Consider the following 116,941-nt stretch of genomic DNA (forward strand, 5'->3'; position numbering starts at 1 on the left):
ATACCGTCTGACTGCTTAGCTATGGTTGTACAGTGATGCCTGCACTGTATCAGTTCTCTGCATGTTCCAGGCAGGATAGTTTGGAAACAGGTTAAGTAAAAATTGCATTGGACTTCATACAAATCTTTCAGGGCACGTGAACACACTAAGAAAGCCCTGCAGAGTAAGCAGCTGAGTCAGCTTACTGTGTGTTTTTTTTAAGTTTTGGTGCTCCAATTCATTTGGCTGTGCTCCTTCTGGATGAGAATAAAGACAAAGTGTTCTCTTGAGCAAGGGACTTGAGTTCTTTGGCATATATCCAGGAAAAGAAAGGCTGAAACAACACTTTAGGTTTTAAATTAAGCAGTGCAACATGTTTTAGCCTTTTAAAACCTGTGCTGTGGTTTAAAAGCATTATTCCTTAAGGTGAGTTGAGCCTGATCTCGATTACTGTATGGTAAGCAACTGCTTATAGATGAAAATGAAACTGATAGCTTCTAGTATACAAAACACAGATTGCTAATAGTATTTAAATGCTTACATATATATTGCTGGCATACAGAAAACATAAAAGAATCACTTTTAGAGAAGGAGGGTACCGTGGTACTGGAAAAGATGAACTAGAGAGGCTCCAGAACATCTCTTCTTGGAAGGTTACAGGACTAGACCAGAAAAACACACATGAGCTGCTGTTGGTGCTAGTGCTGCTTCACACTGAGATGCATTCCAACCTGTGTTCTTGTGTTTAAAGCAGCATCTCACCTAGATGTAGCACGTGAGATCCACAGTAGATGTTTATCTCATTACCTTATCATCAAACTGCTGTGAAGATGTCAGGACTTTAGTTTCGGGTTACAACATGAACTAAAGATAAATGTAGGTGTGTCCAGTGGTCTCAAATCGGCCTCTGTAAGATGGTATAAATTGAACTAAACATTTATAACTTGGTCCTTTTTTGACCTCTGTATCTGTATTTCTCATCAGATCACCCCTAAGTGCAACTGTTCTCTTAAAAAAGAAACAAAAAACAGAGGAGCTGTCTGAAATGGGATTATACATTTAAATACGAAGTGCTGAATTGTCAAATAGGACTCTACTTTTTAAACCAGTAATCTCATGTTTGAGGGAAAGACTTTAGCCTGTTTTTCTGCTGCCTGTACTTCTCAGGTGGTTTGAGACCACCACCACCATGCTGGTTAATTGTAAGACTGTCAAAACCCATCTTTATTGTAGCTGTCAGTGTAAGTTCTGTGGATACAGGGAGGCCCTGGAGGAGGGTTGCTGGGAAGGAGCCTCTGCTGCTCATTCTGTGCCTGACCCACTTTACAGTTGGCTTTGCTCGTGCTCTGCCACCGCCTTTATCCTCAGGGAAGCGGGATGCTGCCTGGCACTGCCCTGGGTGTGGGTGAGATGTGTTGGCTCTGAGTAGCTGCTTCGGCTTCTCCTTTTCAAATAGAAAATTTTGTGTTCCTGAGGTTTATCCAGTGTTAGTTCAGCCATCTCAGCACTTCACTGCACTGTCACTTTTCCACTTTTTTAAAATGTTTTCAATTAGCCTGACTTGTGAAATATAGTACGTTTATTCCCATGGACTTTGAAACCTTAAAGCCTCTGCTTTTTATCATCCATGGCATCAGTACCAGCCCAGAATCTGCCTTTTGGACTTTGAGCAGCTGCAAGGCTGTGTAACAGCATTGTGCAGCCACAGAACTAGGGCTGAGGGCACCTCTGGATACCTCTGGCACCTGCTGCTCCAGCAGGGCCACCAGAGCTGCTGCCTGGCACTGTGTCCTGCTGTGTTTGGAGGTCTCCATGGAGACCCCAGCACCTGTCTGGGTACCCATGTCCATGCTTCATCACACACAGTAAAGAAAAACCCTATAAAGCCAACTCAGTTAACTGAAATATCACAGTCAGTGCTCAGAGATCTTCACAAATTCCTGCTTGAAGCTGTTCTGAAGGCCAGTTACAGTAACTCACTCCTGTTCTTGCTCTGGCAGCCACATATTCCTTACAAGCCAGGAAGTGCAGCATGGCTCCACTTCTGTGCCATGTGGAATTAGGCACCCTTCTGCTAACCATGCTGGAAGTGGGGAGCTGGGTGGCAACCCAGCAGCATCTTCCTTCCTGTGTAGAAACAGGGAGTGCAGGATTGAGGGGTCCAAATTATTTCTGTGGATGCTAGGGCAAAAATGATACAAAACCCAGTATGTATAAGTACATGGAGTTAGACTGCAGATGAGGTTAGGAAAAACACTAAATATGCTTGAGATATGTTTGCCTTTCTTTTGAATAACTTTCCTCTCATCTTTAATCTTTTATGCTGTCTCAACTCCTCATAGTTACGCAAGGAGAGCACGTAAATGTCATCTGAGGGAGAAACAGAAGCTGATAAAGAAGTTGATATTGCCTGAGACAATTTGGTTGAGTTTTATCAGCCTACTGCTATTACATCATCTAAACTGCAGGCTCTGCTTCCCTCAGTACCTACCCACTGCCCTGCTTTACTGGGGCACAACTTGCACAGAAAGCAACATCCTAAGGATGTTTCTGTTGCACAGGTTTTGATGAAGTGGACACACAATTTTTCTGGAATTTAGTGGAGACAAGGATTTTCTTTCTTTTCTGCTGCATTGTTGCAACGCTGCTTTAAATAACATTGGCACAAGCACAAGGAGCTCAGCAGTATTTTTCCAGCATCTGTATCAGACAAAAAAAAAGTGCTTGCTTGCTCTAAAAAATGTTCCCTACCTTCTGCATTCCTTGAAAAAAAGACCACTCTAGTGAGTCTGACAGCCTGTGCATACAGACCAGCTTCTTGTCCAGGCTCAGTGGTCACACCTTGCTTCCCAGCAGTGACATCAGGCTCTGCCACAGCAGCTGTAGTCTCCTGAAGTTCAGTCCTTGCAGACTCACCTTCCTTTGGTCAGCAATGCAGACTGAGTCCTGTGATGGTGGAGCAGAGCTGAGGTCTTTCAAGCCTGGTTCTCTCTAGGCTTTGATAATCCCATGTAACATTTGTATTAAAAAAACCTCATCTTTTTACATCATGTTATTTCCATAATCTCTAAATCACAATCACTGCTAACAAAGAGCATTTCTCCGTCTATAAAAGTGCAGTGTGAAGTGGTTAGGTTTTTTTTGGGGGGGGAGTGGGGGGATGGGAAGGGGGCACAGATAAGAGAATATGTTTATTTTTAGCTAAACAGCCAAGAGGAATAGCTGCAAACAGTCCAAGGTTCTGGACTAATCCAGTGCTGTGTCCAGGAGGCTGCTCCCTGTTGCTAATGCCATGTTCAGTGTCAGAACTCCCTTCCCCCTACGGCTGCGCAGCTGCTCAGCTGGCTTCTGCCCACAGCCCAGTGATGCTGCAAGAATGTAGGTCAGATCTCTTCTGGATCTGATAAGTGTTAAATTAAGCTTATGCTGATCTTGGTTGCTCCAATCATTTCATATATTTGCTACAGCATTAAGCTTCCCCCTTCTTCTGAATTCTCAGCAGTAAAAGGTCCATAATTGTGATTTATCTGTGACTGATACCTAGTACAATTACCTTTGCAACTCAGGATGGTGATGCTTAGGTTTAGGATTATTTGCATTGGAATGATTACCTGTGCATGTAACAATTGAGATTGGTCTCTCTTTGGTCTCTCTTTTTTTTATTAAATCTTGTTCTTTGCAGCTTTACTGAAGGATGAGTCTCCTGTGTTGCTAATACTGACTTGCAGAACTTTGACCATCACCATGACAAAGACAGCAAAAAGCATTCAGACTAGCTTTGAGAGATTCCCTACGTGATATGTAGGGCACAGTGGGAGGTGGCCTTCGTGTGATTACAGCCTATCTGTGACAGTCGTCTGCCACTTCTTAGTTTGCTGTTTTTGTTGCTTTAACTTTCTCAGGCTTCTAATTCAACAGATATATTCAAAGTCCACTGCAAACTCAATTTTCTCTTTGGCACCTTCAGTGAGTTTTATCAAGTGTAATGCTTAATCCCTTTGAATTATAAACCAAGCACAGATCCTGTTTAGGCATGGAACTTTGCCGTCTGCCTGTTTCTAGATTTTAATAATTTGCCTTGTGTGGAGAGCAAACCCTTCCACTGACTTTGGTTTGCAGGCTGAGAGAATTTGTCCTTACTGATTGAACTTAGGCAGTGTCAGGAAAAAGTATTTAGGACTTGCAGATGTTTTCTGTAGGCTGCTTTCTGTCACCATCTGATCCTCTAAATCAAGGAGCATTAAATAATTTAAAAAGCACATTTAAAGAAAATAAAGGTAGTGTTATTTCTTTTAATGCAGCGAAAGTCTTTTTTTTTTTTTTTTTTACAGTGAAGCCATGAGATGAAGGGATTTTAGAGAAAGGAGGTAAATGTGCTGAGGCATATTTGGGGTATGTATGTGTATGTAAAGTCCCTGTATACATAAATCTGTATTATACACACAGGATAATTAGGTCCTAACGAATTTCAGACAACAGCTTACCTAGTTACTACCAGCAGGATCACGTTAGTGGTGATGTGCTGTGTGTAAGCAGCACCTGCCACCTCCAGCTGTGCAGTCACCTGCTGTGAAGGGCTGTGGAGGTGTGTGTCCCACACACAGAGACTGGGAGGCTCAATTGAAAATAATCTGAGCAGGATTAACTCCTCTCTACATCAGTCTGAGTACCTACTGAGCTGCTGAGCACCCAACGCTGAGCAATGCGGTTCATAAGACAGGCATCCGCCTCCAGCAGCGCTCTGCAGCTTTTAGAGACCCTCATTTAAGGGACGTGACCAACACAGATGACTTCATGCTCACCTGGGCTGCGTGGCTGACAGCACGCTGCCTGCAGCCAGCAATCCCTGCAGCCTTCCCTCTCCCAGCCCAGCCTGCTGCTTTCTGCCTGCTGAACGCCTCGAGGCCTGCTGTCTCAGCGGCCGTCGCTGAGGTGAAGGCACAGGACTAAGAAATACCTGAGGAGAGGGGAAGCCCCAGCTGCGCTCCGCAGGGCGCTGCCATGCGCTTATCGGGGTGTGGAGCTGCGCTGCTTTGCCAAAAACACGAACAGCGATCCTGAGCGAGCTGTCAGTGGATAAATAACCGCTCAGAAGTCACGCACGCGGCGTCCTCGCCACATTTCAGTCACGCAGCCCAACGCGGCTCTCAGTGCCGGCCCTGCCGCCTGGGGGCGCCGCAGCCGTTGTTCCCGCGCGCCGCTCCCCCGCCCATTGTGAGGCGATGCGGTGCGACCGCGCCACTGCCTGACTAAAACTGACGGCTTCCGTCGGCTCTCCCCGCTGCGCTGCCGCTCCGTTTCCCTCCTTCCCTATCTCAGTGCATACGGTACGGGGCTTTTCGTACCACGCTTGCTCTCGGCGCGGTTTGGGAGCGAGAAGCGGAGGGCCTCGTTCAGGCGTTCTCGGCGGGCAGCCCGGCGGTTGCGAGGCAGCGAGAGGCGGGGTCCTCTGCCCCTCCCCCCGCGCCCCTCCCCCCCCATAAAGCCGCCGCCGCAGTCGAGCTCCGAGCGCCGCCGCTATCGGGTCCCGTCGGCAGCTGCTGGGCGTCGCCTGCGCCTCACGGTGAGGCCTCTGCGGGCGGGAGGCGTCGAGGCCGAGTGGGAAGCGGCGTCTGAGGCGGCCCCGGGCGGGCTGAGCTGTGGGACCGGGCCGCGGGCCCGGCTGGGAGCGGGCGGAGCGCGGCAGCGAGACCGCGGGGCGGCTGAAGGGGGTCGGGCCGGGCCGGGAGCTTCGGCGCTGCGGAGCCCGGGGGGCGGGCAGGGCTGCGAGGGAAGCGCCGCGCTGTAAACAAGGCGGGGCTCCTCCCGGCGCTCCTTCCCGCTCACCTGGCGGCGCTGCGGGCGCGGCGGCTCCGCACGGCGCTGCTGTGGGCGGGACTGGGCGCCGAGCGGCCCCTCCTCCACCCCGGCCGGTGATCCGGGGGGTTTCGGGGCTGTTCGGTCACACTGGTGCTGTTCCCTGGGGCCCGTCGGTGCGCGGGGCTCTGTTACAGCTAAAACGTAACAAACGACGATGTCTGTGTACGCGGTACGCCGCTTTGTCGCCGATAAAGGCTAAGCCAGCTTGTTTCGGCTGATGAAGGCCCGTACCGCGCAGGCAGGCCGTGGTGGAAGCAGGTGTGGGCGGCGCGGCAGCCCCGAGGCAGGCGGCTGTTCTGCATCCCGGCTGTGCTGAGCAGCGTTATGTAACGCCAGGCACGGGCAGGGGGCTGGGAGGTGCTGCGTGGAGCTGGGCTCGTGCTGAGTGCTTTCAGCCCGGCGGTAAATGCAAAACGCCTTGGTGTTCCCTCCCATCCCCCTCTTTCAGAACGCGGCCAGGCTACGGCGTGGGATTGTGGTGTAATCCTCACTTGGTTTTGGTGGGTGCTCGCATATACGTGTATATCTTGAGAACGGCCACGGCTGTGTCCTTCCAGAACTCCAATCCTAATTAGAAGCAGCACTGTCATATAGGGTTACATTGCTGTGTGAACATTAACTAGCTGCTTGCTCTGCCAAATGGAAATTAAAGCAATGAGGACTTCGGGCTGCTGTGAGCTGCTTAATAGCATACTCTGGCTGGCCTTCATTGGCCTCGGTTTGTTGCAGTGCTGTCAGGCTCAGCCATACTGGTGAGCTATAGGAGGCGTTTGAAAAAGGTTAATGTATGTCTGATCCAGGTGGTGCAGCTGATCCAGTTTTGGTATTTCAGGTACGACTGCAGGGAGTCAGCATGCTTAGGTGGTTGAACTTGGCTGGGGAAGAATGTCTGGAAAGGGATTGAAGTGAATTTGAAATTAAATGAATTTGAAATTCATTGTCTCTGGGGTTTTCCTCTAAAACAACTTGCAGGCTGCACTTACAGTTATGTGCTGTAGGTATTTTCAAGCTGTTGTGTTGAGGAAAAATACGGGTGTTGCACTGGTCTGCTGCAAATGAATGTTTGAATGGTAAAGGAATGCATCCCACAAGTTTAAGCACTGATTAATAATACATTTTGGCAGTCAGGTTTGTTGTGTCTTTCAGGTCCCTTCATTTAGTATCTCTGCAGAGCTCGAGCACAGCTTCAGACAGAAGCTGTAACCTGGTAGCTACTGTAACAAGTGCATGACTTCTGGCTCTGAGTTAAGTGTATGAGAAGATGTTGTTTTGTAAATGTTATTTATTAGTGGAATTTTCAAAGTCTTCTGCTTGCACTGCAGGCCTTATCAGTGTCTGAAAAACTTGGTAAAAATACTGAGTCATCTTACCTTTTCCTAACGTTAACAAAGTGCTGATGTAACTTCCTACTCTGTAAGAGCAGTGTTAAGTGCTGATAGCGTTCCTCTTAGGGCTGGATTGCTTTTTCAGGCTCTTCAGAACGCAGAGCACTTTCTGAAGGAAGTGTTTGATCCTGGGTAGTCTGGTTTGTTTGACTCTGTTTGGGGTCGAGGGGAGTCAGACTGGAGCACATCTGGAGGTTCCTTCTGACTTCTGTTTTGTTGTTCTGGTCCAGGCACCATCATTTGGAAACTGCTTTTGGATTTGCTCTCGGTGAATGGTTAAAATGAGCAGTGTTTGAGTTTGAAGACAAGCAGTGTTTTGGAATTGTTGAAGGGCAGTTTCAAGAGAAGGATGGCTCTAGTGTAGTGCTGTACATAAAAACAAATCAATTGACTAGTAAGAAGTGCTTTTGTCTATTTTATTTTGCTTTCAACTTAAGGAAAAAAATCCAGGATCCTTCTATTTTAAATGATTGGTTGGTGTATTTGTATCAATCCTTCTTAAGCATCAGGATTAATGAACTTAGGACTGTTGATTCAAGCAGCAAATAATTGAAGTGTGCTGCAGGTGACACGGCTGTTTAGAAGCAGTGTAAATAGTGAAGGCAACTACATTTTTGAATCAGCTGAACTTGTAAAATCTGATGAATATTGTGTGAAAATAACTGTCCTTCTCTTATAGATGCCTTCAATTAAGCTGCAGAGTTCAGATGGAGAGATTTTTGAAGTCGATGTTGAAATTGCAAAACAGTCCGTGACCATAAAGACTATGCTGGAAGGTAAGAACATGAAGCTGAGGTAGCAATGCATGCAGCAGTGCTCTTGGCAGGATCTGTGACCCACGGGGGCAAGCTGGTGCTGTGCTGCAAAGGGCTGACTTGCTATCTCATGTCAGAGCAGCTGGAACAATTGCCAGTGCAGCTTGAATGTTGTTTGGGATAAATATTTTCTCTCAAACCTTGAACTGCAGCCCTCTTCTTATCTTCTTAAATGCAGTTCCCAGCAGGCTGACTAAGTATAAATCCCCCACTGCTTTGCCTACAGCTTGCTTCAGTTCTGTAAAAGTTAGGCAAAGTTAACTTTAATAAACACTTCTAGTTTAGATTAAGCTGAGCTTTTCTTTTAATTGTGCAAGTCATTGTTGCTCTGTAATGTCTTAAATGGAGAAGGGAAACATTAATTAATGCAATGAATGAAGAGTTGAAGGGAGAACCTGCATTTATGCAGTTAAATTATTTGATAAATAGTTGGTTCTGATCTCTTGCTGACATGAATTTGAAACAAAAGAACTCGTGGTGGGGGAGGGGAGTTGCCAGATGGCTGAGATACAGAGCAAACTGTGTCTAATCTGTCTGGTGCAAATCCTCATTGTTTACTGTTTTCTTTCCAGTTTTTGGGCATATTCATGAGTTAACTTAGATCTACAAGAAGATATTTTCTAGTTAAAATGAAGTCCTTGGCTGTGTGTCTTTGGTTGTGACTCCTCATATGTAAGAACAATAACAGAAACAAGGTTGAAATACATCAACCATTGGACCACTTCAGTTCTGATAATGAGATGCTTTCAAACATGATGAGCAGCATGAGCAGGAAACCTGGCAATCAGTGGGAATACAGTGGGAATGTAATTCCTCTCCATTTTCTCACACGTAGGCTCTGTCACTGGCAGTGTTTAGTGATAGACAGGTATTGATGAATATGCCTGTAGTGAAGGTATTGTAAAGCTGGGCACCACCAGCTGGCCTCTTAGTGATCTGACCAAGATCCAGTCAGCTAACCAGCACAGAGAAAAGACATTCTGCTGTACAGATGTTTAAGCACCATCAGTTAATACCTGCTGCTTTGCCTGTTTGATGTCAATGAAGGGGAGGAGATAAAAAGTGAAGTTGCATCAGGCAACCAACAATGAAGCACTGATTTTCTGATAAGAGATGAAACTCCAGTTTAGGAGGGGTGGGGATGAGCTGAGGAGAGCTGACTGACAATAGGGTACTTCTTGAGTTACTTCCCTGTGCCAGCAACTTAGTATAGACTGTTTGGTGATGTCTTACACCAATATCAAAGCATGCATTTGGAGTTTCTAGTAATTGGTAACATATGCAATACCCTTTAATGTCAGTATTTTGGTTTTAGAATCTATGAAATTAGATATTCCAAACAAAAAGTAGTACTAATTGATATCCCACTAATGGCAGTAGTTGACTTGTCTAAATACAACAGCTTCAGTATTTACTGTTCCTATGCATGACAAAACATTGTCTGTACTCACTACGTTAGGTCTAAGTTCTTTGATAAAAGAATGGGAGATCTTATTTGAAACAGTTAGGTTTAACTTGTGGATTGAAAATGGTAAATGTTCATAAATGTCGTCTTAAACATTCTGTTCCCAGAGCATGGAACTATCACGTTCTGCTGTGACAAGTAACTGACTTAATAGGCTGTTCATGCTCAAAGTATGTCAGCATCTCTTTGGAGGCAGCATTGTTAAGCTACTTAGCTTACAGTTAGTGGAACCCAGCATGTATAATGCACCGGTGCCTCTGCAAGACCACCCTGAAGTTTGTGCCTTAGCTTAGAGATCATTTGCTATTTGTCTGTTCAGCTCAGTATTGTTAGAATAGTGGAGAACTGATGAAGCAGCCCAGGCTGGAGAACAAAGCTTTAGGCTGCTGACTGCAAGTCATCTTTCCATTTGTAGACTTGGGAATGGATGATGAAGGCGATGATGACCCAGTCCCTCTTCCAAATGTCAACGCAGCTATTTTAAAAAAGGTAAGGCACTGAGAAGTGGTCGTGTTGTGTATCAGTAATGAGATGTGAAATTAATGCTGGAGTTAAATGTTACTGTTCAAAATATTTCTCATGTGTTGGCTACAAGTGTAACACCATCATGTGCACGAGCAGTTTATCTCAGAACTGGGATGAGGCTCACAGCTCCTGATTAAAGACCTACAGGAGTGACCGTCTGGAATGGCAGTTGGAGGCTGGGCAGGGCTCCTCAGGCATAGGGCTGGTGCTGGATATCTGTGCTCACTAGCATCTCATGGTTTTAAAGCACTGATTGTAATTGGGTTGTGTGAGCTGAGGTGGCTCTTAATGAGTTCAGAATGTGAGGAGAAAGGTTAAATAGGGCAGGCAGCAGTGAGAGTCACAGTCAGTGAGTGTTCCAGCTCCTCAAAATGAGGTTTATGTTACTTCTGTATGGTCCTGTGTGTGTTAGCACAGGATTTATTGTTAACTTTGCTAGGGGCTGCTCTTTAGAATCCTGAGTATTTAATTGAGTGGCTGCTGTCTCAGTTGAGCTTTGTGAAAACTGTTGGATTCCAGGATTGGGGATTAGTTCTTTTAAGATGAAAATATACAATGATGAAACACAAACATGTGATTCTAGTATCATTCCAGAGGGAAAAGTACAGTGCTCCTGAAACAAAGTTATGTTAGAGTTGGGGCCTAATGGGAAAGTCACTTGGGTAAAAGTTTATTATCAAAACTGTAATTAGGTGATTCAGTGGTGCACCCATCATAAAGATGATCCACCTCCTCCTGAGGATGATGAGAACAAGGAGAAAAGAACGGATGACATCCCTGTGTGGGATCAAGAATTTCTGAAAGTAGACCAAGGAACACTTTTTGAACTGATCCTGGTAAGTATGTTCTGGAAGCATGAAGGCTGTGCCTGCACAGTGACCTCTGTTTTACCAGTATGTCTTGATGCTTCTTGAATAACTTCTTAATGTAGAGAATGTGGGAAGGGCAGCTAGTTGGCTGAAATTGGTGAATGGTAGATGCTTATTAACATCATGCTGGGCACTAATTTATGCTTGCTCATCTATCAGTTCCTATACTTGTCTGTAGTTGTGGCCCTACAGCTGACTCTTTTCACTTTTAAGTCTTGGCTGATGGCTTATTACTTTAAGTAGTGTTTTAGAGACCTGCATAAATACAAATTTTTTAAAAAGCTAGATTAGTATCTTATATGATCTTCAATCTAGTTGCTCCTGTCTTAGCTAGCTAACAGCACTCAAGTATTTAACATCTCCGAGGTGTGTGCAAGGTTGTAAAAGCCTTGTATGAAAGGAGATGGGGCTTTCATGGTGGAAATGACTCCTGTTTGGCAAGTAAACTCTAGGTAGTTAATTCAGGGTTCTAGCTAGAAGCTTCTCAGAGTGATTTGGTTCTTTGTGGTTACAGCATTCTACAGTGCTGGGAGCAAAACTTTAGTATTACATCTGCAGAGGGAGAAAATTGATCTTGAAGCTTTAAATTTGGAAACTGTTTTACAGGCTGCAAATTACTTGGACATCAAAGGTTTGCTTGATGTCACATGCAAAACAGTTGCCAACATGATCAAGGGGAAAACTCCAGAAGAAATTCGCAAGACATTCAATATTAAGAATGACTTCACTGAAGAGGAAGAAGCACAGGTACTTGGTCTGGGTTTAATTATAATTTAGCTGTTTTTTTGCTGCATTAACATGGGATGCTTCATAATTTCATAATGTTATTCCTTTCCACAGTAAGTAAACCCAAATGCTTATGGGAGTTTACTTTCCCTTGAGCTTCTAATGTTCACTGCATCAAGTTACCAGTTGTTTTGTTTTTCCAGGTACGTAAGGAGAACCAGTGGTGTGAAGAGAAGTGAAGCATTGTGCCTGACACTCGAACACTGTAAGGATTGTTCCAAATACTAGTTGCACTGCTCTGTTCATAATTGTTAATATTAGACAAATGCAGCAGCAAATGAAGTTGTGTTAGCAAGATATTGTTCCCTTTGCATGTGTAGTGTTGTTTTTTTTGAGTATAAATTTAAATCTGCGTTTTTACTAGTGTAATGGGATGTCTTTTTACTTTACTCTGCAATGAATAAAACTGAACCAAGTGTGGATTCTGTATGGAAAGTAGCACTTAAGGTTGTCATTTTCATTATACTTTTTTAACTGTTCCCAGTCCAGTTACAATCTTAAGTGTTGACTCCACCATTGTAAATAAAACCACCTTTGCTTTCTTCCTCAGGAAGAACAAAACACTTATTTACAGGGTATTGATGGCTTCAGAAAGGAAAATTAAAATTAAATGTGTCTTGGGGAGCTACATAAAGTTTAAAAAAAAAAAAAAGTTGGATTTCTTACAGAGACATTTTGGAAAAATTGGTGTTACTTAAAGCTATATGACTTTGAGGATGGTTCTTGTTCTGCATTTAAAAAAAAAAAAAAAAAAGGAAAAAAGATCTGTCCACTTCCTTGTCCTGTTGGTCTTGCCTGAATAGTGAAAGATGTGAGCCAGAGCAAAGCAAGCTTCTGACAGCAAACTTGGCAGACTTCTACCATGTCCTGAAGCTGTGCCTCTAGCTGCTAGCAGATGGAACGTGTGTTGCTTTATGCACAGGACAGGTGTGTTTTTATACTTTTTTTTTTGCTAAAAGTGGAACCCAGGTTTGACCAAAAATGACTGACATTACCAAAGTTAATATTATTGACCTGTGCATGCCATTAGTGGCTGTTTTTTAGGCAATTTTAAACTACCCTTGTGATGTAGCTCTTTAAAACATGGTTTTCATGTATCCATGGGAGATCTTTTTGCCTATGTATGTGATACTTCTGCTTGTAGAGACTTCTTATTGCATACAAAGCTAATGCAATATTGAGCTTGACTTCTTTGGACAAAGCCACTTGCAACTAGTTAAACAGTAACTGGTTTCCTGATTTTTATTTTAATTTTTTTTTTTTTACAGTTCCCTTATAGGGAGTAGGGGGTGGTTTTGTGGTAGATCTGAGGTGTGCTCTTAGCTTGTATTGCATTCCATTCTCTGTATAAATCTTAGAGTAGAATGAACCTTAATAAACATACTTATCTCACTTTAAATATCAGTGTTTCACTTCTGAATTAATAAAGGGCTTTTAAACTTCTATATACAAATGGTTCTAATCATCTGTAACTAGGCAGCCTGTCACTTCTTACTGAGTGTGTGAGCAATAGTAATAGTACTGAGGGAGTGGTTAACTGAAATTCTTTATCTATTTTAAATGATTAGAATGCAAGCTGCTGGTCAGTCACAGTCAGCAGCCTCAAGTGAAGTCTGAAGCTAAATCCAGATGGATTTTTTTGATGGCTTACCAGCTTTGAGATAATCTTGCTTTGATGTAACCATTAATGAAAGCATTCATAACTTGTTCTAAAGCAGCACTCAATCCGTGCTTTGGAGGCAGCTGCTGGTCACATATGCTTATTCATAAGGCTGCTGGGCCTGCCTTTGTGCTGCTGATAGCATTGTCAGTGGGCATAAAATGCTCCAGTGTTACAGATTGGGACGTTTAAAGCCTGCCAAGCATCCTGTATTGTAAACAGTACAACTCTGTTAAAGTACCAGTAGTGAAAAGCTGCTGATAACAGGTCTTGTAGTTCAGTGTTCAGCTTACCCTGCATTCTTACAAGAAATAAATCCAGGTCTGTGCATGAAGTAAGCATTCAGGATACACTGGTTTCATCCTTGAAGTTACCATTCTGATACAGAAACTGTAGTTCTGCTCAGTAGTAGAAGCCTACAAATGCTTCCTTGAGGTGTTGGTCAGCAGTAGCTGCTGCCTCATGTGGTGCCTCCCTGTGCTGTAAGATGAGGAAGAGACAGAGGCAGTTTAACTTGTCTTCCTTGTAGCCTTGCTTCTACTGTTTGCATAAAGCACCTGTGGCAAGAATTGCTAATTCTTAAAACAGCTTGCCTAAGAAATAACCCTTTGTGGTCAAATGCTTCAATGGTGAACTAAATGGGCTTTGGCTTCTGCTCCAGAGTTGTGCCAGTTGGCTGCTGGTATGAATAGTTTGCCCAAAGCTGATGCTACTGTGGCAGTATGGCACAGTATGCAAAAGGGCTGGCTTTGTGCTCAGAGCATTATGGCGTTGTGACAGATTTTGATGTTAGAAGCCTTGTTCATTAGGAATCCATACAACTTGCCTTCTCTGGTTGAATTCCCCTAGAGTGCTGGCTCAGGCTTTGTCCCAGTACCTGATGTGTATGGCAATGCAAGAGAACACCTGTTTGAATCTCTGCTGGTACAAGCTGTAGAGAGGGACCTTCTGCAGGGGTGCTGTGGGTACAGAGCAGCTGCTGTGTGGGTTTTCCTCTTCAGCTGAACCTGCTGTGTGTCCTGTATCAGCAGGCAGCCATGTAACACTAACACCTGAAACACAGACACTGTCCACTGTTTCCACTGCTGGACTTGATGTTAATCATTAACTGGCATGGTGCTGCATAAACACTTCTTTCCCAAGTCGTGGCCTAATCAGGAGTGCTGCTCTTGGCTGGAGTGATGAAATGGGGGCACGGTGGGGGAGGAGGAGGTCAGCAGTAGTGGTTGGTTTATGTGGAAGGAAGTATTCTCTGTGGCTCACAGTTTCAGCCTTATTTATTGAAGGCTACTGGAAATTATGTTAAAATGCTTCAACGTAAAAGTACAAAAAAACTTCTTCAGTTCTAAGGAATAATTAATTGACGCTTTGATAGGATTATAATTTCCAGTGGCCTATTCTGAATAGCCAGTCTGGCAATTACTTTATTTATAAAGCTATAAACATATTTTGAACATAAAAGCCAAAAAATACAAACTTGGTGAAGTAAAAAAAATTACAACAAATGATGGATAATCATTGGACAAATGAAAGTACAGCTGCAAAACATTTATCCCTGCTACATACATACAGTGGTTGTACTTGGTTTAATGAAGTGGTATTTCCATGACTTCTACATTCAAACTGGTTTCAGGAATTCAAATATGTATTTCAAGAGAGGTTGAAATTGCTGTAAAAACTGAAAAAAGAAATTCTTTTTGCGATTAAAAACTTCAGGGCGATGCTTTCCTTCTATTAAAAAAGCACATGAACACAAAATAATAACACTTCATATAGCATTTCTAAAGATTTCTTTTGGCATTAATAAAAGTAACTCTGTTTTGGCATTGTTAACCATAGGGCATGTATTCAGAAGTTGGTCAGCTCGCTGTTTTGTCTCAGAAATGGGCAGCTCTGAGCTCTCTTACATGTTTTGGGGAAAGAAATATGCTTTCTCAGTTGTGCCATATAAGCATTCAGGTAACAGCAAAGGCCGAAATGATGCTGTGCTGGTGTGAGACCTGTTCAGGAGCATCGGTCAGAAAGTGTGTACCTGTGTGTGCTGTGGGAATGCCCACCTCTGTGCATGAACGCACGTGGGATGGCTCCTGCAGGAGGGAAGGCAGGTTTCACCAAGGAGATTGTGCAGGAATTGGATGGAATAGCAGTGATGAGAGGAGGCTGTAACACAGATGGGTCTTTTCCTGGTCAGCATGCCCTGACCAAGGCGGGCAGCACGGGCACCATGGAGGGGCTGTGAGTAGCCTTGAAATAGATGAAGGGAAATCCTAACGAGTTCTGAAATGAATGAGGGCTGCTTAGTGCTACTCGGTCCTTGGTCACAACATGCAGGTTAATACTGGTCAGGACTTTCCCTTAAATTTCCTCTGGTGTTACTTAGAGACATCTGGCTTTTCTTTATAGCCATCTTTGCTGCTAAGTTACATTTCATCCAACCATGAAATACCAAGCAGGTACAACGTTATGCCAGCTTTACACCCAGTTGTGCCCACTGATGGCCGATTTGTCAGCTGTGCCTTTTACAGTAGTTGTCACTTGGACAGCACCTTACATCAGAGGGTCTCAAAGTGAAGAACGGTGAGTTGAGCTTTTTTTAAGGTTTATATCTATAACGTATTGTCAGAAGAGTCTGTGTCAGGTCTGGGAATGGCTCGCTGGGTTGCTGTGCTTGCTGAAATAACTTAAAGATGAGTGGATGGTGTGTGAGCAAGGGCTGCACTGTTAACCCTCTGAGTGCAGTGTGTGCTGCTGGCGGGCACTCCAGGTAATGCTACTCCTCTAAGGGTTAGAACAGCTCTGTAAGTCTGTGCACGTCGCTTTCATTCAGTGCTTCTCAAGTTACATTTCCATAGAAGAGGAATAAAGCTATAAGTTTGGGTCTTCTAAACTAAAACGAGTTAAAGATCTACACTACTATAAGCAGAAGTACCTAAATTAGGGGAATAAACCCAGAGATGCTCTATAGACTAATCAGTGGTCTTTTTTTTTTAATTTTCAATCTTTGATGCATAAACTTGTTTTAAGAAGTTGAGTCCAATGTAAAAAAATCCGGGTTTTTGTTTTAAGAAAAAAAATATAAAAATATTTTTTTACATTATAAAGGTCATCTTAAATTTCTTGCAGTTCTACAATAATATTACTACATAATTTGTAGTCAGTACTCTAAAACCTATTCTGTAAAGTAGAAAAAAATAGACCCCTCTCCCCCTCAGCTTGGTGTTCTTTTTCTCTTCAGCAGTCTAAAATACATTTCTTTCAAGCAGGAAAAAATACGCACCGGACCGGACTCTGGTCTGTGTGCCAAGTGTGTAAACATAGAGAAAATCAATACATTTGGTTAAGTTGGGATTTACATCAGTTTATGGAGATCAGAATCTGTCCACAGATCAAAAGGTAAGAAACCAGAACCTGGAAAATATTCTCAGGCTGGAGAGAATGCCTTCACGTTTGGCCTCGTTGCGAGGGGTGAGGGAGATCTGTTAGAAAAAGCTCAGGTAAGTTCTTTAAAAAGTTAGACACCAAATCAGCAAGAAACGTTTTTGATCTTGCAGAGGGTAAGTAGAGCCTGTGAGCAGAGGGCAGGGCAGGGTGCTGCTGCTCCGGGCTGCACAGCAGGGAAAGCATTGGGCTCAGCTCCTTCCTGCAGCCTGGCCTCAGCCTGGCTTGTGAGATGGAGCGCTGCGCTCCTGAGTGCCTCAGTCAGGCTGTGTGGCTGCTTGCCCTACGTGCTCCTCGTGTGTGCTGAGTTAAGGGGAGGCTTTTTGAGGCTTTCCCCAGCCCATTGCGTGGCAATTCCTGCTGTTTGAATCTGCAACAATCAAGCAAAACAGCAGGGAGACCCTGGGCCGGGCTGACGTGGGGAGCAATCCTCTGCCCTGCCATACACTGATGGGATTCAGCGTGTCTGCACACAGACTATTACCTGTAAACAGTACCTTCCTGTTCTCAAACAAGAAGTTTAAAAAATACATCTCATTAGTTTAAATATTTCTCTATCATTCAGTCAGATCGGAAAGCTAGCATCGCTACATTTCATTTTCAGACACAAGGGCTTTTACAAAAGGCTCCTATTTCAGCTTTTCCAGCTCTGTGGTAAAACAGCTACAGGACTACAGTCTAAAGCAGCTCTGAAGGCAGGACATGGAAGCCAGTGTTAGATTTAGAGCACCTACCACCTACTGCAGCAAGCTGGGGAGTCTCTCTTTGCTTTCTGCCACACTCACAGATAACACAGTAAAAAAAGAAAAGCCCCCAACAAACAAAAAAGCAGCACAGGGCAGGGACAAAAGCCTTATTTACTCATCAGCACTTCAAATTTTGGCAAGTTTTGTTGGTTTGTTTGTTTTTTTTTTTTAACCTTTTAAAAAATCACTTTGCTATCTTTAACCACCACCCTCCCCCCAAAGAATCAAATGTTTTCCAGCATCCTCCAATCGTTCTGTTGCCTAACTGCAGTGAAACAGGGAATTGGGCCGGGCCTCTGGTCCTTTTCAGCGGGAGAGCAAAGTGCCCAGTGTGTCTCAGCTAACGCGGGTGGTGCAGGACTACGTCCCCGTGGAAGCCACGCTGCAGGCTGAGGGCTCTGCGGGTGCAGGAGAGCACCCGGGGTTGGGTCTGGAGGAGCAGGCAGCAGCTGTGATGGGAGCAGAGACCGGGAGGGGGTCGGTGTGTTCTCTGTGTGTGGAGTCTGCGGGGGCTGCAAGCTTGTCTGAAGGGAAAGCAGAGGATATGCATTGGAGTGCATCCAGGGGGGAGGGAGGGGAGTCTATAGCACTTCCATCGGAAGAAACTGGGCTGGCACAGCGTCCTTCTCCTTGTAAGTACCGAATGCACTTCTTTTTCCTCCTATGAACAGTGAAGAGAGTTATCTGTAAATAAAGGGTGAATTCACGGTCACGCACACAAAGCGCCGAGCGGAGCGCAGTGCGGGGCGGGGAGCGGAACGGCGCGGAGCCGCAGCGCGGAGATCCGCCGTCTGTGGGTGCGAGCCGGCGGCGTCGCTCCGCCGCGCCCGCAAGGGGGCGCCATAACGGCGGCGGCAGCAGCGCTCCGGCCGCGCCGCCATCCCCCATTGGCTGCCACGGTGCCGCGTTGCGGGACGCAGCCGTGGAGCGGCGCCGGGTCAGGCCGTGCCACTGCGCTCCGCATCGTTCGTTAGCTTTGTTCCTACGGCAAAGCAAATCGACCCGAGCTCTTCTGAGCGCTCCTACCCCGGCCCTAGCCTTGTTTGCAGTACGTTGTCTGCTCGGCTGCTTTGCTTTGCAGCAAAAGCCTCTGACCTCCACCCATCCAGAAAGCCATTCATGGCTTCTCTGGGCTGACGTGTTGGCTGTGATCTGTCCCTTCAGAAGCTGAGATATAAGCACAAAATGCCACACACACACGTGGGAGAGGAAGCTCCGGCACAGCCCTGCAGGCAGGGTCCTGCTGATGAGGGTTTCCTGCAGAAGCACCCAGGTGGGGGCAGTGACTGCCAGCATCCCTCAATCACCTGCTCTGCATCCTCTGCAGCGGCTCAGGGAAAAACACAGAGCTCCGTAGACGTTCCAAAGCACAGAGCTCTGAGGACGTCGCCTAACAGTGGTGAGGGAGCAATTCCCTGCTCGAGGCACTGATAACAACAGCGCAGCTACAAGAGGCAAAAAGAACACCTTCCTTCTGCTCAGCTCCCTGCCTCGACCGCCTCAGCTGAGGAGAACAGATCAAATGGAGAACTGGCTGATCAGGCACACACACCTCCCTTTGATCTCACTAATGAAAAACTACACAGTGATGGAATATGCATTAAGTAGCCCAGTATTAAACACGACTTTGCACTGGCTGCGAACAAGAGAAATGGCATCACTGCTGTCAGTGGCATCGTTAGCTGGGCTGACCCAATTAACACGGTATGAAACACGACAGCGCTGCTGAAAGGAACATGGAACGCTACATGGGCTGCAGCCTCCCAGAGCAGCCAACCCCAGGATGAGCCGTGCTTCCTACAGACAATTCAGGAGCAGCTGCAGGATGGAGAGTCTCCATGACCTCCCTGTAGGATGACAGAAACCTATCAGCTGATTCATCGATTCGTTGATTCAATTTGATTTAAAATGATGGAGAAGCAGCAGATTTGATACTAAAGCTTACATGGCTCCTATACAGCTAAAAGGATGTATCCCTGTCCTTTAGGAACTACAGCACCCTGCAGCATCTTGTCCTGGTGAAAGGGTGAAGCCTCCAACCAGGAACACCCATTTTTCACCACTGTTGTCCTGTGGAGTGGGAACCTCAGGTGGGAGCTGCTCTCTACAGGTGTTTGCGACCACTGCAGGGAGGACAGAAGCCCTTGAACTGGCAGCAGTCCGTTAGTACAGGCAATTGCAGAAAAGATGTGACTAAGTAGCATTTGAAAGGCAAAAGTTAAATAAAAAAGCATGCTAAGGTCTACAAACTCAGCAGGCTGTGTTAACTGGAAGCAATGCAGAGGGTTAGCGCCAAAGCTGAATGAGGAGAGTTCAAATGAAGTCACAGAATTGGAACTGTCTGGGTTGGAAGGGACCTTTAAGGCTATCGGGTCCCCCTTCCCACAATAAGCAGGGAAACCCACAGCTCTGTCAGTGCTCAGAGAAACTCAGCCTGACCTGGGCTGTCTGCAGGGACGGGGAAACCTAAACCTAAGGATTCCTAAGCTAAACCTCCCTGCTCATATCTGGGGCTTTGTGATCTGCTGGGTCTGGGAGGCACCGGTCCTCACTCAGCCAACATCAGCCATGAGGGACTGCTGGGGATTTGCTCCAGGATTCAGATTTGGATGGACTGAATGATTTCCCCTGCTTCAAGCTGCAATAAGCACATTCATTCTGGGGTCATGCCCTAGAAACCCAAGGTGTGGAACGTTTGCAAACCAGCTCCTTGCTTGGGGTTTTCCCACTCCATGTTGGGTGCTGCAAACCAACAAGGTGCATCTCAACAAACACGGTTAGCTCTAGGATAAATAGGAAAAACCTCAGAAAAATTAGCAAAGACCTTCACTACTCACAACTGGCCCTCAAGCGGTGTTTATAAATGGGTGGAAAGCCCCACACCACGGTCGCAGAGGCAGAGCTGGAAATAAGCTTCTTACACCAGGGATGCTCATTGGCATCGCATGGACACTGTCCATGGCAGCTCAGGGACAACAGCCACCACGGGAGCCCAGACAGAGCCCTGCAGGAGCATCCCTGGTGTGCGGAGGAGCAGAAAGCAGTGCCAGACCCGCAGCCCAGGAGAACCCCGCGAGGTGGAGATGTGATACACACCTGCACGGGCCGCACCAGTCCGTTTGTTGGTTGAGGCCAAAGCGAGCTCTGCATTTCTTAGGAGAGGCAGGATCTGAACACAGAAGCATGCGTGGCGGAGAATGGGCAAGGCAGAGGCACAAAGAGGAGGAGGAGCAGGAGGAAGAAAAGAGGCAACATCATTTCAGCCGCTTAACACACCACTAACAGACTACAATCCCAAGTTTTGTTTCTGCAACAGAATGGTGGTGGCACCATTTCCCCTGTAAAAAAAGTGATCGTTAGGGGGAAAAAAAAAAATAAAATAACCAGTGATCGCAGCAGGGGAAGGGGGTTGAGGAGCAGCACCCAGCTCAGCTGCAGGACACTACCAGGAAATTCACATCTTTTTGTGACACCTCCACGTTCCTAAAGGCTGGGAAAGCTGCCAGGTGACAGAGCTGTTGCCTGCAGTGCTCCTTACCTGCTCCCTGCAGCACCTAACCGGGTGCCAGCGAGTGGGGCTGTGGGCAGCAGAGAGGAGAGGAAACGTTGCAGAAGCGCAGGAAAGCGGAGGTGGCACCGCAGAGATCAGCCCCGGCTGCACAGCTCTGCCCTGCAGCCCCTGGGATTGCCTTCAGGCACACGCTGCTTTTCCAGCCCTATTGCAGCACTGGAGAAGGGCACCTTCCTGCCTGCACCAGCAGCAGTGAGTGCTGTTGGGCACCATCAGCAATATTCCCATCCATAGAGGGTGAAATCAGTATTTTTCTATCACACACGAGCCGTATGTTTACATGGATAGATACACACTATATATACACTGAAATGCTTGCATTCTCTACATCCTAGGTACCAAATGCCATCAAGAGCATTAACTAAACCAAAGCCATTACTGGGACACATTTTTGGAACTGCTTTCTATGGACAGCTCAAAAAGGGCATCATACAGCTATTAGTGGAGCTGTGTGAGCTGAGCTGTGTCATCCCAGCAATCCCAGCAGCAGAGGCAGGGCTGGTCCCAGCTCACAGCCAGCAAAGGGTCTGGGGCAGTCTGTGGGGGGCACTCACCTGGGTGCTCTGCATAATTAGCAGTAATATATACATGTAGATAAGCACTTGATGATATCTTATATTTTCAGTTTCCATGAACTACTCGTGTTCTAATTCAAACTAATCTATAAAAAACTCACAGAAATGCTAATTTTCTGTCTCATGAAATGCACAGATCATTGGTTAAGACTGAGAGAACAAAAGAAAATATGGCAAAGATCCCACAAAAACTATGTGGGATCATCCATTCTGCACAAAAAGTGTCCAGCACCGAGGGCTGCATGGCTCAGCACAGCACGATTTACCTGAGTTGGAGTCCTGCTGCTTCTCCCGTGTCCGCCTCTTCTTTTTCCCCTAGGAAAGTCAAGGAAAAGCCCATCAGTCTGTGCTCCCAGTGCTGGGGGATGGATGGGGCCTTGGGCAGAGCTGGTCTGAGCTCTGAGAAATACACCCAGGGAAGTCCCAAAGCCACCACCAGGGTGAGTGTCCTCACATCCAGCACTGCAGGCAGTAGGGCTCACATGTATACATCCACAGGAACTCAGAGATGGAGCCACATCACTGCTATCACCCCACCGCCTTCTCAGCTTTCCTCCCCCAGCTGAGCCCCCCATTTACACTGCAGCCTCCCTGCTGAATGCAGTTACACAACAGCTCCTCCTTGCAGGACATTGGTCTGAACATCACCCAGCTCTCCCGCTCCACTCGAAGCACTGCAGGAGGTTCCATCTGCACAGGGCAGCAGAACTGTGATCCCCGCTGTGATCAGAACTCCTCATCAGGAGAGCATCCCGATGTCATGTGGGAAAGCTTTACAAATCCCTGGGCACTTTTAAAAAATACCCAGCCCTCTACTGCTATTTTTTTTTAATAATACCCATCTCTCTACTTCAGCCCTTCTGCACCTGTGGATTCATTTCTTGTTCTCAGATTTTCTTCACTCCCCAGCAGCAAAACAGTGCTAGCCCCGGATTTCCTCCCCGACAACCTCAGGGAGGAGGGCACAGAGGGGCTGGAGCAAATCTGGCCAGCGTGGGGAGCGTGGCTCACAGGGCTCCTCTGCCCTCTGTCTTTTTGTATGACTTCTTGTGGTTTGAGTGAAGGTGGAAAGCTCTGCGCTGCGGTGAGCTCTTTCTTCGGCGTGGGAGCAACTGTATTTCCTGCCTAATAACCGAGTCACGTGCGGGGAGGTGACCTACATTCCTCCTCCTCCTCCTCCTCCTCGACGGGGCTCCAGAGAGAGCAGCAGCTCCTGCAGCGACCTCAAGACCTGGAGCAGCTGCTCATGAGTGCTGGAGGGAGAGCTGCTGTGCTCTGAGCCTGGGTGCGTGCTGGCTGGGAAAGGAGAACTCCTGGTGCTTTCCAAGAGGAGAGAAGCAGGAGGGATGGGATTTCCATGGAGGACGTACTTGGCTTGAAGGACAATGATGCCCAGCTCTCACCTCTGCTGCTGCCCTCCAGGGATGCCTACAGAGAAGCATTCTTGGGTGCTGCCCCAGATTCTCCATGGCCATCCCAGATCTAAGCCAGTACTGACCCTGCAAAGCTGCACATGGAAGCTGAGCTCCCAGCAATTTACTTATTGCTAATTATTACGCTTACGTAAGGACATTATTGATTATGATTTCTGGCTATTTGAGGATGTTTTGTGGGACTTTGGGCTTTTTGAATGGTGCTTGAAGGAGGGCTCCAAGCACAGCTCCAAGACAAAGAACGTGGCTGCAAGGGAACCACTGGAATCCTGCATGGAGCAGCAGAGCCCAGCAGCAGGTGGATATTCGACAGCCCTCTGCACCCTGCCTCAGGTCTCTAACGAGCTTGTTAGGCAGGGCTCGTTGTATGTGAGATCAAAACAGTTAGAAAGCCACTAGAAAAGGCTGCATCCCATGTTTCTGCAACACTAGAAGCTCGCTTATTGCCTTGCTATTCTACTATTAACATAGTAAAGAGGAAATGAATTCTCTTGACGCTGACTTCTGAGCACTGCATTGGGGAGCCCAGCCCTGCATCTCCAGGTGGGACATAGCACAGAGCAATGGGCAGAGCATGCACCTCGATCTGCTGTCCCTCTCTGCCTGCTGCAGCAGCTTTCCTTTTTCTCCCCTTTTGAACATGGATTTATGATTTTCTTAACAGCACCCTTACTTGGGAATCAGCCTCTCCGAGGAGCTGGGGCCAGCTCACAAACCAGCAGAGCAAGCAGCGCTGCTGTCTGCATTTGCTACAGCTGCATTTGAATACTTTGAACGTGGTGTGCTTGGTTTGCTCAGTCGTGGTGGCCCCATGGGACCAATGTCCCAGCAGGGCAGGTGGTGGCTCAGTGACCATCACCCTGTAGGACAGCACAGGGACCCCAGGGCCCAGGACACAGCATCACTGCAGGGATGCAGCCCTACGAGGGGTCCCAGAGTTGGACCGAGCCCCTGCCAGGCTGAGCTCAGCACTCATCTCATGCAAAGCAGCTTCTTTTCTCCTGTTTTGCATTTTTAAATCTTATTTTCTACTATTATTATGCTCCTGTCAACAGACAGAGCTTTCCAAACATCATTCACATCACTTAAAAGTTCTTTTTTTTTTTCTGCTTCTATTTCCTTGGGCACTAAACAACAGTGGCAGCTGCAGTTACAACATTTGTGCACGAGGAGCAGCCAAAGAGATGTTCTAACCAATGCCAAAACACATATTTCCATCCAAACCATCCCCTCCGAAACAGCATTACCGGGGACAACCGGTACCCATCTCTTCCCCCCATGGGTCATTTTTGGGCTATTTTTGGGTCACATCTATGGGACTCGAGGCGCAGCATCACTCACGTAGTTGTCCCGCGCGGACCAGCCGGGGTAGAGCTGCATGTGAAGCTGCCGTTCCTTGCGTGCCAGCTCGTAGTACTTGGCCTGCTCCTCCCGGGACAGCGCGTGCCACTGCGGGGACAAGCACAGCACTCAGCCTGCCCTGCCATGGGGACACTGCACTGCAGGGTGTGAGGGGAGAGCATCCCAGGGCAGGTGCAGGGGATGGGGATGCTGTACTGGAGCTGTACACAGGTCTTGTAGGGCACCTTGTGGCCACTGCATTGCTGTTGGGGTACAAGATCTCCCTTTTCTCCCACTTCTGGGGCTCCCTACCAGCTGCTCACAGCCCGAGGACGTGCAATGCCTCCAACACCCCCGAAGTCCCAGTCTCCATCAAAGCGATGAGAGAAACTCTCCCCTGCTCCCCTCATGTCCGGAGACATCTGCATGTCCCCCCAATCCCCAAAACCCTGGGGACCTCCACCTGCCCTTACCCTCCTTCCCAGGATCTGGTTGATGGCCGCGCTCTCCTTCAGCGTGCATTCAGCAATGACCTTCGCCCGCATCTCTTTCATATACAACATGAAAGCATTCAGGGGCTTCTTGATAGTGGGCTTCTTGGCTTCCTTCTCTCTCTTTGGTTCTGGCTGAGGTTTCCTTGGGAGGGACAAAAGGAACAATCAGTGTCAGAAGCACTCGGTGTCACTGAGTGATTCATGGGCATCACCCAATGGGACACCACAGTGATAGCACAGATCAGGAGCCCTGACCAGAACTCACATGTTGCGGTCGTAGTGCTCCATCTCCTGCTTGCCAGAGTGGGGCACGATGGCGGGGTGTGGGATGCCAGTGGTGTGCATGCTGGAGCCCAGCATCAGCGGGTGAGTGAACCTGCAATGGAGATGGGGTGAGCTGCGCTCGTGGGGCAGCGGGGCGCTGGGGGGGCCGTCCCTCGGTGGCTCTCTGGAGCGGTGGAAGCAGACGGCAAGCAGAGGGCACAGAAAGCAGAACAAGGGCAGAAAGGACCCAGGGGGGCTGCGCAGGATGGGAGTGGGGCTTTGGCATCATTTTGCTGTTCCCAGCAACGCTGCCGTGCCGCTCCCCGGTGCCCTGCCAGCAGGGCCCAGATCAAGGGTGCTTTCAACCTGTGTTTCAGACACTCAGATCTCTGTTGCTGCAATATCTTATTAGTGCTGTAAGAAGAAACAACAAACTCAACCCAACGTTTGGATTTGAGAGATTAGGACCACCCCACAGAAAAAGCATAAGTCTGAACATGAACTAAGTGCAACTCTAGGAGGTGCACCTTGCCCGAGCAATGCTCTCCACCAACACAGGATGAGATCATCAGAGGTCTCGTTGCCTTTCAGGCCTCATTAGCTCCCTCGAGCTGCTGATGGTAAAGCCAGAGCCGCCGGCTCTGCCAGGCCTGCCACGCTCTGACTGCAGCTCAAGAGGGCAGAATCGCCCATGGGAGGTGAACTGCTCGTTAGATATGCTGGCACAGAAAGAAAAGCTGTTTAATTTAATCCACTAGCACAGTCTGATCCTTATCTGGCCAGGTGTACTGCCTGTCTGCAGCAGCGCTGCAAAACCCAGCCCCATGTGAGTGGGAACCCCTGTGCCACACCTGAGGGCTGCAGGGCCCCAAAGGGAACCGTCAGCACATCCCTGCCCTGAGCCTTTGGGGCTGCAAAAAAGCAGTGCCCTGAGAGCGAGGTGGGCTGGCAGCACCCTCCCGCCCCTGCTGCACAGATAGAGGTTTGTGTGGATAGAGGGCTTGCATAGTTTTTCTGTGGGAATCCGTTGCTAACTTCAGGACAACATGAAGCAGAAGCAAAGCTGGTGCAGGAGCAGCCGGAGCAGGGGCACGCCATTGCCCTGCCCATCAGCACACCCCAAGGTACCAGGCTCTGAGATCCCCAGTTATGGGATGCATTCTGCTCCCTGGGACATCAGTGGGGCTGGGGTACATGTAACCACAAAGCAGACAAACTATGGAGAACAGAGCAGAGATGCAGACGGTGCAGGATTGCGCTCGCTCCTCGGGGCTGGCGATGCTGCAGAAACACAAAGCAGCCCCCAGCCCTGCATGGGACTGGAGTGGGAACAGGGCAGCACGGGGCAGGCATGGGCTGCGTATCAGCTGCAGACTTCAGACTTGTTTAGATGCGATGCCAGCAACTGCCTGCTGCCTGTCCTGCTTCTAAGGCTGAAATCAAGGAAAATGCACTGCTCTCTGCAAAGCGAAACTCAGCGGTGCATACAACACCACGGTCAGAGACAAGGAGCGATGGGTTTCACCCCTTTTTCCAGTGCTGCACTGAAGGCAGGGCTCTCTGGCTTTGCTTTTTTGACCTGTGCTGATGACAGCCCAGTTGCTGAGCATCCTCCCTGGCCGCTCGCTGCTCCCGGGGGCATCCGGGCACTGCCCTGACTCGCTGGGCTGCAAGCTGCTCCTGCACACACTGCAAGCTGCGGGCGTCGAGCCGCTCCCGGCCCCACATACTCACCTGGAGAAAGAAGCCCCAGCAGAAAGCGCTGACGAATACGGCTGTCTAAATCCACATGACGGGAGCGGATAGACAGACTGGCTCTGCCTGGGATCGGGAAGAAAGAGTCTATCAAGTATCCACAGCTGCGTGGCTGTTTCCTAAAGATCCCCTGTGCTAGTGGGGCTTGGAGCAGTGGGGTCCCGGAGGGGGCTCGGTGCCCTCGCCCTGTGCTGCTCCGGGTTTGGGGTTTGCTTAGGGAGCTCCCTGTAGAGGTTGGATCCACACCTGACTTCCCTCCACCCCCACTTTGAGAAACTATCTTGTATCCTGTTGCAGTGCTGAATACGGAGGTGGGCAGAAGAGATACTGCTATCGCACAGAATAAGCTGCTTAAAAAATAAGAAAGCACCGTTTGGCCAAAAAGCTGGAGGCTGCTCAGCACCTCTCTGCCTTGGCCCCAAGGAGACGCAGCTCTTCCACCCCACACTGCCCCCAGAAGTTTGCCTCTGTTTGCAAACAAGCCCAAAGCCCGGTCCTGTGCTTCTTTTTAAAGCTGTTTCGTAGTGGGAATCGGGCACGCACCAGACCTGGAGCTGGGAATTGTTTTGAAGATAGTCAAATAAACCTGAAGGAAGTTCCTGGTTGCTCTCAGCAGGGGAAAGCCCCCATGTTTTCATATGGAGATAGCTCCAACACACCTCAGTGTGCTCTGTCGGGCTGCCAGGAGATGCTCCCAGCCCAAAACCGCACGTGGAAACCCAGACACCTGGGGAGGGCGAGACGGGATGGCTGAACCCCAAAGCGCTGAACCCCGAAGTGCAGCCACACCGGTGTTGCTCTGCTGTGACATGCAGCACTGCCCTACAAATGGCACCAGCTCCTTCCAGCCCAAAGAACCCAGAGCTTCCTGGTATCATGGGGTGTGCTGTAATCATGGCCCTGATACACCGCAGAGGGGCTTCGCAGGGTTTCTGCCCTGCAGAGCTGCAGCCACAGCACAGGATGCCCCGGTGGTGGGAGCAGTGCTTGGAAAATGGAGTGGGATGTAGGGGGTGTAGTGGCTTTGCCCGCATCCCACTGTCCTCAGGAGACTGTCACCAGGCTTTTGTCCCCACTGGGGGCAAAGGGCACGGCAGAAGCCGCTGCTGTGTGTGCTTCCCTCCTGTCCCCACCTCAGCCACGGCTCTGAGTGCTTCAGGGCTCCTTCCATGAATTTTGGGCAGGCAAGAGTAAGGGGAAAAGCTCTTCCAGACAGCATACTTTGGGATGCATTGCTGCTTCACCAGGCTGGCTGCCTTTTGCTGCTCTCTGTCCCTATCAGCTGCCACCAGCACACCTGCTGCAGGGCACCAGGCACAGCGTGTGCTGCCAGCGAGCTGCTCCTGCTGCAGCTGCCATGTCCTCAGCACCCAGCCCTGCACGGAGACACAGGCTCCTGCCTCACTCCAGCCACATGCATGCTACGTACAGCACACTCACAGCAGTGCCTGTTCCTCCTGAGGATGAATCACATCGTACGAGGCGTTAAGTCATCACCCAAGAGGAGCACATTTAGCACAGAAAGCAAAATGCCATCTCTTTGAAGGCGAACTCTGTATCAGAAGCCTCAGCCTCTGTTTCCTTGTGGTTAAATAACTGGAATATGAAATTCATAAACCAACCAAAAAGAAAAAAGAAAAAAAAAATTTCTCTTTGTGTTTTCACGTTTGGCAACATGCTTTCACACCCGGATGTCTCCAGAACCATAGGATCATTCAGGTTGGAAAAGATCTCTCAGATCCCCAAGTCCAACCCCACCCCATCACACCACTGACCACCACGGGCCACGTCCCCAAGTGCCACAGTTCTGCAACACCTCCATTCCCTGGGCAGCCTGTGCCTGACCACTCTTTCGAAGAAGAAACTGCTCCTAACATCCAACCTGATGTCTCCACGGCACCCTCCATCACCAGCTGCACAGAGGCTGCCCGCTCTCTGCCCACCTCCTCACGCAGGCAGAGGCAGCACCATCCCAGTTGCATACAGAGCCACAGCACAACCTCACAGCCGTCCTGCAACACCGCAGCCCTCATCCCACATGGAGTGAAGCCCCCTCCCCGTTGCTCAGCACGTGGAGGGGATACAGGGGGGTCTCAGAGCTGACCCCATGCATCCCTGCACTCACCATCCCATGGAGGGCGTGATCTGGCCGACCCCAGCCGGGGGGAGCGGGTAGAAGCCGGGGATGTCGGAGGTCTGGGAAGGTCGATGCACTGCTGGGAGAAGGGAGGAGGAGGTGAGATGGAGACAGCACTGAAATGAACCCTCCCAGCCCCGTATCCTCCTCTGTGAGCACTGCTGGGCAGTGGGGAATGCACATGGAAATGCAATGCTGTTCTTACAGCCCTTGGCCAATCAGTCAGCACCAAGAGCCTGAAAGCAACCAGTGGGGATGCTCCACTGGGGCTCCTCCACTGGGGGATGCTCCAGCAGCATCAGCACTAGCTCACCCAGCCCAGGAGAAGCAGGGATACTTCACAGTTTAATTTTTCTGCAGTCTTGTTGCTCTCTGCCCTGCCCTGGGACCAGCCCCAGGTCTCATCTCTCCAGCCTGGAGCAGCTGAAACTCCGTGCTGGGGCTGCCCAGCAGCTGCCTGGGCACCACCTGCATTTATTGCATGGGAGAAGAGCTGCAGCAGAGCACAGACCCAGAGATCTGGGATGTTCACAGGATTAATGATAAATAAGTATTTAGGAATAACATCACTGGATTCCAAATATCTCAGTAGGTGCTAACTGAACTTGATATATAACTGAACCAAAGGGAAAATGTGAATGTGAGAATTTACCATGGGTTGGTTAGGACATAGCCCAGAGAGGAACAAAGCCCAAACCTCCGCTCCTCTCCCACCTGTGGGATCTCTGCCTCTGCTAACCTGGAAATCTGCAGGCTTCCTTTCCAGGTGCTGAAATCTGCCATTTGCTGAGAAAATTGCCAATAGATCTGTTAACTCTTCATGCTTTCCTGCTGTATTTATGACACTCAGGTGTTGGACCCAGCAGCACTATGGGCTCTGATGAGCTCCCCATCCCTCCTGGATATTCTGACCCAGCACAATGAATGCACTCAGCGCCACCTGAACCCCAGACCAGCTCTCCGCAAACATCTGAGTGATTCAAACAGACTTGCAGGGATTCTGTTCCGGCAGGAGGCTGAGGAAGCTTTGATTTCACTCTCAGCCTGAAGCCCACAAGAAGAGGTGGTCAGGGGGGAGCTGCTCCCCTATGCACAGCTCAATCTGACCTATCCGTGCTGTACTTTCCTCTGCAGCCCCACTGGGGGTTGGCGCGTGCCGGACACGCACACACAGGTCCACCCAGAGCTCAGACACCGATCCTATTTAGTCAAAATATTTCCTGTTTCAAGCATTTATTTTCTCAAAATGACAACCTGACAGCAGTTTGGGTATGAGTCAAAGGAAAGACAACTTTCCATTTTCTGGTTGACTCTCACACATCGCCCTGCGGGCTCCGCTCCGGCTTTCGGCTCGTGCGGCCGCTGTGGCCATCCTGCTGCAGTGTCAGCCCCAGCTGGGGCTCCGAGCAGTGCCCGCTGCTCTGAACCCACTGATGAGCAATTTTGGGTTACCTTGCTTCTGGCTGATGTCAGCGGGCAGATGGGGTGAGTGGGAACCGTGGCTGAAGTGGTCGTTGCTGTAGGGGATGAGCGGTGTGAGCGGGTGCACTCCATGGGACGGCTGCACGACAGGAACTTTGTTGGACTGCAAAGAGAAGGATGGGGGGGGGGAACTCAGGGCTGTGCTGCTGGAAGGAGGACTGCAGCAACCCCAGGGTAGCCACTGCCCCTCTTTGCTTAAACAGACACATCCTGCAAGAAAAGCCCCAAATTAAGTGGCAGCAACAGCTGATGGTGATTGCAGATCAGCTCAAATAACACAAAGCTGATCTAGAATTGTTATTTTTTTCTAATTCATCTCCAGTATCATTTACCCCTGGATGAATGCTAACAGCGTGTCACCCAATGCATTGCTCCAGTTTTCTGCTGTCCCCCCTCCAATCCCCCCCCTCACACACACAGTCCCATGTGTTGCTTTGGTCTGAAGCTGGACTTTCACATCCTGCACATTCACTCTGAAAATTGTGCTCAGGCCTTTGCAGCTGCTCCTGTTAGCAGGACAGGGCCAGGGGGGCCATGCACAATGTGGTACCACTGCGTGGCACAGCAGGGACCCGGCCTGAGCAGCTGCACTGCTGTGAGCAATGTGCACACACAGGCACACACACCTGTGCACACATCCATGCCCACACCTATGCACACACTTGTATGCAAATCCGTGCACAAATCCTGTGCACACATTCACACACTAACCTATCTATGCACACACCCATGGACACACCTATCCACGCACACATCCAGGCTCAAATCCATGCACACACCCATACACACACCTATCCATGCACACGTGTGCACACAGTGCACACACACCCCTGCACACAGCCATGCACACACGTGCACGCAGCTGTCTCACCTGCAGCACCCCACACTGCTCCCTGCCTGCCCAATTTTGCCCAGGAGTGCCTTTAAACCCAGACTGCCTTCACCCTGGTAGCACAACAATACCATTTGTCCCATATAACTCCAGAAGGAGAACCAGGAATGGCAGCACTGCTTTGGGAGTAGATAAGAGCGGGGCTGGCAGCTGTTCAGCTCAGCTCCTGTCCCATTGGGGCACCTCCAGAGCACCTCTGCTGCTTTCTGACAGCTCATCTCTGACCTCTGGGTTGATTCACCACTGCCTTTCACTTGGGTCACGATTTTGCTCAGACAGAGCAGCGTGCAGCCCTGCTGGCACCAGGAGGAACCCTGCAATGGGAACAATGGGGCGGGTGGAGATGCCATCCTCCACCTGGCTTTGCTCGTGCAAATAAAAATCAAGAGCTGCAGGTTTGGAGGTATTTAAGAGTGGGTGAGAGCTCCAACTCCTGATGTGAACCAGGTGCATGTTGCCTGCATGTGCTGGGATACAGCAGTGACTGTGCCCTTCCCAGCACAAGCCACCTAGTCCTGTAGTGCCACCAGGTCACTATGGTACCACCCAAGGTACCACCAAGTCCCTGAGGTGCCCAGGCTCCTCACATTACCCAGCACTGTGCAGGCATGGAGCTGCTGCCCATCGCCCTGGTGGGACTCACTGAATGCAAAGAGGAAGGGCTGTGAAGAGGCAGCTCCCACTCTGCAGCAGAAAAATGGCTTCAGTATCTGGTGAGCAAGGAGACAACGCAGCTGTGCTAATTGTTAAGAGGGACTAATTGCTGGCAAGGCAAAATGAGGAGATGTCGCTGCTTACATGCGGATATCTGATTGTGATGGAGGCTTGAGGTGAGTGGAAGAACTCGCTTCTGGCTGAGCAGAACTTTTCAGAATTCATCTTTTTTTTTTTAATAAAATGTGGCTTTTTCATTAGACAAACGGTGATTCGTTGTAACCAGAAGTTTTCTGGAAAGCACCTGATGGCAGCAGGTGTTTTGACTCATTGTTTAAGATGGAGATGTTTCGCAACAGCACACAGGAATGAGCACTTTGCTGCCTTGCAAGAGTTCAAAGTTTGGAGCTAATGCCAGAAAAATGCAGCAAAAATCAAATGGGAAATGGTTTGAGACTAGGAAAGGGGAGATTTAGATTGGATATAAGGAATATGTTTGTTAAACTGAGGGCAGTGAGGCACAGGCTGCCTGGAGAGGCGGTGGTCCCCATCCCTGCTGACAGCACAGGTCAGACTGGGGGGCTCTGAGCACTGAGCTGTGGGTGTTCATTGCTCATTGTGGGGAGAGAGACCAGGCAGCCTTTAGAGGGCTCTTCCAACCCAAACCAAGCCATGATTCTATGGTCGTGTGACTAAAACCCAGAATTAGTGTGAAATGGCCAATACCGAGAATTTTCATGGGCTATAATACAAAGAATATTAGTTTTAGCTGTGAAAATATTACAAAAAATACAGATGGTTTTCAGCTTGGGTTAGTTTAGAAGAAGAAAGAGATTTTTTTAAAAAGAAGTGAATTTTTGGTGAAGCTGGGTAAAGCACACCTTGCTACAGCTCTAAGCATCCCAGCATCTAGTGCTGCCTCAGGGCTGGCACAGGGCAAGATTTTGGGTTAATTTTTGGGTAGAAGACAAATCAGAACTAAACCAAAGCAGCACAACCCCGCTGATCTCCCACCATGTGGTGCTCAAGGCGTGAAGAGCTCTGGATGGACTTTGGTGGTCGCCCACTGAGCAGCCAGGGCTCAGTCTGGCACTGCACTGCACAGAGGGTCCCCACTGCTCCCTTCCCATCGTCTGCTTGTTAAAAACAGAAAGAGATAAAAGAACAGACAGTGCTTGGTGAGCGTGTTAAAGAAGAGCAGATCACACAAACCAAACAGGGAGCTCATCTCACAAGGCCAATTTAGATCGGTGCTGTTGCACAAAGGCACAAAGCATCCTTCCTAGGAACGACCCCTCTCATTGGTTTGACAGCCATAGGGAACCTCACAGCCATGGGGGACCTTACACAAAGGGGACCTGAAACACAAGGGAGACACTGTGGACCCCACGTGCAGTGGGGAAGATGTGCTCTTAAGAGACCCAACACATGGAGAGAACCCTGTGAACACTGGGGGACAACACTCACACAGGGGCCGCAAAAGCACAAGGTGCCCTATGCACACAGTGGACCCTATTCATATTGGGGACCCCACACACTTTGGGAGCTGCGGGAGGGGGCTGACCCCACACAGTGCCCCTGCTCAACCCGGCTGGCAGCACCCAGGGGTGCACAGGACCCGGGCGTGCAGCGCAGCACCCAGAGCACTGTGGTTTGCAGCACCGGTGGGGAACGGAGCCACAGCCGGGCCAGATCACTCACAGCACTTTCAAACAGTCCCACACTGCTGGCCCCAAAAAGAGTGAAATGACAAAGCTGTGCAGTGTGGGGCCTGGGCAGGGACTGGTGCTTGGGGTGCACCGGGGTCTGGGCATCCCCAGCTATGTGCATCAGCACCAAGAAACCGCCTCAGCAAAGCGACGGGCAGAGCAGTGCTGTGGGCTGCAGCCAGGAGTCAGCCCAGTGTTGGCTTCAACGTCACTTCTCAGAGAGAGAGATGAGTCTACGCGTTGGCTATGCAAAACAAAACCTACGGAGTTCGCTGCTGCTGATTCAATGAGGAATTAATTCCTTTTCTCTGCAGAATTAGTCACTGTGCCGCAGAGACAGAGGCAGCAGGTCAGGCTGCAGCGAGCCAGCACTGCTCTGCCTTCTGCCCCGTATCCAAACATCTGTTCAAATCAGCAAGAGGCTGGGAGCATCCTGCAGTGTGGGATCATCGATGTGGGGCTCAGGGCTGTGCTTCAGGGCTCTCAGGTACGGGACCTGGAGAGCTCTGCACAGCTTCAGGGCACCTCTGCATCCTGAGCAAACCTCCCAGTTTGGGGCAATGTGAATAAACCTAACCCAGCCTCCATCGGGGGGCAGACATTGCAATGAGACCCTGTTCTGCAAGCACTGAGGCCAGCAGCATCTGCTCATTTCTCCTCACAGCGCTGGTTTGTTGTGTTTTTTTTTTTTCTCTTTTCTCACTTTTGCTGCAGTCAGATTGCCTCGCCACTGCCACGGCAGAAAGGAAGAAGGGAAAGTTAAAGTCACCCACGTCAGCACTGCCCTCACCCCAGCAGCTCTGGTGTCAGCAGGGCCACGTCGCCCCATGGGGACGGGCACCCGTGGGGACTGCCCCAAACCTGTCCCCATCTCATGGCACACACAGCATCACAGAGTCACGGAACCACAGGGGCAGGAAGGGACATCTGCATATTCCCCCAAATCCAACCCTTACCTGAGAGTCTCTGGGCTCTCTCCAGCAGTTCCACATCTTCCTGCAGCTGGGGAGCCCCACACTGGGCACAGTGCTCCAGATGTGCCCTCCTCAGAGCAGAGCAGAGGGGAGGACACCCTCCCTCCCTTGCTGGCCATGCTCTATGCCATGCATCCCAGGGCACCACTGGCCTTCTTGGCCACAAGGGCACACTGTTTGCTCATGGTCGATTGGTCAACTGCTGGTCAACCACTGGTGAACTGCTGGTCAATCACTGGCCACCAGGACACCCAGGTCCTTCTCCAGCAGCCTCCAGCCTACACTGATGCATGCAGTTATTCCTCATCCTGCATTGCTTATGGAGGGGAATATCCATTTGATTCCTTCAAAACCATAAATTCTGCACGCAAATAGCATCAAAGGAGGACAAATACAGGGAAATAACTTCAATAATTTCAGAAGCCTCAATGAACTGATGGTTGCAGATCTGGTATGTGGCCTGGTGCTCTGTTGATATGAGAGCCTCATGATCCCTAGAAGAGCTGCAGATGCTCAGCACTGGGTCCCACTGCAGCTGCTGCTGGCTTTAAGAAGTAAGGGTTACTGTTTTTAAGTTCAGCTCTGTGGGGAAATGGCTGAGCTTTGCACCGTTTACGGGCACAGGAAGAGCCGTTTCGCTTCTCAAGTATTTATCTTCTAAGAGAAAAATGTAGGTGGTTCTTCATGAAGAAAATGAAGGCATGGAAAAATAAAATAAAAAGTGCTCTTGGGGTGACAGAGGGCAAGCGTGGAGGCAATAATTCCCCAAACCAGAGAAATCCCCTGAAAAATGAATGTGTGGCATCCCACGGATGCCATCCCATGTCAGAGAGGACACCTCTGCCCAGAGCTGCTCCCCACCTCCGCTGCCCTGCTCCTGGGCACTGCTGCAGTGATGCTTGAGAGCCCCCAGCATTTGGCTGCATGAAACAACAGCTGGCTGCAGCCCAGCACCAAACACGGGGGCTGTCCCTGCCATTGCCTCCCCACCCCCTCCCAGCCCTGGGACACGACAGGGCCCCATTCTGCTCCTCTCTGCAACGCAGTTCTGCGAATGGGGCCGGTGCTGCAGGGCCGGTGTTACCAGTAACCCACCATGGCTGCAGAAGTGAAGGCACGGCCGTGACCCCCATGCTGATACCATCTGACCTCCTTTAGCTTCTCGAAGGAGAGCAGCAGCGCCGATACCCAGAATTAATCAGGAAAATGTCCAAGGGGGGTGAGGGAGGGGAACACGCGAGTGTTTGTGACAAAGCATTGGCAAAACCTGGAGCCAAATGCATCCGTGCGCTGCAGCAATGCCCGAGGTGGGGTCAGACCGGGCAGCATGGCCCCAGTGGGGGAATGCATGGCCCCAAAGTGCCAGCCATGCAGCAGCTGCCCGCTGCCATCCCCTGTGTTCTCCCACAGGACTGCAGCTGCACGGCTTTTTGCTTCCTTTCCACTTACAGGTGAAAACAAAAACATTTACTTGAAAGAGGGGAATTAAGAAAAGAAAACAAAACACAGACAGAAAAAAAAAAAACAAAAAAAAACTCGGATGTGATTGAAGGTGTTTCAATTCCCCCACGATCAGAGGGCTGAAACCTGCCCCTCCGCACTGAGTGGCCGTGCTGCTGTCACCGCGTCACCCTGCGCCCACATCGCCTGCCTGGGTCCTTGTGCTGGGTGCTGTGCTGTTGGGTGGTGGTGTGCTGCTACTCTGTGCTCTGCAGTGATAGGACAACGGGGAATGGTTTTTTAAACTGAGACAGGGGAGGTGTAGGTTAGATATATTAGAAGGAAGTTTTTCAACCAGAGGGTGGTGAGGCACTGGAACAGGTTGCCCAAGGAGGCTGTGGATGCCCCATCCCTGCAGGCATTCAAGGCCAGGCTGGATGTGGCTCTGGGCAACCTGGGCTACTGGTTGGTGTGCACACAGCAGGGGGTTGGAACTGGATGAGCATTGTGCTCCTTTTCAACTCAGGCCATTCTATGATTCTATGATTCTATAAGCTGTGTGATGCAATATGTAATACATGATATCACGCTATGCTGAGCTGTACCACACCGTGCGATGCTATGCTGTGCTGAACTACCTTTTCTTTCAGTCCCCCTCCATTCTCAAAGCCTGGTGGTGGGGCGGTCACTGATCACAAAGAGACAACAACACAGAAGTCCCTCACGCTGTCTGAAAGTGAGTCCCCAACTCAGCAACTGCACTGCACAAGACGAAGTGCAGTTGCTGCAGAAGTGCAGCCATAGCAGCACTGTGGCAGTGCTTACACACACTGACTGCTCCCAGTGCACGCAGCTGCCATGGCGCTCATGAGGCAGACACTGAGACTGACGTGGCTGTGCCCACATGTGTACAATGGCTAATTAGCAGATAACACGGTGTAAGCAGGGATGAACATTTGTAAAAGTTACCATCTCTCTTTGCTACACATATCACCGCTATGGTGAAATCCTTTGATATTTATAGGGATGGCAAACGCGTCTCCAAGCTGGGCAGGCCCAGGGTTGGCTGCCGTCCTCGTTCTCACAGTGCTGCTGCTGAACCCAAACGGGTTTTTTGGAGGGGGACAAAAACTCCTTGGATGAGATAAAGGACCCCACGTAGGGCAGCTGCCCTATGCCAGGTCTGCAGATCTGGACTAACATTTATTACCCTTCTTCTCTACGAAGCATCCTCTTGGGAGGATGCAGAGGGAAATAATCCTCCCCGGAGCCAAAAGGAGCTCCCAAGGACACCTGCAGCCATACAGCGATAGCGGCGCTGCTCACTGCTCGCTCTCGATGGTGACATGTTGACAAAGAATGCTAGAGCCACTAATCCGGGATGATGCTGCATGTCTGGCCGGGAGAAATCCCACTGTTCTCGATAGGAGGAATTAGTTCCATAACGCTTAATGCCCCTTCTCCCTCTGACAGCCAGCAAGTGTTGTAGCGCAGGGCGAAACAAACATTTTAATTCTAATGTGGCATTTATCTTCCAGCAGGGTTCTGGAGAGCCCCCGACTCACACCACAGCCCACTGCCCTGTTCGGGTCTCTCTCCGATCTCTTCACGTGCATGGCTGCATTAAAACCTGGGCTTGGTGGATTTGCATATAATTAGGCAACAGGGAAAAATTAATAGGGAATTGAGTGGGTTTCTCCTCTGCCCATCTCATGTTTATATGAGATTAGAAAGAAGTGATTTTTTTTTTTTAATTACTGCAAAGATATATTAAATATTATTTAACCTTTTATTGCTGGGGGGAGGGAAGCAGACAGAGAGAAGAAACAAACTGATCCATATGGTAATGAATGCCTCCTATCGTGGGAAGCAAATATCACTGTAATTAGGATTAGACAGGAATCCTAATTAATCTCATCTTGCCACTTGACTTCTGGAAGTTCCTTAACTGTTACCTCCAACAAAACGGAGCCCGGAGAGCAGCTCATCTTTCAGGCTGCCTGGCCAAGGATGGTGGGACGAAGGGACACGTGGCCCCACGGGCTCAGGTTCAGCACAGCACTGCAATACAGGGCAGGGACACACGAGGACACCTCAGCCCCACGCCTCAATGCTGTTCTGTGTGATGGCACAGATTGCCAGGGGTGGAACGGAGCCGTGCACAGCCCAGCTCGGCTCTCAGCTCTTGTCACAGCCTGTTTTTCAGGCTTTTTTGAGATGCACAGCCCATTGCATCAGATTTTACTACGTGAGTGGATGCTCACGTGATTATTTTCATCTCTGGGTCTCCAGCGTGGAAACCAGACTTTGGACTTCAGACCCTGGCTGAAGGCCTCGTGCTCTATTTCTACATGGCTACAGCCAGCACGAGGTGATGCCATCAAAGGGCGCTGCCACTCAAACCAGCAAGGAAACGCAGCAAACTGCAGCTCCTCCTGGTGCTGTGCTACGTAATAAAACACAGAGGAACGCTGCTGCAGCTAGGCGAGCATCTCAGCCTACTTCTTCCAACACCTCCAGGAAGCGTTTGGCCACAGTTTGATGTGAATGGCAGCTTGGGATAACACGGTCGAGACAGATACCAAAAACGTTCACTTGGAAACCAGAGAGCAGGCAGAGCGTGCTCAGTGCTGGGTCGAGCTTCAAGCCAGTGATCAAATGCTCATGAGGCAGCAGTGATCAAAGGCTTTGTGCTGAAAGAATGAGAAAGTCACAATTTCATATGGTTTTGATGAGAAAAATAATGGATGAAACTTTGCTCTTTCAACTCGGTTTTGCTTTGAGTTTGGGCTTCGGCTGCTTCCGAAAAGCGATGTGTGCAGATCTGTGAGACACGAGGACACGGATGTAATGCTGGACCTCACCACGGGATTTGCCAGGAAATGTATGCAACGTTATTCATTTTCATCAAAAAATGCAACTTGTGGAAACCACAGCTCTTGCTGGGATGCAGTTTTGCCCAAGCAACATGGTTTGGGTCCAGCTCCATGCCTGCAGCTGCCAAAAGGCACGAGCTCCTGGCAAGGACCCTTCCCAGCCAGCCCCTGACCCACACAGCTGCCCAACCGCAGCAGCACAGCCCCCATGTTTCACTCCCTCGCAACGTCCTCTGCCTCATTATGAGAACTGACAGCAGCATTTGCTGAATGATGAAACCGAGGTTACGCAGAGCATCAATTACACTACAAAACACAGCCGCCACACCTCTGAGCACGCAGCCTCCGCATGCCTGCAGTGCAATATTGTAGTGCAGGAACGACCCAGGTCCTGCAGGACGTCTGTGTGTCCCACATCTGCTTTCTGGCAGCTGGGAATGAAAAACTGCTGCTGCTACCGGGACAGGGACCTGCACAGAAGTGTCCTCTCAAAGGACCCTGCACTGTCCAACCCAACCCTCTCTTCACAATGCTGTGTCCAATTAAAGCACTGTTCCAATTGCTTTGGGATTTGTATTTTTCCCTGTAAAGTCTGCAATTCAGAAATAAACCCGTCTATCGCACAGTCGTCATCTAAGCTGCTGAGAACACAACAAGTTAAAACCATACAGATTACAGAGGATTACATGTTTTCACACTTTTTTTTTTTTTTTTTTTTTTGGTTCTCACTGAGCTGCTACACAGAGAAAGCAGTTTGTAAAGCACACTATTCCCATAACACTGTCCCTGTGAGTGTCCCCAGCACAGCACAGACCTCAGCTGCAGTGCTGGGTGACACGAAGCCCAAGGCAAGCCAGCAGCTGGGGACACTGAATGCAGGGCTTCAGCAGAACAGCAACAAGATACTGAAGCACACAGGACACTTCTCTATGGCAATCCTCATCAGAGTCAATGAGACGTTTTCTGTCTCTCTGAGGGACGTGCACTTCTGAGTGCAGAGGGAGGACTTGGACTGGATATCAGGAGGGTGGCACTGCAGCCAGAGCTGTGCTGCCTGCAGCCATGGGTGGGCTCTGGGCAGCCTGAGCTGGGGGCAGCCAGCACATGCAGGGTGGGCTGGGGGCTGTCAGGTCTCTTCCAGCCCAACCACGCTGTGAGTCTCTGGTTCTATGATTTTTAAGGACCCTTTGAAACCAAGCCATTCTACAATTCTATGATTTTCTCCAGCACTGGCACACATTCATTCAGGTTTCTAGGAAAAATAGGGAAAACACCCTATGCTGGCAGCCTGGCAGTCTGTAGGTATTTGATCTGCAGCATAAACGCACATAAACTCACAGCACTTTTAATTCGGTGCTCCGGGTGCACAGCGAGGTGCGGGGCAGAAGCACAGCCTCTAGATGGAGCAGAGCACAGCTCCTGAGCCAGCAGACAACACCAGCATGACAACCACATCTGCAGTGTTTCAGGCTCTCACTTACTCATGTCAGGAGCCCACTTGCAGCCGGGCCCATGCAGATGTTGGCACAGCTGTTGGGGTGCAGGACACGTCCCACTGCCGTGCATCACCTGGGGTGTCCCACGAGAGCAGTGCTTGGTGCTCTCTTACCTCTGCATCCATCTCACTGCCTCCCTGCATTCGCACCAGGCTGTGTTCAGCCCAAGGATTTAACAGTGAGTGTTGAACTGAAAGGTGCCTGCAAGGGTGGAGCCCTGTTATCTCCTGCATCTGAGCAGGCTCGCTGCTGCTGTGATGCTCACAATGCATGCTGTAAATACAGCTTAAAGCAGGGCATTTTGTGTAAAATAAAGACCTATTTTACACGTTTTGTATTAAAAAAAACCCCACAACTATTCCTAAATATATAGCCACTATATGTATAAATTGTATACATTCATGCAAAACGTATACCAAATTATGCATAAAACATTTATGTACAATTTCATAGAACCATGGAATCATTCAGGTTGGAAAAGACCTCTATGATCACCACACCCATCCCCATCCCACTATGCCCACTGACCCATTCCAGGAGTGGCCCCAAGGAAGACCTCCCTGGCCCGTGGTCCCATTTGTGCCTGTGCAGTTTTGAGGCAGAAGGGCCGTGCTCTGCTCACACATGTGGCAGCTCTGGGGATGCAGGTGGAGGGCAGTTGTGCCATGAGACCCAATGACCACAGAGACATCACTGCCATTGCCAGACTGGGGATATGGAACAAAACCAAGGAGGGCAGCCTGGCCATGGGGGTCAGACCTATCAGACACAATCCACCTGCCTCCTCCTTTTTTTATATATATATAAAAAGAAGTATTAATATTTTAAATTGCTATAATTTGTGCTTGGGACTAATGAATCATAATTATTCAGCCAAAAACAAATTGTAGTCTGGGATTTAATCCCTCCTATCTACTCTATCTATTGTAACCAGCTCCCGGTGATGGCAGAGCCTCCCAGCCATCAGACCCACAGGACTGATGTGTTGCTCTCCTTTCCCATAGGTGCTCTCTGGATCCCTGCAGTGCTCTCACACAGCGTCCCAGGGCTGACTGCAGTGACTGTGTCAGTGGCTGCAAACCTTCTCTGGTGCTTGCTCCCTGCTGTCAGCACCATGAGCTGTGGTTCGGGTTTGCTTTCGGCCCGGTGCTGAGCTATGGAACACAGCTGATGTGAATAGCAGCCATGTGCACTGGAGGAGCCGAGCAGTGCTGGTGCTGCCTGCAGACAGCCCGTGTGCCACAGTTCCAAAAGGAAGGGGCGGGTTTCACCGCAATGGAAGAGGCTGTGTAATTATGGGATGGCAGCAGATTCAGGGTAGGGAAAGGCAATTCCAGCAGCAGGGAATAACAACCTCCGCTCTCTGCATGGGTGGCAAAGGGAGATGGCAAACAGCTGCATGCATACAGCGACCAGCCGGGGCTGTACCAGACCCCATCCCACGGAGCAGAACACACTTTACCTTCTTCTCATTGTGGGCACCACTGTGGTGCATCCCCATGGCACAAGGAGCCCTGCAGCCACACTGCTGTCCCTGCATTGGGCTTCACTTCCCAAAACACACCAAGCCCGCTGGTGGCTCCCAGCTGCCAAAACATCTTCACAGCATTTCCTTGTAGGGCTCAGGTCTCACTGGCAGCTAATTAGCTTTATGCTAATGGCCAAGGCTGAGCTCAGCACAGAATTCCTGCTTCCAAACCCAGTGTGTGCAGGGCACACAGAGCAGGAGCTGTGCAAGCAAAGCCCATTCCTTTCAGCCTCTGGAGGCACGCTGCAGATGCACGATGCAGTCGTAAAGGAATTTGTCACAAACAATCCTTCAGCCCGGCCGCGCAGGGTGGTGCTTGCTCACGCTGTTTGCTAAGGCTGAATTCCATGTGATCCTGCAGCACGACCGGGTTATGGCACCCAGCACGAGGCAGGCAGCACCCAGGGGTGCGTGCACCCTGCTGCATGGGAGCTGTGCCAGGAGGGATGGCTCAAGAAGGAAAACAATACAATAGCGATTCATAAATTCAACACAGAGGCAGGCTGAGTCCCAAGGTGACCAAGAGCAGCCAGTGGACTTCCAGACCATGGCAAGGAGTGGGATGATGGGTGGGATCAGGTGGGGGGCTCGGGGACACCAGCAGGGATCCATATTTCGCAGGGCACTAAAGGAAACCGCCTGTGAGCTCGGGAGATCTGAAGGGACCCATTTGTAAAATGGAAAGAAATAGAAATAAAATAATTAAACAACACAAATGGCAGCCAACAGACTGCTCACCTAGCATTTTCCCACCTCAGGCAGGAGCTCTGATTAATGCTAATTAGCTTATCTTCACATTAGATCCTGATGATTCATCACTTACTACCCTAGGAATTATGACGCACTGGGGAGAGATATATTTGTAGATTCCATGGGTGTATGCCATGTCTGGAACACTTAAATGATTTTGGCATGAAAAGGGACCAACCACAAGCCCAGCTAATCAAACCAGCGTTTCTCAACCTACACCTTCCAGTAGTTATAAAAAAGATGCAGAATGAAGACAAGACGATGGCACTGAAGACGAATTTATCTGCTCATCAGTGGTGTACAATCTCTCCAGAACAAAGGGCCCTATGGGCACCCTGCCAGCAGCCTGTGGCTGCTCCTCGTTTGCATATAAATTTAAAAAGAATTTTAATCAGTGTTAAATGCACATGATTATTTTTTATTTATAGCTGAAAGTAGGTGTACACGGCGCTTCATAAAACACAGCGAAAAGAAAGAGCACCTTTGGGAGCCTGAATGGGGATGGATGGGAGAAGCTGTGAGTACTGCTCAATGCAGCACTCACAGCATGGGACAGGGCTCTGCAGCCCAGCAGCTGTGGGCACAGCAGGGGCAGGAGGATGTTATGTGACGTCGGGTTGGGAGGATGCTCTGCCAGCTGTGCCTCCATCCAGATGTGCAGGGATGGCTGCTCCCTGCATGCATGGCTCTGGAAAGGCAGAGCAGCGTTTGGAGCTTTGCTCAGGGGCTGTGGCATGGGGACGTTCAGGTCTGGGTGGGCTGTGCCTTGCGTGGCTTTGTGTACGGCTGCATGCAAACAGCCTGGAGCTGCTCGTGTTCTACTGATAGGTTTTGAACTGCTGATTACATAAATCCCAAAGCTCCTTTTTATATGTAAAACAGGAGTAGCTGTCATACCCAGATTTCTCCAGTGTTTGTCACCAAGCTGCAAAGAAGGAGAGGTCACCTCTTGTGCTCCCAACACCTGCTGGCTGCCTGCACTGAATGCAGGGCGAGGAAAAAGCCGCTTTCTGCTCTGAAAGACTCAGCTATCTTTCAAAAGCAATGCGGAGTCATGATACAGGAGAGATCAAAGAGTTATCTGTGAGCTTTAGAGCTATTACTGGATACTGTACCTCCTCACTCAAAACATTTTTACCTCTGCTGGAATCCAAAAGAATTTCCTCAGAAATAGATCTCTGCTGCACTGCTGAGCTGCAACCCATCAAAGCACCTCATTTACAGAAGGTTAATTAAGGAAACTGTTCTAGCTCAGTCATCTCACGGTGACGAGATCAGATACGCTTCCCAGAAGCCTGTTTTTTCCAAGGAAGACTTTTGTCAGACCACGCAGCTACAGAACCATCGTTGCTTTATCCCCGTGACGGCAGCCCAGGCAATGTGGGCAGGACCCACTGCTTGGGAAAGCTTCCCCTGTGACCACAGCACTTTGCCTCCTGTCCCGCCTCATGGTGAAACATCAGCTTGAATTAAACCCCGAATCTGGAGAACCCCACACCCAACCAATGTTTTTCCATACATCAAATAGAACAGCACATATCCTTCAGGCCCTGCTGCATGCACTCCTTGCTCTTGGCTGCTTCCATTTGCCATCTCACAACTTGCTCCAGCCCTAACTCTGGCTGTAAGCCCCTCCAGGAGCCTCGGCCACAGCTCACCCCAAACCCAGACCCCTGGGGACTCCGTGTCTTGCTGGAGGCAGCTTGAACACAGCTCATGTCTTCACGGCTTGGGTGAGCGTTTTGGTTAAGGTTAGTATCTGACAAGGAGAGAACGATGGTTTTGGGACTGGAGTAGGTGCTGGGGTTGTAATCCAGGTGAACTCAGGATGAAACAGTGTCATGGGAAGGCTCAGTAGAGGCTCGTGAGCAAAAAATGGGGAGAGCACATGGAGCTCTCCGAGCTCATTTTCTCCCGAGACATGATGGTAAAGGAGTGGTATAGGGTGATGGTAAAGGTGATGGTAAAGGGTGCTGTCCCGGAGGGGAGACTGCACCAAAACGGAAAGCTTGTGTTGAGTGAATCTGTGACTCCTTTGAAAATTGGGGTCACTGGGAGTCCCAGGAGCAGTGAAAGGGCTGAGGCTCGGGTTTGATTTCAGGATGTTATATGGCAGAACATGCTGCTGCCATCATTCATTTCAGATTAATGAATATCTGGGAACAGGGAGATGTTGCTGGAGCTGGGCTGACACTGCCTGTAGAAACAGTGCTTGAGCCCATGGGACTGCAGTACAGGGGAGCTCAACGAAGCAACATGCCAGCTGCTGCATGCCTTTGGAGGATGCTTCCACCCGTGGCCAACAAGGCAACCAAGGCTCAAGGTAGCACATGAAACTCAGAGGGAAAGAGCCAACTAAGCAGCACATCTCAGGAATGCAGGAGCAGCAGAGAGCAGCTGTGCTTTCCCCAGTCAAAACTTAATCCTAAAACACTTCCCTCCTACCCAGAGTCTCCGAGCAGCCCCAGCCCCAGCCCTCTGTCCTGGTCCCAGATCACCCTCAGACATAGCCATGCTCATTCTGTCTGTAATTCTCTACCAGACAAACCTTAAGAAAAACATGCACCTTATCTTAACTCAAAAACCAATTTCCCATTTTTACTAAATTGTACATTCAAGGAAAACCCTCCCAAAATTGTTGCCTGGTGAAAACAGTCATGTCCTGGTTCTCCAAGAGCAGCTGATGCTCTGCATTCGGATCGCTGTTGGTCTCTGCACCAATGATGAACACAGAGTAAATGAGAATGAGAAACTACATGTGAGATCCATTTCCTCCAGGGCAGACTGAGTGACCTATGAAACCCACACATGTTGTGTTACAGACTGTAAACCTCAACACCGAGGGAGGAATCAAAAGTAAAAGCAGTGCTGTATGTTTAGGGCAATTCTCGCACCCATCCCATTAATGCATAGTAATAAATGCATCCAAGCACCCTTTGCACAGGGTACGTACTGGGATTTCTTTTTGTTCCAGTACCAGAGTGGTAAGTTTCCATTTCAAATGATTTATCTTCATCATACCAAACCGTACCCTTTCCCTGCCTTTATGAGAATCAGCGATTTCACAAATAATGACACCACTGAGATTTGCATCCTGCCTTTCTTCACAGACAGAAGTCACTGGGAAGCAGGCAGCAGCTGTGCCATGCAACTAAGGGATGTGATGCAAAAGGACTCCTTCCCATGCCTACAGTCTGGGGCTTGCTCCCTGGATGCTGACCCTCTGCCCATTTAGAGCAGAGGAGCAGCAGACCAGGTGAGATGTCACCAGGAGGGAACAAGCTTCCTCCTGGCTCTCGCAGCTCCCACAAAGAACCACCTCTGCTTCTTGCCGGGAATACACTGCCATCCACATGCTGAAAAGCAAGAAGACTTTTATGCTTCTGGGAAAACACAAATTCAAGATGTATAAAGCCTCAAACTTGCCTACAAAGCTTTGTGGAGGCTAGCTATCCATTTATGTCTGCAAAGAGCATGGCCAAGGCAACCTCCCCAAGGACTGCTCCCCTCCCATTCGACTCTTGCCCTACAAACACAGTTCCTCAGCTGGGGCTCAGTGCCTCGTGCCCACGGGGCGCAGCCCAGGCACCACCTGGGGGGCCACAGCCTTCTCTCCACCAACACAGCCTCTCCACAGACAGAAATGGCATGAGGAAATCACCCTGACGGAGCCCTTGGGTGTGCGTTTATCTGCATCTGTCCATGCGCGTACGGGGGAAGTTAATTTTAGTTTCACATTCTCCCCTGCGCGGGCTGTGCGGTCCCCTCTGCCTGCAGTGTGTGTGTAGCACAGTTCGGGTGAAAAACACCAACTCTGTATTTTCCATGGTAAACCACAAGGGGTTTAAATTCACATCACTGTATTTGCAAACAAGCAACTTCTGCATACACAGAATCCTGTTTCATTTGAAACCCTCACCCCCAAAGTGTCTTACGTTAGAGCGCGTTCAGAAAAAGGAAAGTTAAATTCTTGACCACAAGCACAAAACCTCACGCTGGCCCCACTGCATCCTGTGCACCATTAGCCAAATAGGAGCCGTGTTTTGATTTCCATGCCACGTTGTCTTTCTGGTCTGTCTGGGGCTGCTCCGGGCTGCACTTGGAGCAGAGTGGTGGCCCGTCCTTCCCTCCCTCCCTGTGCATCCCCGTGATGTGGCAGCAACCCGTGTACAGAACTGGGAATGGCTGCCCTCTGGGACCACACGTTCATTGGTTCTGCTCTATCCCTAAGTGCAGACTCTCCGCTTCATTTATCCCTTTCATTTTCCAACAAGCCTGCAGCACGAGGCCTCTCAGGGTGGGTATTTCAGGGCCCGGATCCTCATTCCATACCACTGCTGTGTCCCCACGCCATGGGAGCCTTTCCTTTGCTCTACACAAGAGCTAAAGAACAGAAAGCAAAAGCAGAGCTCTAAAAACGCCTCCTACCATCCAGACACCTCATTATCTCGCTCCTTACTTAGCAGGTGCTTTAAAGAGAAACATTTGACTGAGAGAAAAGAAAATTAATCCATTTATGAATGCCCAGATCCTCCTATTAGTGCTGGCTGCCCATTTTTTCTTCAGCAAGTTGCACCACTGAAGCTGGCTTGCCTACATTCTTTGCAGGTAATGTAATTCTCATGTAAAAGAGAGTCTGTGGCTATCACACGTTGCTTGCTACCTTCCTTCCACAAATAGCAGCGAAGGCAGAATTTGGAGAACTTGACTTTATGGTTGATTTGCTCTACGCGATACAGCAGAGTCTTGGTTTATCATGACAAACAACGTGAAAAACAAGGCCAGATAATCAGATTTCCATCTCCCAGCATCGGCAGCACCTGGTGCTCAGCGATGGGATGCAAGCACCTCCCCATGAGTAATGAGCATCATCCCCGCGAGTCAGGCGTTACTCACACGCAGAGCCAGGAGTGCAGGCTTGGAACAGGAACATGGCAAGAGATCTCACATATGTATCTGTGCATGTTGGTGTTGAGACAGTTTACTAGGCTGCAAAGCAAAGTGCTCTGCGCTCTGGCCATGGGTTGGGTGACCCAGCAGCTGCTGGGAGCTCCAGAACTGCGGCTGGCCCCACCAGAGCTTGCCCTGCTGTGCTTCCAGCTGCTTGCACCCATCTGCTTTGCCAGGGAAAACCCAGAGCTCTGGGCACTGCTTGCTGAAGGGAGCAGGAGAGCAAGGACTGATCTCTAGCAGCTCAGCACGCACTGCAATCACAGTTTTACAAAACACGTCACGGTAGCAACAATTTGCTCCTGTTCTCCTCCCTCCTGATCCAGTGCTCGTGGAACGTGTCATGTCTTAACCAAACAGCACGGAACAGAGCACGGTGCCAGGTGAGTCACCCCAAACAGCTCATTGTGTCATACAACCACACTGTAGGGCAAACCCTACAACTGCATGTGGAAGTCGTGAAGCTCCACAAGGAGACAGAGAGACTGAAACAGCTGACATAAAACCATCCTTCCCATAAAGCTGATGAAGGGCATCTGTGCAGTTGCAGGAAACATGGCAGTGCCACGGACACAGCGAGACCACAGCGCAGAGCTGCCCTTCAGCACCGACCTCATGTGCTGACCTTGATGCTGGGGCTGCTGCTGACACCGGCTTCATTCCCTGTTTTGAAAGCACCCCCACGTGCAGCATCCTCCCTCCACGAGTCATCAACCTGCTGCCACGGCAAGCAGGAATGGGAAAGCGGAGGAGCTGGGGAGGATGGAGCTCAGCCCCAGATAATGTGGGAGAAGGATGCCATGGGGGAACAGCTCTCTGCTCCAGGAAGAGACGGAAGCAGACCCAAACTGCCCCATCACCTGTATCTACCACTGAGGGCTGGGGAAATCCTGCATCATCCCCCTCCAGGGGAAGGCTGGAGGACAAGAAAGGCACTTGCCTCCATTCCAGTCTCCAAAACCTTAGAGGTCTCCCTGTTTGCAGAATATCAATAGGATAATAAGGAGTGGTTTGTGGGATTGGGATAATTTTCTGTAGAGGTATTATGAATGAGCAGGATCACCACCACCTGGCAACAACGTGAATTGAAGGTGTAGCTGAAGCCCTCTTTGGCTTCAGGAGAGGTTAGGAGGAGATGCATTTACTTCTGCTTTCCAAAATAAAGTAATTAACTTCTTTTTCTTCATTCAGGCAAATGAGCATAAGTAAATGGCACACAGAAAAATGGCACACACAAACCCATACTGGATTCCATGGTTCTCAGCTCATCATTTCATGATGCAATTCTCAGATTGAAATTAAATGACTGCTTTTTTTTATGGTTAGTCATGCAACCTTCCTCTGAGATCTGAATGTCACGCTGGGTCAAGCTCTCTCCTTCCTCCACACACTCACAATTCTAAGGAATATATAGGTCAACTTCTTCACAGTCACTCCTGTGAAGCTATTATTTCAAATTATATGTCAATTACGTACGCTGAATTTGGCAACTCTTCCTTTTAAATGCAAACCTGCTTGAGGACTTTAAAACTCTTGATATCTGCAGGAAAATATGTTGCCTCCCAATTGTGATCCTGGAGCAGACAGGACCTGCCACGAACAGAAGTTGTGTTCATCGAGGAGCTGTGCAGCAGCCCCTGAAATCAATTGCCAAGGGTCACAAAAACCACCAACAGAAAGTCTCAGCACCACAGCAATGAACCAAGAGGGAGACAGAGAACAGAACGGGTGGGAAAAGTAACCATTCTGCAACCTAGACAAAAGCTGTTCATCTAGAGCTTCCCATACCCTCTGTAATAACCTCTACATTTACCAATGCAGAAGATCTGTACAGAGAGGAAAATTACGTCCACGCATAGCTCAGGTGGAGCTGGGGAGGCTGGATTAGAGTTGGGATCTAAAGAAAACATTAAAGAACCATACTCCTTGTTTTGCATAGGACAGTACACTTAAACAAGCACCTAAAGCACAGAAATAAGCATAACTCATTTTCTTTCACCTAATTTGGTCATATGCAAAGAGATGGATGGCATTACCCACACGGAAACCAAAAATCTAAGAACTTGAGCACAGCTGATGATTTGAACAATTAAATGAAGAAATCCAAGCAGAATTAGATGAGGATGAAAGAGAATTTCTGAATGACGCCTTCTGGAGCCTTTCTTCAGCCCTGAAGAGCACCGTGTACCGTTGGTCAGCTCTGATGACATGAGGACATGAGATGTTACCCGTTCTGGGGTTTGCCTTCGTTGACAAAAGATTTTGGATTTGTGGGTTAAAGATCAGAGTAACTCTTTTTTTTTTCATTGAAGCGGAATTCTGACAAAAAGACAGAAACCAGCAGCTGGCCAAACAAGAGAAAACCCAACTACTGGAAACGTGGGCAGAGTCACACTGGGAGGCCAAGGCCTCCGACTTTCTAAAGCAGCTTCCCCTCAGCTCGGTGGCATAATTGGTCTGCATTTAGAGCCCGAGCAGATTGCAGGCTCCTGGGGAAGCTGGAGAGCACGGCTCGAGCGCTGCCAGCTCCCAGACCACATGAATCACGCACTCAGATTTTCAAACTCAAAACATCCAAGAAAAAATTACCCCCTTGGATACCATGGAGGTCCTAAAATGGCTTCAGGATGTGGATTTAGCTTTGCTTCCCCGCCTGCTGGTGACATGCCCCCCATGGGCCATGCCTGGTGCCAGCTCAGGCGCATCATGGCGGTTATCCCTCATGGCTCAGGTTTTGCTGCATCCATCCGAGGAAGAGATGCTGGCCATGAGAGCAGCCTTCATGAGCAAATTTAGCAAAGAAAAGGAAGTTTGGCTGGCTTTGAGGTAAAGTCAGTTAAAGTCATGGTGTAGTAATGAGGTAAAATAACCGAAGATACGCACCCCACGTTATCCTATCTCTGTTGAATCAACTGCACTGAAAGAGGCTGATAAAGAAGTGTACACTTCATTCTGTACAAAATACATGTTTTCAGTCCAGGTACCCTGTTAAATGTTGCAGCCCACAGTAAGCTGACCTGTGGGAATATCCCTCAGTTTGTCCTAAAGTTTTACATAGTATGGATACTTAGGTGTGCTCAAGACAGGCATATGAGTGGTTGCCATTGAAACTGAACAGGGCTGAGGCAGCAGAGACCTCAATATCCAACCAACAAAGCTTTTATGTATCAAGACAAAAAACATTTACTAAGTCCTTGATCTTGTATGCATAAGCCCAGCACTTACAAACGCATCCAAATAATGTTATGCACAAATTGTCAGGCTGATTTCAACAAAGCCATCCACACATGGGAAATTATTTCCCTACGTGAGCACTCTCAGGTTTGAGCCTTACAGCAAAGGCTTTGGGAACGATGCCCGTGGAAAAGGCTGTAACATCAATTGGGGAACAAAAGACACGAGTATTCGATCTCCACCAGAAATCTTTATTGCCCATACGAATCTGACAAGATCTGAGTTTTTAATATTTAATCTGTAGGTTGTTCTATGTGGAACACCAGTATGTTGCTATGGGACTTTGGCCACTGTCAGTGCAAACCTCTCCTGTAGGCACATTGTGTGGTGGAAGCCACAGCTTGTATCAAAAGCTTACACCAGGCAGCCTGTGTTCATTATTTGAGAGAATTACAGAACTGAATAAGGATTAAGCCAATAAAATATGCAGACATTAAACAGCCATCCTTAGAATTTTATCTAAAATCCTGCAGTGTTTTTAGAGAATGAGACTCTTTGTGCTGAGCATGCTAGCAGCGGGACGGAAAAGAGTAAAGAGTTGTATATATGAATTGTATTATAGAATTACCCTTCCCACCACAAAACTGTAGGCTGGAAAACAGCTAGAGATGAGCTTCCCAGGAGTTTGCACATGAGCACTTCTTACCTGGAAGCAAGGTTCATGGGAATTTGAGGACATGGCTCTTTTCTGTGAATAATTTCGCAAGCAACAGCAATAACCAAGAAGTAGAGTGGAAGAGCAAAACTGGATAAGAAAAACTAGGGGAAAAGAAGGAGTCCCAAGAGAATGAAAGCTTCATGTCTTCCCCTGCTGCTGTCAGCCTGCAGACCATGTCTACATGTTCACATCCCACCCCACCTATGAAGGTACAGGACCAAGGATGCCATATTCCTGTTTCAAAACTAAAGAAAACAGATTACCCAGCAGAAAAGAGATCATTTTTGCCACTAACATGTTATGAGGGTGTAGGATACAGCACTCCCAGCCTCTGCCTTTACTTGTCATTTCATGTGCATAGCAGCAGACCCAATTCTTTCCTGATAAGATAAAGCACTTCTGTGCAGTGCTTGTATTAAAGGCGAACTGTAAGTGCGGGGTTATCATTTATTTATGTACATTAGAAACTAGCTAATTTGCACTAGTGACTAGATACCCTATTGGAGGTTTTCATATTTTATGAATCAGCGAGCAAGCTAATGAACAAACAATTAAGGAGCAAAGAAAGAAATGTACTTTTAGTGAGCTCTAATAGTACATTATATTAGTGAATACACTTTGTTAAAGTGAGGCAGTCTAGACACTAACCCACATGGTGTGGTCAGGTAGTTCAGAAAGCAGCACGCAGCAATGAGGAGGCAGCACAGTGCGGGGCTGCCCGGCTCTGCTGGGCCAAGCTGCAGAAGGTGAGGGCTGGGGACAGCCTGGTCTGAGTAGGAGAGCAAATGGCCGGGATGGAGACGTGCTGCTAGGAGAGGTCTGGGCTGGGGTCCTCAAAAGCAGCAGTGTGCCAGGAGAGCTGCAGCGTGCATGGAGAGGCCAGTGCACTTGGGGGATGAGTGGGGATGCGGCAGTGGGAGGAGGATGGGGAACTCGCAGCCTGCCCGCCCCTCGTGCACCTTCAGCACAGTGCAGTGAGCACATCACAGCGGGCTTTGCGTGAGACAGGGCAGCTGGCCATGGGGCAGCCCCCCACCCCTGACCCTGCTCCACTGCTGGCTCCTGAAACACTCCCCTGTGCCGGCTCCCAGTTGTCCCTTCCAGCCCCACAGCCCCACTCACTACCATGGCCACAGCTCACGCTCCCTTTTAGGGCAACTATAAAGCTGGTAAACACTTGGACTCGTCTGACAAAACATTCAAGCAGGAGGAAATGGGGTGTGTGCAGAAATAGTCCATTACATATTGTAATGGCAGACATTAATTCAACGTTAATAATACTTTGCACTTTTCAATCACATATTCTAAACCCCTTTAGATAGGTGGGGAAGCATTTGGATGATGATTACTGGGCAGAGCCCAAAGGTGTATTCTTCCCTTAGGCACAAGGAGATGAAGTGACTTGTCAGAGTGGCAGTGCTGGGAAGAAATCTACATCTCCACATTTCCAGACCTACATTCCCATCTAGTTGCCAGAAAGAGGAGTTAATTTAAATATTACCGTTTGCTGACCTACTTACAACTACCATCAAAACTTGGAAGTAGCGATCAAGTATTCTCCCCTCCATGCTCGGGCTTTTTTAGGATAACACTATCTTTGAAGTACGCCTTTCAGCCGCATTAAACAGACAGATCATTATTATTTGCTCCACTTTCTTAACGAGTCCCTGTTTGCTGCCATTCAGTGCTGCAGTTTGGATAGACTCGAGCTCAGTTGCACAGCCCTGCAAAGCATCTCCCCGGCACTGCAGCTGCTTGTGTTAGCGTTGGTGCGTGGCTGCAGTCACACCGTGCCCAGCGAGTGGGGAGCACCTCTGCAGAGAGACCAGAAAGTTTGGGACCGTGCATCTGCTCCCGTTTGTCCTCTTCCCTTTGCTTTTCTAAACAGCCCTCTCCTTCCTCAGCCAGCCCATCTTCAGCACTTATTGGGCCACTTTGTCACCTTTTACAGTCAGCCTTCCTCTGCATCACAAAAACCCCAAACCCTTTCCTGCTTGCACACAGAACTACAGGCACAGCTGAATGTCAACAACCACAGCATGCAGCTGAAAACACTCTCCGTGCCCTCCCCAGCACACAGCATCCCCTGTGCACAGCCCTCCTCTGTAGGTTCTCAGTGTCACGGTTACTCTGCTCTGATGCTGGGATGGGGAACAGAGGCTTCAACCCCCTGTCCCGGGCTTAAAAGTTGACAAAGAACATGTGAAGAGGGCAGAGGAAATGGTCAGTGCAGTGCCTGGCTCTGCGGGCTGAGCAGTGCTCCCCAAGTAGGTCATGTCCTGCCGAGGGGAAATCACGGCCGCTGGACCCAGCGTGTGGTTGAGCAGCCCCCAAATGCCCCAGTCACACTGACCACACTGCGTGCAACCCTGCATCCCCGCATCCCCACATCCCACAGCTGGCTCCTCCACCCCAGCGAGATGCCATCCCGAATCCCCCCAAACCCTCACCACCCTCCCGAGCTCACCCAGCTCACAGCAGCCGTTAGACATCCCCGGCCTGGCAGTAACCTCCCTCCATGCAAACTGTTTACAGACATTTATCGAGGTGCGCCAGGTGTGGATGCGGTTACCAGCCTGGTGACTGTTTACCTCATCCTCCGTTCAGCATCACATTGTCACAGACTGTATGCAGGCATCAGATAACGGCGCACAGCCCTGCACACCCGGCTCACACATGCACACGGGGACGCGGTTCACGCGCAACCCTCGCAGCAAACCGCACACCGACTATCAGCCTCATCTCCTTTTTTTTTCGCTGAAGTAAATTACACTGAATTTTTTTTTTTTTTTTAACCCCTTTTCAAAGCCAATACACAAATGACAGGATGTTGTTGAAGGAAAATATGAGCTTTCATAAGCTATTATTATTAGCACATGCGCACCTCGCCGTCGCTTTGATCTTACTGTAGGTTCGTGTTTGTTCCCCCTGAACTCAACCCCGATGTCTGTTCTGATAGAGATCACCAACAATTAAAGTGGGATTTGTCAGCCCGAGCTGCGGGGTAACTGCAGGGGGACGTTCTGCAGAATGCACGATGCACAGCTTTCCCGAAGCCTCTCGGCTGTGACGAGGTGTTTGCTGTAAAGCGGAAGGGTGGTAATGTGTACTGAATAAGCAGCCTTTGATATTCTGCATGTGAGTTAAGAGCGTGTTCAGGTTTTGTTTGCAGCGGAACTGAACTTCTTCCATTGTTTTCTGAGCAGGAAAAAAAAAAAAAAGAAAAAAAAAAGAAATAGAAGAAACAACGTTCAAAAAAAAGCTGCTCTAAAAACGGTGTCGGTTTGATTTCAGGCAGTCGGTGACCAAAGTGAGTTTCTATATGCTATTATCTATGGTTTTTAAAGCCCCTGCTGACAGCTGGAGCCCGCCCCGAGCAGCAGTGCCAGCCCTGAGCTGCCCCTCCACTGCCTTCACAGGAGCTGTTTGCTGAGTTCCAACCCATTACACGTCTGCAAAGGCACTGAAGGCAGTGGGATTTACAGCCAGCACTCAGGGCACTGTGTGGGCATGGAGCGCAGAGAGAAAGGGCAGCAATCAGGTGCAAGGAAGTGGCTGTCCAGTGAGCAAATACGACTGCATTATAAATGATGGGTATTCTCACAGTCTGAGAGCCTCCAGCACCTGGCTGTGTTCATGCAGGTTTAGTGCTGTGCAGACACAGCACTGCACACCTTCATCTCTGGGAAGGACACAGAGGGAGCTGAGCACATCACATTTTTTAAGGCAAATGGAGGGAATGGGTGAAAGGGAAAAATCTAACAGGGGTAGGTGATAGTCTTATAGTCTGCTTTCAGAGCTGAGCTATGCTGTAATACAGCAATGGGCCACGAAGGCAACACATGGGAATGGGAGCTCCAGTGGCTGGAGAATCATCTGGGAAGGTTGAAGCCCATCCATCTTTCCCTGCAATCGCTGCTGAGCCCCAGCGGGTGCCCCAGGTCTGGAGGTGACACACAGCACATCCCCAAACCTGGGGCTGTTTGCACTCGGGGTGATGGCAGCAGCAGGCTGGAAAGGGACACGTGAAGAGCCGTCCGTCGGGAGCAAAGCTGTTGGGAGCAACAACAAATCGAGCACAAAACAGCATCAAGGGAGCACGAGAAGTTTTGGAGAAAGCCAAAGAAAAGGAAAAGTTTGAAGAATTCCACAAACAGCCGATCAGCCCCAACGGGAACAGAACGGCTGCGATCGCAGGAGGCAGCGGCAGCCAGCGCTGCTGAGCGACGTTTCCATCAGTGTCCTGCCAGCAGTGCCATTACTGGATTATCAGGGCGGATTAAGCCTTTAGCCAATTACCCCGACTGGTAAATTGTAGATTGTCTAGACTTCTTCATGTTCAACAACACACATAATCTTTTCCCTTTATCGTTACGCCATCGGCCCGCTCCTGCGGGACGCATCCTGCGCGGTGCAGGTGAGCCCTGCCTGCAGCCCGGCGTGGCCCCGCGCGCAGACAGATTTATTTCAGACAGGATTCTCATAAATTCAGAACGACTTCCAACTTTCTTGACTAGGAGATCAAAGAGGCGAGCATTTGCTTCGTGCCATCTGCAGAGCTGCTCGACAGGGCCACGCAGTCTGGGTGGGGGGGAGGAGAAGGGAAAAAAGAAAGTCTCGGAGATTATGCCCTCAAAAACAAGCTCGAATGCCACCCTCACATTAAAAAGCCCTGGTTGGCAGTAACAATTAATTTCTTAACTGAAACCCGCCCAACTGTGTCCAAGTGTTTTAATTTGCCTATTGCTACAATATGCAAGGGAGCTGGCAGTAATGGATTTGCAATTAAAACTAAAACTGGCAAAGAAATCGCAAAGCTGGCAAAAGAGCTAATCTGCAAGCCATGATCACAAGATTACAAAGTGTTTATGCACATGCTAATTACCCGCGCACATAGCTGAGAATGACTTATAGGAGAGAAGCCTGGCTTTGTGTGATCTCAGCCCCTGGATCCGGCCGGCCCGGCCGACATCGCGCCTGCTTCCCACAGCTCCCACTGCCATCAGAGCTGTCCTGGTGCACGCTCGTGGAAGCAGCAAGAGGGACAAGGGATGGGAAAGCCTGGAGCCCTCGCTGCCATCCAGCTCCTGGTACTGCCAAGAGCCTTCGGCTGGTCCACAATTGGAGGATGGAGCCTCTAAGTGTGAAGTGAGCACCACGTGTACCACATTTACACTGGTTATTCACCACCCTCGATGTCAACCTGCTGTCTCTTGGCTCTAGAAATAGTTTTGCCCTCCAGTCCTTGGAGAGCAGCAGGTCTCAGTGCTCCCAGCCCAGCAACGGATGCTGCAACACTGAGTGCAAATGTGTGCGTGATGCTGTGAGTGCAGAATCCACACCGACCAGCTGCAAAAAGGACAGGCTGGGAAGGGGAGGAAAAGGACGCAAAAGTGATCAAACATCCATGCAATTAGCTAAGAACAGAATGTGACAGTGGTCAGGGGCACCATGACGAGCAATTTGGAACCACAGGAGAGAATTTCAAGGAGAAAAGTGTGGCAGAGTAGTCCCGGAATAAAAGGCTGCTGAGAAAACTGAGATTCTTTAATATATAGGATTAAGGATTGCCAGTATCCTCAGGGAGGAAATGCAAATGGGGTTCAGACCATTTTTTCCATAAAAATTAGGAAGGAGAAAGAATAGACTTTGAAGTTCAACATGTTGGTAAATGAAAGCAACAGCAAAGGAGACACAAAGAGAAAGCAAGCCCTGGACGCCTAGAATTATGTTTTAAACACTTGATACTGAAAGACAGAACCCGAGGTGATGAGGAGACTTCCCTTCATGCTATGCACAGATCCCAGAAAATCTGTAGATTAGAAACTGCCTGAGAAAAAAGCATTGCACAACAAAGGTAGGATGGAGTGCAGCATTCAAATGGGATTCTTCGAGCCTTATTCAGCCAGACCAGGATGACGAGATGCAAGGAGCACACGGATGGGTGCTTTCGCATGCACAAAGAAAGGATCTGATGGTTGGAATAGCTGATCTCAGCGGTCTTTTCCAACCTTAATGATTCTATGGTTGAATCCATGATTTCTGGAGGTGCTCTTTGCTCTATAAAATGATGGCTGGAGCCAGTGTGGAAGGGGGTGGCAGCAAATGATCTGAGGGGATATCAGGAACTCAGTGAAGAGATTTGCAGGCTCACTGCATTGAAGGGGCCGGCTGCTCCTGATTGATATGCTCATGGAAGTCCAGACTGCAGAACAGAAATACACCGCAAGGAAAGGATGCACAGTAATATTCATAGCTGGCAGACGATGGACCATCTTTGTGGTGACATCCTGGAGGTATCAATGGCTCGGTGCTGGGAGCCAGTGGAGAAGGGCAATTTGTGTTTGGCTGATGATGGCTGCAGCCTGTGTGCTTGTGTAAAGCAATTACAGAGTGAGCTTAGTCCATCATTACTGGTGGCCACGGAATGCCATGTGTCAGGAAATGGCATCTGATCATCACCAATGCAGATAAGCGTTCCGGACATAATTAGTGCTACAGAAAGGGTGATTCAAGGGAGAAGCGCTCCAAAACTGGGCTTGGAGATGGACTTATCCATCCCTACCTGCAACGCACTGCCAAGCAGCTGATGGTAAATCCAGCCATTGGGGTGGCCGGGTGAACTTCAGTAGTCTGTGACACAGAGATGATGAACGATGATAAAAGAGAAGATGATATAACGTTGGTTCCTTCAGACCATAATCTCGATGGCTCTACAGCTTTTCCTTGTTCCAAGTGAGATACGTTGACTGTAAGAACTTAAAAAATGCAACAGAACCACAAACTTCTGTTGTTGATGATGTTTCTAAGTGCATTTGAGAGAATTTCTTTCCTGGTGTGCAAAGATTGGGTTGGCTGCTCTGCACTTGCGAACCAGAATCTAGATTCCAGAAGCTGCTTCTGGGGTCTGCTGCTCCGCCTCGCTCGAGGAGAGACCCATGTAGAACTGCTGCCTATTTAAAGTCATCTACAAACCAGTTTAATAAAAGCTGACTGCATCTGCTTCCATGTTATTAGTTCTGCCCCAAAACTCTGTTCCTGGCAACACAATGTTCCACGCTAATGAGCCAAATCTTCCCCTCCCATGGCAGCACTCCTAAACCTCCACACCATTCAGTTCACAAAGTTACCACCCTGTTTTTCCCTCGGGGGAGGGAAGGATTGCAGCTGCAGAGGGGGTTCTTCAAATAATATGAAGGCCAGAGATCTGTGGGAAAATCTGCTCTCAGACAAATAGCACTTGGGGGCATCTGCAGAGAGAACCAGCCCCTCTTTGCTTCTGTCTGGGTCCCACGTCCTTCTGGCAGCAACGTTTTTTATGAACCACGCAGCCATTAATCCCCTGCCAGTTCATACACCCTACCATCCTCTGTGGCCAGACAGCACAGAGTGGGAGATAATGCTGCAGGGAAGTGGTATTTATTTCAGCTGGATTTTGTGGCTTCATGGGAGAGTTTCTACTCGGGGCAGTTATTTCTCGCTCACTCCTCCTGCAAGAAGGAGGGATCTGGTGCAGGCTAAGGAGTCCGTTCTCAGCTCCTTTTCCTCTGAATTTTCACCCATTTTTGCCACTTCCCTCCACGCAGCACCGAGCTCGAGATAAACAGCAATTTGAGGTTATCATTCCGTCTGCAACACCCCGTGATGCTTCTCGGATTAAAGAGAAATCAGATAACCCTCATTACCTGACTGAAACTCGCTGCTAGACTTTTATTTAGAAGCGATAACGTTGGAGAGCCGGGCTGGAGCTCGGTGCCCACCCCCCATCACCCCACAGCTCAGCACCCGTGGCCTCGGGAAGGAGCAGCGCAGTGCAGGGGCTGCAGGCTCTCCTGCTCACCGTGCACCCAGCAGTCGGCTGCACCCGCTCGTGCCCGTATTCCCCGTGTTCCTAACAGCTGGGCTGAAGTCATCCACTGATTAGATCCTCCTCTAACGCTTTTGGTTACAAACCTCCCTGTGCCACATGTGACATCTGCCTGCAAAAGATTTCATTCGCTTCTGACTTCACCTCCAGCCGTTCACTGACAAACCGGCAGCTGACGACTGCTAACAAATGATTTCCTAGAGATTACGGTTGAAGCCAAAAGGTTTCCAAGATAAATAGACTCATTCCTCATGACAAGGAATGTGAATTATGCATCCAGGGGTTTGGTACATGTGTCCAAAAAGTATGCAGTGCAATCCCAGAGGTTGTACTCATCAGTGCATTACAAGAGGGTAAATAGGAATGAAATAGGAATGACATTTTGTCCTGGGTTTCACAGCAGGGATCTGTGCACTCTGTGTGTTTGGGGCAACACATTGCACCGCCCAACCGCTGCTTCCACCCAACAAATGTCATCCACGAAATTACCATTTAGGCTGAAAAAGTGATTTGTTTTTAAAGCGTGAGAACATACCAGTCGCCTTGAAGGAGCTGTGGTTTCAGGGTCATCTGCGACTTAATAATAGATTATGAAATCACGATTTGTTTAATATCTGAGAGCTAATGCTCTCACAAGCAGCACAGCTAACTTTCTTCTAGTCAGTCTTCCTCTAATCACTTTAACAACTCCCATTGCAGCAGCCTGCTCTTGATTTGGGGACAATTATTCTGTATGGACGTGGCTTTGCCTGCAGTGCTCTGCAAAGCTCACTTGCTCATGAAATGATAACGCTTCAAAACACTCCTGGGGGAAACTGAGCCCCAGACAGACAATCTGCTGGGGAACCCGGAGCAGAAGCTGGGATAAAACCGTGCTTCCTCCATCGCATCCCTGCATGCAGGTACAAGACTATCCGGTTCCTCTGCTGTAAAACTTGGTAGCATGCCTCACTTCTTACCTGATTTTGAGCACATCCTGTGTTAACACACAAACAACTGGCATTACTAATGTCTGTTTAGCTGGCTATTTACATGGCACCTGGTGCTCTCTGGTAATAGGATCGCTGGGCTCCGTATCAAACAAACTGCGGGGCACAGGCAGAGGAGCAGCTCCCACCCATGGCAGTGCACCCACCAGAACAGACACAGATTTACAAAGAAATAACAATTGCCAACAGTGATGCTTTTCAAAGTGGAAGCTTATCTTTCACAGACTCACACTTCCAGCACTGCAGCCTGCCTCATCCCTCCGCACGCATTTCCATCCAGATCCACATACTGCATGGGTAGGAGTAGCAGATTACTGTTTGAAAAAAACAGTTATTTTTGCAAAGCTTAAATATCTGTATGTGGTTATTTATCATTTTCAGTTAGTGCCAATAACCAAACGTCCGGCACTGATGATAACAGGTAACTTGCTGCCCACTGGAGTGAAGAAATGAAATCTTTACAATGTTTTTCTTCAAGTGCTGCTAAGAATCGCAGAGCTCCATCCTAGCAGTGCACATCTATTGTTTGAACTGTGTTCTGCTCCCAGCAGGAAAAGCCCAGACTCCATCAGAATACCTGTCAGATGTAACCCTGGTTTCAGCCATCCAATCAGTTACAGAAAGCAGACTTCGGACCCAGGCATGACGTTAACTTTAAGGCAGAAGTGTTCAAAACTTCTGGGGGCTCTTTCCAAATGTACCTGTTGCATTATACAGAGTGTGTATGGCAGCATGTGAGTCAACATGTCTTAGCATTTAGTTGGAAAGACGCTGATTGTTTTTAGAATTGAATGCATTTATTCTGTGACGCCTGGAAGAACTAAAATCACTGTCTTGTGGAGGTGTTCCCACATCCATCTGTTTCAGGGAGCTAAGCAACAGCAAACACATCTTGTACAGCATTTGAACCTTCAGAGCTACTAGCAGCCTGCACGAACTCAACAGATGGATTAAAATCCTCAAGAGAAGGCTGCCACTGGAAAAGGACTCCAGGGCCAAACAAGGAACAAGAGCTGCCCTCTATGTTAAACCAAACTGTGGTATGACTGCAGCCCTCACAATGAAGCACTTTGAGCTGCATTTCATGAAGAGTTTTTGTTCTACCCCATTAGCATCACAGCTACATCTGACTTACACGAGACTTCAGCCTAAATGATTTTCACGCCAGCTATTTTTGGAGCAGTGGAATTTTCTTTAACACCTTGTTATTTCATTCAAGATCATCAAAGAGTTTACTCCAATTCCAAAAGCAAACTGATTTTGAAGCAAACTGTTTCCAGTCAGCCTCAGAGGAGCTGTGCACTTAAAACCTTGGACAAACCCAAACCCCAACCTTCAAACACTTGGATGTCTGCAGGCGCGTGGCTCCGGCATCCCCATCCCTGCTTACAAAAGAAAAACGCAAACAAGAGATCAGCATTGAAGACTCCACCAGTTTTCGGAAAGCTATCCCTATAGTAATGATTTCAAACATATAACAGGCCAAAAACAAAACACAGCAGCAGTAAAATAAAATCTGACGAGCTCTTCAAAAAGATCTTGAGTGATATCAGCTGGCACGGCTCTGTTGTCTATCCCAGAGCTACGGCAGTGTAACCAGCCAGGGCTTTGCTGCACACAGACCAAAGGCAGCAGGCTGTACCCTTCCATTCTTCAAAACCAAAGCCAAATTCTGATTGCTGGGATGAGGAAGAAATTTTTGTTGTGGATATATTACTGCATAATTACTGCAGATCTCATTTACTTTCTTTTGAATACTACAGCAGATACAAAGGCCGGGCAGATGTGCTGCTCCTCGTGTTATCATCTAATGCTCTAGGTTTGACAGCCTACCGAACATCAGTGTGTCTACTGGAGGAAAAAGAAAATATTCTATGGATAAGACTGGGAAAATCCAACTGACACCATCAACCAGTGAGGAACACTGTCACACCAAAGAAAAAATCATCAACCAATTTTCTCAATATAGTAAGGTTTAGAAATCCATGGATATGATCAAAAAGGAACGCCGCTGGGTAAGAAACTATTCTTACTATGGGACCAGAACGTGGAAAATTCCACAAAGCACAAATGTTGCTAAGAATATTCAAAAGTCAAAGCTTTCTGTGGGTGTGCATGCATTGAGATGTCAACACAACTATTTCACGATCACCAAAATTGCTACTAGCCTGCATCCTCTCCAAATGGCTATTTTTAGGAGCCAGCCTTTCATGTGGTATAACGATGTGGATTTTACAAGAGCATTTATAATGTGTTTCATATGGTGCGCAGTCCTGGAGAAATTGCTTTGTATCAGAGAAAGTTAAACAGAAAGGTTCGGGGTCGTTTTTCTCTTTTCACTTCTTACTTTATATGACTGCTTCTGTCTTGGATTTAAGGTGAACATGCATATTTTCATTTCTTCTACACAACTCCATGGGCTGTCCAACAGCACACGGAAACACGAGTATGGTATGATGTGCTCCCACGAGAGTCACCTGGATGCCCACAGCCCCCATCACCCACCATGGTCAGATTTCAAAGCCCACACTGCCACGCTGCATGAGATACAGCAGGAAGTCAGAGCTCAAAGGGCAGCCCTCAGCCTGGGTTATGCTGGTGTCAGGGGCTGCGTGCTGCCTCCCACGCTGGAATGGGCCTTTCTTCTTGAAGGGCAAAGTCACACAAAGCATAACTTGTAGATGAAGAATACTCCTCCTCGCTGTCTGTCGCAGCTCCCATAGCCTTGACAGCAGACCACCAGCCTGGCCATGCTAGGACCTACACCTTTCACATGGAAGATTTACAAGGGCCCATTAGGAAAGAGGGTCTATTTTTCCCCATGGAGTCATCTCTTCAGACGTTCTGCATTCCTGATCCCTATAAGCTCTTTACTGGGAAGACCGTCACCTAAACAACTATTCTATAAGCGTGTTTATCACTTCCCCCTTGTGCTGAGACAGGCTCACCTCATGACCCCAGACCCACCTGATGACCTCAAGCCTTTGTGCTTTCCCTTCACTTAAGTCCCAGCAGAGGAGAACCCCAGTTTACACTCCTCAGAGCAAACCACAGCAGAAAACAAATTCAATATATAGCACAGAAGTGGAATTACTTCTAAAAAAAAAGGTCTTTTTTGGTCTGTCCAGATTACTACACAGCTCTACAAGACAGATGTGTACTTTGTATGTTACAACTCCAAATTCTCAATGGAACAAAGGAGACACTGTTGAGACTTCTTTTTTTTTTGCCTATCATTTAATCGAGTGTAAAGCTCTTATAACCACAGGGAAAAAGTGCCCTAGATTCTAGCATCCAGCTTTACTTTGGTTTTGAAAATTTCCCACAGCATCGTGGTGCTTATTGTTTTGTTTAACAAAATACTAACTCTGGGACCCCACGAAACACAATGAAGCAGACTCCTGTAGCTGCAGCTGAGCTGTGGTTAGCAGCACAGAGGACAGGATGGCAGCAGGAAGCCACGGCAGCGCATTTTGCCCAGAGCAATGGGATGCTCCAGACAGGTACTGCTCTGTTGGATGGGTTTTCCTCACCTTCTTTGTCTCAGCCCCGACCTCACTTGGCAAAGGCAGAACAGGCCTTCATAACCTTGGGGAGGGTCTTGATTTATAAAAATTCAAGGGCAAACATTAGCAAAAAGGGCCAGAGGATGGAGCAGCAGTATGTCATCACACAGGTAGGTACTCATGAAGGAGAGAGCTGTTTTCCACGATCATTTGGAGGTGACCAAGAAAAAGATCCTGCTGCAATCAAGACATAGAGGCAGGCACATGGTGTTGCAATCACTTCCTCTGAGAAGCCAAGCAGGTGGGTTTGAGCCAGCAGCATGTGCTGAAGTGGCAACCCCAGGGCAAGGATGAGGCCCACGGCTTACGTGAGCAGATGGCTCGGTGCGGCCAGGCTGGGCCAAGGCTGAATCCTCATCCACACTGCGAGGTGCCCAGGAACCAGCCAGAGCCTTGCCCAGGCTGCTGGACAGCCAGGGATGGGCGTGAGGCTGTCCCTGAATCAGCGGGATTAAAACTGGGAAACGAGCAGCTCTGTCTCCTGTTACCAACCCTCTGAGTCACCCAGTCCTTCCAAACCTTCGCTCCTGCCTCCAGACACAGAGATTAACGAGTGAGTATCATGTTGTGCGTATTTTTGAAGAGATCTTTGAAAGAACAGCACATGAAAGAGCCTGTGCGGGGGTACTGACACCTCCCGGCTTAGAAGCACTATGGGATTTTGTCAGGCTGAGGAGCTCTCCCTGCTGCAGCAGCTCTGCAGAGAGTCCAGGAAGCGGTGTGAACCTGCTCTCCTATTTCTGTGCCCTCCACCCACTGTGGGTGAATGAGGTAAGAGCACAGATGCATCAGGCTAGGAGAGATGCTGATGCCAGCTATCTCCCGGCACAGGCAGCAGTGAGCTGGAGTGGGAAAGGCATGGGAAAACGAGGAAAAGAGGCAGCAACTGGAAGGAGATGCATGATGGGCGTTACAGGATTGTGCAAAGCATCGGAGGGCTGGGATGGGAGAGGTCTGTGCTGGGCAGTGAGGTGGTTCCTCCTCAGACAGGCAGGAGATGGTCCTTGAGGGTTTGCATCAGGAATTCCCGACACACATACGGAGCAGGGATTTTAGCAGCTGCACAGCAGCACGTGTTGGGCTGCTGTTCCTCCAGGCCTGCCCTGTGCAGAACAGCCTCCCCACAACAGGGGCTGCACTGAGCCAGGTCCTCCCTTTACCTCCCCTGTGGTGAATTAGCGAGGGGGGGGGTCAAAGGCCAAACCATCCAAAATGAACACTAAATTCGTTCTCTCTGTATCACTCAGAGCCAAAGGGCAGACAAGGCGGTGCGGGTGTGAAATTAATGTCAAAGCACAGACGTTCCCTCAAAACTGTTGATGTTTCTCACTGTTCGACTGTGATCTGCCACCGACTGCCACGGCACACACACAGACACCGTCCGGAGCAGATTGCAATCTTAGGTCTGCAGCTCACACCACCTCTACCCTGAAACCTGCTGATCCTGCAGATCACACTGCGGATACAGAGGGATACAATCTGAGATTGGGATCTGACCCTTCACAGATGATCTGCAAGAACAGCCCAAGTCATCCCTGCAGACCTCGCCACGTCTTGCCCAGCCACAGAAGTGCCCGTGTGGTTACTCAGACGGGAACCTCGGAACAGCAAATGCAGGCAAACCTAAATGCACGGATTTGTCAGATCTTTCACCCAAACACAGGAACGGAGCAGTGCCTACAGACTTATGGCAGAAAGCTGCCCGTGAGATGCTGTGACATCCTCTGCTTCCCAGAGCTGCCGCTTCCCTCCCCGTTCGCTCCATTACGGCTCGGGATAGCAGGCTGAGCGGCTCTGCTTTCATCTCGGACACGCCGTGTGCCACTAACCCCCAAACCACTTTGTTCTTCCCAGTTAAAGTTTCAAAAATATTAATCATTAACATGGATGAGCTTTGGGAGCTCGGGTTTATGCTGTGTTTTGCTTTTCTCTCCTAATTCTCAACCAGTTGAGCTAAGAACATCTCGTGAACTGCAACAGCTGGGAGCTCACAGGAGCAGTGCCCCCACATTGCACAGCTCCGGAGCAGCTCCTCATCAGCAGCCAGCTCAGCTCCTGTGAAGGAATGCCAGGGGGAGAGCAGATACTGTTGGGCCATCTAAATCACGTGCAGAGTTATTCACAGGCAAGGATTTACATAAAACTCGCTTTTGTTTCCCTGTGACATTTTTCTCTCTCTTTTTTTCGTTCCAAACAACTTTAAAAATAAGGTTATATTAGACCACACACACGCAGCGCTGTATCATGTCGCTGCTTCTTAAGCAGAGCTCTCTAATTTATTTCAAAGGGAAGTTCTGCTTCAAAATTGAGGGTGTGATATGAACTCAGAAATTAACGCAAGAATTTTCCTTGGGGGGAACCAAGACTGAATCAGACATGCAATAAATGACCTCGGAAGCCCTGCACCTCAGTACATCCACCTATCCAACAGCAGGCTTTAATATAAAATATTATTTTCACCATTATCCTGTCTCAAGCGAGCTAGAAGAGCTGGAAAAAGTGGATTTGCTTTTTTATTTATTCATGTGTCTGTCTGCTAAAAGACCCGTCCTTCATCAGTCGCTGCACTCCTGTTCTCTGCCAGGAACATAACCATTCACGGGGACAGGGCACTGTCATGGGGAGGTCCCATAGCACAAGTCCTGCTACCAGGAAGCCTGCCTGGTGCTGGTGTTGCTCTTGTACCGCTGGTTCTGCACAGAGTTGCTGCTGCCAGCCTCTGCCAACTGGGGCACCACACCTGGAGAGGGATGCATCAGCCCCTCACAGGGACAAACCCCAACTGAGGGGAAACTGGGGACTTTCGCCATTCGTTTCAACAGAATCAGAACATCACATAAGAAAAAAGAACATTAAACCATTGCTCCGACAGTGCAAGCCAGGATAGGGAGACCTCTATAAAGAAGCAGCTGAGCTGCAGATTTCTTTCATGAAATGCTAAGAGGACAACAGCCTCCCTCCAAAGGATGGAGCAGACCTGGGGAAGGGGCTACAGCAGCAGCAGCAACAGCAGCAGCCAGTCCCAGAGCTCAGTTCATGCTCCTTCAGCTCCTGTCCAGCATAGGGCAGCATTAAAGCTTTGCCCCGGGACCAATCCTCTCCTTCTAACCACTGAAGGAGACTTTCAGCTCTGTGCTTTTTGACCTCATGATACACATTTGGGACCTGTGGCCCCGGGCCAGCAGTAGCTGCACTTTGATCTTGCCCTGCCCAAGGGGACATTTCAAACCCACTGAATGGAAACCAAACTTGAGGAGCTGGGCAGATCTCGGGAACATCTGCATTACTTCCTAGGCCAGCTGTCTCATGGGAGGGCTGTAAGCGTGCAGAGATTTAGAAGGTACCGCCACCCTTTTGCTCCTACATGAGCTCCACTTAGAGAGCTTAATAGCTAAGAAAATGATTTTCCAAAGAAATAGAGACTCTTGGCCCTGTGTTTCTCCCACAAGAACAGGACGTAGCCCAGTGCCTCAGCTTCCTACACAGAACATTTACATCCCGCCAGCCCACACCTCACCGGTGCCTGAACACAGGAGGGATGCAGTGAGAGTGGGAGGACAGAACCCCCCACAACCAAGGCAGTGCACTGAGCAGAGCCCAACCCCTGGCACAGGATGGGGCCATGCAGCCCCTGCTTCACAAACCTATGCACAGAAGGAACTTATAAATGCTCCTTCTAACATTTAACTACCACATGGTACAAGATGTAACAATGCTCAGAAAACCCCCTCGGGTCTCAACTCAATTATACAACTGTAGCAAGAAAAATATTTTAATCTGATCAAAGTGTTAACATGTTTGACCATGTCTGACCTCTAATGTTTGTAACCACCTAAAAGGCTGATGTTCTTACTAAGGATGTACCTTAATTTGATTTAAAGTCATTTGTACTATTTAAAAAAGGATATAGTTTTATGATTTCGTATTTCATTTAGAAAAACAGTTCCTCGATGCGTTAATATTCTTTGGAAGTTTCTTGCAGATTTCTAACCCGAAAATCCCATGTATTCTGCCCTGGGAAACACCGAACTTTTTCCAAGTGTCAGGAGAGCAAAAGCAGACTCGTGCCACACGCGTGACAGCTGAGAGCCAAGTGAGAAGCAGTTCTCCTGGTGCCTTGAAAAACATCAAGATTTCAGATGTGTCTGCAGTCTATGCTGAGATGCTCCTGACCCATTATGCCCAGAGCAGCCAATGGCTATTGATGCTCCCAGAACACTGGAAACCTGAGCTCTGGCTGCCCTGTGCCCAATTCCAGCATTCCCAGCCGTCCTGCTGCCCTCCCTTCTCTCTTTGCCATCTCTGCAGCCACTGATGGATACCTGTGCATGCTCAGAATGGTGCCCATCTGGCTGAGCTGCCCTATAAAGCAGCCTGCGTTGGCAGCCCGCTGCCTGCTGAGCTGGATGCTGCAGCAGGCTGGCTCTGGCCACATCCTGCACTAGGTGGGGGCCCAGCACATCAGCTGGCTCCGCGTTGCTGCTGATGTCAGGTACCCAGACATGCTCAGCGCATCACTCAGGAGCAGCACGTGTAAATAACACCAGTGGGTTTGTTTTGATAGAAGATACAGTTTGGGTTGTGGAGATGGAGGGAGCCCAGAAGGATGCCGGGTGAGCATCACCAGGGCAGGGCCAACCTGAGCAAAACAAAACCAAACTGATGCTACCAAGCAACTAAAACTACAGAACAGCCAGCAGCACTGCAGCGATGCCAGCAGCGCTTTGGGGCAGCTCCAGCACCACTCACAGCACCCCGAGCACTGCAGCAATAATGGGGCTTACTGGTACGGGGCAGGGCAGGGGCTCAGCCTGCAGCCTCAGGGCTGAGTGCCCTCTGCCCTTCTGCACGGTGTTTGTCAAGTAGCTAAGTGCAAAACCTCAGTATCGTGCAAGAGCACACACCTGGGTTCACGTTTTTCATTCTTTGTTTTTCAGGACTCTGAAATTAATCCTAACAGCAAACAACTGTTTCCAGGAAGCCCCATTAACCAAAAATACCAACCATCAAACGCATGCATGACTGCAATCCATAATCCCATCCACTCACACAACCTTCCCTCCAACTCACGCTAGAACATTAATTAAATGCACTTCTGTGGAGGGTTAATATCTGAGATCTCTGGTCACAGATCTGACCTCCTCAATTACTGAAGCGGTCGCCAGATCGCAGCTCGCAATGCACACAGCAGCAATACGTACGAGAGCAATACACTATGGTGATGATAAGATGTACATCATCAACATCAACACAAGAAAAAACGGCTCGGAAATATATACTGGAAGAATTACTGTGCCAACACCAAAAACCAAAGGAATGACCAGCCTTGAGAAAGGGGAAGATTTCTTCCCCTAATATCCGGTAACACATTTTTAGCACAAAACACTGAATTGGCTTTTTAAGCAACGTATGAAACACTGTAGAATCCCAGCAGACCCAACCAACGCTCACAAAGGCCGCAGGTGATTTCGGTGGCTCTCAGGGAATCATTCCCTCTCTGCTGCTCAGTTTTCTCCTCCCTGAGTTCCCGCAGCCTATTCACATCTATCTGTTGCTCCAACAATAACCTCCTGGGTTTTTTTTACACTCTCAAGGGGAAAGGCAATTCACAAACCACAATCTATTTTTCAGCTTAATTGCTAATAAATAGGCCATTGCACTTTGTTGCCCATCTCGTAAGGGTTTAAGATTAAAAGAAATATCCTGCTACAATGAATAGATTAATGCAACTTTAAACTTGAACAGAGAGCAAACTAAATGCGTTTCAATGAGACAAATTTCGTATCATCAATTACAATTCATCAGTAGAGCAGCTTTGTATTTCAGAGGGGTGGAGGGAACACCTGGATCCCAGAAGAAGGGACACAAGATGGGAAACAACAGAAGAGCTGCTTGCTCTGAGAGCGGCGAGGCCGTGTCTTGCCAACACCTTTCCTTGCTCTAAGCTGAAGGCGACTCCAAGATGTAGAGATCCCCCAAAGTGCCCCTGATCTCAGCAGGAGCTGCACCTCCTGTGTCAGCGGGGCAATGCAGGGGTACAGCTACCGTCAGGACCAGCCTCCTCCTGCCTGTGAGCAGGCTGGGGTGGGAGGACAGGGCACTGATTGCCACGAGCAGCATTTTATCCCACTTCATTTCCCATGCCACGATCCATCTATTTCTCACAACGCCAGCTTGAAACCTTTACCTCTCTTAGCAAACCAAGTGCTTACATTGAGGAGGGCATTCTAGATTCTTTTGAGCCTCATTCTTTCATAGCTTAAAAACTAAAATACACTGAATGATGTTCTGTTCTCATCAGCCTATTGTAAATATGGAATAACACCTGAAATGAATGCAGCAATGCTGGCTCCCCTGAAACGACATGAGCACAGCCTCCATGTGCTGCAGCATCGGGAAATTCTAAAGTTCTGGTGGAAATGGCAATGAGCAAAGACAGCTCTTGTACAGAAGTGTTTAGTTCAATTATACATATAGCAAAACTTTTTGTAAGCATTAAATGATACAGAGATGCTAAAGGTGATTTGACACGAGAGGGAAGAACTTTATGGGAAGACTGGAACAGCCATCCAGCTGCACGAGACTGAAAAACCTCCATTGCCATTTCAGAGTTTAAGATTTAAGTTTAAGATCCTCTTTCCGGGTCAGCACCCACAGCTGAGCCCCAACTGGCAGCAGGCCCCAGGCTGGCCATCTCATGAGCAGATACATCAAACTGAAGCTGAGCCACGGGACACAGCTCTGGACCCCAACACCAGCAGCTGCTCACCTCCAGACCCAGATAATGAAAGGGGCATTTCCACATTAAAGCTGAGGATCTGCTTGCTGGCAGCACAAAGGCAAGCCTAGAGAACGGGGTCTGTGAAGAAGCTCCTCCAGTAATTCGGGGAGCATCAGCGCTCACTGCTGAGCATCACTCCCCCTTCCATGGAACAGCACTGGGCATTTTAGACACAATTTGTCAGAAAAAAGCACAGTAGGTGCCCACATGGTACCTGCAGCACAGCTGGGCGCTGAGAGGCCACCAAAGGTCTCAGTAAGGAAAGGATGCACTCACCAGAGGTGACATAGATCCGTTTGGCAGATAGGGGTCTGAGAGCATGAGGAAGGGGTAGCCAGAGTACGCAGATCCTTTATACATCCCTGGGTCCTGGTGCTTCATACCTGCTAAAATCAGAGTTCCCCATCACGATCTGCCTTACGACAGGTGGCTGCTCTGCCTGTCGGGGGGGGACGGAAGAGGTGATGGTGTATTTGTGAGCCTTTCGGCTCTGTAATCCCAAAGGAGCGCATTGTAAGGGTGTGAGGGTCCTGGGGGAGCCCCAGCTCTACCGGGCTGGGAGCGGGGCTGGAGGGGGCCGGGAAGGAGAGAGGAACAGCCACGAGGATCGCCGCCACTAACCATCTTCCATGTGGTCCGGGAGCTTCTCCTGATAAACCCTCTGCGGATCCTGCACGCGGCGGATGGCCTGGATGGGAGGAGAGAGAGAGAAGGGCAGAGCGGGGTTGACGGGGGGGATGGGGGGGGGGGGCGCGGGGCGGGGGGGGCCGTGCGGGGCGGCCGCCTCACCTCGGGGTCCGCGGCGGCGGCGGGGCTGCCGCTGCCCTCGGACTCGTTCACCAGCGAGGACTTGAGATCGGCCAGATCGCGCTCGGTGAAGGCGTTCTCGGGGATCTTCTCCTCCTGCTCGCCCTCGTCCTTGAAGGCCAGCATCTCGTCGGTGGCCCCCAGGTCGTCCCCTCCGCCGCTGCCCAGTTGCGGCATGTCGCTCCCGCCGCGCAAAACTTCCCCGCAGTTTTGTTCTCACCGCGATTCCTCCTCGCGTCCGTCCGCGCGTAGGTTGCTTGCGTTTTGGTTTGTTGTTTTTTTTTTCCTCCTCCTCTCCTTCAATTATTTTGCTTTCGGAAAAAAAGACTTCGCTCCCTCTAAATTTTTCTTTCTAAACTTTTTTTTTTTTTTTCCCCTCTCGAAATTCTAACAAACTTTTTTTTTTTTTTTTCCCTATAAATGCTACCCCGTTCTCCTAAATTCCCTTTCGAATCTCCCTAAAAAAAAAAATAACAACACAAAAATTTCCTTTCTTAAATCTTTTCCTCCCCCCTCTCCCTCCTTCCCTCCCGGCAGCTGGCGGGGGGCTCTGCAGCCTGCAGCCGGGCAGCCGTCGCGGGATGCCGCGCTCGGCGCTGCACCCCCCCCCCCGGTGCCGCCCCCCGGCCCGAGCCCCGCAAAGTTTCTCTGGGAGCAGCGGGCGCCGGCGGCAGCCAGAGGCACGGAGCGCCCGGTGCCTGTGTGCGAGCGCGGCGGCGCGGCGGCCAAGGGCTGCCGACATCAAAGCGGCCGCCGGGTGATTGGCAGCGCCGGGGAGGGGCCGGGGGCGGGCGCGCACACGCACACACCCGCGCGCACACGAACCCGCGCGCGCACAGCCGAGCGTGCAGCCCGCGCGCGCGGTCGGAGAGGGGTGTTTGCCTTAAAGGGGCAGCGGGGGGAGAGAGGGGTGTGCGGTGCTGCTGGGGTGCGGGGCTGTGATGTGGCGCTGCATAGCATTGCATAGTACAGCATGGCATGACAGTGCGTGGTACCGCATGGCTGGCATTGCATGGTACAGCATGGCATTGCATAGTACCGCATGGCATTGCATGGTACAGCATGGCATGGCAGTGCATGGTACAGCGCGATATGGCATTGCATGGTGCAGCACGGTGTTGCGTTGCATGGCATGGTGCAGCACAGCGTGGCTTTGCATGATAAAGCATGGCATGGCATTGTATGGCATGGTACAGCACAGCATGGCATTGCATGGTACGGCATGGTGTTGCATCGCATGGCATGGCACTGCATGGCATGGCACTGCATGGCAAAGGATTGCATGATACAGCATGGCATTGCATTGCATAGCATGGCATGGTACAGACCAGCGTTGCATTGCATGACATAGTACGGCAGAGCATGGCATTGTATGGTACAGCATGGTGTTGCATTGCATGGCATTGCATGGTACAGCACAACACACATTGCATTGCATGGCATTGTACAGCACAGCGTGGGGTAGCATGGCCACGACATGACACAGCACAGCATTGCATGGCACCACTTGGCATGGCTAGAGGCACAGTGAAGCTGTGTAAGTTCATTTACATGCACACCCGTGTGCACATCTGTGCACTTATGCTTACCTCTGCTCACACATCAGTGCACACGTACACACACATGCATTTGCACACACACACCTGTTCACACACGAGTGCTTGCACACTTGTGAGCATACACTTATCTGCTCACACGCATCTGCACACACATCTTTGTACCCAGCTCTGGCACAGCACGGCACGGTATGATATGGGACGGTGTGGTATGGCATGGCATGGCATGGTACAGCACAGCAAACTGTATGTGTATGTAGGTGCTAGTGTGCACACACTCCTGCACACACATCTGCATGCATGGTTCTGCACATACAGCAGCATATGCACCTGTGTACACACACCTAGCTGTGTGTGCACTCTTCTGTGTGCACACAGCCTGTACATGTGCACCATCACACTACTCCTGTGCTGCTCACACTATAGATGTGTGTATGCCCACACACACCAATACACACACACAGACTCATGGAATTTCCTGAGTTGGAAGAGACCCACATGGATCATTGCATCCAACTCCTGGCTCACCGTCAGCACCCACTGCACACTCCTGACACACATCAACACTTGCACACCCACACACACCACTGCACACAGCAGCACCAACCAAGGCACAGCTGCACACAGCAGCATGCACAGCCCCGCACGAGCACTGCACACTCACAGCTGCTCACAAATGTTCCAGCACAGATCAGAGGGCAGAAGTCTTTGCACACATCTGAAGGCGCACACGTGTGCACACGCAGCAGTGGCACCTCCATGCAGGCAGTGCACATGCGGGTGCACACACACACCCTGCCGTGCACTGTGCAGCCCACAGACCCGGCTGCGATGTTGGGTTGCAGAAAATGCTCAGCTCCGAGTGGCCCCGAGGGTCGGGCAACCCGAAATGAACATCTTTGCAGCCAATGTGAAGGCAGCAGACACTTCTGTGTCGGCGTCAGATTTTTTTCTGAAGCAGTTCCCATGGAAAAGGAAACTCCCCATCTCCTCTGATCGCGTACGACAGGTCCTGTGCATGTCTCCGGTAGCTTGAAAAAACACACCGATATTTATTTTCCTTAATTAAGATTGCATAAGATAGCCCTGGGTCCTGGAGACTTTTCTACAGACTGTAATGACGCCATGTAAATTGTTTTTTATGACCCAATATACTACATATTGTCGCATTCAGCCCTTGAATAGGAAGCTAAAAATCTCGGTCCCTATTTTTCTTGTTAATTAGGGTATTATTACTATGGATATAATCTCATTACTTTGGGGGGAGGAGAAGAACTAGTCGGAGCCACTTTGAGAAGTGCTGAATGTATTTAAATGAAGCAAAATCCTTCTTTCTGCTAATTGCTGCTCTTGCACACTCCTCTTATTTCGGGGGCTGAAGGAGATGGGATGGGGGGGGGGGCACAGCGTGCATCTCTGCTCCCCCACCCCATAGGAAACTCCATCTGTGGATTTCCATCCCTTTAAACAACACTAAATAAAAAGAAATACTCTGCAGCCACTCGGAGCGAGAATGATTTGAATGAAATATTTGCTGCTTTCAGATTTTTTAATTTTTTTTTTTTTTTCCTTTTCAGATGATCCTCTTGTTTTGCATGTGAAAAAAATCGTCTGAGATTTACAGCCCTCCCAAACGGAGATAAAGCCTTGGCAATGAGTTGGAAACCTGTTGTAATCTGTGATCCAGGAAACAAAGAGCCTCATTAATGCAGAGACTTTGGTGAGCCTTTGATGTTAGCTAGCATAGCATTCACTCTCGGTTCCATTTGCATTTAAACATTCATAAAAACATCATCTCTGCTTCCTTTGCCTTAAGCAATTTAGGAGTAAAGTATAGCTTCTATTTAAAGAAACCCACTGTGGTGAGGCTCAGAATACAAATATCACATAATCTTCAAGCAGAGCAAATATTTTATCCTACATTTCTGGTGGGCACGTTTAATAATGTTATATTTAAGACCCAAAATAAAAGATCTGTCTTATTTTCATTAACCTTACGCCACACATTCGAAGGAAAAGAGAAAAGGGGCCCGGTTCATCCTAAATGTGCTGCATGCCAGTTTGGGGAAGGAAGGGAATGCGGAGGATTTGACATTATTCACAGGAGCTGCATTTTTCCAAGCGGGATGCCTCCAGCAAGGTGTCCAAATCCCTGTTTAGACACACAGCCATGGAAATTTTAGAACAACTTTTTATGGGTTTTATTTTATTTTTTTTAAAACGCGTGCAGTTTTCTGAACCATGGAATCATCATCCTGGGGTTATAACTAAAGTGAAAATAAAAGTAAAACACTAAAAAAATCAGCACATGCCCAATGCATGGGGCTTTTTTCCATGAGAAGCCACAGACATCACCTGGAGAGAGTGGGGAACTGGGGGCATCGCTCTGGAAACAAGGGCCTGCCCACCACTGTGTTTTCAACAGCATTGTTCAGCTGTGGAATGGGGTGAAATACACCCAAGTCAGGCTGATGTGGCATTAGGAATCCCCAGCTTTGGTGTCCACACCACTGTCCCATTATCACAGCAGTGTGAGCTATGGGTGGTCCCACATCACATCGGGAGCTCCTTCTGTGCTGGAAGCAAACACGAGGGAACCTCCAGGTTGGGTGAGTCAGTTCAGCCAGAAGGTGTTTTAAGCGTTCTGAGCGAGTTTCCTATACAGTGAATATCCAAAATTGAAATGGAAAACACTTAAAAACAACTTTACCTTGGATAAAATATTTCTGGAGCTGGATCAAAGGAAAACAGAAAGTCTGGCTCGCTTGTCAGATCCTATCTGCAGTGAACTTCAAGGTTTGAGTTGTATTATTTACATGGAAAAGGTCCCAAGAAACCAATTTGGCACTAAGTATCTTCATTACGTTTTTTCGCTTGTATGGGTGATTAAATCAATCTAGGGTTCCTATTTTAATTTTTTTCTGAAAGGTGCAGCCATCTGTGAACTGAGGAACTTTTCTGATGTCACCTCTGTGCCTCAGACACACACTCTTTGCTTTTTTAATAAGGAGACATTTAAAACAAGGGAGGATATTTGTTCTCACTCATAGAGCTTCTGTCTTTCCTGTAAGTGTGCAGAACTAAAGGTGTATAATAACCTTTCAGAAATATATTAATGGTGACACCTATGGATAACTGTGATCTGCACTCACCTATGGCCCAGTCTGTTTGTCTGTCAGTCTGTCTGTTCCCTGTCCTGCACTTATCAGCACACAGATGGACATTGTGTGGCTTCACCATGTGCATTCCATTGAATGAAGCCTCCTCCAAAGCCAATGTAGATGGTGCTGCTGGCTCCACTGGGAGTGGAATTTCACTCTCTGCTCCTTAAAAGGGGCTTCAGACGCAAGCACTCAGATTTATTTAATTTAGCTTATTTGCTTTCTCAGGTTTTCATTCATTTAATAGGAGCAGTTTGGATTACTCTCTCTGGATGCACTTCATCCTCTCCTACATGCCTATTTAGTGCAAGGACCACATCTACCACTGGCAGGCTGATCATCCCCATCTGCTTTCCTATCTCATTGCATCCGGAGCCGATACATTTCCCGATACGTGTCTACATGCTTCAAACGATGCTTTGATTCAAGAACAGATTTCTCAGCCTGTTTTTCATAGCCAACTAATCAGTTCTGCACTAACAGAGGAACCTCCTAAATATTTACCATTCTCTCAGAAACTCATGCACGGGTGCCCCGTAAGGACGGCCTGATTGATAGATTGGCAGCGTGGATTTTTCTGATGAGACGGAAAAGCTCCCACTTGTTTTCCGGCAGGGAGCTCCTGGAGGACGGGCTGCTACCAGCTGAACTAATCCTGGCAAGTGACCAGCGTAAATCAGGCCACTAAAAGCTCTGTTTTGCCCAAAGGGGTTTACACTGGTATAATTACCTTGGCGTAGTCATAGCAGGAATATTTCCTTAGTCTAGACAAGCTCTAATGGGTAAAATAGATTTATCGTTTGCAATTGAAACAACTCGACCCAGCGAAGACAGCACAAAGCCGTGCTGCCTTCCTTCCACTTTGCCACCCCTTGTCACAGTGCTGGGTGCAGCAGGGCTCCAATCTGGAGCCCCTCTACTTGTAGGTCTGTGATAGAAAAAGGGGAAAGGCAGTCACTCATACATTTTCCCGCTTGTTTCACTTATCTTAATCCTGCACGATCCTAAGTACTTGTTTGACTTCATGCCTTGATCTGAGCAGCCTTTACTGGCAGCTGCCGAAAGATTGTTTTAAAAATACCAACAAAACATTGACTTCTTGAAGTCATGATATTTAGGTTTTTCCCCAGTGTGTACTTGCTTTTCTGGAAGCATTTCCGGCTGTTGGGACTGCAGATCCCCTTTTCACCCTTGGGAGGCCCTGCAGCATCCTGCATCTCTGGGAAATCCGAGTGAGAGAGGGTAAGCTTTCTAAAAAGGCTTTATTGGATGTAAAATGCCAACCTCTGAAATCCAGCTTGGTGGCTGTGATCTTCGGATACCTCCCTGCATGCACAGCACAACGTGGCACAGAACACTGTCAAATCTCACTAGCATAATTTTTGGTTTTCCCTGTTAGAAAATCCCCTGTTTCAATATTGTCAGGATGTGAGATGGTCTCTTTGGGCAGTTTTCACTTAAAAAGTCCTTTCTTTGCTTCTGATACAAGCAACAGTTCAGATTCTTAAAGGACTTTGAAGACTCACCTGTTTTTCACTCTGTTTTGTTCACCTTGTGCTTTCAGATCTGGATCAACCAGCTGGCATCGTGCTTAATATTCCTCATTACTTTCACTGCTCGGTTCTCAGGCACTTGCCCAATGCTGAAAGATTTGAGTTTCACACAGGAAGGAGCGTGTTTATTTGTTTACAAAAACACTTTTCCTGAGCTGCATCCTGTGGTCATACAACCATCCAAGCAGCCCCAGCTCCACTGAGTCATCTCTCTAAATTAAAAGGATCTATGAAGATGGATTTGCAGAATCATGCTCATTGCTTCCACAACCGCTTTTCTGTAAACCATAGGGAAAAGCATGTTGATTTTTGGGACGATAAAGCTTTATTTTCACCAGTAGAAAGTGCCACTTTCCTTTTCTTTCCTCCAACAATGTCCTTTACATTCCACACCCATCGAAGTCGCCCCTCGCTGTACATTGCTGGCTTGTGACAATCCACGCGAGGTACACTTTGTCCTGGGATTCTTGTTTGTACATGGGATGGAACAAAGTACAGGAGAAATCCAAATATTGTCCTTTGGGCTTCGGCACCGGGTGGGGATGCCATCCCAGCTGCAACTGATCTTCGTTAGGAGGATCTCATGCAGAGGCAGCCTCCAATCACCTACTTCTTCCCTTCTTGTACATCTTCCACTGAAGACAGGGCAGAGTAATTTCATGCATAGACATTCCCTCAGCCCACTTCCATCTCAGTGGGCCCATTTATGGAAGACAGCCCTGTTGTTCTGAGGGCACTAACCAGAATCATTTCCAAAGAATGGGTTAGATGGACCTAACTGTGGATTATCGCTGACAACAGGCTGGGCTGCAGCAATGAACTGCTGAACTGAGTGGCAGAGAGTGACCTGCTAGTCTGGCTTGAGTTGTCAGAATCTGGGACATCTGAATAGAGAAATGCTGTCTCTGGGTGCTGAAGAGAGAGGAGCAAGACCCAAAGTGCGGACTGTTTCATTGAGAAAGAGGTACCAGCAGGGACTGGTGCTGCTGGGAAAAGGGGAAAGGGTTTGGGATGATTACGACAACCTTGGCTGCAGCTCTTTCTGTGATCCCCGCATTTGCACATCAAACTCCTGCAGAACAGAGCTGGAGGCCTTGGCAGTCTCCTGCCTCACGCAAACGTCCATTTGAGTCACACGGCAGGAAACCCACCCTGGTTCTCTGCAGATTGATCACCCCCTTTCCAAAGCCTGAGTTATGCAGAAAGAAAGGGTGAAAGAAATGGAAACAGCTGGTAGGATGTGAGACTAAAAGGAAATTATCAGGATGAGGGTGATGAGATAGGCTGGCCAGATCAGAAGCCAAAGGAAAATGATTCCAGTGGTCTAAGAGCCACCCATATCATTTGAGACACACAGACCACTTATGATGCAGTTCTGCCAGCACCATTTCAGGTCCATGGCAAAAATGAAGCAGGGAAAAGAACATGGAACTAGATAGGAAATTCTGAATTTATGAATGTTCCCACCTAAATCATTGAGAGGAAGAAAAAACTGAGCACATTTACAGCTCTGAATTGTGCTGTTAATGAAAGCTGATCGTTTCATTTAAAAGTTAGAGGACATTTTTATTTATTTTGTGAATGTCATTTATTTCAAATCATTACCAATGACTTTTTAGACACACTCTCAGCAAGCCAGGGCAAGCCTGCTAACTCCGTACTTCTCTGTACTTCAAACTGAAAAGTGAAAGAAGAGTGAAGGAAAGGTGGATGCTAAGGGCAGCCTTGTATTCCCGCACCATGTAAGCCATCCCCCTTATCTTTGCCATTTCTCTCCTGCCAACAGCTCCATCGCCTCTCCTTGTTCAAATGTACATGTGGGTTTTGTGGAAGTACAGCATGGCTGCTGCTGCCTCCATCTCTGCACTTCTGAAGGGGGCTTTTAAAGCAACCAGATTAAAGCAGCATTAAAAGCCATGCTACAAATCCTACCATATTAAGCAAGACAATCCTCAGAGTTGTTTTGGGCTCGCAGAACAGAAGGGGTGCCTTTGAGTTGAACTACATGTTTCAACAGTATGTTGTTCTGAAAAGTGTTGTATATGTGCCGACATCCGCTGCTGGCATGTGTACTGACTGAAGCTTGCCAGCTCCTCCTGATCTGGAAAGAGGAGACATGCAGTGTTAAGTACATGTGTCATCACTACTCATTCCCCCCAACCCCCAGTTTTATCATTTGGTTGTGCAATGTATTTGAGCCAAGTCAGCCCATTTAGCTCAGATGAACTCAGGCCAAATAACTGTACCGAGGCTGACTTCAGGGAGTTGAGAGGAGTTGCTGGAGTAGCTCTTCCACAAGTAAATGCAAACGCTTTTGTGCTCCTTGCTTTGCTCCTCAGACAAAGGGCTTTTGGTAGGGCTGCACTGGAGGGAGAGCCCCTAAGAAAACAAAATCACCACGCAGCTGATTACAGCATGCCACTTCTGACTCTCATCCTGGTAAATCTGACAGGCAAAACAGGGCCAGGCTTCAGCAGGGCTTACAGAGGGGATTCCAAGGAAACCCATGATGCAAGGGATGGTAGGGTGACTCACGAGGTGACACGGGATCTACTTAGTCACGACTGAGCTGGGGTTCTGGTGCAGCGTTAGCATACCCAAACTCGACAGGCTTTTAGACTGACAGTAGAGGTCCTGGGAAAATTTTGTGCTCATATAGATCCCCACATCTTGGTCAAAATGCAGTTGTACTGATTGTGTCTTCCCACTGTAACTGTTTTGGATGGAGTAAATGTAAGGCTATGGCTGTGGTCCACCCCACAGTCCTGAAGAATGACTGCAGCAGGTTGTGACTCTTCAGTAATACGGATGCTAACACCTGTGCAATGATGGCATCAGCTGCAGAGTATTTAGGCAGGAGTCTCAGTGCTTACTGTTCCCAGCTGTGGTGACTGCATTGCTCGTGGCATGTGATCTTCCCCGTGCTAGAACAAGTTGAGTGCGCCTATGGGGCTGCAGACACATCCTGGAGTTTCTGGGCTGACTTGTGAATCTGTTCACTGCCTGCTTGTGCTGTGTGTGGACCCTGGGACAATGCAGGAGCAGCAGATGACTCATTTCTGAAGACTTTGGAGTGGTGGGAGGAGTGCAGCTACATGAGGTACTGTGGTACCAACCAGAAGTGGGTAGAAGTTTTGGTGACTGGAGAAGAAGCGGAGATTTTAGAAGGACAAGGAAAAAAAAACACATAAAAATATGATTATCCATTTTATAGTCTAAATGTGAGTTATGTTATGAGATGCTTTCATCTCAGTATAGGTTAGCATTCCTCAGCTTATTATATTTGTATATAAATATTTTTCTTGAAGTGAAGTCAGCCTCATTGAGAGTAGGAACTATTCTATGTCACTTTTTTAATACTGTAATATATTTCCCCTAGTTAATCATTCCTTTTTCTAAATATAAATTTCCTTTCCTTTTCTTTCAAGTCCCTTAAAATGTGAGGGCCTGCTTTCCTCTTTGACCTTCTCTAACAAGCAGACCCTTGAAATGCAGTGTTTCCAGAAAGCAAGCTGGAGAAACAACAGATGGATTTAGTAAATCACAGCTTGCAGATGAGTTGTATGAAAAGTAAGTTTGGGATGAAGACTTAAAATACATGGAGATCTTTTGTGCTGCAGCTTGTTTCCTTGCTGTCAAATGCTGCCTGCTAAATGCATGACTTGTGTGATGTTAGTTTTCTTCATGGATTGATTGGGACAAGCAGTTCCACACAAATAAGCAGCTCCCTGGGTCTCAGCCTGCAATCTCGCTCAGACAGAAGACTGTGTCCTCTAGGTATGTTTCAGTACTTTGCATTTCTTTTATTTGCTGAAACCATTCTGTCAGACTACTTACACTGATCAGCAGATCCTAAAACCTGTTTGTGGTTTCCCAGGGATTTCATAGACAAATTAGTGTATGTGTATTTGCAGGACAGGTGACTCCTAAATGTTAAAACTGCAGTTTATAATCAAAGTGCCTTTCTTGTAACAATAATCTTGAGATAAGCATTTGCTTATATTCTAATGTGATAATCCTTTCTGGGATTAACAACTCATTTCTGAAAAGTGTGGTCTCGGTCCTGCAGACCTTGCTGACAAGTAAATCTTGCTGAGTTCATGAGGCATAAGGGCTGCAGGAATGGATATTCATCTCAATAGGTTTCCTCGATGTGATTTAAGCGTTGCTCTGAGGTCTGAAACTCCATAATGTGCTTGATATGGAATAGCAGCAGTAAGTTGTCATTGTGATCAAACACAAATTTTTCTGTAGGGAAGCATAAATCATTTGCATGGGTGTGATGAATGCTTAAAGGGAATTTGATAAATTGCACGTTGAACACTGGGAAAATTTCTGAAAAGGATCCGTGGTGTTCTTTGCAGCTTCAGAAGCTTAGTATTAAAAAGAGCTTGACACTGGTTCTGGTTATTGTGTAGTATTAAGCCTTCTGAAATGTATGCATTCAGGATATCACAGCAAACAATATGAGATCTGGTGGGCTCATAACTTTTTTGTTTTCAAACATAAATAAGGACTTCTCATCTCATATTCAGATGAAGGTGAATGGACTTTAGTGTCTTTCTATGCTGTCTGAGTTTGCAGTTCTTGAAGCCACGGGAACGTCACCAATTTTGTGACAGACTTCAGTGAATCTCTGTATCAGGATTTTGCATGGAACTAATATTGTTCAGTCTGGGACTTGCAGGTTTAGTTAAGATATGATTTGCTTTTGAAAGGAAAAGATGCACTTGGTGAAGATGAGGATGGTAATAACAATGGTCTTGTCAATAGTTGGGGAATGTGCATAATGCTCTCAGTGCTGCTTTCTGCTTGACCTGTGGATGCAGGTGGCAGTACTGCAGCTGTGGGTCATTACTGCCCACTGTGCTGTGCCTCATCTTGGCATGCTGCTTGGCTCCTATCCCCATGCACGCCCTGGCTTCCAAACAAAGGAAACCAGAGCACATGGGGGAAGGGTTTGCATGCAGATCTCCTCTAACAGAGGCAATGCGGGGCAAGGGTGTATACCTAAGGATGAAGATTGCAGGGTGTACTGCAGGGAGCATCTGCCCAGCAGTGCAGATACTGCCTCCAGGGAACCCTCCTTTAGAAGAGAGTCTTCTTGCAGAGCAGGTCTCAGTGTGACAGCACTCAATGCACAGGTAGCATCCAATGGCCAGGCTATGAATATATGCTTATGCTTGGTAATGGTGTTAAAGACTGCAACATTTTCCCGTAACAGATAAAGGCAGGACTGCTTCTATGAGGAATGATCAGAGAATGCAAATTTAACCGCACTAAAACACCAACTTCAGCCTGTATCAGTGAGCTTCTTCCAAGGCTGTCAGTGTGAGTGAAAATACCACCTTTTTTTCTTTTTAATTTCCCCCTTTTGAAGAGGATCATCCCATAACAGTTATCTGCATAGTAGGTTTCTCTGCATTCCTAGGGTTACTTGCATGTAAAAGGGCTGCAGCAATACACAAGGACAGAAATAGTTTCTCCATGATGTGATTTGTTGCTGCCTTAAGGTTTGCAGCTCTATACTATGGGTACTTGATGTAGACTATCAGAGTTGTTGCTGTAACTACACAAAATACTTAGGCCACTCACAGCAAGGCTGCCTAATGGTTTTGGATCTGAAATGTCCAGCTGAAACTCTACAGAGAACTGCTGAGGGAGGCAGAATGTAATTATTCCTGTTGGAGTCTGGCCAGGTTTCCAAGGTTAACACCTTTCATCTTGACATCAAATCTTTAATGACCACATGTGGCAAAGACATTTGTTTAACATCTCGTTAGGGAACACAGCAGATCCAGCATTACCATGCCCCTTTTATAGTACTGGAGTATGGGTCTGAAAGAAAATGGCTTTCAAAGATTCCCGTAATATTTCATGGACAACCACATGTTTCCTCTAGAGATTTCATTGAGTATTAGTAGGATATAATGGTCTGATTTCTCTCTTTTCCAAACGATCTGGTCGTCTGTCCTTCTTCACAAGTTAATGGCAAGCACTGCAATTGCCTTTGTTTCTAGGTTGCCAAATAAAATAATTAGAGAACTAAGTGTTGTGATTTTGGAGAGATAAGCTAGAAAATGAAGGGGAGTGATGACAGGATGTTCTCACAGCGCCAACTAAAACACTGCTGAGGAGATTCAGCACAACTTCCTGGAGAACCAAGTAGACTGGAGATTCAGAGGGATTCTCTCAAACTGAGGAACCTTAGAAAGGCTCCTTTCTGCTACTTAAGCATATGGCATGTGCAAGCACTCCGCAGTTCATACTCCTGGCTGTGACTTCTTTGAGCAGTGCATGTCATTTAGGAAGAGGATGAAATAATCTGAACCATCCTTAAAGAAGATATTGGTGGTATCTGAGATGGTCCAGTTGAAGCGAAGAGTCACTAGTTGCATTTAGCTGTTAACTGATCCTGTTTAGGACATAACAAAGACTTCTCTGTATGACCACTGAACATTTTGAACTTGCCACTCTTTTAAAGAACAAATAAACAACAATCCCTTAAATGAACAAACAAAGAAAAATGCCCCAGCCACCAAGATGTGAAAGTCTAGCCCAGCACTTTACACCTGCTGCTCTTCGGATACTTTGCTGTGAAAGTACGTGAGAACTTCCACTTCATGTACTGGGGAAGTAAAGCTTAGACAGAGGTTATTTGTAAAATGTTGGTCACAGCCTGGTGCAAGTCTGTTTCTAAGCTTTTCTTATACTATTGATATTGTTAAAAAAAAAAAGCAAAAGTGGATTTTTTAAATAACAATCTTCTGTGCTCAATGTGAATGTGTAGGGGTTCTGTGCAATAGATCTCTGTTCACATGGGATGAAGTGCAATGAAATTCTGACTTGTGAACTGAAGCAAGGCTAAATTTAGACTCAATTCTCCCCTTTGGCAGGCTGTTTTGTTTTCAGATTATTGGTATTAATCTGTTTTTAACCAGTCTCATTGGTAATCTGCTAGACTAGTCAGTCAGTCCAGGGAGATGTGACCACAGTGGCTTTCAAACGTAGAGATGAAAGGAAAGGACATTGGAGAATCCAGGGCAATGTAGCTGATGATTACACAGATCTGACCATCTTGAAATGACGTTAGGATCATCTTGTTTATTAAAATAGGGGTATCCATTGTGAAACACTTTTCCTTCTGTCACATTGGTTGTGGCTGAACTGTATGTGGACTAGAGTGGTCACAGGCAGGGGCTGATGGTTGGAAAGATGATCTTATTGGTCTTTCCAGTGTTAATGATTCTATGGCCACAGTCCTCTCCCACCTCCCAGAGCTGTGTGCCCTGTGGTGAGCGTGCAGTGCTGCATGTGGGGCTGATGGCAGCAAAGTGGCCACCCTTCCCCTCCAGCCCCGGTGCTGGACCTAAAGACAAGATGGCTGACAGCCAGTTGGCCAGGCGGGAAGAAACTGAGACAAAACCAGCCCTGTGCTGTGTTTCTTCCCTGCTTGGGATGCCAAGCAGGCTAAATGCAGACAGACGAGGTGTTTCTGGTGATGTGTGATGCTGCCTGCTGTGGACCGGCTGCTGCCTGGCCGGGCGTGGAGCTGAGGCCTTCACTGGGAGCACGCTGCCTGCTGGGTGCCATCTGCGCCTGTGGGGCGGGCGGGGGCGCAGGACGGCCATGGCCTCCATCCTGCTTGAGGAGCAAGGATGTCTTCACTTGTTTGTTTCAAAGCTTTTTTTTTTTTTTGTAAGTTTCGTGTTTTTTTTTTTTCTAATCAAATACCTTAATTTTTTTGCCTGCCTGCAGTCCAGCAACTTCTGTAAACTCACGTTGGCAGAGCTAACAACAGGTTAAATGAAGTGACTAATTGTTTTAATTCATCGGCTGTTCATTGCAAGAGCAATTACAGTTACAGTGTTCTGCCCCCCAAATGAGGGCCAGATCCTGTAGTCATGTATGATTTATGTTACCTGCCTCCCTGTTGGCATTCTTTAGCACAGAGGTGGCTATACCCAGAGTCCAGCCCTTGGAAAAACTGTGACTTCAAATCCAGATCAGAATTTGGGCCATCCAAAGTACCTGTGTTTTCTCTTGATTCCAAGTATGAGATGAATACGATCTAATTTTGTCATTTTATTTGTTCGTAGGGTGCCAGGAGGCAGCTAAAATGTGAAGAAACCCTCACTTGGCTTTTTCTGCTGAAATGAGTGCAATCCCCGAGGCAGCAGGTTCGTTTTGTGAAGGAGGTGAAGTATTTCTACCTCATTAGTCACTTCAAAAATTATTATTTTCCCACATGTAAGATTTAAGAAAAAGACCTCCTCATAGCAAACCTCAGGTTTCCCTTGCCAAGCACACCCAGCCCTTGAAAGAACCAGTGCTAAAATCTTCGCTTGCCTGTTTTAGTGGTAGGACAGGTAAGCTGCCCTGGGAATGGAGAGGAGTGGGATGATTCCACAAACAAGTAATTCTCAGGGATTTTGTCACTGCTGTGTGGTTGGAAGCTACATCTAGACTGAACTGCTCGGCAGGGATTCTGATGGATGCTGGTGGCTGTGCATGCTGTCTGCTTGGAGCGAAGGGAGTGTTCAGCTCACCGGAGCAGCAGGAGAAATGTGTAGGAAACAAAGCTGCACCATCGTAGGTTCCTCCATTGGTGAGTCTTTTCTGCTTTCTCCCCTCTCTTGTGCCTCTTTGTGCCACCTTGGTGCAGCATAGAAGCACAGAAAATGTCCACTTCAGTTACAACTGAGAGCTGAAATTTAGATAAAAAACAAGTAAAGAGTTTCACTCTTTCACTGTTGAATTCTGGACTTGTATCAAAACTACAAAGTGTTCCTTCATCTTTCCAGTGGGCAGCAAAAAAAAAAGGAAGGCTTTAAAAATCATTGCAGTCTCTAATAGGAAATTTCTTGTTTAATCCAAACTTCATAGCTTGATCCTATTTCTGCACTGCGAGCTACATTTGTGTGTCTGATATCCTGAAATGTATGGTATTCATGCCTAAACCCCTTATCTGCGCCTAGTCCACAAAGCAGCTGTAGATGATAGCAAGTGGTTCATAGAGAAAAAATCAAAGTGAAAATGGTAATCTTAGTGTTACTTTGTACTTGGCAGATCTCAAAACACTTCACAAAGTGAAGGTGCCTCATTTTAAATCCTTCAGCAGCCCAGTGTGCTAGTTAAGCGGAGGGAGGAGAAGCATTTGTTTATAACTGAGCTATTAAATGTAGGATTTGTCTTACAAAGTGGCAGTGTTGCTTTTCAAAGCAAAGTAGGAATGGGGAATATATTCAGGTCCTACAACATTTAAAATGAATGCAAAAATTGCTCCACTTCAATGGGAGAAGGAGGGAGAAAAGTGTTCCTGTTCCAATATCTTCCCTAGTGAGTGTCTTGGTTAGCATCTTCTCAAATGGCAGATATTGTACCTAGGTTTTGGGTATTCTGGAAGTAATATTTGATGCTAATGGGTTGTAAAGTGGTACAAGAAATATGAATCTCCTAACAATTTAATTGCATCTAAAAGCAATGCAATTCTATTACGTCATCAAAACTGCTTTGCATATATATATATTTCTCTTTGCAATGTGATTTATGAGCAGCAATTAACTCAGCCTTTTAACACCACGTGACAGAGGTGTTGCTGGGCCCATTTATGAACTAGGTAAGCTGAGACACAGAGGTGTCAAATGTAGCTTGTCAGTGATGATACCAAAAAAAGAAGACAAGAACCCAGGAATCAAATCATAACCCTTGCTCTGCTGTTGCTAGAAGAGAAAGGAGCACTAAAATCCATTGGACTTAGTACAGAGTCTGGCAAACTTCATAAAATTATAAATGTTTTTAAATGCAGAGAGTTTCTTTAATAAATGACGAATGCAGGAACCTTTTAAAATAATGCTGAAGAAACGCATCTAAGCCATCATGAAGCAGGAATCAAGTCATTAAAAAAAGAAATTGAGCTGGAATGGATAATTCTGTACCTCTGTCAGGCCGCAAGCTTCCTAAATTATTGCAGTCTGACTCTGGCTGAGGTAGCAGAGTCATTATGTTTTATGGTCCTTCCCCTGCTCTGTCTCTCTTGGCCATGCCCACGCTTTGGAAAACTTATAGAACAGTCTGATGCTTCTGACTGAGGAAAGGTGCTCAATGAAGGCAAAGTTTATCTTTGCTTAGCTGAGACTGCAGTGGTACACAGATCTTAACACTGTCCCTCAAATATAATTTTCACTCTCAAATACACTGCATTTGGTGTGTCTGCAACGCGTCTGAGGCCAACAGTAACAGATATGAGCAGTGGCTTGTATGAGCAGACCCTCCTGGGACTATCATCACAAGTCATTCTAGATCGACAAGAAGTGTGCCATATATCAGCTAATTCTGGGATCAGAATATAGCCAGGTAGAAAGCAAGCTTAGAAGCTAAGGGAGAAGGGGATTGCATGGAGGTGAAAGAAGAGAACAATTTAGAAAAATGTCTGAACATCTATTTTACAACACCATGTACAAAAGAAGAAAGGTATAACATCTTATACATTCTTACCTGCAAGTATGTTCACATTAGAAGTGTGCTAAGAATTCCTGAAGATCCACCTTGCTAACCAGTGGGGTAGAGACGTGTGACAACTTAATAAATACGGCGTGGGGACTTGCCATGTGTTTAAATCCTGGGAAGGGAAATGCCTTATTCACATATGAAACTAACAGTTCTGTAGTAGTGGAAATAGTATTTTTCAGCTGTATGGAGATCTCTGCTGTTTGGCAGATGATTTAAGCAGGGGATTTTTTTTTTAATAAAAAAGGAAAAGTAGAATACAGATGCGGGTAGTTAAATATAGGAGATCCTATTTCTGTTTTTAGTGTAAATACATTTATTATTTTTAAATCTGACTCATTTGTAAAGATACTGATCTATATATACATGTATGTAAGAGTCATGCAGTGAGAATTATTCAAGTCCTTGTATGAGTGCAAGCAGTACTTTATAAACTGGTATCAAGATGTTCCACGGTATTGAATTGGGCTACCAGTACAGTTATTGCTGCAGACATGCTGTCTATGCTTATTTTCACATGAAGCTATACTCAAATCTGGGAAATATTTTACCCTTTGCAGGAAAGTACTTAGAATCAGCTAAGTAGGTAATTTGTGCTGAAAAACTGAAATGATATTTTTAAAACCCATCCTCAAAACTGGTCAAAACCAAAGGCAAAAGGGATAGCATTTCAGATCAAATCCAACAAAGCCTGGCAACTCATGAGACTGAATGATCTGAGATCCTGGCATTGCCCTGGGCACTTGATTCAACCCCAAATCCTGCAGACTTGTAGGACAATCCTTGTTGTTTGTTTGGTGTGTTGTTTTTTGGTTTATTTTTTTTTTTTTAACCTCTGGCTGAAGGTGCAAAGTAAAATAGGTCTGTGGTCCAGCTCCCATTAGAGTCTGTGAGAGTTTGCTTACACTGAAGTCACTGAAAAACCCTCAGCAGCTTTAATGGGGGCAGGAACAGGCTCACTGTGATTTAGTCTCAAGTGTTCAGCTCAAGGCAGAAAGACAGGGGCTCTTTGAAAATGACAACCTGTGGGTTTTGGAGAGGTCATTAACATATTTGTCATGGGGGAAAGAGGGTAAATAAGGAACTTGAAAAGAAAGGCAGATATTAATTACGCTTCAGACAACATAGCTGTGTGCTGATGACATGCTGTAGCTCTCCAGACGACTATAATTTGCAAGTGAGCCCAACGAGTATGAGGCTACAACAAGCCAAGCAATTAGTTCCTCCTGAGTTGCAAGAGTGACATCATGTGTGCAAAACATGCCTTCGCCTTCAGCGAACAACACATACTCATTTATTTTTCCTGTAGGGTCACTGCTGTGAGGCCACTAAAGCTATTCTGAAGGAAGCTGATCTTTAGAGTCTGAGGGTCCACAGAGTTCAGAAAAACCTGTATTTCAGGCACCATCTTTCAGCAAAAACAGCTCCTGTATCTGATTTGGTGCCATGTTGTTCCTCTGCAAAGTTCTTGTATAATTTAAGGACCTTAAGTTGTATTTCCAGAGTCTTGAAAATGTATTCCAGCTGAAGGCGTCTGACCCCGATCAATGTGTTTTCTAATGTGGAATTAGTCAGGAAACCCTTGGAAAAGGTGAGGGGTTGCTTTTAGGAGCTCTGTTATGTACAGTCTTCTGGAACAAGCAAAGAGAAACAAGAAGTGCAGTAGGAACTAAATAATTGATTCACAATGTTTATATGCATCTGAGAGATTTGCTGTAGTGTGGTGGCTTTATAGCCTGGATCACAATGTTTTACACTGCATGAGTTTATCAAAGAGGCTATGAGGATCCATCTGATACTCAGGGAGGAATAAATTACGGCATTGATCTATGGAGACAATTGCATTTATTCTTTTAATCATCTATGTGGTCCCGCTGGAGCAGCATACTACTCATGTGCAGTAAATTAAGCTGCTGGAGTGCTCTGTAGAATCATGAGCTAAAAAGTCTTGAAGATGTTTCTGCTCCTTTGTCTGTTAGAAGTGTGATGCAAACGCTGAGTGGCTTTTGATATTTTTTTCTGGTATAATGAGAAAGAAAAAGACAATGTGAATGGACTGGGTATTATGAATGCGTTTCAGTGTGCAAAAAGCTGCTCTATCTTTTGAGGAAAACAGACTAGAAAAGCAACTAGAGCTGTGTCTTGTGTCAAATGGGAGTGAGCTTCCCCATCAGCTGAGCTCCCCACATGGCTGTATGCTTATCCCTGTTGCCTTTCCCATATCTTGACAAGGTTTGGTGTCCCATGTTGGTCATTCCCACAAGTTTGCTGTCGTCTTGTCAAGTTGCTGGGAAAGCTTTTCCTCTTAGTAGCAGCCCAGCCAGGCCCAGGGGGCTCTTGTGCTGTACTTTGTCCTGCAGATCTGCAGGACTCACTTCAGGGTATTTGGGTCTCATCACCCACCCCATGCTTTAAACAATCTGAGTTGGTTTTATGTTTGTTTCTGGCTCAAGAGTTTACGTAGTCCCCAAAAGCTTCTAAAATTAGATCCTGAGGAAAACAGGAACCTGTTCTCCAAAGCCAACAGATTGCCTTAATAGGAGTGATTATTGCTATTATTAAGAATATTAATAATCTTATGTTAACTGAAGGCAGGAATGAAACTGTTCTGAATCTGTTGCTGGACTGCGTCTGGGATTTGTGACGTGTCTTTGTCCTTACAAAGCTGTGGCAAAAGTCATCCAAGTAAAGGAGTGAAGCTGGAGATAAAGAAGCCCCGTGTCAGGTAGCAGTGCCTTCGTGTCCCTGCTGACACTTGGCTGGATGGGTATTTGTGCTGCTTGTGACAACTCATGCTTGCACAGGGACAAAGCGAGCGTGCACAGCATTCAATTCAGTGTTCTGCAGTTAAGTTCCTGTTTTGTTCACAGCACTAGAGGAGGGTGGGCATAGGGGAATGGCAGCAGAAGTGCCCAAGAGGAGGAAAAAAATTCTATGAAAGAGTTCCAACCCTTCAGCTGCAGGGACTTTCCTCCTAACTGAACACTGAGGATCCCTCCATATGAGGCTATTCTGTTCATCTCTTTATCTGTAGCTGCCAGCATGGCCACAGATGTGATAGGGGAAGCCATTGGTTTTGGTGGTGCAGACAAAAGAGGAGTGAGGCGTGTTTGCATGAGCTGTCTGCTTGGCTAACAAGCTCTGTGCAGCCTGGAGAGGCGAACCTCCCACTGAGCCCAAATCTGCTTGCTTCGTGGTCCATTCTGGTTGAATTATTCCTTTGGCAGTGCACCCCTTGAGCTGAACTTTAATAATGCAAAGCCGATGACAGCCTGGTTTAGGTTTTAAGTGCATGGTTTTAATTAATTTCCTACAATTCAAGAGAGAAATGTGTAAACTTGGTCTTTACTGAGTATGGCAGTGCTTTGCATGTGCAGTTGACCTACTGAAATGGTAGATCTCTCTTGTCTGCTGGACACATGGCTCCACATACCAGAGAGACAGAGCTGGAACACTGCGTGTTCTACCTAAAATTGCACAGGGAAAATGAGGTTGTGTTAAGAACTAGGTTGAAAATGTTCAACCTCAACAAATACGTGAGCAGAAAGTGCAACTCTTCTCAAAAACACAACAAAACCGCACCTGCTTGCCTTCTGTTCACCTTGCTTTGCTGGCACACTGTACAGAAGTCATCTCTCCTTTCTTCTGTGTGTGCACCCATGCACACAGCCACCAACCTCCCGCAGAGCAACAAGAGAGAATCTCCTCAGTGGTTTTAATGAAAATGCAGTTTCGTAGCTCTAATGATCAACAGCTGGGAAAATGCGTGCTTTTCTCCTTCATCATCTCTAGACTTGTTTGAAAGGTCTTTGTTTTGTGGCTTTGCTGGGTGGCTTTCCTGATGAACTGATTTAAAAGATCATTTAATTTCTTCGAAGACCATAGTGGTGTTACCATAGAAATACGTTAGCTGCAAAACAAGGAATAATTAGTTTACGTTGATTCCTTTGTGTCTCCTAATTTCTTCCATTCAGGATTTTTAAGCATGTAATTAAAGGGATTATTCAGCTTTGTGATTTATTCCCTTCCCCCCCCCCCCCCTCCATAAATTCATTTAAAGACAAAACTCTGATGTCTGTAGAGCATAAATAATAATGATTATATGTGGTAATGAGTACAACCTGTTTGTCCACATAGCAGAAAACAATGTGTTTTCTGTCGGAAGCCTGCAATGCTGACTAGTGGTCACTCTCAGCTTCAGCTGTGGCATTCCCAGTTATCTGCTTCATCCTTTGTGGGTGCTCAGCTGGTTACCCTGAACAAAACCCTGCTGGGAAGTGGCCTTCTCAAAAGCACTGCTGGATACCTTCTGTGCCATCAACGTGATGGGAAGGGCATCATACAGCTCCAGGAGTTTCTAAGGTCAGGTGACAGTTGCTCAAGAATGTGGACTGTTGCAACACTGGGACTTGAGGTGGTTATTTCACACAGCTGCCCTGGCAGAGCATGCTGAGTAGGCAAAGCTCTGCCTGGCTGTATGGGAGGGCTGAGACCGGCAGGGCTCTGCAGCGACGTGATGGATTGAGCTTTTGGCAGAATGGCACCTTTCTCCCAACATGGCAGTGGACATCAGATTCTGGTTCAGGATGGTTTGCCCCAGTCCTCTTTTATAGCAGAATTCAGAGGTGAGGGGCATATAGCCAGCACTTGATCTGGCAAGTGTGCTCCAAGAATTCTGCTGAGCCAAGCCCAGGCAAAACTACAGGTGCTACACGGTTCTGTTCAGAGCTGGATTCTGCTATGCTCTGGTCCAAACAGAGGGGCTCTGGTATGCACTAAATGCAGTCACTTGCAAATGGATGGCAATGTAGAGCTTTACTAGTTTGGATGTTGGGCTTTAAAGTCTACATCAGCCCATCTTTTTGTGCTGTATTCCTTCTTTGATCACAGCTTCTTAGCTTCTCAAATATTTTAAAAATCCTATGTTTCACCTGGGGACGAGAGCTCTGAAGTTCGACTAAAGCAGTATCCTGCACCGCTCTTTTCGCTCTGTTCTCTTGCAACCTGCGTTTCCTTTCCAAAACACAATTGTTGGCTCACGGATCTAAATACGATTTCGGCGGGGCTGCGCTGCAGCGCCCTCTGGCGGCCGGAGGTGGAGGCGGCTTCTCCCCGCGCCGCAGCGCTTCGGGCGCAGCCCCCGCTCATCCCACCCGCTTCGCTCTGCCCACGCCTTCAGCGCCTTCCGCTCTTGTACGAATCTCATTCACCCCTTGGTATTCAGTGCTTAATGTTCAGTGGGTCTTGTATGTTTTGCATGCGCTGTGTGCTTTAGCTTCTTGAAATATTCATTTCCTATGCTGACTTTTGGTAATAGTACATAATATCCGGGAATGAACGTTTAGGATGGAGCATTCCACTTACTGCATTTCTTACACAATTATGAGTTGTTTACCTTAAACATTATTCTAAGGAGTAATGAGGAAAAAAAAAAAGTAAAGAAAACTCTGGTTAATAACCTGGGCAAAGCAATTATCCCACTGAGTCTCTTTATTGAATCATGTATGCAAAATACAGCAAGTTTTCATAACAGATGTGTTTAATCTTGATGCAAGGCTTGGTTTTAACTCCACGATGTCTTGCAGTTCTGTGCTTGAATAGAAGATTCCGAGCTGGAGGCCTCTGGGATCAGAAAGAAGACTTTGCTGTTGTGGAAGCTCCTTACATTTTCTCATTGTCCAGTGGTTGCTTTGGAAGCTCTCCTGCTGTTTCTTGAAGTAAATGTCAATATGAGAGTACTGTGTTTTTTGTGTTGCAGATGTAAGCTCTGGCAAAGGGAGAACAAGCCAGCGGCGTGCATTGCTCCAGAGCTTCACTCTTTTGGGGAGAGGAGAGCATGTGGCAGCTCCTCCTGCTCTCTGGCTGCTGTTTGGAGTAATGCTGCTACCCGTGCAGGACTGCTGCTGCTGTGGCAGTATTGGTCAGATGTCCTGGAGCTCATGGAGCTGCCTGAAGCTGGCCATGCAGAGACCCTGAGGAAAGGCTGCCTTAAAAGTGAATGTGTTCGACTTTACTGCGTCGCATCCCACACACTGTATTCAGGTGTAAATAGAGCATTAGATCCTGAAGCTGGTAAAGCATTAATGGGTCACTCAGTGTCCCCACTTCACAAAGACTGAGCCCTTTACTAAATATTTATTAGGGTTTTATCCTAATAAATATTTGTCTTTGAATTCTCCAGTGAAGGAGTTTCTGCATATGACCCTTTTGCCCCAAACTATTTTATATTCTAATGTTCTTTCCTAATTTTCTTTTCCTGTATTGAGCCTAAGTTTCATTCAGCTGCTTCTACTCCCAGTTATCCATCCCAGCCTGACCACTTCCCTCTTCTCTGAGCTTATACCTGTCAGATATCCCAAATGATTTCCCTTGGTCAAAGACACATATATGCAATTCCTTAATCTCCCCTCTGCCATTCATTCCACCCCAGCTCTTCGTTATTTTGCTAGCTCTGCTCTGAACCCTTTCCCATTTATCAATATCATTTTCTGACGATGCCTCAGCTGCACACGGTGCCCTGCTGCCCATGGACACAGCCCAGGAGCTGTGCTTTGTGCACAGACCCTGCTGAGCCCATTATCTCAGTTCTGCCCTGCAAACAGGAGCCCAGCACGTCACATACTGCTTGCTGGTAAATACTGGCCCAGAATAAAGCATTGATGGCTGAAGACAGATAGTTTTTCCTAATCACTTAAAAATCCTTTTCTGAAAGGCTGAAAGCTGTGCTTGCACAGCCCTGCTGCAGCGGCAGCAGTTGCTGAGGCACAGCTCGAAGTCATGCAGCTTGCTTTTTAAATGACTGTTTATTTTCCATTGATATTGTGTGTTGAGTGCAGAACACGGTCGGTGCTTTCACTGTGCATGTCTCATACGTGCTGGGATTCTTGCTGTTGTCTTAACAATAAGGAAATGCAGTGTGTGTCTGATGGGGTGTGGTGGCTGTGCCTGAGTTGTTGTTTTAAGGGCTTTTAAGCTCATCCGGAAAATAAATGGTTAGAGAGTCTGCAAGCAAAGTTTTTGGGTAAAAACTTTTTGAGACTTGACTTTGGCTTAGTCTCTGATATAACGTTTGGGTTTCTTTCTGTAATGGGCAAGGAAGGCTGGAGAAATGTATGTTTAGGAGTCTTTTTATAGTAAACGAAATATGTTAATACATAGAACAGAAAACAACTTTTAAAACCACTAAGTGCTAGCAGTAAAGCACAATGACCACCAAGCATGTCACTGCTGAAAATAGACCACCACCAGAGAATTACATTTCAAAACGCTTTGCCGACAGAGCTCGTTTCTAAGAAGTTAATCTTTACAAGAACAAAAGAAAAGGCTTGAACAATAAGTCTGCATGAAATAATTGTGTAAGTAAATATCAAGAGAGCTAAGGGAGCAAAACTCGAATGAACCTCGTGCACACAGCAGCCCTTTGAGAACAATGAGGCAGATGGTGACTGAGGTGTGTGGGCAGACCCTCCTTTGGGTAAATGAATGCCAGAATGTGAGGATGTGGCCCAGGGTTTGGGATTACAATGGCTTGCTCCTGGCTGGAGTTCTGCTGATTGTGTACCTTTGCCTTGCCCTGTTTTGAACAGAATAAGGGAAGGATGTATGTGGAAGGCAGAGATTTTGCTTCACCTAAATGCTGTCCTGTGCCTGCTTAGCATTTGTTACTCATTGTTTTGCTGCTTAATGTCTTCATTTCCTTCAGTGTTTGTATAAGAGCTTATCTCAGCTGTGATCTTCCCTCTACTGACATGGAATGGATGTCATGTGGGAGGGAGGGATTCTGTCTCCCTTCTTGGACAAAACCTGAGCATTCTTCTCAACAAAGCTCAGCTCTGGAGGTGGTAGGATGGGGTAAAGGACGATCAGATGGGGGCAGGATTGGAAGTAAGCTGATGTGGCACTGGCAGGTGTCTTAGATCTTTTTGGTTTGTTTGTTTTGTTAGAAAAAAATAAAGAAGAAATCATGAGATCGAATGTGCCATGGAAATCCCTTAGTGTCACTGGAGCTCCATCATTCTCACTCAAACTAAGCCAATTCCTGGGTGAATCTGTAGCTTTGGGAGTGAAAAACAATCAAAGTGGACTCTTCCCCGTTCCCACCAAAGACTTCTGTCAGCAGAGTGGAATTGCATCATCTCGGTGGAGCTTCCAGGCAAGGTTGGCCACTAACTATTGTTGCGGGTTTAAAAATCCAGAAAGTTGTATCATAACATCCGTGGATCTGCAGTTGCACTGTACTTGGTTAAATGCTAGCTTTGATCTTCCCAGAAAACCTAACCATGGCCAGCTATTTAATGAGCAAAGGAAGGATTTCTCAGGTCTGCTGGCCCATCCCCTGAACCACTGCAGGAAAAACGTCCGCTGTCATTCCAGTGAGAAACTTGAAATCTGCTCTTACAGACTTCTCATGATGGGAACTCATATCTCCTCCATGCAGGCTGTTTCAGGACATCCCTATCTCTTGAGAGTTTCCCTGAAGTTTGTTTTTTTTGAGTCTTTCCTGCCAAGGTTGAAATCTGTCCTCCTCCATCGCATCACCTGTGCATTGTGTTCACTACCATCTTTTCATGAGGTGCAACTGCTGGTGTCTATTGGTGCTCACTCCTTTTTTTGTAATGCTTATCCTGCCCATGTTGAACTACCTCTGTTGTTATTTCTGTTGTAATGATCATATTGAACTTTGGTCTTGCCCTTCAATATACTGGCAGGGAATTCCACAGTCCTATCATCTGCAAAGCTAAAGATTTCCTTTCTTCTGATCATCCCTGATTTTAGGAAGAGCACTGAACAAAACTGAGATAGTTTCCTGCAGACCTTCACTTGATGTGTCCACTTGATGGTGAGTAGCTGATGCTCACCCTCTGGATGTGACTGGGAATGGGTACCTGCTTTGGCACCTGTGCTGAAGATGTACTCAAACCTTATGGAACATATAGAGCTAAAAGTGGCCAAACAGCTCCAACTATTCTACCTAAACCTGATGAAATGAGACGCTTTCATGCCTGAAAAATTATAGTTCTTGCCAGTTCAGAATGGGAGTTACTGAAACCCTCTGAGGGCACAAGCACTGCCTTCTTTGGGAACTGGAAACAGCCTGAGAGCCGCTGTCTCATGAGATTTCCAGCTCATAAAAACAAGCTTCTGTGTGGGTAGGAAGCATTGTGGTAAAGGGATCTGAAGATGAGAAAGGGGCAGAAAACGTTTGAACCCAAAGTGTGAGCTGAAGCTCATTCAGATTGATGGAAAGTCTCTGAGTGGCGGCTCGTGGCCATGTGGGGGGCTGCTAAAAAAGCAGAGCGGGGAGAGAAAAAATAAACTTCTTGTTGAAGCAAAAAGATTGTTGAGATAGGAGAGAGAAATGTATTTCTGTGGAAACTTCAAGGGCTATGGGAAGACATCCTTCCAAAGGCCACTTGAAACGTGTAGAGAAAGCTCTTTCCAGTTAATGATTATATAGGACCCAAAAAAGAGAGAGAGAAGAGGTGGGACAGAGCGACAATAATAACAAAAAAACTACAAATGCAGAAAAATTAAACCAAGTGAACTTCTGGCTTTCTGATCTTCCAGGTGGTGCATGCCAGCCTTGCCATGTGCTCGGAGTTGTGTGCTGAAAATTAACCTTCTCCTGTCTATGTGCTGGGGGAGCTGGGCTTGGCCTGGGTGTGCCTTTGGGACTCAGTGCCATGCGGATTCTTTCCTGTTCTCTTTACAGCTGCATTTTGCACCCGTTGAAATAAAGGTGCTGTGGTTTGATGCGGCTTCCCTGTGTTTTCCCCAAGCAGACAATCTTGTGCCTCATGTCTCATCCTGTTAATTGCTACTAGAGGCAGTGCTGCTGAGTACCTTTTGTGGGGCTGCATGTGTGTGTGTGTTTATATGAAAGTCTGGGGGCAGAATCTGTCTGTACTTTAATGTTTTATTAGCAGCAGTGTAGCAATCAGAGGAGAATCAGACCCTAGCAGCTGTTCAGTTTCTAGTGCCTGTAGCCTGACTGCTTGTTACAATAATGAGAAATGCAAGTAAGCAGCATCACATCAGCACTTGTAATCCCACTTTCTATTGCCGTCATCAAAGGGTTTGGGAAAGATTGCATTCAGTGCAGTTTGTTGATTTATTTTTTTAAATAATACATGTATGCATTTGCACAATATTGTCTGGGAAATCCTGCACTGTAAATGGCAGCTTCTGTGTAAGGCATGATTTGGAATTTGGGCTCTTGGTCCAGTGGTCAAGGCCAGGTGAGAGCCAGGACTGGGAGCAGCAGGTCAAGGTAAGTGCAGAGGGTGGATAGAAAAAGTGTGGCTGGGAGCTGAATCACAGTAGAAAGCTGAGGGAAGGTGGAGTTGTACAACCCGATGTGTGATGGTGATGTGGATTTTAAAACAACTGGGATTGTCCTAACAAAAAGCACTTAGAGCACACACACTTAGTGACCCGTGGGTACCTTGAAAGTGAAAATCACCAAGAAGTTTGACAGGAGTAAGAAATCAATCAACTGAAAAGTGCCTTCTACAACTGAAAAGTAACCTTTTGCTTAGAAAGAGCAAGGAAATTTATTAATCCCTTTTGCTCCTTTTCGCTTACTATTATCCCTCCAGCCTGGAATAAAATAAAGCAAGGGATTGCCACAAAGTCTGTGCAGCTTTCATAGCTCACATGAAGTTTGCAGAGATGCATAAATAGGGGATCCTGAGCTGGCCTCACATCTGAGTGTCAACTTTTACTTCTGGCGAATGCTAAATGTTCATTTAGCTGAAGATGAAGCACAACAATACGTTCTATTCGAGGACCTAATCCAGTTACTTGTGTGCCTGGTTGCATGGAGATTTGGCCCTGCATTTGGAGAGTGTTTCAGGTTTCCAAGAGGAGGCTGGGAAAAGCCTTCAGCCTAATCGTTGATGTCTGCTTCCCATTCTGATTTTACAGAATTTACTTGTCAACTTACCCAAGTTGTGCTTTTTATCATCTATTACAAAGACCCAAAGTTGTGTTTTTCATCATCTGTTACAAAGACCAAGAAGCCATCAATCACAGTTAAAACCAAACTCTGCAGACTATGAGAGAAGGAGAAAGCTCTTTAAGCCATCAGATTTCTTTCAGAAAACGGAGTTAGTCAGAGTCATCATCTGGGTTTTATTGGATTTATTTCCCTTCATTAATTTTTAAAGTTTGGTTGCAAAGAAATATATCCTCTTTGGAACTGAGTGACTATTGGAATGAATATTTAACACATGATTCCCAGAGAGACGGGGATTTGAAACACACAATGTTGTAGTTATTACTAATTAATGAATGTTCTCTTAAATATTTCTGTTTTATATCTTTGCTTCCTTTAAGCCTTGCCAGCAGAGGGGAAAAGAAAGCTTAGTAAAAATAAGCAAATTGCTTTTCAGTTTGCTAGGAGTGATTAATTTCCATGGACAGCTGAATGGCTCTTTCAGCAGTGCTGGGAAACTGGGCAGGGATCTCGTGGGATCTCAGGTCCTGCAGCCTGAAGTTGAGTTTGAGTTGCCATAGCCTTGAATGGAATGAAAATGAAATGGAATCACAGGATCATAGAATGGTTTGGGTTGGAAGGGACCCTTCCTGGCCACCTGGTCCCACTCCTTGCAATGTGCAGAGACACCCATAGCTCCATCAGGTGCTCCAGCCTGACCTTGGATACCTGCACCTCTCCGGGCAGCCTGTGTCAGTGCCTCACTGCCCTTAACACAAGCAACTTCTGTCTTACATCAGTCTGAGTCTCCCTTCTTTCTTGCCTTAGCTCTGCTCGAGCTCTTCCATGTTACAACCACCTCGCTTGACAATTCAGAACTCATTTTTCTGCTCAAAAGTTTCACGTGCTAATTGAAATATTTGATCAAAGGTATTTATTTCACATTTAGGTATTTAGTTGTGTTCCAGTTCTGCCCAAAGCATCCCCCAGAGTGCCCAGGCGAGGAGTTGGGTGTGCAGCCAGCTGGCACCCACGGAGGCCATCCAAACCTTTGTGCTGAAGAAGTAAGAGATACATTCAGAGTTTAGTACAACACTACAAATTTTAAAAGTTTCCATTGTTTACTTATCTAATTAAGCATCTATCTCCATATAGGCACATGAACGGCAGGTACGAATCTATCTAGATGTCTATCTTTGTTCCACTGTACGTTTGCCAGTAGGTCTCTATACATAGAACATAAAACGGCGTGTATATCCTGCTGTCTTTTGAAACTTACAGAAAATTACCAACAGTTTCTTTTCTCTAGTTTGCTCAAATGCTTGTGGTTAGGTATTCTGAAAGTATAGAATTAAAAAAAAAAAAAAAATAGAGAAAAGAGAAAATTTAGACACTTTGAAAATGTTGCTTGGTTAAAAAATGCTGGTTTTTTTTGTTTTAAATTTTTATTTTTTCCTAATAAACCAACACAATCCTTGACTTCTGCTTGTCCTTTCCGATGAGGTGAAGTCAGGCAATGGGCAGTGCTGGGGTCACGAGTGGTGTGTGGCACCCGCTGGGATTCAGGAGCAGTTTGGTGGCATTTTGGGTTCTGTGTTGGGTATTTGCTGCCTGCAGCCCAGCTGTACGAAATGAAGGTTTTGCTCAGAGCACACAGAGCCCCATTACGTCTTATTAACTGTCTCAAAATCCAACGTGTAAAACAAGCTGAAAGTTGAAAAGGGAGAATTTGAATAAGTCTGAGAGGGTATTCCTTGTAATTTTTTATTCAAATAAGAATCAAAACATTTGGTAGCAGCACTTAAGCATGAAGAGTTAAATAAAAGGGGAAAATTCCTTGGTGAAATCATACCTAATGAACATAATGAGCACAAATCATATTTAATAATTGATTTAATCTGGCTTTCTTATCTCTTGGTTAAATTTGATTCTTTTCCCAAATGTAGGATTTGAATATTAATGGCCAAGGAGTGTAAACACACCTGGCCTTATTATTTGCTAAAATGAGACTGAATCAGTGGGGAGCACTTGGAATGGAATAGTTTGCATCGGTGCTTGAAATCTCAAAGGAACAAAGACCCGTAATGTGTTGTTTTAAACAGTTTCACTTTGAAAGTTATTCAAAAACTGTCCACAAATTAGTATTCAGGTAAAGGAAAACCCTCCACACCAGTGGATTTATGGTGCTGCAGTGTTCCCATTTCCAAACATCTTTTTTTCTGCTGTGTCATGTGATGAACGAATTCCGTACTATTTCTAGTTATGAATCTACAGGGTTTTCTTGCTGTTGATTTTGTTAGCACTATTTTATGTCCATTTCTAATGATGTTAGTATGGACTACTACCGAAAAAATTAATGGCTGAATCCTGGTATTCTCAAATAAATGCTGGGGCAGTGGCTTCAGTGGAAGGAAGATCACTCCTGTTTCTTTTTGTGGTTGCAGCCCCACTCAGGTGCACCATTAAGCACAGGCTGTTAGGTAAACACCCACTCAAGTCCCAGCGATTCTGGGGGTGTTTCAGGATCAGAGTGTTGGGAACATTTAGCTAACGCTGCATTTCAGTGCCAGCTGTGCCATTCAGCAGGCAAAATTGATCAGCTTTGTGTGGTACCAAAAATCTTCTCTAAGTTTATAAAAATGAATGCAGAAAATGGTGAATTTGTCTAAAAGGGGTCCCAGCTCTTTCAGAAATGAGGACAAACCCAGCACCCAGTATTGCAAGGGATGGTTCTTGCCCAATTTTTCTTTTTCTCCAGCTGGGTGTTCTGCGAGGGACTGAGCATCAGGTGTCTGAGGAGTGGCCCAAGATAGTCTTTTGCAATCAGAGTTCATTTGTGAGTAGCCCAGATCTGAAAGCCCAATTACTGGGCGGCAGTGGCTGGCCCTGCTGGTGGGAATTGCTCTTTTTCTTGATTGAATGGTTTCACTTTTCACTTTCTTTCCATTGCTTCCATGGCAGTGCTCAAAATGACCGTTTGCTTTCTGTAAGCACTCACATTGGAAAAAAGAACAAGAAATCTTGACAAAATGTTGGGGAGCTGGCAGAAATAAGCAGGAACCAGTTTGTAGGGTGCTGAGTGGGATGCAGCCCAGCTGATCTGGCAGTGCCTTGGTTAGTGGTTCCATGGGAAGGGTCACAGTGGTGATGCCCTTCTGGAGAGCCGCATCTGGGCATCACATGCCTGAACAGAGCTGCCTCTGGTCTCAGGGAGAGCATTTCAGGTGATTCAGTTTGAGCTGTGATGGCATGGGATGATTGCATGGGACTTTGAGCAACCTGCTCTGGAGAGAGGTGTCCCTGCCTATTGCAAGGGAGTTGGAACTGGATGATCTTAAAGGTCCCTTCCAACCCAAACCATTTTACGACTCTACGGCTGAGGGATCCGTGCTTTGGAGGAGAGTTTTGTTAATGAGCCACGACAGCTCTAAGTTGTAAGGGGAATCTACGAACCAGCTATATCCCCAGATATGATTTTGATTTATCAGACCTTTGGGAGGTCTTGTCTTAGTAGAATTTCTGGTAAAGTTGGCTTGCATTAAAGAAAACCAAGGGTTAGTTTTAGTGTATGCGAAGGTTTGGGATCTGCTCCTTGCAGGGGGGTTTGAGCAGTGCTCTCTGTTCCCTTCTGGAACCTTGGCTGGAGGGACTGGTGCTGCCCTGCTGGTGTGGGATCATAGGATCACAGGATCCTTAAAGTTGAAGGGACCTGTGAAGGCCATCTAGTCCAACTCCCCTGCAGTGAGCAGGGACACCACAGGCAGAACGGGATGAAAGTGGCTCCCTGGGCTGTGGCCACCAGCACAGGGCAGCAAGGACAAAGCCTGGCGTTCAGAGCCGTCACCTCCCGCACCTCACTGCTTTCAGATTGATCTCTTTCAGCCGTTCTGTTAGTGAGAATCATAAGGAGGGAAAGTTTTCATCTGAGCATTCAGACACACACACACACAAACACGAATGATCTGGAAAAAATCCCCCAAACTCCTCTCGCCTGCCCCGCGCCGTGAGATGGAAACAGGGGCGGCTGCCGCCTGTACTCGACAACGCTGCAACATGTGATATTTTCGGAGGTATCTCGGGAGCATCTACCACATTTACAGCATGTGAACCATATCATCTGGAGCCGTTTTGATCTCCCCTAACCCGTTCACAAACGCACACATCTCATAACAGGCCCCGCGCGGCGATAAGCATCTCCGAGTTTCTTCTGCGCAGTATCTGCAAACAATTCAAAGCTGTTCCACACAAACAAATGTGAGAACCCCCTGACCACAGACTGCCTTTAGAGCAGACCAAGATTTGATGTTACTCATATCTTCCAGTACCTGTCAGAGTTCAAACAGGAAACCTGGTTTTTCCTCTCATGTCAACAACTTCTTTTCTGCAGCGGCGCTCGCACTGAGCGGTGGAAGTCCTGTATTTCTTCGGGACAAACAAGTACTTGCCCTGGTACGTCATTGGTGACATTAACAAGAGCTGAATATGTGGTTTTCGGTGATCCTGTGGGTGCTTCTATAGAAACGGACACACTGGCTTTGAGCAATCACACAAAAAAGGAATTCATTCATACAGGATATAGGTAGCACACAGCCGCAGCTTGCTTAGGAAAGGTCAGAAAAAGTGGCTGCTCTTTCTTTCGGCATTGCAGTGTTTTGTGCTTATGCAGCAACACCTTCTATCGCTGCAGTGTTTGTCATTGCTATGATATCCTGCTGCTTGTGTCGCAGCAAGGTCACATGAAAATATTCTTATCTAATGAGGGTTTCATCTGAGCATCTCAGCTATTAATTAACTGACGTGACCCCCAGCAGCACCTCACACCCAGGCCTGAGATTTGGCCACAGACACTTGTGTATTTTGGCACTGTTGGGAATGGAAATTAGGGATGGTAATTAACGTATGTCCCTCCTCAGCAGAGCCCATGATTTATCTCTTAATGCTAATCAATAAACACGGTTCAATCTGAAACTCTCAGCACGCTCCATTTCCACTGAAATGCTTTACTAACATTTAACTTAACCTCCCCACGAGCGTAGGAAGTATATAACAAAAATAATCATTGACATCAATTAACGCCAGTGACACAACCACTGACTCTATCAAGAGATGCACTGGTCCTGAGGATCATTTTTCCCATTTGATTTATGCCTGACAGATGCAAAAACCATCTCAAAAGCATCTGCACTGGGGAAAGAACACACAGACATTTCCATGGCTTTCATCTCGCTTTGTTTTATGTGATTATAAAACATGCTTTTGTGGCATGCATAATCAAGGGGCAGAACATCTGGCAAAGCCTTGTTACAGCAAAATGTCCATATAGTTAAATATTATTGTTGTCTTCTTGTTTTTTTATAACAACAACAAACAGCTGCATCATATTATGACTGGTGCTAATGCTGTGAGTGGTACTTGCTGAAATGATGCTATAGATCCATGCAATGAGCAGCACTGGGACAGAGCTGCCCTCTGAACCTCACAGGCCAGCTCAGCACTATGCCTCATCTGCTCTTTAGTTCTGTCACAGAATCATAAAAGCATAAAAGTTGGAAAAGATCCCCAAATCCAATCAAACCCATCCCCACTGTGCCCCCTGACACATGTCCCCAAGTGCCACACCTCTGTTTCTGCAGGGTTTCTGCCCAGGTGATTACATTTGATTCTCCTGCAGTTTTTCCCGTAGCTCTTTCAGGACCAAGCACGTCAATTAAAACCCGATGTTACAAAGACTCCTGGAAAGTGGTACTGTTGTGTTGTTGGAGTAACTTGGGGATGCTCCTTGCTGTGCTTGCACTATTCAGCCACAGATCTGAGAAGATCTTCCCCACTCCTGATAGGGCTAGAAGTTCTTGGTGGTCCTTTCCAGCTGTAATGGTGCTCTGATTCAGCCCCTCATCCTATCTCAGCCTGCAGACAGGTGCAAGAAGACAGGAATTATTTGCATTCGTAAGAAATCTTTCCTTTCTAATTTCCTTTCTAACTCTCAATAGTCTGTAAAACCTCAAGGAAAAACTAAGTACAGATATAAGCTAGTGATTTATAAGCCTGATTCAGAAAAGCACCCAGACACATCCCCTGGGGTACACAGCTAAAACCAAGTATATGCTGCAAGGTCCTTCAGTATCTGCAGCTCAAATCAGCAGTTTGTAGCAGAAATGAGTAGTAAAGCACTTCCAAGTTCCCAGCTATTTGCTCCTGCTGCACAAAGCATTCACATGCATCGATGCTCCATGTTATCCCATGGAACTACACCAAAGGACTGCAAACTGGGGGGACTGGGACCGACCCAGTGCAGTGATGCGAGCCCTGTGGCTGTGGCTGTGTCCCTCGCTGCGGGGTGACATGACATGGCGTGACATGAGATGGCAGGGCAGCAGGCAGCCCAGCCCTGGGAACCGGCCGTGCTTACATGGGATTAACTGCTGGTGCTCGATTCCCAAAGGGCTGTGGGCACAATGCTGCAATGTTCTGAGGCATCTTCATGAAAGCGCCGCCAATCCCTCTTATTCAGGGTGTGATAAGTTGCAATTAGGTAAATATAAGTAATTACAGTCAAGTAGTGTTTTAGGGCAAACTGAGCTTTACCCGGTAATTGTAGGCATCGCTATTTTCAGCCTGCACACAGTAGCATGTGTTTTCATGGCTGTGAAAGCTTCCTAGCAATTGGATGGCAGATTACTGCTACAGCAGGGAGACAGCACAATTATTGTTTTGCTTTTCCATGAATTCTGTTACAAACAGTAGAGTTGGCCATTCCGTAATGCGTAGGACATAAATGAGTTCATCTTGGTGGAGATCAGCGTGTGCACAAGGAGCATATGCTCCAGCATCCATAGCAGTTGAGATGAACAGATTCTTTTGGATTTATGGAGCATTTTTAGTGGCTTGAGCAAAATGATGGAGCATGTAACACCACACCCCTGGGAGCCGGGTGCTTGCTGGCCCCTGGGATGTCCAATGGGTGCATCTCCAGGCTTTGAGCTCCACCAGTGTGTGCAACTCTCAGGAGTTCCATTCCAAACCACGCATTTCTATACTATATTTCATTTTTTTTTCTTGCATCCTTGCAGATTTAAATTGCTGGGGTGCAGCCTGACTCCAGCCCAGGTGTCAGATGGCGATCTTCTGGGCTCTGTTAGCCTGGGATGGATTGGATCTGTTTGAAGTGGAGAACTTCTCAGTATGCCAATATCCTCTCGTTTGGCTACCTGCAGTGTTTTACAGCACAGAAGGCAGAGAGTGGCTGCTCGTGTTAACCAGGTGCTCTCCAGACTCTGCTCAGGAGCAGCTGCAGAGCCTTAGCGTGGGTTTTCAGACTCAGGGTAACAAAAGGGGATTTGCTGGGGGGAAAGGGAGGTGCACAAGTGGCAAATCATCGACAGCTCTGCTGGACCACGCACATTGGGATGTGCTTTTGGGAGGATGCAAATCTTCTCCATGCCATATCTTCAAGGCTATAACCTGATATGTCAGGATGGGGCAAAACCAGTCCTGCCTTCTTCTTTTGCTCCCACACATTTCTGTGCAGCCCCAGCCAAGATGGCTGCAACCTGCAAGGTTTTGCTGGAGGAAAATGAGTATTTCTAGCTGCTGAGGGTAATCCTGTTTTGGCTAAAACCAAACACAGCAGTCATGTGCCACAGCAGCAGCGCTCAGGCCAGTGGCAGTCTGCTGAAGCACAAAGAGCCCCTTAATAGCTGAGATGGAAAGATAAGCACTGCCATGCTATTTAAAGCAGAGCATTTACGCCTGAATAAAATCACTCCAGTTTCAGAGCTGGGAGTTTGCCTGGAAAGCCGGGATTTACATTGCACCCCAGGGACTGCAGCACCCTTATACCCTTTCACATGTCTCCTTCCTTCAAAGCCATACGCCCCACATGTGGGTCTCACTGCCTGTATTGCAGCACACAGGTCGTAGTTTTGTTGCTTTGCAAGGAGGAGCAGCAGTGACATTTGCTAGCTGGAAGCCTGCACCTCATCCCTGTGCCCTGATATTGGGCATGTGCTCCAGGAGCTGTGCACCCAACTGTGTGCTTTGCACAGCGGCAGGGAGTGATGTCTGGCTGTGCCCCAACCACCAGCACAGCTCTGCTGCCAGGCGAGTCTGCAAACGCCATTGATTAGAAAGTGCTGGTGGAGAAAGGTAGGAGTGGCGAGACTGTGCTGGGAGACATGCAAAAATGCACAGGAGGCAATAAACAGTGTCATGCAAATCTGCATTGTACAACTCCTTTCTGCTGCGGTAACCTCAGGTGCTGTTTAGGACATACGGGCAAGGAAATGTCTGTTTTCAAAAAGAGATATGGTTTTAACCAGATAAAAGCCCTTTAATTAGCCTGACATTTTTGCTCATGTTTTATAGCCACATCTTTCCATATGCCAGAAAAGTTGGGGAGGCGTGGAAATCGCTGCTGGGATAAAGCAGATTATTGTAATAGAGCCTGGATGTGTCCTCTGCTTGCAGAAAGCATTTATTTGGTCGTCCCTTGCCTTTGCTTTGTCATCATCCTCTGCACATCTGTTTCGGGATGGAATAAATGAGTCCATGCCTGAGAACCAGGTTGTTTATATGATGCAACATTCAAATGATTTTTGGTTTTTGTATGCCTGGAAAAATAATTGTCATCTCAGTAGCAAGGGTTACCATAACGGAGCACTCCCGTTACTGCAGGCGGACGTGGGCCATTCTGCAAAGCACTTTTCTCCCAAATAGAGATGCACTCAGTCAATGCAGGGACAAAACTTATTGCACGGTTGACAAAGGGAATTTTGGAGTCCACTGCAACGTGAATGATAGAGCTGATTAGCTGGGAAAGGGGAATTCCACCCCACGTTCCTCCACACAGAGCCCTGCAGTGATGGCACAGCGTGAATCCCCGCAGTGCAGTGCTGGGGCTGCAGCAACCCAACCCCAACCCCAACCCCAACCCCAACCCCAATCCCAGCCCATCGTGTGCTTGGTGCCTCGCTGCAGGGCTCAGCACAGGACCACCCCCTGCACTGAGCCACCTTTGTGTGCATCTGAGCCCTCTCGTCTAGCCAGCGATCTCATGGCTCTGCACAGACCCCTCCATCACCTTGAGTCTTGCAGCAATGCCCATCCTACCTCAGTTTATCCATCTGTAAATTGATACCATATTTTCCCATCACGTTTTTTAAGTTGCTTTTCTGGGAGGATTGCTGCCGGCTCACGTGCTGCCTCTAGTGATGAGATCTTTTCAGAACTATGGCGAGATTGGGGGCAATTTGCAGAGCTCTGCCCAGGAATCCAGAGGCTGTGACCCACACCCACTGCACTGCCCCCAGTTTCCATCCCACAGCCCTGCAGGGCAGTGCTGGCTGAGACCAAATGGGGATCACCAAAGAAAATGACAGCAGAGATCCCCCCCCCCTGCAGGGCTGCCCCTCGAGGCCCTGCAGCCATGCAGGTTGATGGGGTCTTGCTGGCCTGGGGAGAGAGGGACTGTGAAAATATATGCAATGTATAACAAAAGTGAAAACTGTCAGAACGGAGTATTTCGCACTCACTGTAAAACCGAAACTTGATTTTTTTTTTTTTTTTTTTTGGTGAAAAAATTCACTGATTTTTTTTTTTTTTTTCCATTCTGAAATGAGTTATTTTCAAACAAAGAGATGAGGCTTTGCTTAGAAATGAGTAATCGTTGTCCTACCTTCGAGCAGAGGGGATTTGCAATGGGAATACATTGCTTTGCAGTGACATAACTCAGAGGGTGGTGAGGCACTGGAACAGGTTGCCCAAGGAGGCTGTGGATGCCCCATCCCTGCAGGCATTCAAGGCCAGGCTGGATGTGGCTCTGGGCAGCCTGGTCTGCTGTTTGGTGACCCTGCACACAGCAGGGTGTTGGAACTGGTTGAGTATTGTGGGCCTTTGCAACCCAGGCCATTCTATAATTCTGTGATAAGAGTGCGTGCATCTGTGTGCCATCTGCTCTGTGAGCCTGGAAAAGCAGAAGGCCACAGCTGGGCAGCAGTGTTTGCAGAAGCACCTGAGAGTCCTTGTGGAGGTGAAGGAGGAGAAATCCTTTTGTTTCTACGTTTTGCATATTTTGGAGAAACGAGGACATTTCTGCTGGCTGAAGGTGCTGTGGCTGACAGGAGGGAAGCGGTGCTTTTGCCATCTGCACTGTGGTGATGATGGTGATGGTTCTGGTTGTGCTCTGTGTTGCACAGCAGGGAGCTGGGAGCAGGCACAGGGCTGGCAGAACATTACAACACAACTGTGTACTCTATAAGAATCTGGGTCCTGTCCTTTCCTTTCAAGTCGGCCTCCTTCTCATGCTGTAGCCGTGTTTGGATGAGAAAACACCAGTACGAAGACAACCAGACAAACCAAGCCCTTCTGCTCAGTATTTGATCAGAGATGACAAAGATGATTAAACACTAAGATAAAGTTTCTCTTCTGCTACTAATTTATTGAGGAACTTACATTTTTTCTAGTGTATCATTTAGGTAATTAATAAAACTGGATAGTTTTTGAGGTCCCTCCCAACCCAAAGCCATTCTGTAGCTCAGCCTGCTCTCCTATACAGTTTTCAGCATTGGTGGATAGAAATTTCAGGGAATTTTTTTTAGCCACCCATTTTTACTGAATTGCACACTATATAATTGACATCTGGAGCACTGCTGATATTTTGTGTTGAACATGCTGGAACCCAGAAGCTCCAGCTGCAACAGCAAGGGCAGCACCTGCACCAGCAGGACCCTGGGTGGGGACAGAGAAGTGCTGTCCCCATGGGGGAGCATTGACCTTGCCTAGGAGAGGCTGCAAATCCCACAGCCCTCATTTGGCTCCATTTTGGGTGTTAGAAGTGCAGGGGAACAACCACAGATAAATGAAGGCAAATTAAGGTTATTGATGTCTTGTGGATCCATACAGAGATAACTCAGCTCATACACTCCATGCAGGTGAGTTAACTCCTCAGTTTATCACCCAACCACCGCCTCCTGCAGCTCTTGGCTTTAACATGAGTTACATTAAACCTCACCCTTCAAAAAAAGAGACTCTATCTTTTCATTCCCAAGTCATTTCCAACTCATTGTGGCCTGGTGCTGGGACTCTCCCCCCTGCAGCTCCATTTCTGTGGGCACTGTCACCATCTAGTGGCACTCTGCTCCTGGCTGCAGGTGCAGCAGCTGCATTGCTCTCCCCCATTATCACTCATTTCTCCCGGGTGTTAGTGCCAGCTTTTACCAATTAGCACATTAAAAGCCGGCAGGTGTGGGTGCAGCCTTATCAGCCTGCATTTCCCTACGGCTCCATGAGGAAGTGGCTGGCTGTAGGTGGAAGGTGCTCCTGGTAAGCTATGGGGGGTCCCTGGGATTACATAGAGTTCTGTCTGAAGTGTTGTTTTCAGGTGTCTGAGTGCAGAGAACTCTCACGGGTGAGCTTTGTGCTCTCAAATTATTGCAGGCAGTGCAGTGAGTGGTGACCTGCTCTGAGGATCTCTGGCAATAACCCTATAAGGTGTGTTCCTAATGCTCAGAAACTCAAAGGGAGCAAATGCTGTGGCTGTACACTGGGTTTCTATCCCCTTGCTATATCTGTGGCAGCCCTGGGTGCTTCTGATGACCTCCTGAGGTGTGTGATGCGTGTGCAGAGCTGGAGGCTGACACTGCCATGTGCTCAGTTTTGAAAGAGCTGTTTCTGTGCAGGAATGCAAGCAATGGACCTCAAATTGCAGTAGTAATTTCCCTTCTCCTAGGCTGAGGAGTGACGTTGGGCAGGACAAGGCTTACAGTGTTCTGCCTGGTATTGTGGGTTTCTCAGAACTGATTTTCAGCACTTTAGATTCTGCTTGCTTTACATAACAGCATAACTTCTAGGCCCTTCTTCCCTGTGTGCAGCTTTGGGTTGAGTTTTCTATGGTTGTGAGTTACTGGTGGTCCTACCCCATGTGGAATATGGCTGTCAGCTCTGCTGCAGGGTACAGCCTCACCCCTTCAGCATGGATCTCAGTGTTCAACTGAGAGAGATGTCAGGTCACCTGTCTGCTCGTAGGATGCCAAAGGGAGGATGGAATCCTAGAAGCAGGGAGAGGAAAAGGCAAGGCTGGCAGACTGACTCTTGATCATGGTCAGTATGAGCTGCAGCACCAGCTCCTGCTCCATGCCAGCCCTGGGTGTGTAGCTTGGCTTAGGAGAGACCTTTAAAACATTAAAATTAAAAAAAAAAAAAATGGAAAAGCAGGCTGGCTTTGTGCTATAACTTCTCCTGCTGCCAACATCTCTCCGTGCAGCTGAAGGTTTCACTGCAGGAGGAACATGGGGTCACCTCCCTGGGGAGAGCACAGTTCTGCACCGTGTGGTCGAGGGGCTGATGTGGACTTGCAGCCCCAGATAACGTCTCACCCACTGCACTGGGAGCTGCATGTGGTTTTTCAGTTTCCTATTTTTAACTTTAAAGATACCTTCCTCTGTCCAAGTGCCCACAAGAGCCCTGTGAGCAGGGGAGAGAAGGCAAACAAGGAACTGTTCTAAGAAAAATGAAGGTAACCACATCTGAAAAAAAGAGCATAACCCTCACAGAAAATGAAAATGACTGCTTTTAGGCCAATTAAGCTAACTTTTTATTATTTTTATTATTAATTCTGGCTGAATCATAGTGAGATGGCAAACAGATATCTTCCTTAGGACACCTGGTAGCTTCTTCCATGATAATTTGATACAAACTACTGAAAGAGTTGCATGAGTTTGAGTCAACATTTGAATTAAGTTATGAGAACTCAGCTGCAATTAATTTTGTTGTGTCCTTTATATGGCACACAGGATAGATGCCTATGGTAGAAAGATGGAACCTGTCCTATTATTATTTTTAATTGTGATTGTTTCTGACCTTTTATTTTCCCTTTATTGGCATAATTTAGAAGAGGAAATGGGCCTTGTTCAGCACATCTACATTCTGGGTATTGCCAATTAAAATGCTTAGCGAGCTCATGCTGGAGTGACAGGCAGCAGTGAGGTTGGTTTATTTACAGGTCCATTGAGCATCATGGCATGGAAGGAGAAATCATACTCACAAAGCAGTTGGAATCTGCAATAGCAGCTATATTTCTGTATGTACAGAAGTTTGTGTTAGGTTGCCTTAAATACCCAAGCAGCTCCTCAGCAGCTGGAGCTGCCTACCAGCGAGGCACCCTGCCCTGGGAACTCACCTAGCGAAGGACACTGGAAGCCAAAATGTAATTAAGGTATTGGTGTTTGACCAGGATGCCATGATCCTCTTTTGCAAGAGGTCATGAGGTCTCCACTAACCACAGGAACCTGGTGTACATCTCATGGCACATAGAGCAAACCTTCAGTTAATGTCTCTGTACAACACATCAGGCTTTGATGTCTCCGTGCAGTAATCCTTCATGCCTCATATAATAGGGTGCTGGGAAAATCCACTTACCTTTTTTGCTGACTTTGTCCAAAAGATTAATTGGACACCTACTCTGATACTTGCTCCCAGGTTTCTGATTCTTCCCACTGGTGTGGTTTGAGTTTGTCTATGGAGGGAGGACCAACGTCTGAAATGTCACCGTCCCCATGAGAAAAGCAAAGTGTTAAAATATTTCATGCAGCTGTTCTGCAGGATCTGTTTTTACATCCTTTAAGAAAGGAAGTTGGGTTTTGGCTGGGTTTCGGCTGACGTGGTTACCCAGTGGTACATCTCTGAACGCTGGAGCACGAGGTGCTGGGTTGGGACTTGCACATGGGCTAATGGACACAAACCCATTAATGCAAGTTCTGACAGCGCAGGCCGGACTCGTATTTGTTAGTTTTAGGGTTCGTCTGTTCTCATTCCCCTAATTGTGCTCATTTTCTGTTTTAAAAATAATTGGCAGAAGCTTATGATGTGAAAACAAGAATCTGTGAAGACAAAACCTTGTAATGGAGCTCATGTATTGGGCTTTGCTGTCAGAAGATGCACTGAAAGGTGCGTTCTGCCACAGCCTGCCTCCACCTGGGGCATGGGGTCAAAGCAACTGAAAGGTTTTGATCAGACCTGAGCTGCTAATTTCTCACAAGTGGTCATGTGGTGAATCCTTGTTCCTGGGGCTCCTTCTGCTTTATTCCCATCTGTACATAAGTTCAGTGGTGGCTTTGCTTTGGGGAGCTCTGAGGGCTGTGTATTGCCATGTGAAAGGAAAGCCTCTGTCCCATAACCCCTGAAGCCTGGAGATGGGAATTCCATGCCAGCCAAATCCTTATTCTTCAGTGAAGTTGCAGTCCATTTTTTTTTTTTTGTCCAAGTGTTTCTTTATAAATAATATCATATGTATGATCTCTTCTACAGAAGATTCTCTTGTTGAATTAGCAGAAATTTTTTGGGAAATAGGGGGAGAGAGAGAGAGAGAGGAGAGAAAGCAGGCTGCTTGCAGCAGTCCTGGCTGGGCTGCTATGTGACCTGCTGCAGGGCTGGGCATACCTGTGTTGGGCCCCCAGATCCTGTCTGAACTCAGACCCCTGCCTTCTGCTTCTGGGTCTCTGCATGAAGCAGTGCTGGGTGATGCATCCCCTGCTTTGTGAGTTGGTGTGCTCTCCTATCTCCAGGAGGAGCACAGACAGGGACCTCATTCAGGTCCTAACAGTTTCTGTGCTGCTCTAGTTTCACATGTGATTTACTTCTCTGCCCTTCTGAGCGATTTCTGGGTGTGTTTGGATTGTGAATCCAAGCTGTTTGCTGGGTGCGTATGTGGCATGGTATGCTGCTGTTCCCTTGGCAAAAGGATGTGCTTCCAAGTGTCTGCTATAGAGTCCAGCACAAGGAGCTGAAAATACTTTTTGTGCTTATCCTGAAGTGTGGGATTGCAGTTTGCTGTCTCAGAGACTATTCCTAGAAGGTTTATATGCTCAGGCATGCCATTTTGTGAAAGCTTTATGGAGTGAGCTCCCCACAATGGAAGTGCTTCCATTGCATGTCTTTCATGTGAGAGTCTGGAGGATAAAGCTGAATAATTCCTTCAGGGTCCTCTAAAAACTTCAGCCAAAATATTTGGGTGAGACCAGCACAAATAGCCATGAAAATGGTGGAAAGGAATTAGGTGGGAGATAAAAACATTCATTTGCAGTGTGTAGGTGAGGCAGTTGCAGCTATTTTGTGGGCAGATCGAGGGGACCATTGGGACATCCCTTAGGAATTGGTGTTGTTTTTGCCAAAGTGAAATTTGTTTGGGTTTTTTTTTTTTTTTCAAAGCAAATACTTTTCCTTTTGATGGCTTAAGGGAGACTGAAGTGAAATGCAGACTCTGCACGGTGGTGCATTTCACTCCAAGAGAGCAGAAGGAATTGCTAGAGAGCCCTTATGGCTGGAGACCTCTATCAGGTGAAGAGAGGCATGCAGAGGTTTGATCACTCCTAAGGCACAGATCAAAGCCCTAGAGAGTCTCTCTGAGGTGCATGGAGGGGACTATAGAATGCAATGACTGTGAGGTTTCTGCTGGCTTTATGGCCAGCATGTGAGTAGAGATTATTCAATTCTGCTACAGAATTCTATAGGATACAGTGGAAGAAAATGCAAGTAAGGCTCCACATTTCTGCAGCACTTCATACAAAGTCTTCTCATGTTTTTGCATCTCTGTCACATCCTTAAGGCATGAGGATTTCTTACACCTGCTGTTCTGGCAGCTGAATGGCTGATGCCTGATTTCATAGAGTCATTACTCCTCTCTGCACCCTATGGAGCTGCCCATGATTTTTTTCTCCTCTCAGATCTCACATGCTGGAGGCTCTGCAGTGGCTGCTGTTGCACAGAGCAATGAATTCTCTCCCTCTCTGAGAACAGAGAAAAGCTCATGGGCTATTTTGTCAGCTCTGGACCCAGCTTCAGGCTGCAGTAGCTTTGTCTATGGCTGGCACCGCTCTTGCTCTGTGCAGATATATCAACTGTTTTTGCTTTCTAACCATGAAACAAAGGAAAAAAAAAGAGGAAACAAACTATTTAGTGAATGAAGCCAGATGCACAAGGTTATGCTGAAGGACCGGCAGCCCCTTTGTAAAGAGCTCCAACCAGAAACCTTGGAAGAGGCACATAAAAACATTTGTGGAATTTATTCCTGGCAGTTAGAGGTAAATACACATTATGCAGATATTCTCTTTTAACTACACTGTACCCTTTCCTTGCATTTCCAATCAGTCCATGTGGTGTAGGGCTGCAGCATGGTCTTTCATCATCTTGCACAACCTGCTGTAGGGCACTGGCCTGAGCAGGGCTGAGGATGTTCTCTGGGCTTTTATTGACTGAATGGGAAGATCCAGGGCGCCAAAGAAGCAGCTGTGATAAGAGCATGCCTTCAGATGCTGGCAAGAAAAGATACAAGGTAATTCTTGCAGTAAGACAGGCCAACGCACAAGGTTGCACAAACACCAGCCTGGACAATCCCGTTGACCTGGCCACTCTCTCCATTCATTACTCAGCACAGCCTGACTGCCCTGCACTGTGCCCTCAGCATGTGTTGCGACACGTTGTTCCATGAAATAAATGAGTTAAAGTTTCCTGTGAGCTGCTGAAGCCCTGCTACGCTAAAAAATAAAATGCCTTATTAAAACTGGATCGGGTCAAAAGATACCCTGTAACAGCATGGCTCAAACGTCCTTCAATTTTTTCCATACCCATTTTAGCAATATCAACCAGATGTACACCCCACTGTAACCTCTGTGTCTTTAAAAAAAAAAAAAAAAAAGCTTAATATCCAAAGTTAATGATTAACTCTTCCCTCAGACTCTTATTTTGACCTCTGTGTAACCAGTGGCGGCATCAGGGCATGCTGTGGCTCTTGTTGGCCAAGGCACGGTGCCACCAGCATGGCCCATGGCTATGGGCAGGAGTGGTGACAGCTGGGGCACAGGCAGGGCTGGGTCAGCACAGCTGATGCCATTCTCATGACACACAGGGACCGGTGCAATAAATAGGGGAGCCAAACTTTCCAGGTGAAATGAAATTAAATTATTTGTGCTTGCTTTAATATAGGGATGTATGATATTATCTGTCTACAGCATTAGTCTGTTCTGCTGCCTTTGAAGCTAATAATTGGTATTAGGGCGGTGTGTTGGAGTTTCCTTGTTAGGCGTGATTTTGGAATGAATCTCAGTTATCCAGACAAATGGGCATTTTCATGGTATTACCCACTACCACATGATCTTATATATTCCTCAGCAGTGGCTGCATTCAGGTTTGGGCATCACTGGGGTTTGGGGTTTTTCTTCAGCTAATTAAGAATTGTGAGAAGGGCAAAAACTATTTGGGGTGTTGGAGAAGAAAGGTTAAACTGGTAAAATGAGGCAAGCTTGGCTGAGTAGTGCTTAAGGTGGTCACAGGCTGTGGTGCTGTAGGGTTCCAACATCAGGAGGCCAACGTTCATTAGTGCAGTGTGGGGAGATGTAGGGAGAAGCAAATGCAGTTGAACTATCTAGCTGTGCCCTTGGAAGTGGGGTCTTAAGGGCACACATTGGTTTCTTACAAACTACATTGC

The 116,941-nt window shown here is 47.5% G+C and overlaps 2 protein-coding genes and 1 long non-coding RNA gene across 14 annotated transcripts; 2 read left to right on the forward strand and 1 right to left on the reverse strand.

The window, feature by feature from the left end:
• The first annotated feature begins 5,179 nt into the window (after window positions 1-5,179).
• Window positions 5,180-13,082, forward strand: SKP1 (S-phase kinase associated protein 1). Of its 3 annotated transcripts, none has more exons than XM_031598430.2 (6): window positions 5,180-5,306; window positions 7,903-7,999; window positions 9,919-9,992; window positions 10,721-10,864; window positions 11,504-11,644; window positions 11,827-13,082. In XM_031598430.2, exons 2-6 carry the CDS (start codon window positions 7,903-7,905, stop codon window positions 11,860-11,862), a joined length of 492 nt encoding a protein of 163 aa, XP_031454290.1. In that variant the 5' UTR covers window positions 5,180-5,306; the 3' UTR covers window positions 11,863-13,082. The 3 variants fall into 3 exon arrangements, with proteins under 3 accessions (XP_031454290.1, XP_031454288.1, XP_031454289.1); XM_031598428.2 differs by lacking the exon at window positions 5,180-5,306 and adding an exon at window positions 5,423-5,542; XM_031598429.2 differs by lacking the exon at window positions 5,180-5,306 and adding an exon at window positions 5,941-6,338.
• Window positions 13,083-14,720: 1,638 nt separating this feature from the next.
• Window positions 14,721-72,479, reverse strand: TCF7 (transcription factor 7). 10 transcript variants are annotated; one of them, XM_090150806.1, is made up of 12 exons: window positions 71,733-72,478; window positions 71,565-71,631; window positions 71,220-71,329; window positions 30,550-30,682; window positions 29,086-29,176; window positions 25,207-25,317; window positions 24,921-25,083; window positions 24,448-24,555; window positions 21,940-21,988; window positions 20,624-20,696; window position 20,479; window positions 14,721-15,021 (listed from the first exon to the last, which is right to left on the reverse strand). In XM_090150806.1, exons 1-12 carry the CDS (start codon window positions 71,925-71,927, stop codon window positions 14,962-14,964), a joined length of 1,161 nt encoding a protein of 386 aa, XP_090006932.1. In that variant the 5' UTR covers window positions 71,928-72,478; the 3' UTR covers window positions 14,721-14,961. The 10 variants fall into 10 exon arrangements, with proteins under 10 accessions (XP_090006932.1, XP_031454273.1, XP_031454272.1 ...); XM_031598413.2 differs by lacking the exons at window positions 14,721-15,021; window position 20,479 and adding exons at window positions 17,678-18,188; window positions 26,940-27,026 and having other exon boundaries at window positions 71,220-71,326; window positions 71,733-72,479; XM_031598412.2 differs by lacking the exons at window positions 14,721-15,021; window position 20,479 and adding exons at window positions 17,678-18,188; window positions 26,940-27,026 and having other exon boundaries at window positions 29,086-29,173; window positions 71,733-72,479.
• Window positions 72,480-78,262: 5,783 nt separating this feature from the next.
• On the forward strand, window positions 78,263-95,325 carry LOC116232220 (uncharacterized). Its single transcript, XR_004167631.2, has 4 exons — window positions 78,263-81,120; window positions 86,120-86,200; window positions 86,504-86,628; window positions 94,288-95,325. It is a non-coding gene; the product is annotated as an uncharacterized LOC116232220 (long non-coding RNA).
• Window positions 95,326-116,941: the final 21,616 nt, after the last annotated feature.

The sequence above is a fragment of the Phasianus colchicus genome, chromosome 15 (genome assembly GCF_987193195.1).
Source record: "Phasianus colchicus chromosome 15, bPhaCol1.hap1.1, whole genome shotgun sequence".
NCBI classification, from domain to species: domain Eukaryota; kingdom Metazoa; phylum Chordata; class Aves; order Galliformes; family Phasianidae; genus Phasianus; species Phasianus colchicus.

Excerpts from the sequence above, each read along its gene's own strand:
- SKP1 (XM_031598430.2), top strand. The coding sequence starts at position 7,903 with ATGCCTTCAATTAAGCTGCAGAGTTCAGATGGAGAGATTTTTGAAGTC. Across the intron at positions 9,993-10,720 it reads ACGCAGCTATTTTAAAAAAG|GTGATTCAGTGGTGCACCCA; the intron begins GTAAGGCACTGA and ends AACTGTAATTAG. Across the intron at positions 10,865-11,503 it reads CACTTTTTGAACTGATCCTG|GCTGCAAATTACTTGGACAT; the intron begins GTAAGTATGTTC and ends ACTGTTTTACAG.
- TCF7 (XM_031598410.2), bottom strand. The coding sequence starts at position 71,927 with ATGCCGCAACTGGGCAGCGGCGGAGGGGACGACCTGGGGGCCACCGAC. Across the intron at positions 30,683-71,219 it reads ACGGATCTATGTCACCTCTG|TCCAACAAAGTTCCTGTCGT; the intron begins GTGAGTGCATCC and ends TTCTCTTTGCAG. Across the intron at positions 20,697-21,939 it reads GCAGCAGGACTCCAACTCAG|ATCCTGCCTCTCCTAAGAAA; the intron begins GTAAATCGTGCT and ends TTCTGTGTTCAG.